This window comes from Triturus cristatus, chromosome 5_2 (genome assembly GCF_964204655.1).
Source record: "Triturus cristatus chromosome 5_2, aTriCri1.1, whole genome shotgun sequence".
Lineage (NCBI taxonomy): Eukaryota > Metazoa > Chordata > Amphibia > Caudata > Salamandridae > Triturus > Triturus cristatus.
This window is the reverse complement of record NC_140588.1, coordinates 526,905,481-527,049,659: the sequence shown is the minus strand read 5'-3', so window position 1 is coordinate 527,049,659 and position 144,179 is coordinate 526,905,481. Positions and strand designations below refer to the sequence as shown.

Below are 144,179 nucleotides of genomic sequence, written 5' to 3'. Positions count from 1 at the left end.
AATGGAAGAGTCAACAGTTTTATGTCAGCTGTGAGACATACTATCACAAGAAAATCACCTAAGAATACCTACAACCTAAAAAGAAAAGAAGAATCAAAAAATATAAATGACTACAACCCAGTCATTTTATCCATGTGGAACGCTAACATGGATATACAGTATGTAGCTGACAATTCCATTGCTGTTGCTCGATATGTAACGTCTTACATTACGAAATCAGAAAAAACAGAATTGAAAGAAATGTGGGAAGAGATTTCTCACGAGAAGACTGTCAGTAAGAAGCTGTACAGTTTCAGTTTGAAGATGTTATCGCATCGAGAAATTGGATCCTACGAATGTTCAGATAGGTTATCTTCTGCAAGTCTCTACTCGAAGTCAAGAAGAATAATTTGGGCAAGTTTAGGCCTTGCAGCAATGAGAAATCGGGTACTGAAATCTGTAGGAGAAATTGAATATTTGGCCGAGAATGACCCAGAAAGTACAGATATTTTGAAAACAAACATGTTGGACACATATTATCCCAAGAGAAGTCAACATCTGGAGAACATGTGTCTCTATGAAGTGCTGCAGAACTACATTTATTCACGGAAAGCCACAGAAGACATCAATAATGGAAAATATAAAGTCGTTGGTGAGGAAGGATGTTTGGTGAAGCAAACAAAAGGAAGTTTGATAAATCACCGGAAGCTGAGTTGCGACACTACTGACAAGAAGGAATTTTACTACTTGGCTCTTTTACAGTTGTTTAAACCATGGCGTACAGAGGATGAACTACTGGGAGAATTCCAGAGCTATGAAGATTCTTTTAATGCTTGCAAAGACAGCATACAATGCAGTACATTCTCAACTTATCTGCAAATGTTAAATGAAGAAATTGATCAGGAAACTACAATTGCAGCAGAAATCGCTAGAGATAGTTCTCAGGACAGCCAAAGTTCAGGAACACTCAGTCAAGATCCCCTAGGACAACCAATCATTGAAAATGAAGCATCAATAGCCATGAATGAAGTGGAAACGGCTATGAATCAAGCTCAAGAAGAATTTAGGGACTTAGAAAATTTGGAAAGACAACTGAATCAAGAGCAGCAACAAATTTATGAAGAGATCAAAAACAAAATTGATCACGGATTTCTACATGAAAAAAAAGAGTGCTCATGCACATCATTTCATCCAATCAGGATGTATGTAAGCGGACAAGCTGGAACTGGAAAAAGTTTCCTAATAAAAGTCATCAGAAGCTACCTAAAGCAAAAAACGGATTCTACTTTGTCTTGTGTGGTTACTGCTCCAACTGGGTTAGCAGCATATAACATAAAAGGAATCACTTTACATCGTTTGCTAATGTTACCAGTGGAGCATGAGAACAAAATACAATTCAACAAGCTAACTGGAGAAGCATCCTTGGAAGTTTCAAGAGTATTGAAGAAGATGCAAGTTCTCATTATTGATGAGGTGAGCATGGTATCAAACTTAATGCTTGCCTTTGTGCATTTAAGAATGCAGCAAATTTTGAAGACAGACTATGACATGTTATTTGGTGGAAAACACGTCATAGTTTTTGGAGATCTTTTGCAACTTACTCCAGTTAAAGGACAACCAGTGTTTAATACTGTCACACATGAAGACACGAAGAAGTCATTGGGAAGCATCGGAAATACAAATATTTGGTCCTTCTTTGAGTACAAGGAACTTACTACTAATATGAGGCAAGCAAACGATGAAGAATATGGAAGTATTCTGAAAGATATCAGGATTGGACTACTCACAGAAGTTGGCAAAAAAACATTACAGAGTCGGCTGCTACATAATTTATTTCCAAAGGAAGAAATAGTTGCAGAGAAGATATACAAGAACATTGCAGAAAACAAAAGTGTCATCTGCTTAATGCCAACTCTACGTGAATGCTCAATATTCAATGAGGAGCTTTTGAAATTGGAAAAGGAAGAGATCAGGAAATTGGAAGCAGTGGACAAAATTGAGGATGGAAGAATTAGTGTCACAGTAACAGGCAAACTGAAAAATAAATTGGACTCACTAGAGAAGAACATCTCCAAAACAGCTGGATTAGAAAAAAATCTATATGTTTGCATGAACTGTAGAGTATTTTTAAGGAGAAATTTGGATGTTGAAAAAGGTTTAGTTAATGGAGCGATGGGAAGAGTTGTGGGTTTTATTAATTACCAGAAAAAAGAAGGAGTTGAATGTTTAAAAATAAAATTTGATCAGATAGAAGAAGTTAAAGATATTTGTCGTTGTACAGTACGTTTTATGCTTGTGAAAGACTTATATGTACGTAGGAAGCAGTTTCCGTTTTCTCTAGCATATGCTGTAACTATTCACAAGTCTCAAGGATTGACTGTAGATTGTGCATTTGTGAACATTGGTTCAACTGTGTTCAAAGAAGGTATGGCATATGTAGCTTTGTCACGAGTGAAAACATTATCAGGTTTATTCATGATAGACTTTGATGACTCAAAAGTTAGTGCTGATACAAACTGTGTAAAGGAGTATAATAGATTAAGAAGAAACTATGCTCCTCATTTAGGTCAGTATCCTGTGTTGGAGAAACGTGTAGTTTCTCGTAAAAGAAAAAATGAGAATATCTGTAATGAAGATGTAGAGAAGAGGAAAAAAAAGAGGAGTGATGTAATTGCAAGCAAAAAGAAAAAGGAAAATGAAGAACAGGTTGTAGGATGTCATTTTGAAAATAGCTCTGGTGTCAACTGCTACGCAAATGTAGTGCTGAATGTTGCATTTTATCTGAAAAGTTTGCAAGAGCAGATAATAGTAAATCAGGGAAAAAGATTCTGTTCAGAGCTGAGTCTCCTTTTTCAAAAGCTGAGTAAAGATAAAACTCAAATAGAAAGTGCTACTGAAATTAGAAAACTTTTAGATGTATGTTCAGGACGAACACAGTTTTCTCAAAATGAACAGCAAGATGCACATGAATTTTTGATGTATTTTCTTCAGGTAGTGGAAGAAGAAGGAGTTCCCATTGACATTTTTTTTGGTCTCTCTTATAAATGGGAACATAGTTGTGATAATTGTTATAATATATGTGGCTCTATTGTTGATAATGAAAGATTTATTTATTTGACATTGCCAGAGAGTAAAACAGTCACTTTTGCAAAATTAGTTAAAGATGCTAATCATAGCATGAAATGTAGTGAGTGTCAATCTGACATGTTTTCTACATTAATTTTAAAGGAATACGGACAGTATGTAATTTTAATGATGCAACGATGTAGAGCTGATGGTTCAAAATTGGATACTTTAATAAAGAAGTTTACAGGACAGCAATTATCAATTTCAGGAAAAACTTTTGTAACTGTTGCAATAATTTTCCATGATGGACCTACTGTTACTTCTGGACATTACACAGTTTATCTTAAATGTGAAAAAGGCTGGACACTGTGTAATGATTCCCAATTGATTTTCAAACAACGTTTGCCTTTTGATTTAGCAAATTCCTATCTAATCTTCCTGAAACCTAAATTTTAGACAGATTTGGCAAGATCTCGACAAAATAATTTTACCATTTTACTGGATTACCATTACAATTTTGTAGAAAAAAGATTTTTTAAATTATCATTTGGCCTAATGGAAAGATAACCAATTGTAATGTGGACTTTTTAAATTTTTAATGAAACTTTGAAAAACCAATAATTTAGAGATTATCGGTAACTTCTGCACATTTTAAATTTTGGAATGTTATTGGACTGCCATTGGAAATTTTTTCAAAAATGATTAAAAAAATTACTATTTGGCCATGCGGAAAAGTAACCAATTCTATTGTGGACTTAATAAATTATTCAAAAAATTTTCGTGAACCAAAATGTTACAGAGAATCGGTGAGATCTGGACAAATTAAACTTTAGAATTTTATTGGATTACCGTTGGAAATTTATTCCCAAAAAAAATTTAAAATTACTATTTGGTCTAAAGGAAATGAAATCAGATGTATTTTGGAGTTATTTGAGATATAATATTGTGATTATACTTCTGAAACAAACATATCAGACGGTATTTTAAAGAAATAAGTATTGGTATTAGATGATATTTTTTTAGAATATTATGCATTTCTATAATGTTAAGTTTAAGTAAAAAGAGATTCTGGGCTTTTTTATTACGATCTTTGTGATTGTTATTTTTTTTTGCCCGCTGTAAAATGATGAATGCAATTGCTTTCACAATTTATAGTGAAATGCAATATATTCTGAAAACAGCAAAAATAAGGCAAAAATATTTTTGGGAAAAAAATGTAAATATGTGTACTGTATTATAAAATGTTTTAAAAATATTAATACTTTTTTCTTTTTTTTCAGATTCATATAGAAAATTTTCGAAAACTAGAACCATTTTTAAAGCTATTTTTTAAAAAAACAAATGAATAAATATTTTTTTGAGTGCGTATGGTAAGTCAATAATAATAATTGTAGTCTCTCAAGGACCTTGTAATGTGATAATTGATTTTTAGTGTTTTTTTTAAAAAAAAAAAAAAATTACGCGTACCGTACGCGTACGGTAAAAAAAAAAAAAAAGTTTTTAAAAACATATATAAAAAATAGATGAAAGGTAAGGTTGGCTCTTAAAAGAGCCGTTGTGTTCATGCAGGGACAGAGGAAAGAAAGATTGGGAATATTAGACGGTACGACAAGTGTGCTGATCTATTTTACTGTTCACTAGGGAAACACTGGTCTCCCTATAAGTAATTAGATCGTGACAAGTGGCGCACCGTACTTCAACCCTCACAAACCGAGGGTTAATTTCCAGAGGGCCAGCAAAAGGAGATTCTCCCCCCACAGATGAAGGGCTCACCTGACCTGCAGAAGAAGGAGTCAGCCCTGCAGATGATGGTCCAGGCTGAGCTGCTGTGGATGTACTGGCTTGTCTTTCTGAAGAGTTACCTCCAAAAAGATGACCATGTGTCCTTCTGTGTACATCCTGGAGGTGTCTCTTCATGGTGTGATTCCCAAAGGAATACTTCCTGTTAGGATTACCTCTAGAAAGTACACGCTTACACAGCTTACAAGTCACTAAGGGTGCATTTACCTTTTGCTGGCCTTCAGGAAAAGTAAAATAATCCCATACAGAAGAGGGCTTTTGTTTCCTCGATCTCTGCCTCAAGACAGTGCTGCTAGTGCTAGCCTCACTCTCAGAAGACCTCTGCTGTTCTGCCATCGTATCCCAAAGACAAACCAGCTCCTTCTCCCAAGGGATCACAAGCAGAAATGAGGGGAATGGGTGTGGTGTAGGAGAGTTCTAGAACTGAAAGTAGTTTCAACCAATCAAAAGTTGTGTTTCATGATCACATGACCTACCGTACGCTTACGGTACGCTTACGGTACGCTTACGGCAAAAGTGCGCATGCGCGTAAAAAAGACACGCGCTTGCGCGCATGCGCATAACAGTCACTCCCGGCACTTCCGCGTAACGTGCGCGTGTAGCGTACACGCGTACGCGTCCCACGCGGAGTACGCACGGCTACGCAAATTGCGTAACTATACGCAAGCAGCGTAGGAAAATTACGGACGTTGCGTAAACCGTACGCTTACCGTGAGCTTACGGTACGCGTACTAAAAAAATTTAAAAAAAAATAGAAAAAAAGTACTGCAAATACATTTTACATGTTTATTTTAAAAAATATATAAAAAAAAACATATTAAAGAATTTTAAAAATGTAATCATAGTCTTTATAAAAGGTAAGAAAATTAAAATAAAAATATGTTAGAAAAAATAGAAGAAAAAAAAAAAATTAGCATTTAAAAAACCTTGCAAATTCACTGAAAAAACCATGGGTTTCACACACGTTATAGTTAGGAATTAGCATTTAAAAAACCTTGCAAATTCACTGAAAAAACCATGGGTTTCACACACGTTATAGTTAGGAATTAGCATTTAAAAAACCTTGCAAATTCACTGAAAAAACCATGGGTTTCACACACGTTATAGTTAGGAATTAGCATTTAAAAAACCTTGCAAATTCAGTGAAAAAACCATAGGTTTCACACATGTTATAGTTAGCTGGACATTTCACTCGTAAAAAACCAATGAAATTCCCCCGTTATAGTTAGTTCAGCTAACTATAACTCGCGCGCCCGCAATGCACTGCTGATGACGTCACATATTACATCACTCATGACATGGTCAGTGACATCACTCATGACATCACTGATGACATCTCAAATGACATCACTGATGACCTCACTGATGACATCATCCTTGTGATAGAGTGGCAGACCTCCTCTTCCCCTAATAAAACCTTTGATACACACATTCAAAAATAGAGACTAAAATTTACAAAACAATGGACATACCAATAACAGTTACAACAACCTCTTCAGTAATTCTAAGATCCACATACACATCCACTCATTCACCAACAGTCCAATACAGTCACTCATACATGTACTCACTTATCATATGTACTCATACACCTATACATCCTGTTACACAATGCCACTCATCCATAGAGCTACTCACACACATAGTCACTCATGCTAATAAAGAATCAAACATACATTTACTTGCATATACAGTTATACACACACCACCACACTTACTTCTACGGAAACTTACACATACTTAGTCTTTTAAACAATTACTTATAGAAATACATACTTATTCATACAGGAACTCTTTCAATCTCTCACTCTCACATATACTCACATATATAAACCAATAGTCACATATACTAGTTTTAAACATATGTAGTTACTCATAAAGACACTATTGAGACTGTCATTCACTCACTAACACACCCATACACACACTCATCCACCCATGCAGTCCTGCACACATGCTCTGTTCAACACATACAAACAGTGAGTCACTCATTCATGCACCTATGCACTACGTCATACCCCCCACCGAACCATGCAGACACTCATGCTGATACTCAAAAAACCAACTAATAACCTATATAGACACCCATGTAGCTACTCTCCAACCCATGCAGCCACTTATACACAAAGTGAGAGACTGATACAGATATTTATATATTTAAACATTACTCACTAAGCCATGTATTCACTATGATACACTTAATCAGTCAGTTACACAATCAATTTTTCAAAAAGAAATCATCCATTTAGACAGTAATATACCCATTTATTCTTCCATCGACCTTGAGATATACATATATAAAACATATTTAATTTTCAGAAAAACACACATTCACTGGATGATGTCATCAGTGAGGTCATCAGTGATGTCATTTGAGATGTCATCAGTGATGTCATGAGTGATGTCACTGACCATGTCATGAGTGATGTAATATGTGACGTCATCAGCAGTGCATTGCGGGCGCGCGAGTTATAGTTAGCTGAACTAACTATAACGGGGGAATTTCATTGGTTTTTTACGAGTGAAATGTCCAGCTAACTATAACATGTGTGAAACCTATGGTTTTTTCACTGAATATATCTATATATATATATATATATATATATATATATATATATATATATATATATATATATACCATGGGCATTTTTCCCACTTAGATTATTTTTTGATAGGCAGAAAGGAGATTGATAAGGTGAAATAACTGGAACTCCAATCAATACATATATCAGACCACCCAATTGTGGACCTGGTGAGTTTTGCATATAGAAGAGGGAATCCAGGAGTTGAAGATTAGCTCTAGGGCCTTATTTGAGGAAAGTCTATGCTTAGCGAGCATCCACGTAGTATGGAATGCAAGCAAAACATTTCTCAGAGGCCAGATTATAAGGTTGAACCATTATCAGAATAAGGAGAGGTGGTTACAGGTGTGTAGTATGGAGGAGCAGACTGGGAGACTGCAGAGGCTTCTGGAGGAAGGGAGCTTTGCGAGGGAAATGAGGAACAAAATAGAACCTAAACTCCAGGTGTCTCAGGATGAATTTAAAATGTTTTGAAGGGCAGTCCATACAGAAGTGGGAAGCAATTAAAAATAGTAAGTTTGAAGATGGAGAAAAGTGATGGAAAATGTTAGTACGGAAGACAAAGGAGGATCAGAACAGGAACTGATTGAAAGAAATCAGGGATGACAGAACAAATACTCCTTGGTATACAGCTCAGGGTATTGGCAATGCCTTTTCGATTTTTTTGTGCAACAAGGCAGTGATTAAAGGAGATGAATCTGAAGAAATTAAATTACAAGCAGCAGCAGATCTTGTCCCAGGAAATAAGTGAAGGAGAAATTGTTAGAGTATTAAAATCTAGTTACAAAGGGAAGCCAGCGGGTACTGATGAAATACTAACTGATTTCTATATATGTATGATAGAGAGGTAGTAATTTCCAGTATGGGAAATTATTTTTAATGTGTGTGTGGCAAGGCAGAGACACCAGCAACTTGGAATAAGGCCTCTATCACTTTAATTTTAAAAACTTATCCCTCCTCCTATTCTATGAGTACAAAGAGACATTTGCACAACATCAGCAGCTTAAACAAAGAATAGTAGCCTTTTCTTGCAATGGATTTGGGATGAAAGTAACTTTAAATGCCAAAGATCTAATGGAGTATTAAGATCTAGTGACAAAGGGAAGGCAGCGGGTCCTGATGGAATACTAACTGATTTCTATATATGTATGATAGAGAGGTACTAATTCCAGTATGGAAAATAATTTTTAATGTGTGTGTGGCAAGGTACAGACACCAGCAACTTGGAACAAGGCCTCTGTCACTTTCATTTTAAACCTAAAAGGCCTGCAACTAAATGAGAATCACAGAGACTAATCTCTCTCCTAAACTGTGATTATAAGGTCTTTGCTGCTGTTATGAATAAGAGGCTGGCCCAAAAAGCGTAAAAGCTGATAAATGAAGATCAAAAGGGGTTTATGCCAAGCAGACATTTGTGTGAATTAACTTATATGCTTTTGAAGGCAACAAATATGGCTATGACCAACTCACTGTTATTGGCTGTGATAACACTTTACACAGGCCAAAGTCTATGATCAGGTGAATTGGAGCTATTTGTTTGAAGCGCAGACATATATGGGGCTGGGTGACAGGTTTTTTGAAGTTATTCAGCTAATCTTTAGTGCACTTGAAACAAGGATCCTGGTTAATGGCAAGCCAACAGAGAATGTGAATGTAACGAGTGGGACCAAACAAGGTTGCCTGCTATTCCCCCCTCCTATTTGATTAGTCAAAGAGCCATTTATGCAAAAGTCAGCAGCTTAAATAAAGAATAGTACCCTTTATTGCAATGGATTTGGGATGAAAGTAACTTTATATGCCAACAATCTCATGGTGTATTGTCTAAGTTAGATGAAACAATGACACAAGATAAGGAGGAAATGGCACTTTTAATTCATATTCAGGGTATCAGAGGAATGAAGGAAAATGGAGTTAATGAACTAGACTTGTAACTGGGAAGGGCCAGAAAAAAGAGATTTGAAAAGGTTTTTGGGAGTACAGGTGATAAGTGACTTCTGAATGTTAACAGGGGTTAACTTGATTAAAGTTATTAAAGAAAGCAACGTTTTGCTGAAAGAAATTAATAATATCTTGGTGACCCTGTATGGATGAGTACATTTAGTGAAGATGATGATCCTTCCAAAACATGATTCCTTTTTTTATTGTATCCAGTAGACCTTCAAAAAAAGAGGATTTAAAAAGAGCACAAGGAAATATAACTAACTTTAGATGGGAAAGCAAGGGTGCGTCAATAGCCTGAAAAAAGGTAAGGAAAAAGTTAATAAAAGGGAACTACCACTATCAGATTTGCAGCTCTACTGTTAGGCATTCCAGCGAAAAAGTGTGGGTACTAATAGACAGGCCAGGTGAAGAAGCAACAAAGAGAATGCTGAAGAGCATGATAAAGAGTGATGCTGAAGTTGGTTTCCAGTATAAGTTTGGATCACCTAGATTTTTTAAGAAGGTAAGATTGAAGATATCACAGGCTCCAGCTAAATTGGGGTTTGAAGTCAAATTGGCATTGTAGATCCCATATTACAGCTAGTTGACCCTAGGAAAAGGCTTCACTTCTTTCTTGCCTTGGGAGAGAAAGCATCTCAAAACAAGCTCTGTCCTTTGCATTAGTGGCTTTAATGCTATTTGACCTATTCTAATTATGTTAGGGGAATCTTGTACAAGAAGGGATATGCTGCCGTGGGACCAGTTGGTTGAGAAATCTAAAGGTACCTTCCCTAGATTTAACTATGTGCATCTGTTGATGTGGATAGGGAGTCAAGAGTGGACTGAGTACAGTACATGTCAGATGGAGTTAGACATGCAGCATACTAAACCATAGAAAGAAAGTAAGTATCATCTTGGAATTGGCAGCTGGTAGTAGCCGCAGATGTGAAGATAAAACCATCATATGAGGTCTGGAAGAAGGTGTTGCCACATTAAGAACTGGAAGAGATATGGCAAGTATCCTTAAGCTTGCATTAGACCTGTGATTTTAAGGAGGAATCATCTTTTTACCTTGTACAGATGTTACTGGACTCCGACCAAGATGATGAAGTTTCAAGGCAAATCAGAGACAGAGTGTATACCTGACATCATTAATGTAGCCCTTTTAGGTCAATAACGTTGTCTTATGAACAGCTATGTAAATGGGACCCCCAAATCTTTGAAGAAATCTTAAAACTACTCCAGAGCTTTTTAGCCATTGTGACTGGTCTTCATTACAGCAGAATAATCAAATCATCCACATACAATAAATGTGACCCTTTCTTGAACTCTTGGACATTGATGTTTCAGTGTAATCTCAGGATTCTTTAGTATGGTTTGTTCAGTAGATAGCTTGTGTATGTTTTGAAGGACACAAAAAGTATTATGGGAAGTCACTAGAAGTCACTTACACACTGTTCTCCATTATCTTAACACACAAGTATTGCAATCATAGCTGGGCAAATGGAAGGTACTAATTGCAAACATAAAATAGCATTGGCTATAAGACAATAGGTCTGGCCTTGAGCAGTTGGTGCAAATAGTAATTTCAATTTTTTATTTCAAGAATATTTTGCAAAAATAAGAAAAGGAATACATTCTACCACTTATACTATACCATGCCAATACAAATGTTACATTTAACAACCGTTCACTAATGGTTCTGCCTTAGTAATTATGGGGCCGATTCCGATCCTGGAGAAACCGGGTACGAACCGTCGGACGGAGCATTTTCTCCGTCCGACTCGTACCCGGCCAAAAAACATTACAAAAATGCAAGTACGATTCGCATGGAAACACTATTTCCGTACGAATCGTACAAAACACCGACCGCCGAAAATATACATACAAATGTGATCCGGGAAAGCGCCGACGTGACGTTGGGACGCATTCAGGCTTCTTTTCACAAACCAGGAAGTACGATCCGCACCGACGTCACCCCGCACGGATTATATTCTCCGGCTGCCAAAAACTGCCGGGAAATCAGGACGACGCGCACAAGAGCACCTGTACGCGACGGACAGCCATGGACCCGAACCAACGTGTCATCCCAGCCCTCATAGCAGTCCACCTGCTCTACAGGAACCGACGCAGACGCCGCAGAAGGTCAGAACAACACCCAGGGGCAAAGGGGGGGGCAGGGGCAGGACACAAAACCCCCACACAAGTCCCAAATCAGACATGCCTTGGACATACCTGACCTGCAGGACCTGGTCACCTTGAGGGGGTGGGGGCGTGTCCAGCAACGCAAGCGTCCGCCACAACGGATGTGGATGTTGACGCGAAACGGCAACACAACAATTCCGGTACGTACTGTACACACGCCTTAAGAGCGTGGGTACAGGTCGTACCACGCCCACCCCTACGTCACTCCAACAATTGCGGTACAGCCCGTACCCACGCTCTTCAGGCCTGGGTACGGTGCGGACCCCCAATGGGGTGCCGTAGGGGTACGCACCGTACCCAGGCCTGAAGAGCGTGGGTACGGGCCGTACCGCCATTGTTGGAGTGACGTAGGGGTACGCGTGGTACGACCCGTACACACGCTCTTTAGGCCTGGGTACGATGTGGACCCCTAATGCACCCCAACAATGGTGGTACGCACCGTACCCACGTTCCAAAGGCATGGGTACGGGCCGTACCCAGGCCTGCAGAGCGTGGGTATGGGAATGTATGGAGCGTACCCCCACCCGTGTATGTATGGAGCGTACCCCCACCCGTGTATGAATGGAGCATGCCCACATCCCATCAGTGTATGTACGGAGCGTACCCCCACCCGTGTATGAATGGAGCGTACCCACACCCCACCAGTGTATGTACGGAGCGTACCCCCACCCGTGTATGAATGGAGCGTACCAACACCCCACCAGTGTATGTACGGAGCGTACCCCCACCCGTGTATGAATGGAGCGTACCCACACCCCACCAGTGTATGTACGGAGCGTACCCCCACCCGTGTATGTACGGAGCGTACCAACACCCCACCAGTGTATGTACGGAGCGTACCCCCACCCGTGCATGTACGGAGCGTACCTCCACCCGTGTATGTCCCGAGCGTACATGCCCAGACACAGGAGGGGTGGGGGCAGAGTCCTCCCAGCAGTGCCCAGACACAGGAGGGGTGGGTGCAGAGTCCTCCCAGCAGTGCCCAGACATAGGAGGGGTGGGCACAGAGTCCTCCCAGCAGTGCCCAGACATAGGAGGGGTGGGCGCAGAATCATCCCAGCAGTGCCCAGACACAGGAGGGGTGGGTGCAGAGTCCTCCCAGCAGTGCCCAGACATAGGAGGGGTGGGCGCAGAGTCCTCCCAGCAGTGCCCAGACACAGGAGGGGTGGGTGCAGAGTCCTCCCAGCAGTGCCCAGACATAGGAGGGGTGGGTGCAGAGTCCTCCCAGCAGTGCCCAGACATAGGAGGGGTGGGCGCAAAGTCCTCCCAGCAGTGCCCAGACATAGGAGGGGTGGGCGCAGAGTCCTCCCAGCAGTGCCCAGACATAGGAGGGGTGGGTGCAGAGTCCTCCCAGCAGTGCCCAGACATAGGAGGGGTGGGTGCCTATCACTCCCAGCAGTGCCCAGACATAGGAGGGGTGGGTGCCTATCACTCCCAGCAGTGCCCAGACATAGGAGGGGTGGGTGCCTATCACTCCCAGCAGTGCCCAGACATAGGAGGGGTGGGTGCAGAGTCCTCCCAGCAGTGCCCAGACATAGGAGGGGTGGGCGCAGAATCATCCCAGCAGTGCCCAGACACAGGAGGGGTGGGTGCAGAGTCCTCCCAGCAGTGCCCAGACATAGGAGGGGTGGGCGCAGAGTCCTCCCAGCAGTGCCCAGACACAGGAGGGGTGGGTGCAGAGTCCTCCCAGCAGTGCCCAGACATAGGAGGGGTGGGTGCAGAGTCCTCCCAGCAGTGCCCAGACATAGGAGGGGTGGGCGCAAAGTCCTCCCAGCAGTGCCCAGACATAGGAGGGGTGGGCGCAGAGTCCTCCCAGCAGTGCCCAGACATAGGAGGGGTGGGTGCAGAGTCCTCCCAGCAGTGCCCAGACATAGGAGGGGTGGGTGCCTATCACTCCCAGCAGTGCCCAGACATAGGAGGGGTGGGTGCCTATCACTCACAACAGTGCCCAGACATAGGAGGGGTGGGTGCCTATCACTCCCAGCAGTGCCCAGACATAGGAGGGGTAGGTGCAGAGTCCTCCCAGCAGTGCCCAGACATAGGAGGGGTGGGCGCAGAGTCCTCCCAGCAGTGTCCAGACATAAGGAGGGGTGGGCGCAGAGTCCTCCCAGCAGTTCCCAGACATAGGAGGGGTGGGTGCCTATCACTCCCAGCAGTGCCCAGACACAGGAGGGGTGGGTGCAGAGTCCTCCTAGCAGTGCCCGGACATAGGAGGGGTGGGTGCCTATCACTCCCAGCAGTGCCCAGACATAGGAGGGGTGGGTGCAGAGTCCTCCCAGCAGTGCCCATGGAAAGAAAAGGGTGGAGTACCCACAGAGACAAAGGCCACAAATGTCAGTCAGGTGCCCAAAGACACGTAACACATGTGTGCGAGGCTGGGAGTACACACATGCATAGTGTGTAAAAGGGAACATGTCCACATGAAGTAATGTCAATAAACTCCATACACAAGTACAGTGACCTCCAAGGATGCCACTAATGATGCAGGTGGAGACATTGCCCAGCATGCATGGCCAAAGTTGAACGGATCCGTCACACACCAAGGAAATGTCGACACAGCTCAGCACAACATTATGGAAACACCCTGCAGGGAAGATGTCAGGGTCCACAGAGGAAGGAACACACCTTCGGACAATTTCACCATACAGTAAGAACACACATGAGCAAAGATTATTTGCAGAGCCCTTGTGATGGCACACAGATACCAGGGTCCACCCCATGAGCAGCACACCACAACATTTCCCAGACACCTAACACATTATCACCACCCCAAATCATGGAGCAGCACCACCAACAGCAATACCAGAAAAGCAGTAGTGTACAAAGGAAAAAAAAACATTGCTTTATTCAGCATGAAAAAATAAAATTGTCAATAAAAGTGCAATATGTACAAGGCCGATAGGGCAGTCCATAGTCCAATTCCTGGTGGGGGACACATAGCGACGCGTGTCCCCTAGCTTGCCTGCACAGTTCATACCTCCTTTGCTTCCACAGGGGGGGCATCATGTGGGGGGAGGACCAGGCACCGCAGGGACAGGAGGGGCAAGGGCAGGTGTTGTGGGTGCAGGGACGGAGGACTCCACCACAGGGGGTGGGGCAGCGCCAAAGGTGGTGGTGAGAATGGCGCTGCACACGGTTGCAAGGTCCCCCAGCGTCTCCCCTGCACCCGAAGGAACCACAGGCCCCAAGGAGGGGGGGTCGGAGGGATGGGTCGCAGCGCTACTGGGGGAGGGTGTGGACAGGGGGGGACTCAACTACCCTGACCAGGGACTCCTTTGACCGCTTGCGGGGTGGTGTCACTTTGGGGCTCAGGGACAGAGCGGCCATGAAGGAATCTTTGTTGGAATCATGGCCAGGAGAGCTGAGGGGAGTGGATTTGGAGGGAGTGGGTTGTGAGGAATGTGGACTCCCACTGTGGCTGCGTGTCTTCCGTTTGCCCCCCGACCCAGTGGGTGTGCCTACTTCACCCTGTGTATGCGTGAGAGGAGGTGTGCGCTTGGCCTTCCCTGGTGGTGTGGTGCCTGTGTCTGTTGGGGTGCCTGCATGGGGACGTCTGGGTGTGCGTGGGACAGGCATGGGAGTGGGAAGTGTGGATGGTGCAGGGGTAGAGGGGGACACAGCGCTGCAGGAGATCCACTGCTGCAGTCAGTGTCGAGTCTGTGGACCTCAGCAACTGGCGTTGGTCAGACTGCGCAGCTGAGATGCCCTCCATGTATGCCTCCATCTGGGTGAGCACTCGGGTGTGGGCATGGAGGACATTAAGCATCGCAGTCTGACCAACCTGCAACTGGCGCAGGATATCCACAGACTCGGCATTCACGCCAGCAGTGGAGACAGGGGCAGGGGGTGCGGTGCCTGGCAAGAAGGAGACACGTGGTGACCTAGCATGGCGGGAAGGGACCCGAGCAAGTGGGAGGCCGGTGATGGTAATGGAGGGGGTGGGTTGAGATGGAGTGCTGCTTTCAGCTGTGGGAGCTGCCTCCGCCACCTCTGGGAGCTCAGCCTCGGACCCGTCAGCGTCATAGTCGGTGGTGGGACTGGACAGGTCCTCCGCTTCACTCCCCTCAGCCTCCGTGCCACTCGATGCGTCAGACAAGACAGCACTGCTGGCACTGGTGCTCGCTCCCTCCTCACGGTCCGTGCCCGTGTCTCCCTCGGAGTCCCCCGACGATGCTGTGGGCAAGGTGAAGAGACAGGAAATAATCAGACACCTGTATACATATGTCACATGAGTCAAATCTACATAGGTCACAGTGCATAGCCTGAAAAGCAACATGAGTAACATCTACAATACAAGGTACATATGTAGGCCCTGCAACACACAGTTGGGCACCCACCATGCCACTGAGAAACAATGGAGAGCATGACACAACAGCAAATTACTTGATATTAAATTGGACAGAGGAGCCAGGCTCTGGGGACAATCGTGCACAGCATCTGCACCACACAGCGTTGCCAAAAAAGGGATGAGCAGGAACCATGTATATCAACTTTTTGCACATGCTGCAAAGCTAATACATTAAACCATGCCCAACATGACTGGGTCACTGCACCTTGAGTGTATGTGCAGACAAACATCACACACAGGCCAGACCTAGCAAGGAGACTCCATATTTTGACATGTAGGCCTTGCCCGCACAAACCACCCCCTACCTGAGACAATGTGATTGAGACAGAGGAAGTACTTACACCTCTTACTCTGGGATGAAAACACATGGCCTGCACTAAATCCTGATTGTACACAAACTACCCCTGGTGCGCCTGTCCACATATATCATTGACAATCAACCATCATCAGATTGTCGTACCAATACACACAGGCACTGCCCACTGTGAGTATGCACAAGCAAAATTGGGTCACACTGTACAGTGGACACATGTAGCATGGTTTATGTAAATACAGATGAGGCCAGGGTACAATGCCACAGAGCCCAACCTATGCCGAAGACACAGAGAATGTCCACATTGTTGGATGACACACATGATACCTAGGGAAAGGTGCCCCAGGGCACGGTAGTGCCACACTCCTCCATGGTCCTGGATGGATATGACTGCAACTGAAGCAACCGTCCCTGCACTATGCATTACTCCCACTCATGCACATCATGTCAGAGGGCACAACATTGGACATGCATGCTGTAAGGCAGTACACTTTTAAGACACACTCCTATGTCGGGACTCACCATCAGTGCCAACTGACATGGACCCCACAATGACTGGACTGGCCAGGGCACAGGCAAGGTCCCACCGCCAGCACGCGCTTATGGATGTGGGTCAGACGCCGGCGCCCACGCTTCTTGTGGCTCTCAGGAGAGTCCACAAACACGTAACAGAAGGTCCTAAGTCTAAAGAAAAACAAACCGCCGCATGATGCTGTGTGTGCTGTACCTCTCTTCAAAGAATTACTGCATCACTACGCAGGGAGATTTAAGAGTCTATCAGCCCACCCTTGTTGGCGGAGCTTCGTCATATGAGACCGTAGGGGCTCAAAGTCAGGGCCCAACACTCTTGAGCCACCAGGCTCTACTGGGTACCCGTCACAATGATCCCCGATGAGGGAAATCTCCTGCCACAGTGTGCAACAATATTTCAAAGAATACAAAAAGTGCAGTGCAATAACGTGATAGTGCTTTAAAAATGACTACGTGGTCAACAAATATGTTTATTGGGAGTTGACCAGGTGTCATATCTAAAAAACCAAATTAGTCCGAAAAATATATGCGACTAATTCCTGACTTGGTCTCTCAAGGTCGACATGTTTCAGCCGATCTGGTGGTTTCACCCGGCTTTCTTCAGGACCTAATAGTAATGATGTAAAAAGCTACTGCAGGATAGATTTGGTAAAAACGGTGTATATAACCAGTGCAACTCAAAATACAAAATAGTGATAAAGTTATGTGGCCATTGCCACCCTACCAGACTAGCACAATTTGTGCTTTACTACGAAGTTGTCACCTCTTTTTCTTTCCTAAAAGAGAAGATAGTAGGGGTCACAAAACAATTTTTTGTGGGGTTAGCACAGAACAAAACAGCATCAGCGACTAATGTTTAGTAGTGCCTTCTTCGCACACTACATGGTTTGAAAAAGATGGCCAACATGTGGTCCATCATAAAAGAACATTGTCTTTGAAGAATAAGGAATTGTAACTCACCCAACGTTCTTTTATCCTAACCAGCCTTTTTTAGATCAAGGCCCAGGCCGAACGAGGGGCAAACGGAGAGGCACGACGACTGTTCATTGGCAATCAGACCCCACATTTCCGAACACTCGGAGCAGGGGCAGTCTTCAGCAAACCCACAACACAACCAACAATTGAGTAACGATCTCGTAGTCAAATTGAGTTCGCGAATCCTGACGGAGAGTGAATTGAGCGTCCTTAACAGAGGGTTGGGCTTTGTGCCCACTTTCCGAGGTGACCCGTTCACCATGAGATGCGAACTTGAGAATTTTTTCAGGAAAATCCGGCTGCATTTCTTTTTTAAGAACAGATCGAGCGATGATGCTACTTCCTTCTATGAAGACATCAATACTACGAATACTGGGTTACGACCCAAGAGTAGTTTTACACCTATGGCACACCAAGTTCCATCTCAGGTTTCCACCTTTGAAAAAGCCGTGACGTTTGACATGATGGCTTTATGTGACACACAACCTGCCAGCAATTTTTCCAGAAAGCATAGAGTGGCTCTTCAAAACCTTGGCTCGGATGAGTCTGTTATTATTAAGCCAGCGGACAAGGGGGGTGCCACTGTCCTACAGGACACTGTCACTTACCAGAGAGAATGCCTTCGGCAGCTCTCAGATGACAAATTCTATCGTATTCTGCAAACGGACCCGACACCCAGGCTAACTATAGAGATCAAACATCTGGTTGAGGAAGGGGAGGCAGAGGGATGGATCACGTCGCAAGAAGCTTGATTTCTAGTGACAAATAACCCAGTAATGCCCTACTTCTACTGCCTCCCCAAAATACATAAGAACAAAAGACCCCCTCCGGGACGTCCAATCATCTCGGGAATAGGGTCACTCCTTGAGCCTCTTTCCAAGTTTGTAGATGTTTTTCTACGGCCCATGGTGTCAGAAATGCCTACTTATCTCAAGGACACCTCGGATGTCTTAAGGCTGTTGCCAGATATTGAGTTTCATCCCGAAACTGATATTCTGGCGAGTTTTGATGTAGAATCTCTCTACACATGCATCCCACAACTGGAGACCCTTGAATCCATCAGAGGGCTCCTGGAAGGCCGGGACTTGGATAGCATAACTCCGGTCCATTTCATCATGGAATGCGCAAGAATAGCGATGACAGAAAAAATGTTCCGCTTCGAGGACCAGATCTTTTTACAAATTTCTGGTACCTCGATGGGCAGTGTTTTTGCGCCGAGCCTCGCCAACCTCTACGTCCACCTTTTTGAACAACAACATGTACTGAACCACAACAACCCTTTTTTTTTAAACATCTGGTGTTGTGGAAGAGGTACATAGACGATATTTTGGTGGTGTGGCGAGGCTCTTGCCATGAGATTCAGGCCTTTCATGCCTGGCTCAATGAGCAGAACACCTTCCTGAAATTTACGATGGAGTATGATCAGCAGCGTCTGTCTTTTCTTGACATATCAATCTTTCCTATTGGTAATTCGTTACACTGTGAGCTGTTCAAGAAACCAATGTCCAGAAATTCTCTCTTGTCATTTGATAGTCATCATCCTAGGGCCTTAAGAGAGAACCTTCCGGTGGGCCAGTTCCTGCGTGTTAGGCGGAATTGTTCCACGAAGGAGCTTTTTCACAAACACGCAGAGGTCCTGGCTCACCAGTTGCAGTCACGCCAGTACCCTAGAAGACTGGTGCGTCAGGCTTGGAAAAGAGCATCCAATAACCATCGGGATGCTCTTTTAGATAACAGCACCATCAGGACCCCCAACGAGAAGCTCACTTTTGTGACAACTTTTTGTACCCTTTCAAACAAACTGCAGAAGATGATACGGAAACACTGGCACATTTTGAATGTGGCCGCCGAAAATATTCCGTCTCCTCTGTTTGCATTCAGAAAAGGTCCCAGTTTGCGCAACAGTCTTGTACACACGCGACCACGGACCGAACAAACACATGTTGTCAACACGTTGTGGTCATTACCACCAGTACGGGGACACTACCCCTGTGGGTCATGTAGTGTTTGCCCTCAGACCTCCAAAACCACCTCTGTTGACATAGGTACGAATCAGCCATGGATACTGAACAGCCACACGAACTGTAACTCAGAGAACGTGATCTATATGATCACGTGTCCTTGCTCTCTGCACTACATCGGTTACACGACAAGGAAGATTAAGCTCAGAATCAGTGAGCATAAGAGCACGATCCGTTGTAAAAAACAGTCCACATGTCTTACAGATCATTTCCTTGAAAAACATCACAGAGCAGATGACATGAGATGGATTGTGCTCGAAAGACCACTCATTCCTCAACATGTAAGTGACACCTCGAGATTTCTGTTCGTGAAAGAACAGAAATGGATTTTCAAAATGAAAACGGACACACATGGCCTTAATGACAACATCCCCTGGACATCTATTTGATTGCGAAGCTTTGGCCTGATGTGTGTTATATGCTTTTCATCCTTAACACTCAATACATCCTCATAGTTCCCTGATCCACATAACATCCTGTGTTTATTCAGTAAATAGTTTCACCTAGTGAGTAGACCTGATTCCACCATCCTAGATCTTGCTATATAGCCCTAATGGTTCTGGAGGGCGATTCCGCCATTAGACACATGCCTTTCTATTAATCTAGGCATTACAATAGACCTTTGTCCTCTCCTTTGTTCTCTTCTGACACATCACGAGTCTATATACTCTTAATTGATCTAGTTGACATCGACTATATTGACCTCCACTAGGGCTATTCAAGAATAGAGTTCTCAACACATTACATTATATGACACTGCATCTGGAAGACAACTTTCTTAACAAGTGCACTATTATATGTGGGTCGAGGCTTGATTGATCATAAGATTATCTCCATAGGTGCTTTAAATGTTCTGTGATTACATTAATGTTTTGGTGCACCCCTAGGGGTAGATATTCACACATATACAACCAAGCTTCCCCTTCCATGATTGAATCAACCGAACGATCGAGGCAGCTCTATTGGCATGTTTCACCCGATTTTTTTGCAACAAATGGGCAGAAGTGGTAGCCATATTCTGCTTCTGTGGAGGCACTTTAGTTGTATGCTGAATTCAAACAGTTGATCTCCTGTTCGTGCTCACACCTGGTGCCTCGACTTAGAAATGCCATGCTTGGTTGTATTACTATAAAGCTGAATTGTAGAGAGATAATCTGATTGAATTTCCTCCCCCTCTCCTTTAAGAAAATTTCGAACTAAGCAATACGCCTTCACAAGTGTACACAGTAAGGAGTTTTTAAGAACCTCTCCAATCAGTAAAGATACGTTTACACGATCTGATGTTGAACATTTAATACATCATACGCTGTGCGTAGCGCTTGCTAGTTTGTTTACTATGACTTGGCAACACATCGGTACTCTAGGGGCTAGGACCTTTGGGAATCCGTAATCTTTTTTCGCCGAGTGATTAGTCTCTGCACTGCACATGCGCAACTTGATTGGTGGCACTGGGCATGCGCGATGTATAGTGGAGATTCGGGGCTGCGCTTGCGCGATGAGAATAACGACTGTGTCTTCACGCATGCGCTTTATCTAAGGATACACCCACAGCAAATTTACAACACCTGAGATTTTGGTGCCGTTTCGGAGTACTGGGAGCGACTATTTAAGGAGTGTTTACCTTACTGTCGATACCTCCCAGACTGCTCCGGGTCCAGCTCGAGGTCTCGACGGACAGGTAGGACTCCTGGTAATACCAGGGAGCCGTTTTAGTTGTGAACAATTTATTTTTGAACAGTTTAAATATTTGGCAAGAAATAGGCATGGGCCTGACTCTTGGTCCACTCTGAACCCTTAGATGTAACCAACATGCATGTCGATTCAGGATTAAAAGAGGGTGGCACCATCATTTCGTTCTTTCTTCTTTTTTGTATATCCCAATTAGTAAATAAAGGGATATTCTTCCATACTGATTACATAGGATGGCTACATAATCCCCATTCTGATAATGGTACATTAGGTACAGCAATAGAGCAGGCTCAAAATCGTTTGCATGGCCGAGTAGTGTAGCCAGGACTTGGTGTTTTGTGTTTAAGAGTCAGGAGTTGATTGGTTTATCCTGTTAACTTGTATGTAGGGACCGTTGAGTACTGGTATATGTATATACAACCCGTCCTCCTGTGTCCTTATTTTTTAACAGAGCGGTGCCTCCTAAACCGAGCAATCTGCCGGGTGAGGTGAGGCTTTTCTCCCAAAGAACGTTGGGTGAGTTACAATTCCTTATTCTTCAAAGACAATGTTCTTTTATGATGGACCACATGTTGGCCATCTTTTTCAAACCATGTAGTGCGCGAAGAAGGCACTACTAAACATTAGTCGCTGATGCTGTTTTGTTCTGTGCTAACCCCACAAAAAATTGTTTTGTGACCCCTACTATCTTCTCTTTTAGGAAAGAAAAAGAGGTGACAACTTCGTAGTAAAGCACAAATTGTGCTAGTCTGGTAGGGTGGCAATGGCCACATAACTTTATCACTATTTTGTATTTTGAGTTGCACTGGTTATATACACCAGTTTTACCAAATCTATCCTGCAGTAGCTTTTTACATCATTACTATTAGGTCCTGAAGAAAGCCGGGTGAAACCACCAGATCGGCTGAAACATGTCGACCTTGAGAGACCAAGTCAGGAATTAATCGCATATATTTTTCGGACTAATTTGGTTTTTTAGATATGACACCTGGTCAACTCCCAATAAACATATTTGTTGACCACGTAGTCATTTTTAAAGCACTATCACGTTATTGCACTGCACTTTTTGTATTCTTTGAAATATTGTTGCACACTGTGGCAGGAGATTTCCCTCATCGGGGATCATTGTGACGGGTACCCAGTAGAGCCTGGTGGCTCAAGAGTGTTGGGCCCTGACTTTGAGCCCCTAGGGTCTCATATGACGAAGCTCCGCCAACAAGGGTGGGCTGATAGACTCTTAAATCTCCCTGCGTAGTGATGAAGTAATCCTTTGAAGAGAGGTACAGCACACACAGCATCATGCGGCGGTTTGTTTTTCTTTAGACTTAGGACCTTCTGTTACGTGTTTGTAGACATAGTTTGGGGACTGAAGGTATTGTAGTCTGTAAACTAGTCCCCCTCAGACCCTCCTGTAGATTTTTTTGTGAAGTTCTCAGGTGAGTCCCCCAGCAGGACCCGTGCGATCCTCCTCGTCCAGCACCGGATATCTTGCCAGTGTTTCCTCACCTGGGCTAGGCGCCGCTTCCGACCCTCCATAATCCTCACGGCACTGACGGCTTGCTTCCATATCTCCCCCTTGGCATGGACGCCTACCTGTGAGGATGCAAAAGTGAGAATACTTTAATACACCTGAGCAATGACACTGAGACACACATATTAATAATTTTTCTTGTTTGAACAGGCCATGGTATGCAGGCAACTCATTGCACCTTTGTCATAGGGACATTACCCTCTGGGGAAGGCCAAATGCACTACGTGGCATTGAAAGTACTCAGGTGGCATGAGGGGTGCCACACAATCAATGATCCTGGATCACACTGTGCATCACAAGCTACACCAGGATTATGTACAGCACCTCAAAGCAGTCACATGCCCCAGCCCACTGACGCAACCTCAGCAGAGTACACAGACACACAAAGGCACAGGACAATCACCTGCCATTGACAACTGCGAGTACAAACCTCACTCTGCCCATGTGCCACTAGACTGGGGGGTGTCACAGGTGTGGGGCTGGCTCAGCACGGCAGTCACACAGCACTGCTCCCTGCTCACATCAGATGGGCAGGGTATATCCATCCCTCATGCAGCTGGCATGCAACACTCCACATATGCACTCACCCACATGACAGGGGACTCAAACACACACACCAATGTCCAGGGGACGAACACATCATTTGGACACTCTCAGCACAGGTACACTAAACAAACACACATCTATGGGTACTGTCACCTGTCACACTGGGGGGACCACAGAATCACATCAGGACTGTAGAAACAACATTCCCAGGAGGAGTAGCCAGGCTGAATGTTGCATGCACCATGCATTGATTGTCACAGTAAGCACTATGCAAGTGAGGAGTGCACACAGGAACTACAGCATGCTCTGCATGGGAGACATGAGGCATTCCCCACCCTGGGACCCACTCTAAACAACATTGCATGTCTGTCACACATGAACACAATGCCAGAAGTCACAGTCACAAAAAAGGGGCACAGTCTAATCTAGTGGAGTCAGCACCCACCTGCTCCCCTGGTCGACCATACAGCATGGTGTACTGTGGGAGGATCACATCCACCAACGCCATATTCTCCTCCATGGTGAATGGCTGGGCCCTCTCCACAGGCCTGGACATGGTGCCAGAGGAATCACGAGCAGCAGCAGTGTTGTGGAATGAAAGGATGTGTAGGCAAGTGCTCTCTCATGGGACCTGGCTGCCTTATATCTGCCTTGCTGGGCTGTTTCATTTACAGGAGTACAGAGTGATTGGTCAGTCACATTAGCATCCTACGTTTCCTCCAATCCCTTTAAACCTACCCCAGTGAGTGGCTTTGCATGGTTTAAAAATTGAGCATGATGTCAAGTCAACAACCACTTTGCAACAAAGTACATTGTTTCCAACCGACTTCTGCTGGCCACCTGATGCAAAAATTCAAACTTTACACTCGGTCTCCATGACAACCAGCATGCATTTAGGCCCTTATACTTGTCCCTCATGTGTCCCTTATGTTATTTCAATATTTACACACAGGTACGGTGCGTTCCACGGACCTAGGGCACCCCAAATGCAGTGAAACGGATCGTACAGGCGTGTGTACGGTCCCTATCACTATGGGAGTGCTGGCGTATGCGTACGCCATAGTAAGACGGACCGTACAGGCGTGTGTACGGTCCCTATCACTATGGGAGTGCTGGCGTATGCGTACGGGCGTGTGTACGGTCCCTATCACTATGGGAGTGCTGGCGTATGCATACACCATAGTAAGACGGACCGTACACGCGTGTGTACGGTCCGTCTTACTATGGCGTACGCATACACCAGCACTCCCATAGTGATACGGACCGTACACACGCGTGTACGGTCCATCTTACTATGGCGTACGCATACGCCAGCACCTCCATAGTGATGGGGACCGTACACACACCTGTACGGTCCGTCTTACTATGGCGTACGCATACGCCAGCACTCCCATAGTGATACGGACCGTACACACGCGTGTACGGTCCGTCTTACTATGGCGTACACATACGCCAGCACCCCCATAGTGATGGGGACCGTATACACGCCTGTATGGTCCATCTTACTATGGCGTACGCATACGCCAGCACTCCCATAGTGATAGGGACCGTACACACGCGTGTACGGTCCGCCTTACTATGGCGTACGCATACGCCAGCACCCCCATAGTGATGGGGACCATACACACGCCTGTACGGTCCATCTTACTATGGTGTACGCATACGCCAGCACTCCTATAGTGATAGGGACCGTACACACGCCTGTACGGTCCGTCTTACTATGGCGTATGCATACGTGAGCAATCCCATAGTGATAGGGACCGTACACACGCCTGTACGGTCCGTATTACTATGGCGTACGCATACGCGAGCACTCCCATAGTGATAGGGACCGTACCCACGCCCTCAGAGCGTATGTACGGTGCGTTTCACACCTGACAGTGGTGACAGGCGGCACACAGACAGGAATAGAGCTGTCATACTTGGCCAAGGCTGGACATCAAGGCATTGTCTGTGCAGTACTACATGTGTCGGGCACAGGTGTGTCAGGCTGTGATGTGGCACATTACTCCTGAGGTGTGAAGCAAATAAATGTATGATGAGCTGTGTACACATGTCATGTGTGATGGTGCACTATGTGCCACACATCCCCTTCACTCATTTGACATGTGTGCATGTAGTACAGACTTGTTGAGCCATGCGTCACTGGCATGGCACAGTCACCGACACCCGCAACTGTCCCCTGATGCCAGGTACACGGAATATTACACCTGAGATGTGAATGCCCGCGTTGCACGCTGTAACTATGTCATGTGTGTGTCATGTGTTCCCATAGGTTTGCTGTAGGTGTTTGGTCAAATGCAGCGGCAGTTGCTGCAACCAACATGTGTCTGTGTGTAGATGGGCATGGCACACTGCTACGCACACAAGCCCACATGTGTAATCCGACGAAGGTGTGTATGTATGCATCGACACGGAGTTTCAAAACAAGGACATATCTGCATACTCTCAATGTATTTGTGATCAGTCTTGACATGTACTCCTTCATGGCAAGGTGTGTGGTCTGTCCTTTTTCTATGACATGTGACCTGTGCCTCTAGTGTTCCGCAACCTGTCTGTATGATTAACATACTAATTCTGCACATATGCGGATGTCTGGCACTCCTGTGATGTGTCTGCCTGTTCACTCACACTGGCCCACAGCTAGTTTCATGCCATGTCATGTTGAGCTTGAGAATCCACGTTTGTGGTTGGCTCTTGGTAGGAGTGTCACCTGCCTGGCATACGTGTCCAGGATATGTAGCACAGACCTATGTAGCATATGTGTATTGCCTGTTGAACATGTGCTCAGTACATTGACATTGGTGGTGTACTGTACTCACTCTTCGTTGTCCCTTCAAATTTACTGCAGGGCTCCGCCTCTCCCCGACCAATGCCAGACTTGGCTGCCCTGAGGGAACGTGACTGTATACGCCACTACCGCTTCAGCCAACCGTTGATTGAGGACTTGACCGCCCGGCTGGAAGCACACCTCCAACCGCTACACAGGTATCCTACTGCACTGACACCCAAGATGAAGGTGATGGCAGCCCTACATTTTTTTGTCACGGGTACCTTTCAATATACCATTGCTCATGTTGGTGGCATGTCCCAAACCATGTTCAGCCGTGTTCTGCATGATTTTTTAGAGGCCATGTTGGATCACCTGGATGAGTTCATTAAATTCCCAAATCCTGAGCAGTTGACAGGTGTCAAGCGTGAGTTCTCTGCCCTGGGAGGGATGCCCCATGTCATTGGGTCCATAGATGGAACACATGTGGCTTTGGTACCACCACAGGCACAGGAGGTAGCGTATAGGAACCGCAAGCATTACCACTCCATTAATGCCCTTGTGGTGTGTCTTGCCAACATGGTGATATCACATGTCTGTGCTCGTTTTCCAGGATCAGCACACGATCAGCACACGATGCCTACATCATGAGGCGTAGCAGGGTGCCTGAAATGATGCTGCAGCTGTGCAACGAACGAGCATGTATTGTTGGTGGGTATACTCTGGCAGTCCTGTATTTAGCGTCATCTTCCTGTCTTACTGCTTCTCCTGACCCACTTTTGTCCATGATGTTTCCATGTAGGGGACGCTGGCTATCCCAACATGCCATGGCTGATCACGCCTCTCTGCAACACCAGCATGGCTGCCGAGCACCGCTACAACAACGCCCATGGGCGGACCAGGCGAGTGATAGAGAGGACGTTTGGCCTCCTGAAGAGCCGATTCCGTTGCCTCCACAAAACCGGCGGCGCACTCCCATCTGCACCGGTGAAGGTCTGCAAGATCTTCCTCGTGTGCTGCATGCTGCACAACACGGCAGTGGAGAAAGGTGTGCCACTCATCCTGGATCCGGATGAGCAGGACCATCCACCCGTGGAGGATGAAGGGCTTGGAGACGAGGCAAGTGATGTGGAGGAGGAGGAGGCGGTGGAGGACATCCGTAGTCGGCTCATACGCAACTTCTTTGCTTAGTGGTGAGTTCCAGTGTCTGAGTGTGCACGCATTGGGCCATGTGTGGCATGTGTTGCAATGTGTGTGTCCATCTGCATGTCTGCAAAGTGAGTCAGAGGTGTGTTTGGATGTGTCACTCGAGTGATGGTGTGATAGAAGAATGTTTTTCCAGAGTCATCATTGTCACCTAGTATGTTGACAACCTTATACGTGTCGAGTACATGCACATGCATGCGGATGTGCTTCTTTTGGCTGACTCCTTGTGTGTCTCTCATCCACAGGTACTTGCGCATGCTGTCTGCTGGTGGCATTGTTGTGCTCCTGCTATTCCTCATGAACACAGCAACATGTGCTGAATCAGCGTTACATGCACAGACAAGTTTGCAAATCTCCTTAGGGTAAGGGATGCAGCACGGCTTTTTGGGTGTGGTATATGTTTGGAATGTGTGTGCACTGCTCCTGTTCATGTTTGGTTACTTTGCATACATGTAGAATCGCCATGGGGCACATGACATGGAGCTGAATTCACCTGAACTGATGGTCAGACTTGGTGACAGTCATCTGTAATGGGATACTGGATTGTGATGAAGCCATCAATGTGTGTAACACTGCCCTCGGAAACATACGGGTTGCACCAGGTTGACATGGTGTGTGAATTCCCCATTAGAGGCTCAATGGTGTATAGCAGCCTCTCTGTGAGCAGCAGGGGGTGTTTAGCTGTAACCCGTCACTTGTGTGCCAGTTCTATGGATTTCCAGCATCTGTGGTGCAAAGGGGGGTGCCAGTGTCGGTCCCACATGTTCATCCACATGACCTGTGTATGTGTTGACAGAGCTGCATTAGCATTCCGACACACATGACTAATAAAGGTGTCCCTCTGCCTCCAAGGTGCCTCATCTCTGTCAATGGTGGTCTGTTGCCACTGTGCATGCGGCATGTCTGGCATAGTCATCAGAGATAGTGCATATGAGTCTATGTGTAGAGTAGCAAGATGCAAGATGTTTGTCAGGGATTAGAATCTGTATTGTGCATGAGGTCCATGGCTGTGTAGGTATTGTGGCATGTCAGTCTCCACGACGGCAACTGTGCTGCATGTGCATCCATTGTGTGTGTGTGTGCCATGTTGAACCAGACATTCCTTCCTTGACATACACCTTTTGCATAGTTCCTTCCTGAGATCCTTGTCTTTGTGTGCAACTTGTGGCATTGTTTTCTTGACATGGCGCATGCTGCTGCAGGCCCTGCAGCAAGGGCACCCAGTGTCCACGCAAACAAGCTGGTGTTCATCATGGATTGCTTGCTGACATGTGCTATGCTGATCAGCAGCATCTGTGCCTCATGCTGCAGCACACTCTGCATTATGCACAAGATCCCCAGTTCCATCCACCTCAAGGCAAGAGAGACCATCCCCCAGGTCAACTACAATATCTGTGTCTAATCCTACCATGCACTCTACGGACATGTGCGTTACAACTCCCATGATACTTGTCCACATCCAGGGTGCATCTGCACAGCTCTGCTTCTACATCCGGTAAACAAGCCACATCACCGTCCAACAGAGATGGGGGAATGGATCACTGCCAGCTGCAGGATGACCTTCTCAATCCACGCACACACTCAGGATGCAGCCCACAACCACAACACAACCTTGTGGCACTGTGATCCAACACCCCATTGTGCCATCTCCATGCATCCAACCTTAGCCGGCCCACCATTCTCCACATCCACCTGACTCAAGCATGCAGGACATGGTTCTGCCACGTGTCTACACATACCTGGGAATAGCACCACAGGACACTCCACATAATCCCTGACCTCTGCGCATGACTGTTGCTCTTCTGAATAGGTCTGTAGGCACAGTTGTGCGGCCACCCCCTCAGCTGGTTGGGCCCATCACGGGTGAGTATGGTGCTCCATGTCTGTATTGGATGATACATTGTGACCCATGTGTGTCCTGTGCCAGACTCAGACTCCAGGGTATGGATGGTTGGAGTTACTTCTGAAATCAGGCATGGTTTGACTTTACAACACACACATGTAGTGGAATAATGCAAAATGACGGCATCATCTCGTGATTGTGATGATTTTTATTTGTGGTGGGGAATGTGTTTGGGGGCATGACAAGAGGTGCTTGGTGGGAGTGTAGAATCCAAAGTTCACAGGGGGAGTTGGTATCCTTGCCATTGGAAGTCATCAGAGTCTATGCCACAGTCTTTGTCAACATTGGTCAGACAGTGACCAGCAAGTCCATGTGCCAGAGAATGTCATGTGATGAGGTGCTGCTGTTGGGCCAGAGGGCCAGGTGCCAGGCCAGGTGACCTGGGAGATGGTGATGTTCCGCTGACTCTCACGGTCTTTTGCGTGGACGACCCACCTTCCTGCGGGGACCCTCAGAAGCAGGCCGTGACGATGCTGGTGATGCTCCGTTGGATGAATCCTCCTCCTCCTGATCCCTCCCTGTGGGTGGTGATGTTCTTCGCCTGGTGGCACAGGGAGGGTTGCCCATGTTTTCGCCAATCCGACGGAGTACACGGGTCATGTCCATTTGCACCGCTACGAGCTCAGCCTGTCTTGCCTCCATCCGTCCTTGGTGTCGCTGTTGACAGGCATGTTGCTCGGCCTGCAGGGTCTTCATCTCCTCGAGGGTCCCCTTAATGTCTGTGAGGGTGGACGCAATCTGGACCATGCCCCTGGTGTCACGCCGGTATGTGTCCAGGATGTTGCTGACGTGTGACATTACCGGTTCCTGAGCCAACTGGTCAGGTTCGTGCCTCCGCCGTCCTCCACTCCCACCACCCCTGCCCACTTGACCCCTGAGGGATGGCATTTGCGGTGTCGCCTGCCTCCTCCTGGGTGCCCGGAGCACCTTGTCCCTCCTGGACAGACTGGCTGTGTTGTTGTGTTGTTGTGTGCGGGCAGGGCTCCTGGGTGTCTCCTGGGATGTGGCAGGAATGGGGGTGGTGGTTGGCACAGTTGTACCTGACGCAGGTGCTGCAGGTGGTTGGACACCAGAGGGGCCAGGTTGGTCTGGATCATCCACGGAGTGGTGAGAGTCGTCGCTGCCGGTGGGGTCCTCTTCACGCAGAGCCTGGTCCTGTGAGTCTTCCCCCCAGTGTTGGGGGGAGATTGACGACGTTGACCTGTGTGTGAGAGAGACAATGTTAATTGTGTTACATGCGACATCCATGTTTCATTCATTTTTGAGTTGGCACAGTTCCTCTGGGTGGTTGGATTTGGCTTGCATTCCTCTCACAGTGCATTTGTGCATGGGTATGTCCCTTGGCCACAGATTTCGACACTTTACCTATGTGTGACACAATCTTAGTTGATGCATCTTTTTTGAACGCAGTCAGCAGTGTAGTGAGCGGGCGTAGCAAGCCATGCAGAGCCGCCTTACGTGTTGCACTGTACGTGGCCAAATGGTGTTTTTTCCATGCTATTTGAGAATGCAGGTAGGTAACTTAAGCATTTGTGACAGGGTTCTGACAAACACAGTGGATGGGTATACTGGGTGTAAGGTTAGGTTTGTGCCTGCAGCAGGGATGTACTCGTGCACAGATTGACACATGGCCCAGTGTTTATCAAAGGTTAAAGGGGGGGTTCACGCACTGCCAAACCTTGTCTACATGCACACAGTCCACCTGCTGATGAGCGGACATGGCCACACCACCCAAGGGTGATTTGGTCTCCCTCTCTCTCCCTTTCTCCCTCCCTCTGTCAGCCTCCTCCCTCTGTCCGTCTCCCTCTGTCTCCCTTTCTCCCTCCCTCTGTCAGCCTCCTCCCTCTATCCGTCTCCCTCTGTCTCCCTTTCTCCCTCTCTCTGTCAGCCTCCTCCTTCTGTCCGTCTCCCTCTGTCTCCCTTTCTTCCTCCCTCTGTCACCCTCCTCCCTCCCTCTGTCTGTCTCCCTGTGTCCACCTCTGTCTCCCTCCCTCTCTCTCACCCTCTCCCTCGCTCTGTGTGTCACCCTCTGTCACCTCAGCCCAGCTTCCTGGGCACACACAGTGTGCAGGTCTTTCAAAGGCCATTGGCTTATTCATGTGGGTTTGTTTCTTATCTCCGGGCACCCATTGGGCGGAGTGTCTGAGTCTGCGCTGCTGCTGTGGCGGTGTGTGCTGACACTCTTTCAGAGTGATGCGTCTTCATTAGCTGCTGTTATGTGCAAATTGTGCCTTCATACCCATGTCATCCTGCAACGCGGCCACCATTTGCAGGCAACACAGTACTGTGTGGGGACACATTGTTTGTATGGCTGTGCCCTAGGCCATATGGGCTGAGGGCATTGTTGTGTGCTTCAGAGTTGCTCTATGTTAGTTTTGAGGTCCACCCTCCCGGCATCGGGGACATCCTGTCTTGTGTTGGTGTTTTGTGTGGCCTGTGACTTGGCATGGCCTTGCTTGGGGCATGGGGCATGGAGGTGCTAGTGGCATGTGTGTGTTTTTGGAGTGTGGTTGTGTCCGGTGCTGGCTTTGGGGGGGTTGCGTGCATGATTGGTATTTTGGTTGTGTATGGCATTCCCCCATGTGAGGTGAGTTGTTTGTGTACTCACCAGGCTCTCGGACTCCTTCTACTCCGTCTACTCCCACCGTCGGCAGCGTGGCCATCACCTTCTCCTCCCGGGGATGGTAGTGTACCGGTCTACGGGGCGGCCCTCCTCCAGTGACGTTCCCCTGGTTGTGATCGTCCGTCATTTTGCGGCGGACCGTCCTCCGCAGATCGTACCACCTGGCCTGGTCCTTCTGGTGGACCCAACAGCATTCACAGAATTGACAATCCTCTGCCACATGGCTGATTTTTCGGATATGCTGGTCCGTCTGACCAATGTTCCAAAGAGCTGTGGCTCGACTCTGACGATTTCGTCGACAAGGACCTCCAGCTCTTCCTTTGTGAACTTTGGATTCTTGCTAGTGGGCATGGTGTGGGGTGTGGGTGTGGATGGTTGTGGGGGTGTTGGTGTGGATGGTTGTGGGTGTGTGAGTGTGGTTGTGAAGGTGTGTGTGTGTGAATGTGATGAGGGGGTGTTTGTGATGGTGGTTGTGTGAAGGAGTGCAAGTGTAAGGTGTATTGATGGATGTAGTATGGTGCAGTGCGTTGTCTCTGTGGTCTGGCAGTAGTGGATCTGTTGCAAAGGATCATGGTTTGTGTGTGTTGGGCCTTTTTATTGGTCCATTTGTGGGTGTGGCTGTGTTTGAACTTTGGGTGGGTGTGTTATAAGGAATGGTTGTGTTTTGGGCCTCTGTTTAGCTGTTTGGCAGTTGCAGGTCAGTGTATAGGATGTATTTGGGCTTGTTGGACATGTTTTGTGGTGTTGTGTGCATCGAATTGACTCTCCTTGTGTTGTTTTGGTTTGTCCTGGTTCAGTACGAGTAATTTTGGCGTCTGTACGGTGCGTACATGGGCGTACATGGGCCATGTTGTTGTACAGTGCTGTCCTTTGCTATGGCTTAGTACGACTCGTACATGCACGATGTTGGGTGAGGGTGCAGGTGTAGGGGCCTAGGGTAGGGTGCGTACAGACCTGGGAAGGGTGTTGGTCCGCACCGTCCATCGGTGGTGGTGTTTCGCACCTTACATACAGGGGGGGCTGGGTGTACGCTCCGTACATACACGGGTGGGGGTACGCTCCATACATACACGGGTGGGGAGTTGGTATGCTCCATGCATATACGGGTGGGGGTACGCTCCGTACATACACGGGTGGGGGTACGCTCCGTACATACACTGGTGGGGTGTGGGTACGCTCCAATCATACACAGGTGTGGGTACGCTCCGTACATACACTGGTGGGGTGTGGGTACGCTCCATTCATACACGGGTGGGGGTACGCTCCGTACATACACTGGTGGGGTGTTGGTACGCTCCATTCATACACGGGTGGGGGTACGCTCCGTACATACACTGGTGGGGTGTTGGTACGCTCCATTCATACACGGGTGGGGGTACATTCCGTACATACACTGGTGGGGTGTTGGTACGCTCCGTACATACACAGGTGGGGGTATGCTCCGTACATACACTGGTGGGGTGTGGGTACGCTCCATACATACACGGGTGGGGGTATGCTCCGTACATACACTGGTGGGGCGTTGGTACGCTCCATTCATACACGGGTGGGGGTACGCTCCGTACATACACTGGTGGGGTGTTGGTACGCTCCATTCATACACGGGTGGGGGTACGCTCCATACATACACTGGTGGGGTGCTGGTACGCTCCGTACATACATGGGTGGGGGTATGCTCCGTACATACACTGGTGGGGTGTTGGTACGCTCCATTCATACACGGGTGGGGGTACGCTCCGCACATACACTGGTCGGGTGTTGATACGCTCCATTCATTCACGGGTGGGGGTACGCTCCGTACATACACTGGTGGGGGTACGCTCCGTACATACACTGGTGGGGTGTTGGTACGCTCCATTCATTCACGGGTGGGGGTACGCTCCGTACATACACTGGTGGGGTGTTGGTACGCTCCGTACATACACGGGTGGGGGTACGCTCCATACATACACTGGTGGGGTGTGGGTATGCTCCATTCATACACGGGTGGGGGTACGCTCCGTACATACACGGGTGGGGGTACGCTCCGTACATACACTGGTGGGGTGCGGGTACGCTCCATACATACACGGGTGGGGGTACGCTCCGTACATACACTGGTGGGGGTTCGGCACGTACATCCGCGGCCGGGGGGGCGTTTGGCGCGTACATGCAATTGCTGGGGGGGTGTTCTGCGCGTACATACGGGGTCTGGGGTGGGGTGTTCAGCGTGTATGCAGGCACATGTCTCCATGGTTGCTATAGGAGTTCGGTCCGTACGGTGTTTTTTTTCATACGGTTGTAAAATTGAAAGGACGGGACTGATCATACTTGCGCGGTCGGACTTCAATTTTCCGATTCGTACGGTAAATCGTCTGGGGATGTGTCGGACACATTTTCCGACCCGAGGACGTGTGGGGAAATTTTCCCAATGCGATTTGTATGGACTTTTTCCCATGCGACTCGTACTTGGCAGTTTGTACGCTACTTGTACGATTCGTACGGTAAAAAATCCGGATACGATTCGTACGGGGAAAATTTTTCCAGGATCGGAATCGGCCCCTGAATGTGCACCATGTATTTAATTAGTATTTTGTTTGTGAAGGAGACATAATTGACCCCAACCAAACACTCAATTTGTAGGAAGCTACACTGTTACAATGTCAATGTAACATTTTAAAACACCAGCCTTAAAAAGGAAAGAGAAAATAAATTAACCCCTGTTGTAAATTGGGTTACTTATTGAGGGAAGCAAAACCCTACTCAAGCTGCAAGGACAATTCCTGTCACGGTGAAGCCATAAGCAGGTTCCAAACTAACCTGTGCTTAACCCCTGGTGGGTTCGTATAAAAGCAGTCATGCTTAACTTAGAGGTGACATGTAATGTATTTATTCAGCAGTTCAAAAAGTAATAAAGTGATAACATAGCACAAGAAAAATCCCACACCAATCAATACATTATTCCACACCACCCACTCATTCATAGAACCAGAGTTATGCAATTATAAACATTTAAGGTAAAAGAGTGCCAAGAAGCAGAAAGCGTCAACTGAGGTTTTCTGGTCACAGTGGACTGGGACAAAGTCACAAGTTCAGGCTAACCTCGATGGCATGTGGGCCTGATACAGTACCTTAAATCCTGGTTGTGGAGAATTGCGAGATCTAGCATTGAGGATGTGTCGTGCAGTGGTGAGTCTGCGATGTAAGGTCCTGTATTGTTATTGAAGATGCTGTCAACGAGGGGCTTGCAATGCAAAGTCCTGTGTAGAAGATGTGTCATGCACCCGTGGTTCCGAAGAAGCTACAGGGCTGTGATGTGGAGTTCTGCACCATCATCGAGGATGCCGTTGACAAGGGGCTTGCGATTCAAAGGCTTGGGTCAAAGATGCATCATGCAGCGTCGGCTCCGAGAAGTCTACGGGGTGCGATACGAGGTCCTGTGTAGGGGATGCATCATGCTGCATCGGTTCTGATGCAGTTGCGAGGAGATGTGACATGCTGAGTAGGTTTTGCTTCAGAGGACCACAGCTGGGCTGACAGAGCACCTTCAGACCCACTTCCAAGAGTCCAGGACTGAGGTGGCACCACTTGGGGTATAGGACTCACAGCAGACAGAGTTCGGGTGCTTGGTTCAAGGTGGTTGGAGTCTTTTCTGTCCCTGCCACTCTAATCCAATGGCAAGCTATCTAGCCCTTGGAGTCACTCTGGTGGTCCTTACGCTTTATAGTATCCTGGCTTACTCTTGAACTCAGGCTGTAAGCCATACTTCTAGCTTACCGCTGGCTTACTCATATTATTCGGTAATAAATAAGGAGTACTACAAGGGTAGAGTAAATCACAGCAAAATATTTGTGACTCATGCCCTATACGTTTATCTGGTTGAAACCAATAAAACACCACAGCAGCAAACAAAACAAAAAACGATATCAAAAGACTAAAAATAGATGTTATTTTCAAATGACAAAGACCCTGACTGCAGTTGCCTTGGCATCAACAGCAGTGTGTGCAAGCTTGGTATCCCTACAGCTCTCTGGGCAGGGTTCAAATGAATTCTTCACAATTCTTCAGGTAAAAGGTCTGATGTAAGTCATTCATGTGTGCTGGTTAAAATGTTCACATGATCCTATTCCTAGCAAAAAAGTGTGAAGCACAATACCTGTCACTGATTCCCCAGGAAAGATTTATTGCCAGAACAGACTCTTCAACCATAGTTTCACAGAAATGTCAATGCAAGCTCTGCCTTAAATAACTATCCGTCAAGCAGATGTACATAATTTTAAGACACACCATTGTGGATCCTCGGAGTATTCACAACTAGGGCTGTGCAAAATGTATATTCTTCAGGTGTACTAAGTTCAAATTTCGCACTTTGTGAATTTTAGAAGTTTGTGGACTTCCAACAAAGTAATATTTGGCAGACATTTCGAAAAGTTTTATAAGAGACTTTTCACACGAAAACTGTTTAGCTATGCTTTTTCCTCTGATGTAAATATGTTACTGCTTTTACAGTTTTTTTCTTTTCATCAATTCTAGTGATTTAAGCTGGTATTCCCTTTTCAAATACAGGCTTTCTGCTGTTTTATTCCTGATCATAGCTTTCTTAGTGCTGCTCGACTCTCTTGTCCACCGTGGGTGTTTGTCCCGTTTGTTGTGGAGAGTGTACGTGGTGGGGCATTGCTTCTCTTTTTACTCCATTAGCTAGCCGCCATACTTAGCAGTTAGCAGGACAGCTTCTTGTGCTGTTGGGGGGACCTCTGGATAATCAGGGGATATATGAGCATGGAAACCCGGGCGCACAGCAGACGCGCGCAGCGTGTGAGCCGCTGGACTTTATGGAATCCTGCATAAATTATCCTAGTTTTTATGCTAGTGGGCGATTTTAACTTCCACTTGGAATTGCTGCATAACTCAGATACAAATAATTTGGCTGATACCCTTAGGATTTTTAACTTAAATCAGTTAATAATTGAACCTACCCACTATGCCAAACACACTCTGGATGAAATATTCACTAATAACCAGGAGCTAAAAGTAGAGATGACCCTGCCTGTTGCTTGGTCTGACCACAAAGCCATCTTTTTCATACTTAGGGCCCCTCATAAAATAACATGGACAACAATAAATCTAGAAGTGTACATTTCCGGCTCTAGAAAATGCTAAATGTTGAGGAACTGAGGGACACACTCTCCAATACTCATCCAGTCATAAACTGCAACCTGAATAATGCGTAATTGCACTCAGCGGTTAAATTCTGCTACACTGAAAATGGTGCAAGAAAAGTAAGTAAAAAGCCATAGGAAGCATCCCTGAGCTCCTTGGTTTTCATTAGAATTAAAGGCTTTCCAAGGGAAATGCAGGTTGCAAGAACATCTATGGAGGAAGGACTATTGTCCAAACAAAAGGGTCAAATATAAAGGGCTACTGAAACAATATAAGGACTTAATAAAAACGGCCATAACTAAATATTTCTCGGAAAGTATAAGCACAGCAAACAATTCAAGCAGAGATGTATTTAAAACAGTCAAATCCTTGTCAAACTGGAACGGTGATTGTTCTTTTAGACCAGATGAAGTATTCTGCAAAAAACTGGCATTGTTTCTCCAGTCCAAAGTTAATTCTATTTATCACTAATTGCAAATGATGTTCCAACCTACCTTCAGGATACTGACTCACAGAATATTGACAGTCATTCACAGTACCCACTTTTTGGAAGCATTTCTCTTTTCACTAAGGAAAATATAATCAGTTCCACTAACCTTATTAAACTCGGGGGCTCCATCGGATCCCTGTCCACCACAGGTTCTTAAGCAAGGTGCCCAGGTTGTTGCCGGCTCACTAATGGAACTGTTTAATGAAATACTGATTACAGGGCAATTTCCGAACATATTGAAAAAGGCTTCTATTTTACCACTGATCAAGAAACCTTCCTTGGACCCAACGAAGATGGAAAACTACAGGCCTATCTCCTGCCTACCTTTCCTAGCCAAAATTCTTGAGAAATCATTTAATGAGGAGATGCTAGCTTTATTGGAGGCTAACCGGCTGCTCGATCCCTCACAATATGGTTGGAAAATCACCACTGATTTTATTGGATCTCTCTACGGCTTTCGACACGGTTCACCATTCACTCCTTATAAAACATCTCCATCTGCTTGGCTTTAGAAATTCAACCTTGACTTTGCTGAGCTCATTCCTGAGTAACAGGCAGCAACGGGTGGACTGCGGCATGTGAGCTCATCACTGTTCTCCCTTCCTTGTGGTGTCCCCCAGGGGTCTTCCCTCAGCCCAATATTGTTTAATATCCATGTTTGCCTCCTTATAAGACTCATTCAAATCCTTGATTTAGCTGTGTTCTCCTACTCTGATGACACGCAGAGAGAGGTCTCTATCTCATCGGACATAGGCAAGGAGGTAAGAAATGTCTGTAATTGTATATCCCAAGTGACACTTTGGATACAGAATAGTTGTCTGAAATTGAATACAGACAAAACAGAGGTGCTGTTTTTTGGAAAGGAGACCACGTTTTGGAATGACTCATGGTAGCCGTCGAGCCTGGGCATACTTCCAGCTCCAGTCCAGAATGCCTGAAATCTGGGAGTCATTTTCGATACAGAATTATCTTCTCGAAGCAAATAAATTCTATTACCTCATCCGGCTTTTTTGTGTTGAAGATTCCATTATAACAGCTCTTTTTTTCTCGAAGCTTGACTACTACAATGCCTTGTATTTATGTTCCCAGAAATGTGCAATAAAAGGTTGCAGGTTTTGCAAAATACAGCGGTAATACTGCTGCTTAATATCCCTAAGATTACTTCCGTATCTAAATCATTGCAGAGTCTTGATCCAGCGGTAATTTCACAGTAATTTCTTAATGCAAAACCTCATTTACCTCTAGTTTACGGCTGTAAAGATGGTGGACCCTTGCCACTGTGTATTACCTTCAGGAGACTTTACATGAACATGAAAAATTAAAAATGCAATTAATATTTAAGCCAATAAAGTGAGTTGTAAGTATTTTAAAGGGTTTTATTTTCTAGTTAAAAGTTAAGGTTCTCTGACCCTTTATTCATTAGTCAAATATCAATCAGGTTACAGAATTGAAAATAGGAAAAAGAGAATTAATACAGAACATATTATAGGTTACATACAAAGCACTCCATAAAGGAGGAAAAACCTCTAATTCCATGTCAGTCAGAACTCTTTAAAGAGTTTCAGGAAAAATATATATATTTTTTTTTGTTGCTTTTATTAGCCACTTGTTAAGCACAATAAAAATAAGAACATACATAGTACAGAAAAGAAAATGTACTAAACATAAGATCATACTCAGCATAGAAAGAAGAAAAACATATATACATACAGCCATCATAAAATATTGACAAAACCCATTCGAAAAAAAAGCACAGATCAATACAAACATTCAGTGCAGATAACAATTAAATATTAATCCCACTGAAGACTGGACCAAACCCTCCCAAATTTAACCCTCGACCGTAAACCCCTAGCTTTAGCCACTGCCAATTCCATTTCATAAACCCCCTTCAGTAATAACCAAAAGTCAGTGATATTGGGACTAAGTGTATCATTCCATGCCCTAGCAGTACACAACCAAGCACAAGCAATAAAAATTGATACTAAAGATTTCGATAGATTGCCCTGGTCCGCTACTGTCCCTAGCAAGATTTATTTCTCGGTTAATTTGTCTCCTTGCCAACTAAATTACTCAGCTCTCGGGAACCTTATACCAAAACATGGTTAGCCTTGAACACGTAACAAACATTTGTCAGAGATCCGCGGCATATTCGTTACACTTAGGGTAGTATGACGTCAAAGAAGCTTGGGACATAGCCTATTTAGAAATGACCTTAGGGGTGTAGTACAGCAGAGAGATAATGCAATGTTGTTGCAGCTTTAAATTAATTGAGGTTACAGCAGAGTTGATTAAAGCCATTGAGTCAAAAACCTCTTCCTTAGTGAAATCAATTACAAAAATGCGATTTAATTATCTGTAGTCTGTATTCCGACATCTTCCAATTCAGATATGAAACTCTGATAGACTTTCCCTATGAGGCCTCGCCCTGAGGTCTTGAAAATAGCCCGCAGTACCTCAGATGAATAGGGTAAGGCTAACAGGCCCTTTCCTTGAATAAATAAGTCCCTAACTTGCAAGTATTTTAAAAATGAATTATGGGCTACCCCAAACTCATCTTTTAATGAAGAAAATGACCTGAAGCCGTGTTCGTCATAGAGCTGCCCTAGCCATGTTATACCACACCGTTGCCACATTCTCCCCACTGAATCAGAAAAAATACCAGGAAGCCTCGGATTGCCCCACAAAAATATAAATTCATGCAGATCTGGCGCTGCAAAAGCTTTACAGATGTCCAGCCAAATGCGGGCGATATGTCTGATTATCTTGAAGCGGACTCTCTTGTAATAGTTCGGATTGGACATATGATGTAATAAAAACCCCGTATTTAAGCAATAAGCCAGCTGATACGCAAGCCAGGTTTTACCCACATTGGGTCCCAAAAGTAGGCTCTGGATACGGTTGAGAAAGGCTGCCCAAAAATAAGTTCTGAAATCAGGAAGTTTAAAACCTTCTTGCTCATATGTCAACTTAATATATTTGAGAGCTCTCCTCGCCCTACGATAGCCCCAAATAAAACTTCCAATAACACTGTCAAGCCGCTTAAAAAAAGACATCGGAACTCTTAAAGGAATAGTGCGAAACAAGTAAAGAAATGTTGGTAAAATATTTATTTTTACTATATTACACCTCCCAATAATAGTCAGTGGCAGCTTATGCCACCTACACAAATAAGCGGCAACTTTTTTGAGCAATGGTTCATAATTTAGAGCCATAAAATCCTCAGTACGACAACTGAGACACACACCTAATTAAGTGGCGGAAGTAGTGATTCCTAACAAAGGTGAAGCTGATACTGGTACACAATTTAAAATTGACTGCATCTTATTGAGATTGAGCTTATAGCCAGAAAAGGATCTAAAGCGTTGTGCCTCATGAGTTAACACCGCTACAGCTTCCTCTGGCCCCGTGGTAAATACTGCGATGTCGTCTGCATAAGCAGTGACTTTTGAAATCATCTCATTGAAGGACACTGGCAAAAAAAATAATTATGGAGCAAATGCCTGATGAATGGCTCAATGTAAAGAGCAAATAATAAAAGGGGAAAGCGGACATCCCTGCCACGTACCCCGCTGAATACTAACAGAACTGGATGCAAAACCGTTAAGTTTAATAACAGCAATTGGATTATGATAACGTCTCTGTACCGCCGAGACAAATCTCCGACCGAGACCTAAAGAAAGCATTGTGCACCATAAAAACCCCCAAGCCACTCGGTCGAAAGCCTTCTCGGCATCCAGAATCAGCATCCCAATCTGCTGATCCAAGTTGCCAGCAACATCAAATGCCGCAATGGCTGTATTTATGTGTGCTGCCGTGTCCCTACCTGGAACAAAACCATGCTGTTCTTCTGAAACCACTAGGTGAATCAATGGGGCCAAGCGGGAAGCGAGGAGCTTTGAATAAATGTTGGCGTCCACATTGATTAGGGATATCGGTCTGTATGGCCCCATATTTTAGTGGAGACGGAGGTTCAGGTACATTCATTGCTATGTTAGCATGAGCGTCTTAGAAGTTAAAACGCCATCTTGCCACTTTTGCTGCTTTTGCACACAACACTGCTGATAAATGTTATTATATGAAATCTGCTTGCTTGCCTTTTTCTTCACATGAGAACGGTCTGTTGTTCACATCCCTAGATGTGCACCGCGACCTTGGTCTGAACATTGTGTGCAGACACTGTCAGGGCCAACAAACATTGTATGCTTTTGAATTCAGGTTGATCGGCCCACGCTCTAGCCATAACACGCACACAGCTGCAAATACCTGAAATTCGAGCGCCTTTAATATTGCAGTTTGCATGCATGAGACACACTTTGGGAGAAGACTTTTTCCAGACACAGAGCAAAGCTGATCCTGTGATGTGATTCACCTAAGCTGATATTTACGGTATGGGGTCCCCATTTAAACCTAGAGACCTTCTATTAGTCTAATAATACTAGCTTACTCATGAAGGGAGGATGGGTGTATTCCACTATAATTTATAACATGATTTCTCCCTTCATTTTCTATGGTATTGTAACAATGCTGATGGTTTTACTATTAATCATTTGTCTGCTTATGTTAGCCAAAGTACTGCATCTTAGGACACGCAGTTTATAAAATAAACCTTTTAAACTTTACGGTGTCTGTGATTACTCTTGTTGTGGACTGATATGAGAATAACAACGAACAGGCATTTCTGATTCCCACCATTCCTGAGTGTAATCTAAGTCGCATGTTCTGGGTTGTCTAATCATTGGTAGCTTCGAGATGATACGGAGAGCGAATGAGACACTGATGCTAGTCGGATAGGGGTTCTGGGTACTGAGGTGAGTTTTTGGTTCACCGCAATTCACTGAGGTCCAGGTTTCCTGTGCATAGTTCTGTGCATGAGCAGAATCCCAGCAACAATATCCTCCACCGGTTTACCCTTTTTTGGAAAAATAATGATATTAGTTCTGTTCCACGATGGGGGTGCATCCCCTCCTTGCAGTATCTCATTGACCAGCTAAAGAAATACCGGAGTCAGTACATCCCTAAACGTTTTGTAAAACTCAAGCGGAATAGTGTCCTCACCTACATTCAGTTCATCGAGGTCCGCATTTCTTTCCAACCCCACAGTTTGAGACACATCCAGAGCAGGTAATACACTCTCTTGTAAATAATCTAAAGCCATTTGTTGATTAAAACTTACTGACTCCTTATACAAAGTGGCATAGAAGATCCTAAATTGCTCTACTACTTCTTGGGGTTTCGTATAAGTTACACCGTCCACACCATTAATTTTCTTAATATGTGACTTAGCCCTCTGGTCAGCAAGTTGGTAGGCCAATACTCGTCCCACCTGCTCTCCATACTCATACTGTTTTGTTCTAAACTTAAAAAAAATATTAGCAACTTTGTCCTTTAACCTTCTGCTAAGCTTAGCTCTTATGTCAATAATCTGTGCATATATTTGCTGTTCACCAGTGTCCTTCAAAGCAATTGCTCGAGCATGCTGTTGCTCTAAATCAATATATAGCCTATGCTCATTTTCGAGCTGACTACTATTGAGTCGATTTTGCTTGACTACGTACTGAAATGTAGCCCCTCTCATATATGCCTTTAAACAATCCCAGACTATTGCAGGGGATGTAGTATGCAGATTATTTACTATATATTCCTTCAGAACCTCTTGCATATTGATTACAAAGTCAGGGTTGCTTGAAAGGTGCCTAGGAAAAGAAAGTTCCCTAACTTGTTCTTCCATAGTCGGCCCGAGGTGTACAGTAAGCATAATAGGATTATGGTCTGAAGTTACCTTGGGACATACCCCCATAGAGACATTAGCCAACAGAGCATAGTTAGTAAAAATCATGTTGATTCTGGAGTACTGTTTGTGGGGATGGGAAAAAAAGTAAACCCCGGCATTGTAGGGAACAGTATCCTCCAAGCATCCCCCAACTGATGTATATGAAGCAAGTCACGTATAGCTGCCCTCACCTGAACCATTCTAGCTCTAGCCAACGTATTTGTAGTATAAATTTTTTTGTCAAGAATACAGTTAGAATCTCCCATTACTATGAGATCCCCAGCCCATTCCAACAATTCAGAGTTTAAGTAAGAAACAACCTCAGGTCAATCAACATTAGGACCATAAACCATGCATACTGTCACCTTACATCCAAAAATTGAGAGCTGAACAATTGCCCATCTTCCCCTGGAATCGGCCTGTGTGCGTAGAACCATTATTTTGGAGTATTTATCCTTCAGTAAAGCTACCCCACGTATAGATGCTGTCTGCGATGTATACACAATCAAGTCATAGCCAATTTGTTTAAAATAAGTTCTATCTTTATAGGCCAGGTGGGTTTCAGCAAGCCCAACTATATGAGGCTTAAATCCTTTCAGTTCTTCAGCTACCAGTCGCCTTTTACTAGCAAAATTCAGCCCACAAACGTTCCAACTCATAAATTTAACACTTGACATTGTACGAATTTGTACTAACGAATCGTACTCTATCCATAACTATAAAATACATTTTTCCCCTAAGCCTATGCTCAATACTCTGTTTGTACCCTTTCTGTGCTATTTTAACTACGACATGGCTATTTAACCCCCCCTTTCCCCCAAATCCCCCCTCCTACCCCCACCCCGTTTCTTGGAAAAGGAATCACCCCTCTTTTTTAGGCTGTCCTAAACTGACAGCAAGCAAAGGACACCCCAGCCATCCCCCATAACCCCCCACCAAGCCCCACACCACACCACACCACACTCCTTCCATACCAGCCCGACAAACAAAAGGAAAGAAAAAAAACAACAAAAAAAACCCCTAGGGAAAAAAGTGCCCACTACAAAAGGCCAAAATAGAAAGGCCCACGCTTCAAAATAGAACAGAAAAAGAACCAGCTTCGTCAAATCCTGTATGGCATTTTCTGTCAACCCCCATACACATTATACCGTAATGATGTACCAATCAAGCATTGGGGGTGGATTGCCACTTAAATAGTGCTTTTTTGCCTCCTGCTCATTAACAAAAAAATGTGTACGACCATCCTTGATGACTTTTAAACGAGAAGGCTCCTGTAAAAAACCTGTGAGCAAACAGTCTTAAATGAATCCATAAGTTGGCAGAGCTGCCATCGCTTGTCCATAGTCGACTTACACAAATCAGACCTCACAAAAATTGACATACTGTCTACTTTAACAGGAGCCGTAGGCCGGGCCTTAAAAAAATAGCCTGATGGAGCAAACAATTACCCAAGAATACCAGAATAGGCCTAGCAAAATTTGTTTTAGATTGGGTGTTTTGAGGGAGGGCTAGTGGCAGACGATGCGCTCTTTGGACTTGTGTGTCAATGTCCCAGTCTTCTATGTCAGGGAAGGCCTTCTGAAAAAGATCAACGATAAATGCATGAGGATCGGAGCCTTCCCTGCCTTCCGGGATCCCAAAATTCCTCAGATTAGGGCGCCGCTGCCGATTTTTCAAGGTCTTCAATTTTATACTGCATCAAGGCCATCTGTGACTCATGTGAAGTAGCCAGCTTAACAGTATGAGTATTGACCTCCTCCATGGCTGCCACCCAATGTTGAAGATCAGAAACCTCGGCTGTTAAATGAGAGACCTTGGCAGTAACCTCAGACAGTGCTTGTTTGATTTCAGTACTATCCACCCTTGCCTGTTGATAGTAGACTTACGCTTCTGCTCTCTGAACAGTTAGTGCCTTTATTATTCTGGAAAGTGATGGCTCATCACCCTCTCCAACCCTTCCCACATACTGGTTCAGCTCGGCATTGCACCCCAGTCAAAATGTTTCAGTAGACAGTGTTGCAATAGGAGGAGATAGGGGCCTAAGCACTATAGGTTGATTACTAATTACAGCGGATGCTGATCCCTTAGTATGAGAAAGCTCCACACACGATGGCTTTTGAACAGAACCATTACCCCCCCAGGAGCCCTGCTCTGTGGGCTTCCTGAGTTCTGCAAACTGGCCACAGCAGTGTCAGAATTTTCAGTTGACTGCGGAACCATGGGGGTGCTAGCTGATGTAGTAACCATAGAGTCCAGCTGACCATCTGGCAAAGTGAAAACTGCAGTAAACCCCTGTGTACCTGGGTTTGATAGTCTGGAGACAATTGATCTCACTTCGCCCTTTGATGAAACCCATTTCCGTATCGGGCTCATCCCTGGGCCCACCTTAGTAGAACTTGTTGCCCCTTTAAGTCGTCCCAGTACCTCTGAAATCTGAGCCTTCATGCCAACACCACTCCCACGGCCTCTGCCACCCTTTCCAGACCGAACCGGCTTAGGACCTTTTCCCTTCAGGGTTTTTCCCCCAACAGCCTCACTGTTATTGCTGATGCTATTATTCATAATATCCTGACCTGATGAAAAGTGGTTAATAGAGAATTTCAGACCATTCTCTAAATCCATGATGACGTTCATCACCCCCTTGCTACTGCCATTCTCATCACCTGTAGGGCTACTGCCATTCTCGCCCAGGCCAATCCCCTGCAAATTACTGTTTGGGCGAACCAGAGAGTCTTCATTATTCAGCCCCTTGGAGTGAGGAATGCAGTCTATAATAGCAGATATAGTTCCAACAGTGTCACCCTCAGCGCTGAGTAGGGGGGCTAAAAGTTCTTCAGGAGCAGAATCCACCATACTCGCCTCCACAGAAGGAGCACCCAGTGTTAAACCACTAACAGAGTCTTCCGTATCCCCCCAACCCTCATTAACTGCAGCATTCAAGACTTCAGCCATTTGGGCACTGGGGGTAGCTGTCTCCGAGCCACAGGAGCAGAGCAGCGCCGTAGCCTTCCTGGAGCATAGCAATTTTAAAATAGGCTTCCCCAACTGAGGATCCGTTAGAGAGTCAGACGCATAATTGCTTACCGGGGCTTTCCTGGGCACTGTACCACTGCTAGCAACTGCATCGGCTTCTGAAACAATTTGACAGTCCTCACTTTCCACAGCGTCCGTGAGTCCCCCACCTTCTGCCTGAATCTCAGCCCGCCCCCGGCGATTCGTTCTTGGAGGAGCCATCGCCCTCACCTTCACCTTGACCTGGAGCGCCCTTTCCCGTACCCGGTTATCGCTGACCTTAACCTGGCCAGCACCGCCACTGCAGGAATCACCAGAAGAGCATTGTTTTAGCAGTAGGAGCCGCAAGGACGTTTGTAGAGGTGCTCTGACTGTGAACCACCTCGCCATGCGGCCGCCATACACCGCACAGCTGATTTGCGTTATCCGGCACATCGGGAGCTTCCAAGGAAAGGAGGCAGACACAGGGGAGCACAACCACGGCCGTAGGTGCTTTCTGCCGCCTTCATCATCCTCCGTTTTCCACTTTTCACTCCCTCAAAAATGCTGCATTCACGCTGCCATCCGGGAGTTTCAATCGTCAACTTTCACCGCATTTACGTTGCCCTCCGGGAGTTTCAATAATCAACTTTCACCGCTTTTTCCTTGGTTGAATGCCGGGACTGTCAGGGGAGGCATTGCTGCGGGCCGGCGGAGCCTTCAGGAGAGGGCGGTAGGACGTCCTTCGGAAGCGGAGTCAATCCGCCATCTTCCTTTCCCCTAAGGTCATCGGGGTCCTGACAATGCGCAGGAAAAATATCATTCAAGAGTGAGTTTGCAAGGCTAAACAAAATTAATAATTGGCAAAAAATCTCCCATAAAGAGAAATAAATGCATAAGACAAATAAATCTTTTTCAAAACTAGTTAATTAGTTAAAGCATAAACGTAGAGTTTTAGAATCTAAATCTACGACTGTTCCATCAGCTATACTCTCTGCCCTGATCAGTTCAATCTGCCTCTCTGTGCTTCACAGAGAGAGGCTGCCCGCCCTTCACCAGAGGAATGTGATCTGCCTTGCCAAAAATATGACGTGCAAGGACTCTCTGAAAAAAAATATGAGCAAGAACCCCCACCTCCCGCGGTCTCTCCTCGGACACAATCTCCTCCCAGGCTGCACCCGCGACGTTCACGTACCTAACCCATATGATGTCTGGTCTCATCTGCTCCCTCTCCTCTCTCCTCCTATCTCTTCTAGTCCGACACGCCCCCTAAGGGGTCATTATTTATACTCTAATTCTTGGCTGACTACACTAATAATGTTGCAGTTTCAGTAGAAACTCGCACTTAGATTGGTTAGCATAGGTGACATGAGGGTCTCACCATCCTGTTCTCATTGCAAATCCAACTGATACCGGTTTTAACAAAGGAAGCGTTAATGGTTAATACAATCATAGGTTCCACCATCAATAAATATACATTATTGAAACATTAAATAGGAAAATGTGTATCACTCCATTTCCTCCTTGCTTTCACATCGCACGCAGGATTGATATTTTCCCACAAACACTGGTACATTGGCACGATGACAAGAATGTACAGTTAACTGTGACCTTGACCCATGTGTCTTCACTTGAGGCACTTGGCAGTTCATGCAGCTGTCATAATCATCTGTGCATGCGTCTCTCATTCAGCACAATTCTCAGCCATGCTGGATTCCCAGGCAGCCATTTTATGGTAGGCCCAAAAACAAAACAAACACAAAAGAGTATTAATTTATGAAATAAAACCCATTATGTTTACCTCCCCCATACCAGTACCCTGTATTAGTTATTACCTAGCAAAAGCTATTAGTTTAAAGCAGCTTTTCTATTATTTCTGCACATCCTGCAAAAATGTGCAATGTACAACACAGCATAAACATGCACCAGTGCAAATTTTCAGAGCGCAAGCAGTTAATACATATTCATAGCAACATGCTCTAAGGTTTTAGATAGCTTTTTATGCAAAATGCGTTTGCCCCACGTGTAGTGTTGGTGCATTGTTGATTAATGAATACACATTCTAAAAAGATGTGCTATGAACTGAATATGTATTGTTTAAATATGCAACAAAGCTAGAGTCTCTTGAGATGGGAACAGGGAGTGTAGATTATAAGAGAAAGGAGCTGGGAGGAGAGAACACATTCCATGCTTATCTTCAAAGCTAAAAAGGAAACTGCAATCACGAGTTTCTCTACACTACAAAAATACATGTTAATTCAGCACAAGCATTTCACACTGAAAGCATTGTGACCTTGCCTCATTTTATGTCTTTCATTTGGCATGCACCAAAAGTGCCCCTTTTAAAAAGCATTTGACTAGGCCTCATTTCATATTTCATGTGCCATGTGTTTTCACTTGCTCCAAAATCTGCGTGCCATTTTTAAATGCAATCTGTCTGAAACACAAAACAGAGCGATGCTTAATCTTGAGAAATCTAGCTCTATCACTCTTTACTGGCTCCCAGTGAGAAAAAGCATTGTTTTTAAGGCTATATGTATGCTCCACAAGGCCCTTCATTGGACTGGCCCAAACTACTTACAGGAGCGTTTCGCCTGGTACAAGCCAAGCAGGACCCTTAGATCCAGATCATTACTCTTTGTTATCATTCCGAGATTTAACAAGCAAGATGCGGGGCAGGGCTTTTTCCATTTGTGCAGGAAAGTGGTGGAACTCACTACCTCTCATGCTGCGTGGTCAATTTACCATGATTCTGTTTAGGAAGCAGCTGTATAACAAAAGTTGTAGAATAAGATGCTGGTAGAACTCTGTTGCATCTTTACGATTAGTTGCTCTGCTAATCTCTCCAGTACTATTACACCCACGGGTATGCGCACGCTATATAAAAATAATTTAGTTCATTCATTCATATGTGCAGCTTTTTCACCAATATTTTTTAACTTCGCCAGCTTGATACATTTAATGGATTTCACCACATAGGCATAGGTGAAGTTGGCTAAGTTGGCCTGCTCCTGTTCCTAACTTGGCTTCGGTGTCATGTTCAGAGTTTAAAGGCCCTTGATCCAATTTACAAAGCTTTATCTAGTAATAGGTATGTCGTCTTCCAGGCTTAGTTGTTAATTGCCTAAATACCCATGTCTGAATCAGAAAGAATTTCCAGGAGTAAGACATGGTTACTCGCCTTATTACTGGAAAATTATAAGTAAGTCACCTGCGTTTTCAGGGCCGTTTTCACAAACACTTTGTATCAACAAATACTTGTCTTGGTTAACAGACTATCAAGAAACTTCCACAATACTTGCACCTCTCAAATCACTTCTGTTAGCTTTTGAAAAGGCCTTTTTACTATCAGAACCTCTGATCGCTAAATTTATCAATCAAACCTTGTGATAGATTTACTATAATACCCATTTCTCTAGAATTTTGGGTTCTCGCTTTGTTGTGTATTTGTGGTGCACTCGTCTGTTTCATTCATTTCTATGGTATCTTTTTTAAAAATATATTTTTATTAGAGCAGGATAAACAATAGAAGCAGCTTTTTTACACATCATTTTACATATCACATAACCAGGCCAATAAACAATACAAACATGTTCAAAAACAAAAGGAGAAAAAAAAAGGTTTTGTGTTAAAATTTTCATACAGCACTGGTAAAGAATCAGCCTCACACCATCCTAATCTTATCTAAGCCAATAAGTTTAAAAAAACAAAAAAAAAAAAATGTTGGATTTGCCAGAGATAACCAGTAAAGTGACAAGTGCAATATACACAAATAAAGTGCAAAGTGCCATGTGCAAATCATTTTCAGTCATATATTACTCATATTTTACATTATCAGGCTTAGGTAGTGCAACTTACGGGGGCAAAGGAACACCAAATAGCTCTGAATCTTACTACCGCTCCTACACGTTTGGCATAAGCCTCTTCCAGTTTATAAGTCTTAGTCAGCTTATTAAATCAATGCTCAATACTAGGTTGTATGCTGATTCTCCAATTTTGCAAAATGAGTGATTTAGCAACTGCTATAACAATTAATATAAAGTATTGCTGATACTTTGTGAAAAATGTTGCTTCTTAACCCCTAGAAATTTGTCCGTCAGCTATGCTGGTGTTATATGGCTCTTCAGCATTTCTATGGTATCGTGGTATTCTGCAGGTGTGCAACCACCTTTAAAACTATGGCTTTTTAAATATATTAAGGAATCGATTGGCATTCATCTTTTTCCCATGAAAGACATTACCTCGTCCTTATAAAGCAGCGAGCCAGAATTCTCCATTAAAGTAGTTCTCATAATGTGTGTGGCCATCTCCCCTGTTCCTCCAGTAGCAGTATACATAATAAAACGCACGATACACTACATGAAATTAGATTTTTAAAGGCTTCGTTAAAATAAACATCCACTAAACAATTTGTTTCACATTTCTTGGCTGAACAGCATGTGTTATCAGGTATGAGATGTGCAACGGAGAGGAAATGAACGTAGACAGTCCATTTAATAGAAAGCTTGACTTGATCTTTATTGCAATTTTGTCTCTGATACACTGTTTTCTCACAAGACAAATCAATTAAATGGCGCAACGCCGGAAATAAAACAATAACATTGATAAACAAAAGATTCCCCTGCAGAATGTGGATGCCAGGCTTCCTCGCCTCACCGAGACACACTTCAGCCTTTTTGCTTATTAACTCTTCTCTCTAGACACCTGCTTTGGATCCAAAATTAAATCTGCCATCTCCAAAAGTAAAGTTATAATAAATGCACTGTCGGGCCTGTGACCTTTTGAGGAGGAAAAATGATCTTCTGAGATGATACAACCGAGCTCAAGCAGAGAAATAGAAATCCGTAGCTCTCTCTTTAAGGACTGCATTATTGGTTTTTGAAACACAACTATTATTCTGAGTGTACTCAAGCACATTCATGCAATTAAATACCAGTTATTCTGTGTGATTCTTGATTTAAAATGAAGCATGAGAGAAGTAAGTTCTCTGTCCATCATCTAATGTTTACCTCACAAGGCAGAGCTAACATGATTTATTATTTATTATTGGCATTATACCATTAACTATTTAATCTCAGTGACATGATATGCAGAAATCTGTGTTCCTTTCTGCATAAGCAACAGTCTAATTTTAAATTAATTGTACCATTTTTTATGTGAGTCAAGTGCTAAAATAATAATTTATTGACGTGATGTATGGTTTTACAAGTATAGCCAATGAGTATTTAGGTTTACAGGCATTATAACTGTTTTTCATAACTTCTCCTTTAATGCTTATGTTTTTCATAGCTAACAGCCCCAATCGAAAGTAGGGAAATAAATTCCTATTTGCAATGGAAGGGAAATCACCATGTACAGGTTTTCCGCATAGGTTTGGGTAAATCGTGGATGCAAAGTGTGTGCAATTTTTCTTAGTGCAGTCATGAACAGCGCAGCATTTTGTACACATTGTAAGGAATTCTCCTTTCTTTGGAGTTGGGTGCAAATTGTGCACCAGCTAATTACCACAACACGCAGTAGTGACAATTTGCAGTGCACAGTCCCCCCCCCACAATCTGCACCACTTTGGATTTGGGGTGAGGAATTCAGCCTAGCACTTTGGATAGACTTAATCTGAAAGATGTGCATATGTTGACTTTGTTTTCAGACATGTTTCACCAGTTTTGTCCTAGTATTGCCAAATAAATACAAATTATAGAGGCCAACTCTTAATCGTAAATATATCACTTGGACAGTTAGAAGTATCATGTAGCTTCTATATTGCGTTCTTTTGTTCTTAGCATAGAAAGTAAACACTTTTACGTTTCCCTTCTCTTGACCCAAGCAACCCTCTTGAAATTCAGGAGAAGTCCGCAGTACTCTTGGCCTACTCCTGGAATACTATAAAAAGAACTTCACACAAACTCAATACAGCTCACCGTCCCCTCGTTTGTGCATGCAAGAATTGCTTGACAGAGAATAACAAAAGAACTGAAGAATGGAATGCCTGCACCAGGGAATGTATGTAGGCTAGGATGTAGCGCTTTAGAGAGAGCTGATCAACGGGTCAGTCATTGACGGCTAAAGTGGCAAAAGTCCTTCAAGTGCAGCAATGCAGACATTATTCTGAAAACTGCATGCCTCCCATAATGAAATCAGAAGCCCTTTAAAAACGGTGCTTCACTTTCTGCTTAACTACTGACTCAGGGCTTCTTCCGTTTGCGTAGAAAAAGCTTAGTAGAGTCCACTTGCCTGGCCAACAAATCGCAGCAGTGGTCACTGGGAGGGCAGATTTCGGGAACGAGTAGAGAGAAGTTGGAAAAGGAATAAAGAATTAAATGTATCATTTAGTCAGTCTGCACTATTATCAGTCACAGCACGGAACAATTAATTTTAAATCTAAGAAAAAACATCAAAATCCAAAGAGTACATTCGTTCTGGCCCGTGTGCACCACCAAAATACAGGACAGCACAAAGATAAAAAGACAGCCCTTCTTTGTACCGTGCATCCAGAGACATTTCTAAGTAACTTAACCTTTTTCTAAAGTAAACAGGTGAGTCATCCACAAGATACTTATTCTGAATGCTCCCAAGTTATCCTAATGGGGCTACTAACATTAGTTACTGGATCCGTCGGGATTTTACATTTCCAGATTTCGCCCCAGAGCTGATCTGTCTGGGTGAAATTTAAAGGTAAAATACTGATTCCATCATTTTATTCTTCAACAAAATGTAATGGGAATTAGTTCTCCCTCCCCTGAGTAAATTATGTTCATGGTTTAATTATCTATTTTTGCATTTTTATATTACACAAACCTGGCCCAAGGGTGTTAGAGAGCTGTAAAATAGGAGAACATACTGCCAAAATGATTATGTGGAAGAAAATACAACCAGTCTTTCAGTAACAAGTTGAAACAAAATAAATGTGTTCCAACATACTGACAGACAAACAAAATGTGAGCAGATAATATATAGTGAACCCTTGAAAAGCAAATGTTAATTAAATAAAAATGAAATTACAGAAAGTCAAATATAAATCAATAGAACCAAACTGAGTGTCTGACTTCAAAACATGGGACAAGCAAGGAAAGCAAACAAGAGGAAGACGGTCGACTTACAGGTAGAAAAATTAGACCACAGACCAGAAATATCTCTGAAGGAAGACAACAACAACGTTTTTAAATGTAAAAAGAGATGCGTGGAGCAGAAAGAAAATAATCCAAAATTATAAAGTCTTGTCCTACTGCCAAAGAAAGATTATGACTATTAGGGTTATTCACAAAAGTATCTTAAAATAGTGAGGAATTTACAACTGTACATTTCGTCTTACACTTTTGAGTAACTTTAGCTCTTATTTTCGAGCATAAGGTTACTCAAAAGTGTAGATTTACATGTCTCCACCACAATCGAGGTATCGTGCCCATATCGTGTCCAACTTATGAGTGTAAGTTGCTACGGCCAAATGCCATATTCTTAAATTGAATCGGCAAGCTGAAAAACAGCAGGCACTATGGTGCATGTGTGCAATTTTCTTCATTTTTCATATTTAGCAGCCAGTTCCAACTAACTGACGTGTTTCAGCTTCCACGGACCTTTCTCAAATATATTGGTGTGGAAATTTAGTTTGTAACTGAACATTATCTGCGCCATCTTGTCTCTCTCCGGCGCCGCACGCAGAAACACACGGCGGCCATTTTAGGCACCATGGCCCCTCTCCCCGCTCATTGCCGATCGCCAGCGCGCCCCTCTGGCGCTGCGAACATCCCCCCGCGCGCTGACCACCCCCGCTCTCTCATACATGGGCCATAACTCCTCTCCTTCTGCGCGACCCTGCCATGGAACCACATCCCGCGCCTGACCAACACCTCCTTTCATCCCATACATGGTCATACATCCTTTTGATAACCCCCTTCCTCTGCGCCCGATTGTCCGAACCGATCCCAGGCCATCACCTAGCCCTGCGGATGCAGTTTATTGCCCCTACTGTAAGGGAAAACACCTCACATCAAAGGGATTACAGTAGATCAAGGCCCCCACCCCCTGAGACCCGACCAGTCGCACACACCCCCGGGAATGGGCGGAATGTCCAGCTGTGTGATAGCCATCTCCTACTGTGGGTAGGGTGGGGACTTCTACTGTAGATATGTGTGGGAACGAGCTTGAGGTGGGGATTCCGAGGATGTTCTTTCATGTATCAAAGCAATCTCAAGAATGTGCCATGTACCATAAACCATGTAATAAAGCAATAAACTTGTGTATAAGAGGCCAGGCCTCAGAGATGCGGTTAGAGCACCTCGAGACGATACCTTGCTGTCCGATCTGACGTGTTCTGCTCCGACGGAATAAAACTTTGTTTCCTGCCTTCCAGTCTCCGGCGCCTGCCTCTTTTGTTGGTTAATCATCGAATGGTATAAGAGGCGATTACCGCCGGGCAATACTTGAAAGGTTATCGACTGAAACTGCCGCTACCATTTAACAATTGGCGTCCCAAACGTGGGGCCCATCAGTGACACGTGGATCCAAAGGGAGAGGTCCCGACGACAGAGTGAACGACTGCAACGATCGGGAAGAGCTCCTGCCCGATAGACCCTCGTCTGGCAGCGGATCATCCGAACTTCACTGGTTCCGAGCAGACCTCTCTCGAGTGATCTACGGTCCTGACTGGGAACCATCAGGAGTGCCGCGGCAAATACGGAGAGTAGAGGACGATCGGGCGCTGGAGGCGGAAGACGAGAAACTGTCCATGCGGTCCGGGTAAGGTCGTGTAACACGACAAATTGCGAAACGATTGATTGATTGATTGAAAATACTAGTATTGCTTATTTGATTGTTCTTTTTGAGATATTCGCTGCCTACAAACGGGGAAGAGTAGAAATACTCTCTCTCCCTTTGCAGATAGTGAAGGGTAGGTAACGCGGACTTTTGTCCCCCTTTGTAATATGTCGTGCCTATTTTTCTCCCCACTGATTGATTGTCCGAACATTGATTGTTTTTGACGAATAGTGCTCTTTGAGATATTCTCTGTTTGCAAATAAACGTAGAATAGAAATATTCTGTCTAGTCTTTGCAGATAGTGAAGGGTAGGTAACGCGGACTTTTGTCCCCCTTTGTAATCTGTCGTGCCTATTTTTCTCCCCACTGATTGATTGTCCGAACACTGGTTGGTCGATATTGGTTTTTTGGAGGTATTCTCTGCTTACAAATAACGTGGAATAGAGATATTCTGTCTAGTCTTTGCAAGCAGTGAAAAGATAGGTAGTGCTGACTTTTGTCCCCGTTGTAACCCGTCATGCCTATCTTCTCCCCACTGATTGGTAATTGGTTCTTTTGGTTCTACCCGGACCGCTTATTAGAGATGAACCATCCGGCTCCACTGGAAGGCACCCCTAATAAGGACATGTTTACTAAATATGGACTAGTCGCTGTAGCTTATAGCAAACTATGGCATAAATATACAAAGAAGGACTCCGAAAACCAGTAGGCCACTGGTGGGATCCTTTTGACCCTGCAAAAATAAGAAACACTAGGAAATAGCCCTTCGCGGAAGATATGAAACTAGGGGAGGGAGCCAAGCTCACGGTCGAGATGGCCACGAGGTAGCTCGGCTCCGTCGCTCTCGCTGCCTAAGCATGTCTGCCCTACCACCCTCCCCGCCCAATAAAACGACAAAACCCTACACAAATGGAAGTCTGCTGATACCCACCATCGGCGTCGCCGAACTGGGCTAGATCGCGCACAATTGGGCTATGTCTTTTTCTGGTTATGCAGTAACATCTTTGTGCTCGTTGCCAGATTACAAATATGTACAACACTCCAACAAAGTAGTATGATTAAAACGCTTTAAAAACTTGTAGGTATATGCAACACTCCAACAAAGTAGTATGATTAAAACGCTTTACTTGTAGGTATATGCAACACTCCAACAGGGTAAACATGTTAAAACACTCTTTTTAAATAACTATTTACATGGCAGCCTGCTGCAACATCCATCCCAAAGCATTCACCGTCCACGTGACACAGTCCCAGTCCCACCTTCCTCGGAGTAGCAACATTTGGGCTGCTTTGGTCTGTCTTTTGGTAGGCTTTGGGCTATAAACACGCCTACAAAATCCATCGGCCTGTGAGGCGGCATCAGTGGCGGACTGTTGTGCGAATAGGCCGGAGGCAACACGACGCGCCAAGATCCGGACGGCACCGAGGTGGTGTCCAGCAAGTTGTTGTGCTGGTCTAGGCCGTCCTACAATGCTGCGCCGAAAGACGGCGTGGGGTGCCCTGGGGGGAGGCAACGCGAACGGGCCTCCCCCGCCTCCCCAGGTGGAGGCTCCTCAGTTGCAGTAGGGCATCCCTTAGCGTTTCACTCACCGACCAGTTGCAGTAGAAGCACCCCTTAGCGTTTCACTCACCGACCAGTTGCAGTAGGAGCACCCCTTAGCGTTTCACTCACCGACCAGTTGCAGTAGAGCACCCCTTATCGTTTCACTCGCCGACCAGCTGGGAGAGCACCCCTTAGCGTTTCACTCGCCGGCCAGCTGCAGCAGGACAGCCATTAATGTTTCACCTGCCGGACGACCACCCAGGCGGAGGTTCCTTTCTGCACCAAGTTTCCATTAGCGTTCCACCCAAGAAGTGGTCCCCCGCAGTTGGTTTGTCGGGGGACCCACTCCGGTGGCGGTGGCGGTGGTGGAGAACTGCTGCTGCCACAGGACTCTCAAAATGGCGGCCGGCTCTTCGGATTCGGGCCTGGTCCGCTAAGATGGCTCTGGGCTACCTTGGAACTCGGAAGCTTGCCTGCTCGGGCATGGGCCCCACCCTTGAAGATGTCCTCTCAGCTTTGCAGATTCTACGGGAGTCATTGGCCCTCGACTCCCGCGGACTTCCGGTGGGGGCAACCGCCACTATTGCTCGATCATTCCACATTAGCTTGTCTTTGCCCCGGGCGGCAGCCACCTTGTCCCCATTTGGTGCCGTGAGAGAGACTGATTCAGGGCATCGGCAGAGAGACACGCCTGCTGTCCCGCTCTCCGAAAGGACCACGGCGCTGCTGCGAGATGGTGCCCTCATGCTGACGCCAGCTTCTGTTTGAATTACCAGGAGACACTGTAGACTACCAACTCGAATCAGTTCCGGTGGAACCTCAGCATGACCCGGTAGAAAAAAAACCCTTTGCTTTCCCCACCTTCGAGTCACGGTTCATGCTGTCTGTTCTTTCTGCTGGCGTTAATGAACATTTTCGAACTGCCTTAAGGGATTCTGGTCCGTCCGCTAGATAGTGGAAACATTTAAACTGTACCCTAGACCCACCCGACCCCGCCCCAAAATGGCGCCGATGTAGGAGGGGCCTACAACTCCTTATGGCGTTCCGATTACTTGGCATTGATGTTAAGGGATATGTATACGGTCTTTTTGCACATGGCGGGCGGGGGAAGGGGAGGGTACTGACTGGGCATGCGAACAACCTTATTGAAGCTGGTCTTCTCATTTTTGATTATTTTTATTTTCGCGTTAAGGTAGTGTTGCTCATGATACTCGACGCCTCTTGCACCGTGGCCGGCCTATACGGTTGTAGGCCCGTATTTGTATACTGACATTTTCACAATAAAGGGTTTTCGAAGGAATTATGGAATCAGCATCATAACAATCGCCTAGGTTGGTAAGGTTTTTAATAATGGCTGTAATTCCCAAACAATAGAAGACAGATAATGCAGACCCTTTGCCTGAATTTTGGATTGATGAAAATTTGTATCCATCACACCTGTCTTTTCCAGAGTTGTTAGAAAATGGTTGACTGTAGCTTAAGGTATCTGCCGAATGTAAGGTATGGTATTTTGTCCCATAATATACGACTAATTGAGAAACAAATGCACGAAGAGGGAACTCAAATTTAGGGACAAATAAAATGAAGCATTTTTGGTATAGTAGAAAGGAAGGATATAGTACACAGAGAAAAAAAAAATGCGAAAAGGATAGTCAAGATCTGTGGTATTATACGTTCCTGCAGCTAGTCTGGTACGTGGTAAGTAGAACTTTTCCGTGTTTATGCGCGCTGATGTGCTTTGAATGCTGCTTCCCCCCCTTCTTTTCTTCTCTGTAGGTTACATCGGAGCTCCGACTGAAGAATGGAGTGGACATGGACCGCACCGTGCTCCATGTAGGGAAAGACATAGACAAGCGCTGTGAGATGGTGCGTGGAGTGCAGACCGTCACTGGGAACGTGAAAAACTGTAGGGTATGACTGTGCGTACGTGCCCTGATTGTACGGTATGAATGTGTATGTATTGCATATGCCTGGGTCGCCGGAGAGAACGTCTTTGTATGACTGAAATGCTTGTCTATCGATCAAGAGGATGGGAAAATAAGCCCAAATATGGTAACTCCTCGTTTGAAGAAACGACTCTTCCTCTCCCGGAAGCTAGTAAATTGGAGGGTGACTTACACCAGAAACGTGAAGGGTCATTTCAGTACGACGAACCCGACTCCAACTGATAACCCAAATGTACCACCAGTGAGTCGATTCGTGTGCTGACTAAATAAGAGAAGTTAAGAATACCCCAGGTCGGGGTTCATCCAAAACCCCCCTCCTCAGCCCAGAAGTTAGGGATACTGGCATGTTTTAGATTCACCACTTCTTCTTCCATCCACTTAGAAATTAAGAGTTGTACCATTGAACGTCCGACCGATACCCCTCCTCTGCCTCAGTTTGGATCACCGCCTGCCCAGGGTTTGGAAGGCTCCACCGTGAGTATAAACACGACTGGACTAATGTCCGACCGGAAAAATAGGAGTAAGTATTTTTTTAGAAATGAGGCCTCCAACAAAACTGCCCAGAAAGGGAGGGGAGTAAAGTCCGACCCCCCCCCCAAAATGAATTACGGAAAATACTGAAAATACACAGCACGCATAGAAAAAGGACAGGAAAGGAAAGGTCCCCTTACCCAAAACAGCTCTGTGTCTTCGTCTTAGGTTTCTGTGCTTGATGTATGTACTGTTACACCCTATCCGGTATTTGTGTGTACGTGAACGTCGAATTTATGTCTTCCCCCAGCTTGTGTTTTTGTACGTAAAACTGACCTGTGCTGCTCTATGTTGTGTGTACACCAAGTAGCCTATTATCGTACACGTTTGTCTCTCTCTCTCTCTCTCTCGTTTTATGTCGTACGTGTACCAAATAGCCTACTTGATGCGCACGTCTCTCTCTCTCTCCCTCGCTCTCTCTCTCTCTCTCTCACTCTCTCTCTCTCTCTCTCTCTCTCTCACTCTCTCTCTCTTTCACTCGCTGAAGGCCCCCTTGCCCTCTTTTTGAATAGATGACGACACTGTACCTCGTCAGTATATGTATAATTGGCATAAACACGACAATGTTCGAACAAATTGACAGAAGCAAAACGACCGTATTTTGCCACACTACTACCTCTCCTTTCTGTAAAATGATGGAACTTAATTGGCTGAGAAAGAAAGGACAGGTAAGACGACTGATGTCTCCCAATCTGGCCCTTATAATGGGAACTATGTGTCAGTGGTTTTTGTTGTTTTAGGGCTCTAACGACTCCACCTCCATCGCTCAGAATCGCCCCGCCCATTGCACAGAAATAGAGCGTCTAAGCACCCCGTCCTTCCAGAATAGTCCCAGTTCTGTACTAGCCGTCCCTGGATATTTTAAGCAATACAGCTGATGACCTTGTTTTTAAAGATATATCGCCTAAAACTGATAAAGGTTAACTATTGTCTCCAGCAAGAAAAATGTTTAGCTTGTGTTCCTCCCCGAAACAGATATTTGTGAGCCCATGACAGTAACACCCCGCACTTTTTGTAAACTTAGCAGTCCCTGGAGAAAAATATGAAGCAACAGGGCTTGTGTTAGAAAGACGAGTCTCTACCGGAGAAGCCGGTTCGAATTTTGATAGACCAGGAAGTTGATAGATGTCAGACTTCTTGCAACGTTTATAAAGGTACAGGAATCAACACCTAGCAGACCTGATGATGGAAATTTGCAGGAACACTCGCAAACCTGCACCACAGCAATGATTAATGAGTTAGTAGCATACACCGACATAAGAGTTAATAGACATCCACCATAGAGTGACCGATAAACGTTTCCCCGACTACTTGGGGTTGGGAGAGAGAATGAAGTGTGTAAACGTCTTCCCTACCAGTTCTCTAAGATTTTGTTTCTTGTAATCATTCAAAGATAACATGCGGTCATCGGAGGAGAGGGGTCGGACGTGACGCACAGCCTGGCTGCGGATCATGGAACATCTATGGCCTCGACCAAGGGGGAGCCACGGAGCAAAAAGATGCGGGACGAGGCACCATTCTCAGCATGGAAAGCGATAAAAAGAAGGGCTATCCCGAAGCCCCCCTGCTGACTGATCAGCTCGTGCCTGAAGTCCCAGCCCGTCGAGCCCGATTGATGGGCTCAGTGCTAAAAGATTCTGCTCTCCTTGGTCCGCTTTTTGATCCGATCCCACTCCACCCCCTCTTCCCTCGGCCTCCCAAAACATGCCCCTATCCCCCCCCCTTTTCCATATGGGATTTTGAACTTAACTTGACAAAAGAAGAACGGAATGCGTGTACCCCGTCTCAAGGTACCTATGATAAGATCAGTTAGGGAACAGGACAAAACAGGACTGTGATCCAAGAGCAAAGAATGGTCACACCCTGCAACGTGAAAACCTGGATTTGAGCTGGACCTTAGCTCCACCGCCGGTGCTCAACAGTGCCAACGAAAGAAGAATAGCATGAGAGCTTACCAGTGATGGCTCGCTGTAATAGGACACTGGAAAGAAGAACCCCCTTTTTGGACATTGCCCCCCCCCATCCGACTACAACTCATGTTGAGTTGAATTCCACTCCCAACCTCTTTCGTATTGACTATCTTCCAATCGAGTCTTCAAGATATTACATCGGTCACTCCCAACTGTACACTGATAGTTAAAGAAACATTAACTTTGTATAATGACAATTGTATAACATCAGCCGTGCACATGACTATGCTGTCTAGTTTGATCCACACGAAGACTAGGCCTTAAGTAATGTACGTAATATTCCTTGTTTTGCCAGAACATTTTTACGGTATCATGTTTGTGTTCAAGCGAGCTTCCCTCCTCCTATCTCCGGGTCTGACATATGACGCAGCTGGTGTAATTTTGTATGCGCTACCTCCTCGCCTATCACATCAACTACATGTAATTATGTACAATTGTGTCAGATTATTCCTGTCTGTCCTAAAACTCTGAACTTTGAAGCAGAACGAATGAAAGCCCTGTACGAAGTAGAAGTACGTGGTATTATGGGGATAGATCCGAACTAAACAAGCTGGCGAGATATGTTAAAAGGGAGGACTGTGGAAATTTAGTTCGTAACTGAACATTATCTGCGCCATCTTGTCTCTCTCCAGCGCCGCACGCAGAAACACACGGCGGCCATTTTAGGCACCATGGCCCCTCTCCCCGCTCATTGCCGATCGCCAGCGCGCCCCTCTGGCGCTGCGAACATCCCCCCGCGCGCTGACCACCCCCGCTCTCTCATACATGGGCCATAAACCCTCTCCTTCTGCGCGACCCTGCCATGGAACCACATCCCGCGCCTGACCAACACCTCCTTTCATCCCATACATGGTCATACATCCTTTTGATAACCCCCTTCCTCTGCGCCCGATTGTCCGAACTGATCCCAGGCCATCACCTAGCCCTGTGGATGCAGTTTATTGCCCCTACTGTAAGGAAAAACACCTCACATCAAAGGGATTACAGTAGATCAAGGCCCCCACCCCCTGAGACCCGACCAGTCGCACACACCCCCGGGAATTGGCGGAATGTCCAGCTGTGTGATAGCCATCTCCTACTGTGGGTAGGGTGGGGACTTCTACTGTAGATATGTGTGGGAACGAGCTTGAGGTGGGGATTCCGAGGATGTTCTTTCATGTATCAAAGCAATCTCAAGAATGTGCCATGTACCATAAACCGTGTAATAAAGCAATAAACTTGTGTATAAGAGGCCAGGCCTCAGAGATGCGGTTAGAGCACCTCGAGACGATACCTTGCTGTCCGATCTGACGTGTTCTGCTCCGACGGAATAAAACTTTGTTTCCTGCCTTCCAGTCTCCGGCGCCTGCCTCTTTTGTTGGTTAATCATCGAATGGTATAAGAGGCGATTACCGCCGGGCAATACTTGAAAGGTTATCGACTGAAACTGCCGCTACCATTTAACATTGGAAAATGGGTTATTGTTAGAGGTAAGTCTGCACCTAATACTAGTCTTAAGTCCACTAACACTGTATATGTACCAGTCATGGTCTCAGTAAATTAGTCTCTTGCTCAACCCTTGGTAGCTGACAAAGCACAATCAGCCCTAACTTAGGAGACAGGTGAGTAAAGCATCTAAAAACTCCAATACATCAAATAAGTAAGGAACAACACACAATAAAACTTCCACACCAATTTATAAAACTAGTAAGTATGTTTATGAACAAATAGACACCTAAATGACAAAAATCTAATGTAGGAAACTGGAGATATTAATTTTTAAAGATTAACTACTTCATGGTGCCTAAAAGCCTATAGCATCACCCTGGGATATCTGGTCATGCTTGACCAGGACAAAGCACAAAGTCTAAGTTTCAGTCCGACTGCAATGAAGCCCTGGTGAGATACACTAAAGGGGAGGCCCTTGCCAAGATTTACATTCACACTTAGAAACAATTCTGGAGCTTTTTCTTCTGATGGCCCTCGACCCTCCACAGCAGTATGGATTTATAGAGGGTTCCCGGCTTGACTCTCCGTGAGGCCCCAGTCAAATCCTGGAAGTTTGGAGACAGAGGTCGGGTTGCGGTTCAAGGTGGTCGGCTTGACTCTTGCGGTCTGTCTGTCACCTTATAGAGCTTTTTCCCAAAAGTTCTCTAAACTTCAGAAGGTGCTCCCTGAAGGTCTCCTTGTTGGTTCAAAGTGTCCAAAACACAAATCCAAAGGTCTGGACTCTCCTGGATGATCTCTGGAAGGTCTGGAATATAATTCCCACAATGCACCTGGCCAAATTCTTAAAAGTCCATTTGAATACACTCCAGGAGGGGTACACTTGGTGGGGATGATACAGGGAGTCCACTCCTTGTTCCACATCGAAGCAAGTCACAGTCCCTAGGGCTGTATTACAAAATTATGCATCAGGCGCAGTCATTCAGAGGGCAGGACTTTGGGTGCAAATTCAAATTTCTCACATATTTATTCTCAGCTTCTGAGAATCAAGATGGGGAAGCACCCCTGCCCAATAGGATGCAGGGTGCCACCCAGGCACATGACCACTTCTTCCAAAGTGTGGCATCTTCTTGTCCCAGAAAGCACTATCCTTCCAAAATCTATCATGGCTGAAATCTCAGCAGAGCAGTAAGAGCTAGTTAAACCAGCTCACCGTGTGACTCATTTCCAATAGCCCGCCCTCCTCACATCTTCGAATACCTCTCCTAAGCCAGCCATCTGGCAGGAAGAGGGGGTGGGCCTAGCTGGCATTCTAACCTGTTCTGTTCGTCTTTCAAGCTCATGCCTTATGGCCCATCCCCCTGCTCCGGCATTCTTTTGCAGCTCCATCAGATAATCTCTGCTCAGCCAAGGCACTTATCACCTATTTAAGGCAGCATGGCTAATCCTGTTAGAATGACCAATCAGGGATGACTGCAGGAAGGCTGAATTTTTGCTCACAGAAAAGAAAGTCCTATAAAATTTTCTGTACGAGTTATGATCAATTTAACACTTGCAATCTGTTGGATTTATCTATATGAAAAGCCTGTCAGGGGGGCCCCCATCAAGGCCTCCATGCCTCCACGGCCTCCGGTTGGGTAAATCCCTGCACCGTGTGTGGTGTCTGCCACACGGTGCAGGGATTTACACAAACTCCCATTTCTCTATGGGAGATTGTGGTGCGGGCGGAAACCGCACACAGCACAAGCTCCCATTGAAAAGTTGGAGTTTGTGGTTGCATTGTAATTAGGTGGCCGGAACAGCCAACCTATGGTTGGTCAGTTCCAACACAGAAACAGTGTTCTAATGAGGCCCATAGTGTACCGTATACATATGTTGTGTTTTAAACATAACACTGGCCTGGGCCTGACGGCAGAGCCCAAGCCACAGTCAGAGTCAGTTAGCACCACAGGGCAAAAGAATGACTTTTTTTAACACACACGTGTATATATGTATATAAAAATATATATGCAGAGACACAATCCTGATACCACAGCACAACGGCACGTAGCAAGCAGGTACGGACTACAAAATGGATTTTCCAAATTGCAGTGCTTTATTGATCAAAAAATCACCACACAACAACCAGTCGGTTATGGCAAGTGCCCAGCATGACACGTTTCGACCGTGTTGCCACGGTCTTGATCACATGAGGCGCTGGTAAACTCTAAACGTTTAAATAGAGACAAATACCCCGCTCATAATTGGTTACACAGGAAAAACACCTAGAGCAATGAACATGGGAAAAAGACTATAGACTCAGCGTACTGCTGAATCAATAAATAGGATACAATAATAGTGATTTATATACGACCCAATTTGTTAAAATGAGGACATTAGACAATAATAAATCCAAAGTGTATTTAGTATCTAACCATAGTGGTCAATAAATATGTCAAATCCTAAAAGTCATAAGTATTTGAAAAACAGACTTTAAATATAAAAACCTCATAATAAATAGATGTAAAATGCTTATGCTCAGTTATTATTCGCTCCCCAAAGTGCTTGAAATAAAGTGCCAGTGCAAGAAAGTGCAAATAACAAAAAACTATTCGGAACAAAGTATTAAACTGAAGCGAAGCTTCCAGTAAGCCATTTAGTTCAATAAATATATTACTACTTTTCCTCCACATAAAGTGGAGATGTCTGCACTCGGGCGAAAGCTGTTCAGATTCTTTATTTTCAGAGCAAATCAGATTGTTAGCATAGCTGGTGCTGGTGAAACAGGACACGTTTCGGCTTTGAAAACAGACTGCATCAACTGAAAGAAACCGCCAAAGTCTCTCTTTTTATATGTATATTGCACATGAGCTCAATTAAACCAATTAGGTAAAATACTGCTTGCTCCTTAATATCATAGTTCTCTTGAGAAGTGTCATTCATCTTTTAAATCCTAGGCACGTAAATAGAGCGCTCTGTGCAGACAAGGTTTCTTTTTAAACGTGCCGGCATTACTTTCACTTAAGCACAGCTTAAAAGATTTTAAAACAAAAAATCACCACACAGCAACCAGTCCGTTATGGCAAGTGCCCAGCATGACACGTTTCGACCGTGTTGCCACGGTCTTGATCACATGAGGCGCTGGTAAACTCTAAACGTTTAAATAGAGACAAATACCCCGCTCATAATTGGTTACACAGGAAAAACACCTAGAGCAATGAACATGGGAAAAAGACTATAGACTCAGCGTACTGCTGAATCAATAAATAGGATACAATAATAGTGATTTATATACAACCCAATTTGTTAAAATGAGGATATTAGACAATAATAAATCCAAAGTGTATTTAGTATCTAACCATAGTGGTCAATAAATATGTCAAATCCTAAAAGTCATCAGTATTTGAAAAACAGACTTTAAATATAAAAACCTCATAATAAATAGATGTAAAATGCTTATGCTCAGTTATTTTTCGCTCCCCAAAGTGCTTGAAATAAAGTGCCAGTGCAAGAAAGTGCAAATAACAAAAAACTATTCGGAACAAAGTACTTAAACTGAAGCGAAGCTTCCAGTAAGCCATTTAGTTCAATAAATATATTACTACTTTTCCTCCACATAAAGTGGAGATGTCTGCACTCGGGCGAAAGCTGTTCAGATTCTTTATTTTCAGAGCAAATCAGATTGTTAGCATAGCTGGTGCTGGTGAAACAGGACACGTTTCGGCTTCTCTACTTGCTGAAGAGGCTCCACATTTACGTAACTCCAAATGCCATCTCCGTACAGAGCAACTGGGATACATTTAGCTTTGTAAATTGTCAACAGGTCGTTTATAGGGCGCTTTCCCAACATCCTGGCAAAATTAATCAAGGCACCAATAGCTTTAGTGAAGAGCAATTTCCTACAATTGAAGGCATTAGCCCAAGAACCCTTCTTGTAAAAGACAATTCCCAGGTATGAAAAATGGTCAACGAATTCAAGTTTCACGTTACTTATTAAAATATCGCAACACTTGACACTGGGCTTGCCACATCTCATAATGAAGGCTTTGGAAAAGTTAACATTAAGATCAAGACTTAACATATAAGAAGCAAAACTAGTAACAATTCTTTGTAGGCCAATCGTGGTGCAGGCCAGCGGACCTCGTCATCGGCATATAACAATGTGCCAATTGCCTTAATCGAACCCTGGGTAAGTCCGAGCATTCCCTAGATAAAGTATCACCAAGACTATTTATATAGAGGGTGAAAAGGCGGTGGGCCAGGACGCACCCCAGCCTTATCCCCTTTTTAACAGAGAAGCCATTGCTAATCTCGCCAGGTCTACCATAACGGACCTAAGCCCGAGCCTCTAGGTAGGACTGTTTAAAAAAATTAGTTAGTTGTGATTCCACTCCCATGTCCTCTAAAATGCGCCAGAGTTTCTGGTTATTGAAGCAATTGAACGCCAAGCTCAGATCGGTAAAGCCCATAAAAAGACTCAATTTTTTCGCCCGGGTATATTTTCCCATTATGAGACTCAGGTTCAGGCTCTGTTCCCCGGTACCTAGACCTTGGCGAAATCCATACTGGACTTCTGATATAATGCCTGCGCCCTCCGCCCATGACTGCAATCTATTTAAAACAACACGCCCGGCCACTTTCACTAGGGAATCCAACAAAGAAATAGGTCTATAACACGCTGGGTCGTTGCGGTCACCTTGCTTAAAAGTAGGGACAAGAGTGGACTCTGTCCAAGTTGGGGTAAAGCCTTGCGTACAGCACGCCCTTAGGACTAAGGTTAACAGTGGACCCCAGACTAAGGGACAAGGTTTATAAACGTCCATTGGAATACTGTCTGGCCTTGGGGCTTTTCCACCTACACTTGCGTTTATAGCCAAGATCACCTCATCCACATTTAAATCTATGTAAATTGGAAGGTAACCTCCAGGGCCTGATCTAGGGCCCTCACAAGTATTAGAATTTTCAATACTGGAATATAAACTAGAAAAATGAGACACCCATTGGTCCTCCCCTATTGAGTTTTCGAAACTTGGTGAATTTTTAGGGGCCAAAAAAGGGCGTTCTCCGCCTTCCAGAAGCCTTTCATGTCCTTTAGGGCAGATGTTTGCTTGAGGTCCTGCCACAATTCAGAACTGATGGCCTCTTTGCGGTTTTTAATAGACAACTTGTACGCCGCCCTAGCCCTTTTAATGGCTTCCTGTTCTCTCCTCGGTACGTGCAGTAAGGATTTCAGAGCTGCATGTGCCTTGCTACACTGGGAATCGAACCACCCTACCTTACCCTTGGGGCAACTTTTGGACATAATTGTCAGATTGTTTTGAATGGCCTGCGAGATGTTATGGAAGGAGTTACAAATATTTATATCCGTGGCCGACTCATCAAGGCAAGTAAAAAAGTCTGTTTTGCACTTCCGCCCATCTGATAACCGTTGGATCTATTAATAGCAATGTCTTGTAATGGCTCAGTGAGCATAGATCCGGTAGATGACACTTTGGGTGGCAGGTCAATGGTGAGGCTAATGGGAAAATGATCACTAAAAGCTACCGTATGTGTGTTCAAATTGAGTACTCTATCGGCATATCTATTAGATATTAAAAGGAAATCAATAGTTGAAGACAACCCGTGATCATTAAAAGTGCTGCACAACGGTATGGGTGGGGAACAGAGATCATTTGCAAATCCCAGGTCCATGGAATATTTAATCAGATTTAGCATGTCCCCAGCTGGGGAATGCAAAAAATGGGAGATGTCTGTATCGTCATCTGATGATATTCCACAGTGTCCCCCGTTCGTGTGGGTACAAGGACCCACATTAAAGTCCCCTACCCAAATTATACAGAGATCTTTATTTGTATTCCTGTAGGCAGTATCCAGGTCCTCCAGCAACTGCCTGGTGACTTCCCTCAGACACAAGGCAGGGATGTTGTTATAAAAAATTAGAAGGATGGTGCAATAAGATTTATCAATGTGAATTTGTAATACCTGATAATGGGTATTAGATACCACCAAAGCCACCCTGCTTCCATTCAGCCTATGGGATATAAAAGTACAGGAACCGGCCTTATTCCTCCCGTGACTGGAGGGCACAGCCAGAGTACAGAAAGTTTTAAACCCATTTACGTGTAAAGTTTCAACTGCCCAGGTTTCCTGCAGGCATAGGATATCGAAATCGTAAATAAATTTAAGCCAGTCAGGATTGGACAATTTGGTAATTAAACTTGCCACGTTCCATGAACGCATGTTCAATAAGCTAGACCTAGGATCACCCTTCCTTGCACACCCGGTGTGGGTACTGTCCACAGTAGGGACAGTAGAATTTGGGGCATTATTAGTTATAGGATATACAGGGTGGGTGTCTACGATAGTTGGTAAAAGACCCAGCTTATTAATGCAAGATGCAAAGTAGTCTTCAGCTATTGCTCTGGCAGACTGAACGTCACCGCATAACCCCATACAATGAGGAGTAGAATTCTCCCCTGGGTCTTCAATGTTTCTTATGACATGTTGATTAGACTCCTTTCAGTCTGTAGATGTCAATTTTAAACTGGGCAGGTCGGTCTCTATGATCCTGTGGGCAACGGGACCAGCAGTGGAGGTGAGTCAATCTGTCTTCTAGAGACGGGAGAATATCAAATCTATTATGTAAAGGAAGACTAAACTGGTGGTGGATGTTGGAAGTTGTAGATCTTCGGTGGGAGGGTTGGTAGTGTTGGATCCCTGGGGGTAGAAATAGCATAAGGGCAGAACATTTATACCTCTTAGTAGTACATGGTCACTACCTAGACTTTGTAAAATCTCGTGTACCAATTTTGGTGATTTGAAAGTGAGGACAATGCCCAGGTACTGTTTTCTCCACTCTCCCCACCCATCCTTTTTCTCTCACCATTTTAAACTCGCTAAACAATGCTTCCGTTAGTCCGGTTTTTGTCCCGAGCCACCAGAGAGCCTAATTTCTCAGTGCCTCAAATGATTCGTTTGCCTGAGGAGTGAGAGGCGTAACATTTGCCAAGATTATGGTTAATGGGGTAGCCTTAGGGGGCAAACTCAGCCTGTCTACCTCCCTATCCCTAGAAACTATGGGCAGAATAGATGACAAAGCAGTGGCACGGGGCTTAGCATGAACAGAAGTTTGATTATATGTTAGACCCGTAGTAGACTTAGGGCCTGTGTGTGCTGTGTCTAATGCATGAAGGGACTTAGCATGGGTAACTGGAGCTGAAAGACCACCTTCCAATACTAGATGATTTTGTAAGGAATTGGTGGCACATGCTCCATTATTTTTTAACAAGACCTCGATAGCTGTAATCCTAGCCAGTACTTGTTCTAAAGGAGCTATGGCTTGGGAATGAGGGACTACAGGACTCAGACTCTCCCAGGCAAGCTGTAGCAGCCCCTTTGAACTAGACATTTTGTTTAGGATAGAGTCCAAATGATCTAGACGACCCTTTAAAGGAACAAGGCTGTTATCAATCAAGTCTTTCATTTGTACACAAAATGAGCCCCAAATGGCCCTTCCCCCACAGTCCAGCGCAATGTGCCCAGAAACATTATCTACAGGAGGGGCAACAGCAGTTTGTGTGCTGAAGGTACGTTTTAGGGGGACCTCTGGATTATTTCAACAAGGTCGCTTCTGCTGTTTGGGTTTTAGGGTGCCTGCTCCTCTCCTTCGCTTCCCTGTGGACTCACTTGACTTATCCTCGATATCCATAGTGAGAGGGGTAATAGTCCGTGACCTTGTTGCTATTGTCAGTCCAGATCCAGATTGCAGGTCCATGGGAGATGTGTCAATATCCAAAGGGGGCTGGGGCTGACCTTGGTCAATGGAAGGCGAGCAAGTTAAAGGAACAACGCCCGAGCCAATGGGACCTAGAGATAAACGCCCTTGCAGAGATACCGGGTCTAAAGATAGACGCCTTTCCGTAAGTTCAATCTCGTGGCAAAGCATGGATTCTGCCCTCACAATGAAAGCGTATTTGGAAAAGGACAAGGGGTCCCCTGCAAAAAGGATAAGCCTTAGCAGGGAAGTACAATGTATATAAAGAGTGACGGTTGCACCAGGCTAAGTGCAAAGATAAAATTACACAAAACGTGGCAACTTCAGAGATACAGAAAAAATCAATACAATGATGTAACTTAAACCATTAGAGATTTATGTTTTTATTTTAATATTTCATTTTTATTTTTGTAGTTTCATAACCAACTTGATATTCATGATAGATATTCAATTCACTTGCAAAGACTACATATATAAGACAATCATTTTGATACAAACGACAAATACATAAAACAGTCAAGTATTAGCAATTGGATATATTGCTAAAATGTGCAAAAGTGATTCCGTTGATTGATAATTCACTCAATGTTATGTTATGTTATGTTATATGATTGTTAAAGCGCAAACAGCTGCCCCAGCAACGGAGCGTCCCGGCGCTGACCTAACCAGTACCTGAGGGGGGAGGGGGAAGGCTACAGAGGACTAGATGAGGGAAAAGAGATGGGTTTTTAGTGATTTCCGAAAGGCAGTCAGGTTAGTTAAAGTGCGGATATGTTGGGGTAATGAGTTCCAGAGTCTAGCCCCCAAGACTTTGAAGGAACGTCCACCCATTCTACAGAGCCTGAATCGAGGGATCGACACAAGGTGTTGTCCCAGTGAGCGTAAATTACGCTGAGGGGTGTAGGGTACAAGGAGCGGGCATAGGAGTTCCGGACAGTCAGAATTCAGAATTTTGAAAGCGGTGGTAAGAGTTTTGAAGTGAATTCGAGATTCAATTGGGAGCCAATGCAGGTTACGGATGGTAGCTCTGGCAGAGCACCTGCGTGGGAGGCCAACCACCGCTCTGGCGGCCGAGTTCTGGATGCGTTGCAGCCGTGCTAATTCTGCTTTATTTGCCCCCAGGAATAGCACATTGGCATAGTCCAGCCGGGCAAGTATCATGGCTTGAATAATGAGTTGGCGGGTACTGGGGTCGAAGAACCCGAGTATCGGGTTACGACTCCTCATTAGACCCACACACGTTGCTGCCAGTTTCTTTGTGTGGGACTGATAGTTAAGAGAAGAGTCAAGCCAGACACCTAGGTTCTTCACGACCTCTTTTGGCACAGGGGTAGGGCCAAGCGGAGAGGGCCACCAGTGATCGCTCCAGTAGCTGGAATTCTTGCCAAGGAAAAGCACCTCCGTTTTCCCGGCGTTCAGCTGCAGGCAGTTGCGTGTCATCCACTGTGCAACTGCCGCTAGCCCATTCCTGAATTTGGTGGCCGAGGTAGAAGGGCCTTCAGAGAGTGAGATAACCAGCTGTGTGTCGTCGGCGTACGACACAAGCTTAAGGTCCCACTCTCTTGCCACAGCAGCAAGAGGCTGGACGTACAGATTAAAAAGAGATGGGCTGAGCGCCGACCCCTGAGGAACTCCTTGGTCGATGGAATGGGGTTGGGAGATGTAGGGAGGGGCTGAGACTTGAAAGGATCTGTCCTTAAGAAAGGACCGGAACCAGTCAAGGGCAAGTTTGTTAATCCCTATGGCCTCAAGTCGATTCAGCAAGATGTTGTGTGAGACCGTGTCAAAGGCCGCGCTGAGATCCAGCAGGATCAGCGCGGCACTTTGACCAGCGTCCAGGATGCCTCGAAGGTGTTCCGTGGTGGTCAGCAGGGCTGACTCAGTGCTGTATCCTGGCCTGAAGCCATTTTGAGAGGGGTCCAGGACGTGATTTAGCAGCATGTGGTGGGATAGCACTTTGTTAACGTAGGCTTCAGCCAATTTGGACGTCCAGGGGAGCAGCGAGATGGGTCTGTAATTTTCTGGTTTAGTGGGGTCTAATGAGGGTTTTTTAATAATGGGGGAAACCCAAGCTGATTTCCAGCAGGTGGGGACCACAGCTGTGGAAAAAGAGAGATTGAGTAGGTTAGAAAGCGAGGGAAGGAAGAAGTCCAGTACATCCAAGAATTTAGCTGGTCTCATGGGGTCAGTGGGGGAGCCAGACTTAACCTGCCTGCAAAGTTTAGCAAGGTCGTCGAGGGGTATGTCAGGTATTTTTGACAGTTTCGACGTGTGCGTCACAGAGCTGGAGGTGTTGATGGGCACAGGCTCATCTTGGGGGAAGGATGTATAAATTTTCCTCACTTTCTCAGTGAAGAAGGTGGCAAGGTCTTCACACTGTTTCGAGGAGGTAATACACGAGACCGGGTTGGAGGTTTTTTGGAGGTTTTGAACTAATTTAAAGATCGTTTTGGTGGGGTTGGTGCTAAGTTTAATTTCCTTTGCATAAAAGGAGGCACGGGTGGTACGTATTGCCCTGTGATACGTGCGAAGTTTAGACAAGTAAAGGGCTTTGTCACTGTCTAGGTAGTTTTTTCTCCAATCGCGCTCAGCTTTTTTGCAGTCCTTCCGTAAGGTTTTGAGCATTTCATTGTACCACGGATTGGTGGGGGAGCAGCGAGTTTTAGTCCATTTGGCCGGGATTAAGGCATCAAGCCCTGTAAGACATAAGATCAATCAATGAATGTACAATTTTATAACAAGATAAAAACACTGAACAAGTTCACAGAAATATGAAATGACGCGTTTCGGCAAAGCCTTCTTCAGATTATTCTGTGTCAGTGATTGCTGTAAAAAAACAGACATTTTTTTATCCTTACTTATCTATATAAATCTAATGCGATATAGAAAAACACAATTCAACAACAAAATATAACAATATTGGTATGTATTATTTTCACTCTGAAGTTACCTAATTTTGTTGACACTAGATAAATGAGTCAGAAGACTCAAAGGCGTCTTGCTCATATTTAATATTAAAAACAATATCTACCACTGCACCCGTATGGGAACCCACACCCAAGTAATGTCGTGAAATTTAGAACATATAAAAAGACCAAATGATGGCTAATAACACAACAAATATCATCTATAACGCAACAGAAAAAGGATAAAGAGAAAAGACAGAAAGAACTGAAAAATGATGATCCTACAAAGGTGGGAAAAATGTATAATTTGTCTCCTACCTAAAGTATAATTAGTTGTCAATTCAATTCGCAGCTCTATAATTGATCAAGAAGCCATCTGGCGGTCAGAATTAAACTTAAAAGAAAAAGACAACAGAATACAATCATGGTTAACTCATTTGTATGTCTTGGCATGTTTGTGGTCCCACAGATCTCAAACAATGAAGATAGGGAGGAGGGAGGGAAAGAATGAATACAAGCTCTTACCCGATGATACTATATTGAGATAGCCCTTGATGGCCATTATACGAAAAAATAGGATGGCCCCTACTCTTATCCTCTAAAAGTTATGCCTAGAAGAGATGGGGGAAAAAACCTCATTAACGTATACTATAATCTGTTATGGGACTGATACAATATTTGAATAAAGATTACTGTTGGCGTGCATTACCTAACTGATCACACTTACCCAATGTGTCGGTAGTAAATATTCGAAAGTTTGATAGTTTACAAATGTCAAAAGTGGGATGTTTCTCTCTTACACATCCCTGACATTAATCATAGTATAGGTATCCTCTCTCGTAGAAATGATCAGTGTAAATATAAATGATACTGAAGATCGATATCCTGGACTTCAAAGGGCATTCACGGGTGTGACTGTGAATAGAACAGATTCTTGTTTTAACGTAGGGAAAAAATGTAATAAAGCATCATGCATCCATAATGAAGCAAAAGACGATTTTTTTTGTTTTGTTTACTGGATGATATAATCCCCTTACAGCGGGAAACACGCAGGGCCAGATTTCTGTTGTGAGTATACGCACCAATGTTTATACTAAACCCCTTGATGTCTGACTAACATAAAATGTAACACGCCATTATCTAAAGATAAGATAACTCAGTTCTAATAATATACAGAGGTAGAAGACCTCCCAGAATTGACTTATCTAATCTGCGTGGGTTAAGCTGTTGATACATACCCGAATAAGGCAACGATGCGACGTGGCTGATTTCTCTATATCGCCCTATGGAGGTCAACGCTCGCAACACGAGATCTTATATATGGTGAAGTAAACCACTGGGCTTGTTTCGATGACATGTAAAACAAGCGCATGCGTGAGAGACTCAGGTATTTGAGGTCCTAATCACTCGGCCATCTTGGAATGGTGAATTTATACGGAGGCTAACATGAAGGATAATGGGAGATCAAACTAATGTGGCATGAAGAGGCGCACCTCTGCTAAAATAAAAATTAACAACCCTAACTTATTACTACAGTGGGGGGGGACTAGTACTAACACGGTCTGTTTCAAAGTGACTAACGAGGCAAAATATAAAAGTATGTTGCATGTATAGTGAAATTACATGAGTGGTCGCCGGTTGTACGGCCATCTTGAAATGGAATACTATGCGTGTAAAGAACGCATCCGGATGATTACAACAAATCTAAACTGTGTGCTACCAAGAAACCAAAGGATGAGTTCCTCGAGGATGAGAGACAGAGATTTGTGGAAATTGGGTACACTATATTGCATAAGGGACGAAGATTAACATCAGGATCTAATCCATGTACAAATATGTCCATCCCTAACAAACCTTAAACTCGAATAGACAAATGGTACACTATATGACACAACTAACCCCGTCTAATTGGTATCGGATACATGTATTAATCTCTACAGATCTAAGGATAAAAACTAATTGAACAGAACAAGCCATGTGGATTTTCTGTATGGTAATGATACTACTTTATAGCTTGATCCCATGGAATAGACAAATTCAAACCCTTAGTGGCCGTGCCCAAAGTGAAAATCCAGTACACTTCCCTGAACTTTCTAATGCTATCCATATTGGCTCCTACTTTCTTTATGATTTTTTCAATGATGTACCATTGCATCTCGTCCAGTTGGTGATTATGTTCCAGATAGTGAGTCACCATTGGAGCTACAGTCTTTTTAGTCCGTATTGCGGACCTGTGTTCCGTAAGTCTAACATTTATGGGTCTGCTGGTTTCACCTATATATCCAAGACTACATGGGCATACTATCAGATATATTACGTTAGATGTTTTGCAATTGCTCATGCTGGTCGACGTAAGAGTCTGATTGTTAAATCGGTAAGTTGGGCCTTCTATTGCTGATGGACAGGATTTGCAACTAGTGCATTTGTATGTACCAACCACCGGTTGACCATCTGTAAGTCTGGTTTGATACAATGGGACACTATCAATATTCATGCGTGAGTTGACTATGTGATCTTTTAGATTTTTGTTTCGTCTAAACGCAAACATAGGTTTGGGTATAATGTCTGTAGTCAATGTATCCACATTGAGTATTTGCCAACTGGAATAAATTGCGTGTCTAATCCTATCATTGAGCATGGAATGACGGGCAACGAACACTAGGGTGGATTCTCTTCTGTCCTGCTTAGGAGTAAGCAAATGCTGTCGGTCAAAAAACCGGGCTCGCTTATATGAATCCCTGATAATCTTCTTGGGATAACCTCTATTCTGGAATTTGATTTTCATAGCTACAGATTTAGTATCAAAATCCATGATGTTGGTACAGTTACGTCTAAGACGCAAAAATTCCCCAAAGGGAATACTATTTTTCTGGGTGGCAGGGTGAAAGCTGTCATAGTGTAGTAGGGTATTCCTGGCTGTCGGCTTGATAAATAAATCAACAACCAGGGAGCCTGATTCATGCTTAATAAGTATATCCAAGTACTCTACTTGTTTGGAGCTAATAGTATATGTGAAATGAATATTCGGGTCACATACATTGATCCATTCTAGGAATTGTTTAAGATTTTCCTCAACATCAATCTAAACAAAAAAGATGTCATCAATGAATCGTGACCATTTGGTCACAGATTCAAAGAAAGGCGCAATCTCATTAAAAATAAACTTGTTTTCAAATAAGGACATGTAAATATTGGCTACCGTGGGTGCGCATCAAGCGCCCATGCTTACACCTTGGCTTTGCTTATATAATTGTCCATTGAATTCAAAGATGTTGTCAGATAATACTATTTGAAGGCATTCCAGAATAAAAATAGTAGGACCTATGATCTTATAAGCCTTGATGAACCAATGTACAGCTTCAATTGCTCCATCTATGGGGATGTTGCTGTACAAAGACTCAATGTCCATGGTAACTAGAAATTGAGTCCAAGGACAAAAAGTGGTACCTTCAACTAAGTTGATAATGTGTCTGGTATCTTGTACAAAGGCAGGTGTCTGAGAAACATATGGGCAATTTGTGTAATTTTATCTTTGCACTTAGCCTGGTGCAACCGTCACTCTTTATATACAACTCACAATGAAAGCGTCCAGGGTCCCGAAACAACCTTGCATTGACTCATATTGGCTGACAACTCTGGGTAGCAACAAGAAGTCTTTTGACCCGTAGAGGAAAGAGAAAAACTGTTAATGAAAAATAAATAACAATGCAGAAATAAAAACTTGATTTTTTTTAATCGTAACAGTACCTTGGTGGCTGCCGACCAGTGAGGTCGCTATGGACGTTGGAGGGGATGCCCAGCCTCTTCCGGGTGATGACGGCCAAGGACGGGCCCGCCCTTGTCCTGGGAGCGTCCCGTGAAGCGGGAGCCGCAAGTTACTTTATGCGTCTCAGGGCGCGCGGAATATTGACGGTGCCTCCAGGCGCGAAAGCAGGGTAGTCTAGGGGCTGAAGTCCCCTCTGGTGCAGCAGGAGCCGGTGCCGGTGAAAAGATGCGCATGTTAAGGGAGACCTACCCAGGGACGAGCTGAGAGGGGGTCAAGTGGTGAACCTAACAGATTTAGATTTGACAGAACTTCAAAAAAGAGTTCTCTGCAGAGGACTAGGATTTGTCCCTACAAAACAAGTAGATGATTTTCAACTTAGATGTGAACTACATGAGTTGTTCAGAAAAGTCCAATTGAGGATGTTTTTTTAAGGAAAAGAACGAGAGTTGGCTTCGGGAGGGGACACAAATCTACATCTGAAATCAACTTACACTCCATCACTTATACAGTTACCACCAGAAGTGGGGGCTTTTGAGCAAGCAGTAATCGACCAACTGGGCCTAGAAACACATAGAATAAAGAATTCCATTCATTAACTTGGTATAAGCAGAAAGGGAAGTCCTAAAGGAATTGAACAACAACCCCAACATAGTGATAAAGCCGGCTGATAAGGGGGGAGCCATTGTGATTCAAACTAAGAGATCCTATGACACAGAATGCCCACGCCTCCTGGGTGATGAGAAGAACTATAGAGTCATAAAGAAAGATCCTACCAGGGAAATACAACAATAAATATGATGGTGTATGAAGCATCACAAAATGGCTGGATATCACAAGCAGAAGCTACTTTTCTGGTAAACACCAAACCAATAATGCTGTACTGTTACACACTACCAAAAATACATAAAAACAAAACACCAGTGCCAGAATGACCCCTAGTTTCAGGAATTGGTTCAGTACTGGAACCATTATCAACATTATGTGATTTCTTCCTTTGGCCCCTGGTGGAAAAAAATGCATCATACCTGAAAGATACCAGGGATGTCCTGCACTTTTTAAGAGAGGTTGAATTTGATCCCAGCAAAGAATTATTGGTGGATCTGGATATCGAATTGCTATACACAAACATCCCTCAAGAAGAGACCCTAAGGGTAACTGATAACATTCTACATCAGGAACAATGGGATTACAAAACCCTAAGACCCTTTATAATGGATTTAGCACAAGTAGCGCTAACAAAGAATTTCTTTCAATACGAAGACAAGATCTATCTCCAGATACACAGGACCTCAATGGGGAGTACATTTGCCCCAAGTTTGGCCTGTTTGTATCTCACTAATTTTAAAAAAGAACATATCTACTCCTTAGAAAACCCGGTTGCATCTAACCTGAAACTATGGCATTGCTATATTGACGATGTCCAAATTATCTGGGAGGAAGATCTGACATCAATTGAACATTTTCTGACATTGATTAATAACAGAAATAGGTTCCTCGACTTTACTTTCACAATCACCAAAAAAACACTTCCATTCCTGAACCTGGAAATAAAACTGAAAGCAGCGAGACTAGAGACGAGGGTACACCACAAACCAACAAACAAGAATAATCTGTTGACTTTTGAGAGCTACCACCCAAGACCTTGAAAGAGAATTTGCCAGTAGGGCAGTTCCTAAGGTTGCGCAGAAACTTCAAAGAGCTAAGTATTTTTTAAGAAGAAGCAGAGAAACTGAAGGGGCGCCCCCAAGAAATGAAATACCCCAATTGGGTTATTAACAGAGCTTGGAAAAGAGCAAGGAAATTAACAGGGAGACCCTATTAGAGACAATTAAAAAATCTAAAGTAAATAACATAATATGTGTATCCACCTACAGAACAGCTTCCAATGCTGTGAAAAGAATCATCACCAAAAATTGGAACTCAGGTGGACAAAATATTGCAAGACAAATGTTCACATTCAAGAAAAGTGCAAACATTAGAAACCATGTAGTACACACAAGACCACAACCAGATACCCAAGAAAGAGAGCAAAGACTCGAAGCACCTTCCAGCTGTTATGGGTCATAACGCTTGCAGAGGATGCAAAGCTTGTCCACCCTCAATAAACACCAAGATCATGGACTTGGGACTTGAAACCCCCTGGTTTCTAAAAAATCATACAACATGTAATTCAGAAAACATAATATATGCAATCAGGTGTCCATGTAACTTGCTGTACATTGGGATGACCACGAGAAAGGTAAAAGTGAGGATCATGGAACATATGAGCAATGTACGGTGTAGGAAAACAATGACCAAACTCACACCATTTTGTATAAAAAACATACTGTAGAAGACCTGACATGGGTTGTTATTGACAAACCAACCCTGATGAGAGTGGGCACAGATGGGAAAATGGAACTCCTGAAGAGGGAACAGCGATGGATATTCAGGATCAAGAGTAAAAGTAGAGGTCTGAACAATGATATTCCATGGCATCAATTAAAAAGCCAAAACTGAGGGGTATGAATGAAGTGAGTTTGTGGGAAAATTAAAGGCATGACAGAACGGGATCAAGACCACTAATTAAACAAACATGGTGTCCTTCTATTAAAGACTAAGATACTTAACAAAGGCGTTTGGATTAAATAAAATACATACATCTATGAAGACTGAAGGTACACATTAGAGCCCATTTAAAACCCTGTTTTTTGAAAAATATGACAAGGGCAAATGATTAAAAATACATTTGGGGACGCATAGGATACAAGTACAATACCCCATCCTTACAGCAATCCGAGATCTGCCCGCAATAAGAAAGAAAGTTACATATGAAAAGTTGAGAAGGGAAGTACAAATCGGAAAACCAACATGGATGCTGGAATGAGACAGGGTAAAGAGGAAGTAACGCTCCGGATGGAGCGTAAGTGACATGCACAGGAAATGATCGGTCACACCAAAACACTTCGTATAGAAGACGTCCAGCACCCGAGGGAGACCATTTACAAAGGGTAGCGGATATCAGACAAAGAACGCATCAACCCTGACAAAGTGAGTACTCCCGACACAACTGGGGGGTGTAGAAATACCAATATGGATTATAAGGCGGTGACTGAGAAGAGAGTCAGGCCATAACAAAGGTCCAGTGGGAATGCTAAGTGAAGACTGAAGGGGGTTTCATTTATTAAATGAATTGGTTCAAATGAGAAAGGCCACTCGATAAAAAATGGGGGATAAACTAAAATAAACACACTACTCGAGAACGAAACATCAGCGACTGACATGGTTCCCCCTATGGGGAGAGTTCACGGAAGACAAGTCGTACAACAACTGGGAGGGGTGAAATACCAATATGGATTATAAGGCGCAGACTGAGAAGAGAGTCAGACCATAACAAAGGTCTTGTGGGAACGCTAAGTGAAGAATAAAGGTGGCTCATTTATTAAATTAATTGGTTCAAATAAGGCCACTCGATAAAAAATGGGGGAAGAATTAAAATAAACACACTACTCGAGAACGAAACATCAGCGACCGACACTGGGGACGTGACATGGTTCCCTTATGGGCAGAGTTCACGGTAGACAAGCCGTACTACATGGCCCCTCGAAAGGGGAAGGGGTGAGCCTAGATGTAAATTTAATGATACAAGAGAGGGTGAATTATTTATCACACTCTAAAGGGGAAGTAAAAATAATACAGAGGATATAGATACAGAGGCAAAATGTTTATTATAACAATTTTAATGTGAGAATAGTAAACAAATGAAAATCTAATCATTTACTTTATTATACAACAGTGTGTGACTAAGGAAGACGTTCCCACCACTACCCCGATTTCAGACTGATGCAATGAAACTCGGATAAGAGAACTCAACTGATAATAACTGTATAAAATAGAACAAGTTGAATAAGTTAGCAATCTGTGAGATGCAAAAGAAAATAAGTTCTGGAAGTGTTTTAAACTATGAGAGTATGCGTGGAATAAAGATTTCACAGTGAATCATAATAATTAAACTGTAAGTCTTTTTGGAGAAAATTAATGTTTGTGACAAAAAGTAGGGAGCTGCATAAAACAAGGGAATCTGAGATGATAACTAAAACAATTTATTTCTGTTGTAATATGTTCCCAAGATAAGAGGTAAATTGAAGAAGAAAAATATCCCCATACCAATACCTGAAAAATAAGGTACTGTACATAGGGGAATGTAGTAAGGAGCCCAAAGAAGTACAAGGGTTCCTAATTTTGAAGAAGGCGGGTAGACCCTTTGGGGGCTCAGGGAAGGCCGAAACATGTTGATTTAACAGCACTAAATGGAAGGGGGTGCGGATACTAAAGAGCCAATATATCACAAAGATACTGATTTTAAACCTGCCAGGCGAAGGTAAGAATAAAGATTTTTTTAACATTCTTCTAGGTAGTTTTAACTATCGTTTTTGTGTTGAGAGTATCCCGATCCCAGTGGGGATAGTGGGTGTGAATCAATGCCCTCAATTGTTTTTGAAAAAAATATTTTTTTGCTCCAACAAATGACGTTGGTCCATATCTTGATGTTGATGTGGCCCTATTATGAAGAGTGACACTATCTAGTGTGTGAGAGCAGTATTAAAAACAGATGGTTTTTCCAAAACGGGAAATAAGTGGCACCCAGGGACAGACTGGTCCTATGGAATACCCCCTTTTAATAGTTTTGTGTGTGTGTACGGGAGTCTCTATGTCTGACTCCCAAGCTGTAACTGCTCCTTTCCTTCCAATCCTCAGTATTGGTCTTTGGGGAACTCAAGCCTCATATGAAATGAACCATATCAGTTGCAGTCAATGTTCAGGTACAGCCTGAACTGTTGAATGGAATTACATACAATTTGGCAGAAATGTAGCTCGTGGTCCAGATTGCACTCCTTTGTTTGAATGGTGTAAATCCATTCAGTAGTTCCGGAGAAATGTAGACATTTTTCTCAGATATACAAATAGGGCTCGTAGGATCCGCAAACCCTCCCGATCTCAAGCCTGTGATCTGATTGTCTGCCAACACTTCAAACTAGGAAGTGTTTGCAGCCATCTTGTAACTTGGTTGGACCGACTCACAAGAAAAAAGGTCAAAAAATATTAAAAATCAAGAAAAAGAGTCAGATTAGAAACACCCTGACCACCAAGGCCTGCTCAGGGGGGCCCTCAGGGACTCCCAGGGCAAACAAAAGCATTTTTTTAAACAAAATCGGCAGGAATCACGTTGGATTTGTGAATCTGGGTGAAAAATTAAAAAAAAACTAAGCGAGGGCTGCCATGTGTTGTTTTCTTTAAGCTTTGAGGTGGGCCAGGCCCCGGGAGCAATTAAAACATGAGATGTGGGGGCCTGTGTGGACCCCGCATGCCCCCGGGACCCCCACCTCCCTGGGGCTTATAGATGAAATGGGGGGTTTGTGGCCCCCCCCGCAGCCCTGGGAACCACCACCTTTCAGGAGCTTAATTCTAAAAAAAAATGAGCACGGCCCTCCTCCCCTTAAAAAAAAACAACATAGGCCCAGCTCTGGGAGTTGGAGTCCCTGGGGTGCCACACGGCCCCCCCTCCTGTTTTATAACAAAAATAAAAAATGGGTCAGGCCCCAGGGGATGGGGTCCCCGGGGCCCAAGATGGTAAAGGAAAGGGGGACACACAGCAACCCCTTCCTAAAATGTAAAGCAAAAAAGGAAGATAGCAACTAGCCGGAGGCCTGTCCCCTTTCTCCACTACTCTGCAAAAGCACCTTCTGATGCTTTTGGTTGGGGATGAAGTTCACTTCACTGCTGAAGGTCTTTAGGGCCAACTAGCCCAACTGTGACCTCCAGTAAGCTCCATACGGTGGGATTACTGAGATGTGGTCGGTGGCCATGCCTCTTTTTCCACCACTCTGCAAACGCACCTCTCGGCGCACTGCTGGTGGGGTGATGAGGTCCTCTTGCCTTCTGAGGGCCTCCGAAATAAAGTAGACTTCAGCCCCCAAGCGGCAGTGCACCAGGAGGCGCATTTGCAGAGTGGTGGAGAAAGAGGGTATGGCGCCTCTGACCATTTCTCAGCAATCCAGCTGTGTGGGGCTTACTAGAGATAACAGTTGGGCTAGTTGGCTCCTATGGACCCTCAAGAGGCAAGGGGACATCATCAACAAACCAAGAGCATGTGAGGAGGTGAGTGTGGTGGAGAAAGGGGGGCTGGCCTGCTGTCAGTAATCGGCAATACTGCTGTTTGGTACTTACTGGAGGTAATAGGAGGGGTAGTTGGCCAACTACCCCTCCTGTTACCTCCAGTATGTCCCACACAGAGGGATTGCTAAGAGCTCTTCAGAGGCCATGCCACCTTTCTGCACCACTTTGCAAATGTGCCTCCTGGTGCACTTCTGGTTGGGGAATGAATTGCACTTTACTCCTGAGGGACCTTGGGGGCCAAGAATCCCTCCTGGTGCCTCCTGTAAGTCCTATTCAGCGGAATTCCTGAGTGCTTGTTAGAGGTCCAGGCCCCTTTCTCCACTATTCTGCAAACGCGACTGCTAGTTAAATAAAACATAGAAATTCACTGTAAAAACCAGAGGGACATTATAGTTAGAAATTAGCATCTATAAATACTTAGAAATTCACTTAAAAAAACACAGGTTTCAGGGATGTTATAGTTAGCAATTAGCATTTAAAAAACCTTATACATTCACTGAAAAAATGCAGGTTTCAGAAAGGATGGCCCCAGCTGTAAGGGATATTGCGTTGCTGTAGATGCGTGGTGATAGTCTTGAAGGTTCTGCGTTTGTGAACGGTGAGTGCAGATAGGTCCTGATACAAAACCGGCTTTTGGTCGCAGAACATCAGTGGGTGCATTTGGCACGATAGTCTTGGACACATACTAATATGTCCGGTGGTGGGGAGGATGAAGCCCCACTCTGTGAGCACGGTTGATCCGCATCTCCGCCTCAAGAGGCCTGCCCAGGATATGATTGAAGAGCTCTCTTGTGTATCTAAAAAGGTCCTTTGAATTTTCATCCATCTTCACTCCACGGATCCGTATATTGTGGCGCCGAGACAGGTTCTCCAGGTCCTCGACGTGCGTCTGGAGGTCAACCTGCTGTTCATGGATCCTGAGAACTTCCTGTTGCAGCGCCGCCAGCTCTGTGTCCCGTCCATCACTTTTGCCCTCCAGCTCGGCTACTCTCTCCCCAATGCCGTCCACATCCCTGCAGACCTCTCTAAGCTCCGCCGTGAACTCTTGCTTAAGAGTTTGAATGTCGTACCTCAGGGCTGCAAACATGGACTCCAGGAAGACCTTGGTGATTGGTTCTGCGCCATTCTCGGCTGCTTGGTGGGCCCCGCCGGTCGCAATGTCGTTGGGTTGCTGACCAGCCTGTACTTTCGGAAACAGGTCCCTCGGAGTTTTGTCCTTGCGCCCCTTGGGAGGGACCATAGCGTGCCGCACTTCAGGCCAATAAGGACGCCAGATGCCGATGTCTTCCTCCTCCCTGCTCACCTCACTTTCTCAGATGCTCAAGATTGTGGTGTCCCGCTCTTTCCCACTGCCCGGCAGCAGCGGGAGCCCTGGCCAAGCGCCGTCAATGCTATATTCCTCAGCACACCCGTGCGTTCCACTGCCGCCGAATAGCCCTCGCTGCTCAGCCTGCTCCACCCAACTTGCGCACTCGTAGGACCTCCAACCAGGATGACAGGAGTGCACCCCACCACTCCCGGCAGACAGTGGGCCACCCAGCTCCGGCACTTTGTGTCCTCTGGCCCCCCTTATGCTGGGATGCAGTCAAATGACGGGATGAGGGGGGAGCCGCCTGTCCGCTGATGTGCACCCTACCGCGGGGTGTGCACGCCCCCTTCAGCACCTCCAGGGCCCGAGCCCACGATGAGCTCACTGGGCTGGCTGTTTAGCTCCCCCCCTTCATCCGGTCTCTCAGCAGCGTCTGGGAAGCGGCCACAGTCCATCCGTGCAATCACCCCCTCACCCCTCTCACGTGCAGATAGCGATAATCAACCTTCCTGCAGTGTGGGCAGTTCAATGTGTGGCCCCCCGGCAGCAGGAACCGTATAGGCAGCCCGTGTGGGGGATGAACCAGGCTCTCACCAGGTATGCTCGACCTGTTCACTGTCCTGAGGATAGACAGGGGGCCTATGCTGCGGCAAATGCTGAGCCCCGTGCACCCCCGCCGATCGCACCAGGCAGGGCACCACAAAGGAAAGCTATGATCTTCCTGCAGTCCACACCCCTTCCGCTCCTGTCGGGTCCCACCCGCCAGGAGCGATGACCAGGTCACAGTCTGTCCGTCAGGCCGTCATCTCACTCCAGTGCTCTAAAATCGCGGTCGTCGAAATGGCAGCCGCCGACTTCAACCACCTCTCTCGTATCCCCCTAGCGGGCCCCCGGCGGCGCTCCCTTCGCAGCCCAGGCCTGGGGGGATGCTCACACTGACCAGGCTGCTACATTCCGTCTGGACCCGCACCGCTTGCCCCCGCGAGAGGCCCGCTGCTCCCAGGGACACAGTACCGAGTTTTGCCTGCTCCGCCGGCTGCTGACCTCCACCACAGGCCTTTCGATCCGCTCGTCGCTTTGCTGGTCCTCATGCACCGCCAGTCCCCGGACCCCTCCGTGGAGCCACCCTAGGCCCGGCCCGGGTACCGACAGCTCTTCCTTATGGGCCCCCAGCTCGGCAATCAGCAGCCTTCCTATCTCCTCGCTCTCAGTGGGAAAGCCGCCTCGCTTGAGACGTTGTTGGGTACACCGAAATCGAAGGGCTCCAGGACCGCTGCGGAGACGTTCTGGATGCGTTGGAGTCTTTTCTGAAGTTTGGCTGTGGTTCTGGCGTAGAGGGTGTTCCCGTAGTCCAGTCGGCTGGTGACGAGTGCCTGGGTGACCGTCCTCCTGGTTTCGGTGGTGATCCATCGGAAGATCTTACGGAGCATCCGCAGGGTGTTGAAGCATAATGATGAGACGGCGTTGACTTGTCTGGTCATCAAGAGGGAGGAGTCCAGGATGAAGCCCAGGTTGCGTGTGTGGTCCGTTGGCTTGGGAGTGGTGCCCAGGGCAGGGGGCCACCAGGAGTCGTCCCAGGCGGAGGGCGATGATCCCAGGATGAGGACTTCCGTCTTGTCTGAGTTCAGTTTCAGGCGGCTGTTCTTCATCCATTCGGCGATGTCTTTCATCCCTTCCTGGCGGATGGTTCTGGCGGTGGAGGGGTCGTTGGTGAGGGAGAGGATCAGCTGGGTGTCGTCAGTGTAGGAGATGATGTTGAGGTTGTGTTGGCATGCGATGGCTGTGAGGGGGTTCATGTAGATGTTGAAGAGGGTTGGGCTGAGTGATGAACCTTGTGGTATGCCGCAGATGACTTTGGTGGCGTTGTATCTGAACGGGGGGAGGCGGACTCTCTGAGTTCTTCCGGCGAGGAACGAGATGATCCACTTCAGTGCCTTCTCTTGGATCCCGATGTTGCTGAGGCGCTGTACTAGGTGGCAGACAGTGTCGAACGCTGCAGAGAGGTCCAGGAGGATGAGGGCCGCTGTTTCTCTGTTGTCGAGCAGGGATCTGATGTCATCGGTGGCTGCGTCTCAGTGCTGTGGCTTGCTCGAAAACCGGACTGCGAGGGGTCAAGGGATCCGTTCGTCTCGAGGAAGGCGGCGAGCTGTCTGTTGACGGTCTTCTCGATGACTTTGGCAGGAAAAGGGAGGAGCGAGATGGGGCGGAAGTTTTTGAGGTCGGTGGGGTCCGCTGTTGGTTTCTTCAGGAGGGCGCTGAGCTCGGCGTGCTTCCAGCTCTCCGGGAAGGTGGCGGTGTGGAAAGAGGTGTGGATGATGTCCCGGAGTTGGGGTGCGATGATGGAGTCGGCCTTGTTGAAGACGTGGTGGGGGCAGGGGTCGGTTGGAGATCCGGAGTGGATGGTGTTCATCGTGCGGGTGGTGTCTTCGGTGCTGACCGGGGTCCAGGCGCAGAGGGTGGTGGTGGGGGGCATTGGTTTGGCGGTTGGGTGCGTGGTTGGTGCGCCGAAGCTGTTGTGTATGTCGGCGATCTTGCGGTGGAAGAACGAGGCGAGTGAGTCGCCGAGGTCTTGTGAAAGAGTGATGTTGTTTCCGGCACTGGGGTTGGAGAGCTCTTTGACGATGCTGAAGAGTTCCTTGCTGTTGTGGGCGTTGTTGTCCAGTCTTTCTTTGAATGCTGTCTTCTTGGTGGTGCGGATCAGCTGGTGGTGCTTGCGGGTGGCGTGCTTGAGGGCGGTCATGTTGTCTGTGGTCTGGTCGTGGCCCCAGGCTTTCTCGAAGGTGCGGCAGTTCTTCTTGGAATCCTTGAGTTCGTTGGTGCACCAGGGGGCTTTCTTGCTGCCGGGTCTGCTGCGAGGTCGTCGGCGCAGGCGGTCAGCCACTGTGTGAGGTTGTTGGCTGCTTCGTTGGGGTCCGTTGTGCTGGCGGGAGGGTTCTGGCTGAGGGAGGTGGTGAGCCGCTCGGTGGTGATCTTGCTCCAGCTCCGGCGAGGAACCTGTTGCGGGTGGTGGTGGGTCGTGGTTCTTCTGAAGCTGAAGTGGACGCAGCTGTGGTCAGACCAATGAAGTCCGGTGGAGTGGCTGAAGGAGATGTGCTTGCTGGAAGAGAAGACGGGGTCAAGCGTGTGGCCGGCGTAGTGGGTGGGGGTGTTCACCAGTTGCTTGAGTCCGAGGTTGGCGAGGTTGTCCAGCAGGGTGGTGGTGTTGCAGTCCTTGTTGTTCTCCAGGTGGAAGTTGAGGTCCCCTAGGAGGATGTAGTCAGCGGAGGGGAGGGCGTGCGGGCTGATGAAGTCTGCGATGTCTTCGCTGAATTGTGTGCGTGGTCCCGGGGGGTCTGTAGATGAGGGTGCCTCTGAGGGTCGTCTTGGGGTCGGTGTGTATCTGGAAGTGGAGGTGTTCGGCGGCGGTGAAGGTGTCGTCGGAGTTGGTCGTGATGCGGATGGTGTTCTTGTGTACGATGGCGATGCCTCCTCCGGTCTGGTTGACGCGGTCCCTCCGGGTGATCTTGTATCCGTCTGGGATGGCTGTGGCGATGTCGGGCGCTGAGGAGGCGTTCATCCAGGTTTCTGTGAGGAAGGTGACGTCTGGCGATGTTGTGTCGAGGAGGTTCCAGAGTTCGACGGTGTGTCTGTGGACGGAGCGGGTGTTGAGCAGGATGCACTTGAGGTGGTTGTTGCTGGTGTTCGGCTTGGTGGGTGCGGTGCAGGTCCGGAGGCAGGAGAACTTGCAGGTTTGGCAGGTGAAGGGTCCGTGGGCGCGTTTCGGGGTGGCTCGGTAGCAGGCGGGGTTCCGTCCGGCGTTGAGTGCGTTGAGGGTGGCGGCGTCGTAAGTCCGTCGTGTGGGCTGGCATCTTCCGGGGCCAGGGGTTCTGGCGCTGGGCGCGGTCCAGGCGCGGACGAGCGTAGACGGGCTTGCCTACATTATAATATGTAATACACTGTGCTCTGAAAAACCAGAGTGTGTTTATGTATGTTGTCACCACACTCACTACAAGATTCTAACACAGACCTTTAACTTGTTATTGAAAAGTGAAAAAGAAAATACTTATAACCGGCAAAAACTTAATGTGTACTTATTTGTAGAGGAATGCTTTGGCTTATCCAGACTGAAAGTTATATGTAAGTATTGTTAAGATACATTAGAGGATAATAAAATGCCTGCTAGAGCTGTGCATAACAAGTTTTTGCTGGTTCCCATTCCAGAACCATTTCAAGGTTAAAAAATTTATGAGCAAATTCTTATTCAAAGTATTCGTCTATTTCAGGCTATAGTCCGTATGGAGCCAAAGACAGTCAAGTTACCACCAACATAACTACAGAAAGGTCTAAAAGGTAGAGTAGTATACTGGATTACTATTGTTTTCTCAAAATGTTCAGCAGGATGCTCAAGAATTTTAAATGGCAATGTTAGGACTAGCTAGTACTATTAGAGAAAGAGGATGTGAATAATAATTCATTATTGGGTTTCACATATAAATGAAACCATAACTGTGAACATTGTGAATTCAGCTCTAGCACTGACATCAATTCAAAATAATTCCTTTACTCAACATTACCAGATTGTAAAGCAGTGGCCTTTAAAAATGTAGCCAATAATGCCATCAAGATATAACCTGTCCAAACCGCAGATCAAAACTTAGGTCTACGTTGCTGCTATAAAGCTATGGAAAATATGTGATAGTCATGCTACAATGATGCAGAGTGGATGGTACTAAATTAGAAACTGAAATGAAAAACTTTGCAGCTGGACAATTTCCATTTCATAAAGAAGTTTCAAAACTATAGTAATCATATTTCATGAAGGAGTTAATATAGACTCTACACAATATATTTAGGATGTCAAAGAGGATTGACAGAGTACAATGACATAGAAATTACATTCAAATCAAGATTATCTAAAAAGTTACCAACCTCATATCTGCTATTCCTAGAACCGAAGTACAAAGACAATACAGGATAACAAGTTATGGTTTTTTGTTGACCTGTATTTGAATTTTGAGTTTCTGAAACATTATTCGGCTTATTAGGAGTATTGTCTACAGCAAGTTGTTATCAATGGAAGATTCTCTTTAACTGGAGGAAATGAATTTATAAAACATTACAGCATTACATTCTGTTAGTACAGATACAAACTTAATGTAGGTGCTATAATACCAGCAGCCTTAAGTTGTATCCAAGGGTGAACAACCTTTACAACGAAACTATTACAACGCAATCCAACACTTACCCTACTGTTGCACCCCCTGGAGTTAGAATAGTAATTTTTACCCCTATACTATCCAATACTTACCTTAAATGCAATTTAATATTATGCGTTGTAATGGTAAGCGTTGTAAAGGTTGTATGCGATGTAATGGAATGCGTTGTAAAGGTAGTTTTTAAAAATGCGTTGTAGTGTCATGCTATGTAATGGAATGCGTTGTAGTGGATGTTGCGTTGTAAAAAATGCGTTGTAAGTGCATGCGTTGTAAAAGTGTGCGTTGTAACGACATACATCCCATGTTTCTTTGTTTATATATTTCCACAGGGGTTGTAATGCAGCAATAAAAATAGCCGACATGAGTCCAGTAGGAAAGGTGTTGGTATATTTCTTATGTTGGAGCGCCAGCTAGAGCCAGTCCAGTAGGGAAGGTGTGGGTATATTCCTTATGTTGGAGCACCATCTAGAGCAAGTCCAGTAGGGAATGTGTTGGAATAGTAGCACGCAATGCTTTCCAAAGGGGCGAATAGATGGCCGGGCTTCCCTGGAAGTCCTGATGAGGGCTTATTTGCCTCCCCGATCCCAGACAGGGCCCCAGGAGGTTGGGCACATCCACGCCTTGGGTCCCCTCAATCTCGGGTGTGCAGGGGTTACCAGAAAGAGGGGTAGCCTTCCTCTGGATTACTAAGGGCAGGGTTTGCCGGGATACCCCTTCTGGGCTGACGGTTCTCTGCTGGGGACCAGATGGGCTATGCCCGGGCAACACCTCCCAGGCATCCAGGGCTCGCTTCCCCGGATAGCGGTGTGGCAAAGTGCCCGGGATGGGCTCCATGGGTCCCGGGCAGTCCTCCCCCGGTCGTGCAGGTCCTGGGAGCTCTCGCGGTCCTCCCCAGGTCTGAGGCCCAGCTGGGGTCCCCGAGGCCCCCAGGACATGCAGCCTGCGAGCCCTGCAAGGGCAGATGGGAGCCCTACCGGGAAGGCTTGGGGCAGGCAGATGGGAGTCCTTTTGGTCCCGGCTATCTGGTCCCAACTCTCCCCTCGGCCATCTGGTCACACGCAATGCTTTCCAATGGGGCGACCAGATGGCCGGGCTGCCCTGGAAGTCCCGATGGGGGTCATTCGCCTCCCGGATCCCAGCCAGGGCTCCAGGAGGTTGGGCACATTTGCACACAGGGTCCCCTACGACACTCGGTGTGCACGGGTTGCCAGAAAGAGGGGTGGCTTTCCTCTGGGTTAGTAGGGGCAGGGTATGCCGGAACACCCCTCCCGGGCTGGTGGTTCTTTGCCAGGGACCAGATGGGCTATGACCGGGCAACACCTCCCAGGCGTCCGGGTTCCCTCCTCCAGCCCTCGGCATGGCAAAGTGCCTGGGACAGGCTCCACGGGTCCTGGGCAGTCCTCCCCCGGGCGCCTCGGCCCAAGAGCTCCAGTGGTCCTCCCGTGCCTGAGGCCCAGCCGGGGTCCCCGAGCCCCCTGGGTACTGGAGCCCTGGGTGGGCAGGCGGGAGCCCTACCGTGAAGGCTTGGGGCGGGCAGACGGGAGTCCTTTCAGGTCCCGGCCATTTGGTTGTACCTTTCCCCTCGGCCATCTGGTTGCGCACAATGCTTTCCAATGGGGCGACCAGATGGCCGAGCCGGCCTGGAAGTCCCGATGAGGGCTCATTTGCCTCCCGGATCCTAGCCAGGACTCCAGGAGGTCGGGCGCATTCCCGCCTAGGGTCCCCTCCGTCACTCGGAGCACGCTGGTTACCAGAAAGTGGGGTGGCCTGCCTCTGAATTTGTAGGGGCAGGGTATGCCAGGAACACCCCTCCGGGGCTGGTTGTTGTCTGCCATGGACCAGATGGGCTGGCCTCGGACAACACCTCCCAGTCGTCTGGGGGCTTCCTCCTCCGGCCCACGGCGTGGCAAAGTGCCCAGGACGAGCTCCATGGGTCCCGAACAGTCCTCCCCCGGGCGTCTGGGCCCAAGAGCTCCAGTGGTCCTCCCCATGCCTGAGGCCAAGCCGGGGTCCCCATGCACCCCTGTAAGAGGAGCCCCCCCGAGCCCTGCGAGGGTGGGCAGGTGGGACCCCTACCACGAAGGCCCGGGGCGGGCAGATGGGCATCCTTTCTGTCCCGACCATCTGGTCGCAACTTTCCCCTCGGCCATCTGGTCACACGCAATGCTTTCCAATGGGGCGACCAGATGGCCGGGCCGGCCTGGAAGTCCCGATGAGGGCTCATTTGCCTCCCGGATCTCAGCCAGGGCTCCAGGAGGTCGAGCGCGTACGTGCCTAGGGTCCCCTCTGTCACTCGGAACGTGCGGGTTACCAGAAAGGGGGGTAGCCTTCCTCTGGATTACTAGGGACAGGGTACTCTGTGACCCCTCTCGGCCTAGCGGTCCTCAGCTGGCAGCCGTGGGTCTGTGCTGGGTCCAGGGACCCAGGGGAAGGTGGCCTCCCCATCCCAGGCTCCGCCCTCGGTCCTGCTGTGTTTCAGGGTGCCCGAACGAGGTCCCGCTGGCCCGGGGAGGCTTTCCCTTTGCCTCTGGGCCCGGGAGCCCCGGCTGGGTCCAGGGGCTCCACTGGGCCCCAGCTTGTGTGCTCTGGCCCTGGGCCCCGTCCCCTCGCCTGCTGTCCCCCAAAGGCCTCAGATGGGGTTTCATCATGCCCGGGGAGCCTCCCCTTGCTCGGCTGGGTTCAGGGGCTCCCTGCAGCCCTGGGGTGGGTGACCTCCCCACACCGGGCTCTGTCCTCAGTCCCGCCATGTGGCAGGGTGCCTGGGATGGTATCCGGCGGGCCCGGGGAGGCTTCCCCTGCGCTTCTGGGCCTGGGAGCCCCGGCTGGGTCCAGGGGCCCTGCCGGGCCCCGGGTCGGCTGGTCCGGCCCCAGACCCCGTCCCCCAGCCTGCTGGACCACAAAAGGGCTGGGACGGGGTTTTGTCATGCCCGGGGAGCCTCCCTCTGCTCAGCTGGGTCTGCGGCTCCCAGGGGCCCCGGCTCTGTTCTCGGTCCTGCTGCATGGCAGGGTGCCCAGGATGGGGGTCCGGCAGGCCCGGGGAGGCTTTCCCTGCACCGCCAGGCCTGGGAGCCTCGGCTGGGTCCAGGGGCCCTGCCAGGCCCCGGGTCGGGGGCTCTGGCCCTGGGCCCCGTTCTCCGGCCTGCGGCACTGCCAAAGGCCCGGGACGGGGTTCCGTTTTGCTCGGGAAGCCTCCCCGTGCTTGGCTGGGTTCAGGAGCTCTGTCCGGGGCCCCTGAGGGCCCCGGGGAGGTCGGCCTCCCCACCCCGGGCTCTGTCCTGGGTCCTGCCACGTGGCAGGGTGCCCGGGACGGGGTCCGGCAGACCCGGGGAAGCTTCCCCTGGGCCTCCAGGCCTGGGAGCCTCAGCTGGGTCCTGGGGCCCACCGGGCCCCGTGTCTAGGACTCTAGCCCTGGGCCCCGTTCCCCGGCCTGCAGCACTGCCAAAGGCCCGGGACAGGGTTCCATTGTGCCCGCGGAGCCTCCCCTTGCTTGGCTGGGTTCAGGAGCTCCGGCCGGGGCCCCCGACTGCCCCGGGGAGTGCGACCTCCCCACCCTGGGCTCCGTCCTGGGTCCTGCTGCGTGGCAGGGTGCCCAAGACGGGGTCCGGTGGGCCCGGGGAGTCTTCCCCTGCCCCTCCAACCCTGGGCCCCATTCCCCGGCATGCCACTCCACCAAGGGCCCAGAACAGGGGGCTGTCAGTGCCGTGCAGGCCTCCCCTGCTTGTCAAGGTGTTCGTGGGCCCGGGTCGGAGGGCCCATTTAGTCCCCCTCGCTGCCTCCATGGCACCCGGGTGGGAGGGTGGGGGTGGGCTCCCACGCCGAGCGCCTGGTAATGTTTTTTTTCTCCCAAAGGTGCTGTCTGACTCCCAGAGGGGAAGCCTTGAACGGGGCGCCCGGGCCGTCTCGCCGCGTGGACGGCGGACGGACGGCGTCGCCTTCCTGCCGCCTCTCCTGCGCCCACATGTGGGCAAATGTTTTTTAAAAGCTGCCTGTGACTCTTGGCAGTGGATCACTCGGCTCATGCATCGATGAAGAACGCAGCTAGCTGTGAGAATTAGTGTAAATTGCAGGACACATTGATCATCGACACTTCAAACGCACCTTGTGGCCCCGGGTCCCTCCCAGGGCTACGCCTGTTTGAGGGTCGCTCAATCGTCCATCGCCCCGGGGCTTCCCCGGGACGCTGCTGGGGCCATCGCAGGGTGAGCTCCGCTTCCCTTTCGTCCCCCCACAAGGTCAGACCCCCCGATCACCCATGGCAGGGTCCCTCGCGGGGTCCTGCCACAGAGGTACGCCGCCGGCGCACCTGACCCCCGAGAAGGGGCCTGGCAACCGTTCAGCTCCGGGCCCATCTCGGGTGCCTGGATGCATGCCACGCGTGGCTGTCCATGGTGTTCCACTGGCTGCCCGCGCGTACGCTCCTCGGGCACCCTCCTCCGCGGCCGGCTTCCCAACGAGGATGAAATCCCTCCAGATGCAATCCAGGGAAAGAGAGCGCGAGCTGCCGGGTATGCCAGGCCCCTGCTCTGGCAGGGAGCTGGCCTTTCCCGGGTCTCCCTTAACACTCCGGCGTTTTCTTCCGACTACAACCTCAGTTCAGACCTGGCGACCCGCTGAATTTAAGCAAATTACTAAGTGGAGGAAAATAAACTAACCAGGATTCCCCCAGTAACGGTGAGTGAAGAGGGAAGAGCCCAGTGCCGAATACCCGCCAGGCGGCGGGCGCGGGAAATGTGGCATACAGGAGACTGACTCACTGGCGTCGCTCAGGGGGCCCAAGTCCTTCTGATGAAGGCTCACCCCGCGGATGGTGTTAGGCCAGTAGCGGCCCCTGGCGCGCCGGGATCGGGTCTTCTCTGAGTCGGGTTGCTTGTGAATGCATCCCAAAGTGGGTGGTAAACTCCCTCTAAGGCTAAATACGAGCGCAAGACCGATAGCCAACAAGTACCATAAGGGAAAGTTGAAAAGAGCTTTGAAGAGAGAGTTCAAGAGGGCGTGAAACCATCGAGAGGTAAACGGGTGGGGTCCGTGCAGTCCACCCCGAGGATTCAACACGGCGGGAAGGTCGGTGGCCCGGGAGTTCCAGATCCCCTCCATGGAATCGGCGCCCGGGCCCTACCCGGCCCCCGCAGGGCGCATTTCCTCTGCGGCAGTGTGCCGCGACCGGCTCCGAGTTGGCTGGGAAGGCTTTGGGGTGACAGGTGGCCCGCCACTCTGGCGGAGGGTGTTATAGCCCCCCTGGCAGCAGATTCACTGTGTCCATGGGGCCGAGGGAGATTCGACCGCCTCCATGCCCTCCCCCAGGCACACGTTCCCAACCGTCCCTTGGAGCGCGCCGGGGCGGTTGAAGGGGGGACTTGGCCCCCTTCTCCCGGCGCTACTGTCGACTGAGGCAGACTGTTCTCAGTGGGCCCTGACCGTGTCACCTCACTGGGCGGGGAGGCCCGCGCTGGGCGCCAGGGGTCTGTGGCGATGTCGGTTACCCACCTGACCCGTCTTGAGTCAGAGGGCCGAGTGAAACCCTGTGGCGCAATGAAGGTGAGGGCCGGGGCGCATCGGCTGAGGTGGGATCCCGCCACGCTTCCAGCAGCAGGCGCACCACTGGCCCATCTTGCCCGCTCCATCGGGGAGGTGGTCATGAGTGTGCGTGATAGGACCCGAAAGATGGTGAACTATGCCTGGGCAGGGCAAAGCCAGAGGAAACTCTGGTGGAGTTCTCTAGTGGTCCTGACATGCAAATCGGTCATCCGACCTGGGTATAGGGGCGAAAGACTAGTCGAACCATCTAGTAGCTGGTTCCCTCCGAATTTTCCCTCAGGATAGCTGGCGCTCGGAGCCCCCAGTTTTATCTGGTAAAGCGAATGATTAGAGGTCTTGGGGCCAAAACAATCTCAACCTATTCTCAAACTTTAAATGGGTATGAAGCCTGGCTCGCTGGCGTGGAGCCAGGCATGGAATGCGAGTGCCTAGTGAGCCACTTTTGGAAAGCAGAACTGACGCTGCGGGATGCACTGAACGCCGGGTTAAGGCACCCGATGCCGACGCTCATCAGACCCCAGAAAAGGTGTTGGTTGAAATAGACAGCAGGACGGTGGCCATGGAAGTCGGAATCCGCTAAGGAGTGTGTAACAACTCACCTGCTGATTCAACTAGACCTGAAAATGGATGGCGCTGGAGCGTCAGACCCATACCCGGCCGTCACCGGGGCTGAGAGCGCAGGGGCTAAGCCTCGACGAGTAGGAGGGCCGCTGTGTGTGCACGGAAGCCCGGGGCTAGGGCCCAGGTAGAGCCGCCACAGGTGCAGATCTTGGTGGTAGTAGCAAATATTCAAACAAGAACTTTGAAGGCCGAAATAGAGAAGGGTTCCATGTGAACAGCAGTTGAACATGGGACAGTCGGTCCTAAGAGATGGGCGAGCGCTGTTTGGAAGAGACGGGCGATGGCCTCCGTTGCCCTCGGGCAATCGAACGGGAGTCGGGATCAGATCCCTGAACCCGGAGAGGCGGAGACAGGAGCCCTCGCGGCGTCCAGTGCGGTAACACAAACGATCCCGGAGAAGCCACAGGGAGCCCCGGGGAGAGTTCTCTTTTCTTTGTGAAGGGCAGGGCGCCCTGGAATGGGTTCTCCCCGAGAGAGGGGCCCGAGCCTTGGAAAGCATTGCGGTTCCGGCGGCATCTGGTGAGCTCTCACTGGTCCTTGAAAATCCGGGGGAGATGGTGTAAATCTCGTACCGGGCCTTACCCAAATCCGCAGCAGGTCTCCAAGGTGAACAGTCTTAGGCATGTTGGAACAATGTAGGTAAGGGAAGTCAGCAAGTCAGATCCGTAACTTCAAGATAAGGATTGGCTCTAAGGGCTGGGTCGGTCGGGCTGGGGTGCGAAGCGAGGCTGGGCGCGTGCTGCGGCTGGACGAGGTGCCTACCTCCGGGGCGGCAGCGACTCTGGACGCGAGCTGGGCCCTTCCTGTGGATCGCCCTAGCTGCGGTGATCGCCTCTCCCCATGCCCTGTCCCCGGGGGCGCGGGGCTGGCGTTCTGCCTCGGCCAGCACCTAACAGATGACTTAGAACTGGTGTGGACCAGTGCGTGAGCCCCCCTCCTGCAAGCCAGCCGAGGGTCCGGGCGCTGGGAACTGGGGTCCACCAGGGCCCAGGGAGGCTCTCCCCGGCCTGGCTAGGGTTCGGAAGCTGAGACCGGGCCCGGGGCTTGAACTCCATCCAGCGGGCCCCGGGGTACGTGAGCCCCCGTCCTGCAAGCCATTGGAAGGTCTGGGCACTGGTTAAGGGGGTCCATCAGGGCCCAGGGAGGCTCTCCCCAGCCTGGCTAGGGTTTGGAAGCCGGGACAGGGACCGGGTCTCGAGCTCCGTCCGGCAGGCCATGGGGTGTGGCAGCCCCCCGTCCTGCAAGTCAGCCGAGTGTCCCGACGCTGGGGACGGGGGTCCATCAGGGTCCGGGGAGGCTCTCCCCGGCCTGTCTAGGGTTCGGAAGCTGGGACAGGGCCTGGGTCTTGAGCTCCGTCTGGTGGTCCCCGGGGTGCGGGAGCCCCCCCCATCCTGCAAGCCAGCCGAGAGTCCGGGTGCCTGGGACGGGGGTCCACTGGGGCCCGGGGAGGCTCTCCCCAGCCTGGCTAGGGTTCAGAAGCTGGGACCCGACCCGGGGCTTGAGCTCTGTCCGGAGGGCCCCCAGGGTGCATGAGCCCCCATCCTGCAAGCCATCGGAGGCTCCGGGCACTGGGGACAGGGGTCCACCGGGGCCTGGGGAGGCTCTCCCCAGCCTGGCTAGGGTTCGGAAGCTGGGACTGGGCCCTGGGCTTGAGCTCTGTCCGGCAGGCCCGGGGTGCATGAGCCCCCCATCCTGCAAGCCAGCCGAGGGTCTGGGTGCTGGGGACATGGGTCCACCGGGGCCCGGGCAGGCTCTTGCCGGCCTGGCTAGGACTCAGAAGCTGGGACAGGCCCCGGGGCTTGAGCTCCACCTGGCAGGCCCATGTGTTTGGGAGACCCCTTCCTGCAAGCCAGCCAAGGTTCTGGGCACTAGGGACGGGGTCTACCGGGGCCTGGGGAGGCTCTACCCAGCCTGGCTAGGGTTCAGATGCTGGGACCGGGTCTGGGGCTTGTACTCTGTCTGGCGGGCCCCGGGGTGCATGAGCCCCCCATCCTGCAAGCCATCAGAGGGCCCGGGCGCTGGTGACGGGGGTCCACCGGGTCCTGGGGAGGCTCTCCCCGGTCTGGCTAGGGTTCGGAAGCTGGGACCCCACCATGAGCATCACAGCACCACACCCACCCCCTAGTCCCCCCCGCACTATGGTGGAATTTGCGCTGCAGCGAAGGGGTTATCAAGTATCATTTTTCTCATTCTGCAAAATTAGATCCACAGACTGCTCCCCAGCTTTTACGATGGTTTTATAGTCCATGCAGAAGGCAGCAAAATGCTTTAGGGGGCAGGGGCTGGAAGTCTGAATACTAATGAGCCCTCCTTTGTTTTTTCTGGGCAATTTTAGGTGGCTTCTTGTGGTAGGATTTCAAGTGGTACAAAAAAACCTGCTGTTCCCTGAGATAATGTCTTCACACATATTCTGCACCTCCTGGTACCTCCTGTAAGTCCAATGCAGCGGAATTCCTGAGTGCTTGTTAAATGTCCAGGCCCCTTTCTCCACTATTCTGCAAAAGTGACTGCTAGTTAAAAAAACCATAGAAATTCAGTGTACAAACCACAGGGATGTTATAGTTAGAAATCAGCATTTAAAAACACTTAGAAATTCACTTAAAAAAACACAGGTTTCTAGGACGTTATAGTTAGAAATTAGCATTTAAAAACCTTATAAATTCACTGAAAAAGCAGGTTTCAGGGACGTTATAGTTAGAAATTTGAATTTAAAAAACCTCCCAAATTCACAGAAAAAAACAAAGGTTACAGGGACGGTACAGTTAAGCGGACATTTTACTCATACAAAACCAGAGAAATTCAACCGTTATAGTTAGGTGAGCTAACTATAACTTGTGCCCCCGCAATGCACTGCTAATGAGTCACATATCACAGATGACATGGTCAGTAACATCAATGATGACATCACTGATGACATCTAGTGTGTAAAATATCGAGAAAATGGAAAATGGGTTTTAAAGATGGTTTTTAAAGAAACAGTACAAAAACATGAATTTAAGCATGTTTTTTAAAGAACCCCACCCCCCCGTATGTACGGTGCGTACCCCCAGCACGTAGCACTGGGGGTATGCACCGTACATACGAGGGTGGGGGTACGCACCGTACATACGGGGGGTGGGGGTACGCACTGTACATACGGGGGGTGGGGGTATGCACCATACATACGGGGGGTGGGGGTACGCACCATACATACGGGGGGTGGGGGTACGCACCGTACATACGGGGGTGGGGGTATGCACCGTACATACGGGGGTGGGGGTACGTACTGTACATACGGGGGGTGGGAGTACGCACTGTACATACGGGGGTGGGGGTACGCACCGTACATACGGGGGTGGGGGTACGCACCGTACATACGGGGGGTGGGGGTACGCACCATACATACAGGGGTGGGGGTACGGCGCGGACATGGGGGGGTGCTGGGGTATGGCACGGACATGGGGGGGCTGGGGGTATGGTGCGGCCATGTAGGGATGGGGGTACAGTGCGTACCGGGCCCCCTTTTCGCCGTGCATCGTGGCGTACTTAGCTTTTCCGGCACTTTTTGGGTCCTGTAAAAATATTGCCGTGCGAAGTGCTGTGGGTACGAATCGTACTTGCTGGTCCGTAAAACGCTGCCTGACTCCGTGCGAATGTTGCGTACGCGGTGTCCCGGATCGGAATTGTGGGTATATTTTAGCCGGTCGGTGTTTTTAACGATTCGTACGGAAATGGTGTTTCCGTACGAATCGTACTTGCATGTTTGTAAGGTATTTTTCCCGGGTACGAGTCAGACGGAGGAAACGCTCCGTCCGACGATTCGTACCTGGTTTTACCAGGATCGGAATCGGCCCCCTAATGTTTAAATTGAAAACCCAAATACATCGTTCTTTGTTTATATATATCCACAGGGGTTTTACTGGAGAAATAAAAAAGAAAAGAATTAACAAGTATGATTTTTCACATTCTTTAAAATTAGATCCACAGACTGCTCCCCAGCTGGTACAATGATGTTACAGTCCATGCAGAAGGCAGCAAAATGCTTTAGGGGGCAGGGGCTGGATGTCAGGAGACTAACAATCCCTCTCCTTTCTTTTTTCTGTGAAATTTTAAGTGGCTTCTTGTGGTAGGATTTCAAGTGGTACAAAAAAATATTTTTTTTGCTGTGCCCTGAGATAATGTCTTCACACTTATTCTGCACCTCACCAATTTAGTCGTGGTCTTTGATTTGCTACATGGAATAGTGAAAAAATCACAAGCTTTGCTTTGTTTCATCATTGCTGGTTCTTCATCAAAAGTCGGTTTATGTGCAGCTGAGGCATTTCTGATGTCATCAGTGATGTCCTTTCAGATGTCATCAGTGATGTCACTGACCATATCATGAGTGATGTAATATGTGAGGTCATAGTCAGTGTATTGCAGGGGTGTGCGTTATAGTTAGCACGGATAACTATAACTGCTGAATTTCTCTGGTTTTGTACGAGTGAAATGTCAGCTTAACTATAACGTCCCTGTAATCTTTGTTTTTTACAGTGAATTTCTAATGTTTTTTAATTCTATTTTCTAACTATAAAGTCCCTGTAACCATTGGTTTTTCAGTGAATTTTAAAGGTTTTTTAAATGCTAAATCTTAACTATAATATCCCCGTCACCTTTAGTTACTTCACTAAATTTCTAAAGTTTTTCAAATTCTATTTCCGAACTATAACGTCCAGGTAACCTATGATTTCTTTTTTTTATTCTGAAGGTTTCTAAATTGTATTTTCTATCTAAAATGGCTCTATAAGGGGTATTTTTATAAGTGTATATTTTCTTCAATGGATTAATAAGATTTGCTTTTTTCCTTACTTTTTTTATGTTCGCGACAATGTCAACAGGGTGTTTCTAAGAAACCTGAAACTCTGCATCAGGTCTTATGTATATCAACCATATACACACAACCAACACAACAGCTCTTTTTAGAGCCACCCTAGTAGTTGAAATATTGTATAATTTTTTGTAAAAGTTTTTTTTTTCATTTTTGGGGATCTTTGCCACAAGGTCGCGATCCCCATGGACATGTTGAGAAAACAGAAAACTAAAGCAGACATTCAATGGCCACGACACATCCCACAATTATATGTAAAAAAATCCATTCTGAACATTGTCCTACACATATTTGTATGTACATGCTTCTTTCAAAGCATGTTAAAATAATATATTTGCACTAAGTTTCTTCATAAACCATCTTTCAGACCTATCTTCTGTTTTTGCACTTATTCAGGACGTTGCAATGACGTCGTTAACCGCAACAATCGCGTCTTTTCCATAAAGTGAAAAAGACATATAGTCACACTTATTACAGTATTTTACACACTAGGGGGTTATTACTGTATACTTCAAAGGATGTTTTTCTAGTGTATTTCTAAAACAACCATCTCTAAAACCTAGTATCCATTTTCCCGGTGAGGATGGAGATCGTGAGGACATTGGTAACCATGATCTCCGTGGATACGTTGCAAAAGCATAAAGAAAAGCAGGAACTCAATAGCCACACCACATAAAAAGATTATAACTATATAATTAATTCTAACCATCATAGTAGATAGCTCATTATATAAATAACTCAATTAAAATGTATCAATATCTCAATATCTCCATAACAATGCATTGATATATTTTTTTATACTTTTGATGCAGTTGATAGTCGCGATGTCCCCATGATGGTACATGGGGGGCTGGGCAGGCAGTCGCGGCGTAATTCGCTAATATCGTGCAAGATAAAAACATTTGGGGCACATAACTTCTGTCAGTAACACCCCCATTTCTCAACCATGGGGTCAGAGCATCTCCACCCGACCCCTTATGTGAGCTTTCACGCTGATTTTCAGCCCCAGGAACCATTCCCGATAGATAAAATGGCAGCCACAACTTTCTATTCAGATTGTGTCCTGCCAATCAGAGCATTCCTGTTGGTGCTTGCATTCTCTATTCATCGGGAAACCACTGCAAAATATCTGAGGAGAGATATATCACTATAATTTTAAACTTACATTTCTCAACAACTGCTGAATGGATTTACTCCAAATGAGAAAAAAGGCACGGACCTCTACCTCCCTGCCATATTTGGTGTAAGTCCATTTAGCGGTTTGGGCTGTATAAACCGTAGGTTTCAGGGATGTTATAGTTAGTTGGACATTTCACTCGTACAAAACCAGAGAAAATGCCCCGTTATAGTTAGCTTAGCTAACTATAACTCACGCCCTCGCAATGCACTGCTGATGATGTCACATATTACATAATTCATGAAATGGTCAGTGACATCAATCTTAATATATATATATTTTTTTTTTAAGAAAAAGTGGAGTCGTGCACCCATCGTGTACCTATCTCGCTGGTTATGCGGATTTGAACCGCCATATTGGTAAAGTCGTGAAGGATGCGCGTTCCAGCCAGCCCAATCCGCTTACGCTTACAGCGAGGGAACTACAACGCTACATGTCCCAGGTCTTCCCTGTAGTGATCTGTTGATCACAGGTCTAGTTGTCAGCATGCCACCGCCACTCCCTCACGGCTGCTTTACACCCACACCACACCGGTGCAGCACAGGCGTCACAGGACATGTGTCCCTGCCAATAAAAAGGGCCAGGTGCACGTGCTAGATACCATTTCCACTCTCTATCTGGGTGTATATGTGTGCTTATTATGTTGTTGGCAGCCGAGGTACTTTGACACGAACCTCCCGCAACGTCGCGATGAGTTGAGGTACACAGAGATGGTGGCAGCCAAAGCACTTTGACTTACACTGGCCTCCTGCCACGTGACAATGACTTGAGGTGCACAGAGTTGGTGGCAGCCGAGGCATTTTGGCCGACATGGGCCTCCCGCCATGTGGCGATGACTTGAGCTGCACTGAGTTAGTGCCACCAGAGCTGAACGGGTGTGCAGCTTGCGATTATGTGTGGCCTGCATACGCTATCCCGGCAATCAAGACCCAATTTGAATTGTGAGCTCGGCTTGAGTTCGTGTACGCCAAAGGCAGCTGGCTGTACGACATGACTCCTCAGCGCGGTGCAGCAGGATGCGCTTGGGGCCTGTGCTGCGGAATCCATCGACGGCTGAGGAGTGGGCTAGTCCAACGTACGCCACTCCAGTGTAAAAGTGTGAATAACCATGCTCGCAACCATGTTACCTCTAGCAGTGGGGAAAACTTTGGTTATATATCTTCGTCTCGGTCATTGTATAAGAACATAGGTAAAGACTGGATCATTAGAGTACTGCAAGGAGAGTGTATAGTGAATTTATAAGTGCTTCGGAATTGGTGGTGTGATTGGATACGTACATATGTTGGTGGAGCCTAACCCCCGAGCACGGGCTTGGCTCTAATTGGCTGCCCTCCATGTGCCAAAAACTGAAATTTGGGCTTTGCATGGCCCTGTATTGCTACAGCTGCAACACTCCACAGTATGTGCAATATACATTCATATCCACACAGATATGTCATGTGCACGATCTTTCATGTGTGGAAATATGGATGAATGTAGGGTCATTGATTCCCCCTACCTTCCATGTTGGTCATGTTTTAGGACTTGGGTCACAGGGTGACACATTGGCACTTGCAGCCCAGGTGGCGGCAGCACTAGAACAGGGACACCCGCATCAGTTGATTCCTCATACAGCCCAGGACAGAACCACTCCCAGAGCTCTGGAGTCATTGTTCACAGCCTGATGCATCAAGCACAGACATCACAGGACACGTGACCCTGCCAATAAAAAGGACCGGGCGCACGTGCTCCACGCCATTTCCATTTTAGACTTGGTGCACCGGATGCACTGTGGAAAGCACAGGCACACCGCCACGGGACGGTGACTTTTGGAGCATTGAGGTAGGGGCACTGTAAGTGCTGAGTGTGTGTGATGTCCTGTCCCGGTGATCCGGACAGGTCAGGTTTTGTGTGCCCTGCTGGAACGCAGTGTAGGCCTAAGCCATCAACCAGCAGGGGCCTACCGCCACATGGCGTGACCTCACTGGTCACAGAGTTGGCGGCACCGCAAGGGCTGAGCGGGTGTGCAACCTGCGATGATGGTGGGTGTACTGGTATGTCCTCTGCCATGGTAAAATCAAGACATCAAGATGCAGCACCAAATGTGAGACCTGGTGGCCTGCAGAGCGGGGGTGCATGATGTGGAGGGTGCCCTGTCCGTGGAAAGGTGGGCAGTGAGGCCTGTGTGCGCAGGGGCAGGCAGACACCTCTGGGCAGAGGGAGTGGATGGGGTGCAGCAGTCTGGGTGCGCAGTGGTGGGCAGACACCTCTGCGCAGTGGAAGTGGATGGGGTGCAGCAGCCTGGATGCACAAAGGTGGGACAGCGATTTAGGCGTGCGCAGTCGTATGTACTCTGCCATTACAGATTCACTGTTTCTCTCTTTCTTTCTTCCTCTCTCACACTGTTTCTCACTCTTTCTCCCTGTCTTCCTCTCCCTCTTTCTTTCCTTCTATCTCTCTCTTCCTCTCTCTCACTCTGTCTCTCTCTCTCTCTCTCTCCTTTGATGGACGTATGACGCACAATCTTATCTTGCTTTTTGTAATGGCAGTCCTGCGATGATGCGTGACCATCCTGGCAATCAACACCCACTCTGAATTGTGAGCTCAGCTTGACCGCGTGTACCCAACGGCTGAGGAGGTTGCTTCGACATGTGGTGGACCCTCTTACACAAACGCCAGTGGCGGAAGGTGAGCAGAGAGGCTTGTTTCCGCAGCAGCAGGCAGTCACCTCTGGGCAGTGGGAGTGGATAGTGTGCAGCAGCCTAAGTGCACAAGAGCGGGTGACACCTCCGAGCAGTGGGTGTGGATGGGGTGCAGCAGCCTGGGTGCACAGGAGTGGGCAGACACCTCTAGGCAGTGTCAGTGGATGGAGTGCAGCAGTCTGGGTGCGCAGGAATGGGCAGTCACCTCCGGGCACTGGGAGTGGATGGGGTGCAGCAGCCTGGGTGCACAGCAGCATGCAGACACCTCTGGGCAGTGGGAGTGGATGGGGTACAGCAGCCTGGGTGTGCAGAGGTGGGCAGACACCTCTGGGCAGCAGGAGTCAATGGGGTGCAGCAGCCTGGGTGCGCAGGGGTGAAACAGAGAATTATGCGTGTGTAGTTGTATGTACTCTGCCATTACTGATTCTATACTATTGTTTCAGTTGACTAAACTTGAGGGCTGCACTATGTCCCGGCACGTGGTTGGAGATACACCGGTGGCAAAAAGGTCTCTTCCTCTGTCTCTTATTCTTTCTTTCTCTCTCTCTTCCTCTCTGCCTCTCTCTTACTCTCTCTCACACTGTTTCTCTCTTTCGCTCTCTCTTCCTTGTATCCCACTCTTTCTCTCTCTCTTCCTCTCTCTCTCACTCTTTCTCTCTTTCTCTGTCTTCCTGTCTCTCTCACTCTTTCTTTCCTTCTCTCTTTCTTCCTCTCTCTCACTCTTTCTCTCTCTCTCCTTTGATGGACGCATGACGCGCAATCTTATCTTTCTTTTTGTCTTGCAGGCTATGATTCTCAAATTGTCGAGGGATTACACGTCATGCCTGTACCTACTTTTATTTTGTTGTTTTGTTTAAATAAAATGTTTTATATGTAAATCCATAGATGACTGAGATTCTTACTTGTCCAACCTCACATGCATGTTCCTAAATCTAATTGTGCGACATCAGCCAATTTGTTATGTTCCAGATTTCCTAAGGTTGCTCTCACATTTGTTTGTGGGGAGTGGCGCGGAGGGGGGATGGTAGGCAAGGGACTGGTGGAGAGGGGGTGTTGGAGGAGTGGTGGGTGTCCGAGCTGCATGATCATTGGCTCCATTGCATCTGTTGTCATTCAGGTGTGGTTCTGGGCTGGTCTCCGTTTCATGTTGCAGGTTGTAGTCTGACTTTACACCAGCTCAAAGCAGGTGTAAACTTCCTACTACTAACACATCTTATCACCTGTTTTGTACTCTCTTCGACGATCTTGCTGGTGGTTGAGAAACTTGCGAAGTGATGTGTTCGCTGCTTTCTGCACGGGTACGCCTATTCTACATCTCATTCGCAATATTTGCCGGGGTCATCCATGACAATGCTTTTTGAGGCTGCTATCACTGGTAAACTGGTGATATGGGCTGTTTGCTCCAGCTTGTGAATGGTGTGTTAAATCTATCACCATTTTGGTTGCGATAAAGTGCCGTTAAATCTGCGATGTGTCCTTCAGAATATACCCCTTGGTGTTTGAAAGACTTAAGAAGCATTCGAGTGCCGTGCTGAGAGCCGCACAAAACACAAACGAGAAGAGGGCCGCATAGGCCCCCCTCCCGTGGCCAATTCCAGCCCCGAGGACCCCATCCCCCAGGGCCTGGCCTCACCATTGGGGACCGTGGTGGAAGCCCCAATGCCCTCACGGTCCTGCCGGCTCCCGGCATTTCTTTTCCACACAGGGAGCTGCTGACATGCAGCTCCCCGTGTGGAAAAGCAATCAGCTTTGGATTTTGCAAGCGTGTTCCGAAATCTAAAGCACGTTTGCTGTGACAGGGCTGGAGCCGTGTGGCTCAGGCCCTGTCATAGCAAACAGCAGTGTCCCAGGGGTGGGCACCACGGGACACTGCAGGAGCTGGCCCTGGGGGGTGGCAGTCCCCAGGGCCATCATGGGCTCCAGGAGGAGATCCGCGCACCCCCCTCCCAGTGGGCCCCCGCTAATATTTTTTGAGAAATGCCCCCGGTACCTAGCCCAACCAGGAGCCTCATTAAAATAAAACGTGCTTCATTGTTTTTTAAACAATTTTGGCAGAACTCGCGACCCCAGCGTGTATTACGCCTATTTTGTGTTTTTTTTTAATTGCTTTTTTGGGCACTGGTTGTCCTTCTGGGACCCCCTGCGCAGGCAATGGGGGTCAGGGTGTTTCTACCCTGCCCCCTTCTCTTGTTTTATATCTTTGTTTCTCTGTTTTCTGGTGACTCGCTTCTACCGAGTCACAAAATGGCTGTCAACACTTCCTGGTTTGGAGTGTTGACAGTCCATTAGAATGAAGCTTGTGGTCGTCGCAGCCAATTAGAATGAAGCTCGTGGTCGGGAGGGTCCGCGACTCCACCGCTGCCCTAGATATCTAACTTTTTATTTTTTTAATTTCTCAGCAACTACTGAATGGATTTACACCATTTAAAAGACAAATTTGCTTTCTGAACCAAGTACTACCTTTTTGCCAAATTTGGGGTAATTCCCTTCAGCAGTTTCGGCTGTAGCCTTGCCCAAAGTTTCCTTTGGGAAATAGATTTTTTTACTCATATTTTTTGAATTTCTCAAAAACTACTGTATTGAGTTACCCCATTTTAAAAAAAGGTCACTTTCTGAACCAAGCTCTACCTTTTTGCCAAATTTTGGGTAATTCCGTTCAGCAGTTTGGGCAGCAGCCCGTCTCAAAATTTCCTATGCAAATTAACATGGAGAAAACGTGTTTTGGACCCCCCTTTTTTCTCAGCCCCTGCATGATGAATCACCCCAAACTTTCAGGATAGGAGCTGGCCTGGATAGACTTTTTTTTGGGAGAATTTCGCGAAGATTTGTCAAATGACGCTAAAGTTATTAGCAAATCAAAAAATGCTTTTCCTATGGAAACTAGGTTCTAACTATAACTACCTACTGGCGACCGCCAGTAGGTAATATATACATATATATATATATATACATATATATATATATCTTTCACAAAGTTGCCCAACAGCTTAAGGACGCACTCCACAGCAGTGAATCCACAGGACAATTTTATTGGAGGAACCAGTGCACACATGTCTGCCATGCTCGTGCCTGACCGGTTTTGGAGCACCCAGCTCCTTTCTCAGAGGCATGCACCAGGTATGGGCGTAGTTTGCGTAGTTGTGCAATGCATAGCTACACGAAGTGCACTTCGCACTACGCACGCTACACGTAGCTACGCGAACTGCGTAGTGCGGTAGGGAAATGCTGTTCTCAAGGAGTGCACAGTGCCGGATGCTTGTCTGTATTGTGCAATTATTGCGAACGGCATCATGCACATTGCAAGTGGTCATTTTCGGCCGCTCGAGTACATTTGTATTCGAGCGGCAGCTTCCTCAATGCAGACTGGTAGTTTCTCATCGCGAGTGGTCACGAGCATACGCGACCACTCGCAATGGGAAAACTGACCTCCCCGCATTGAGAATCTCGCCGGGAGGTTTATTTTCCAAACTTGCGATCGGCAACTTGACATTGAGGACCGCGAGCAAGCAAAAAATTCCTGCTACGCTACGCTATGTACATAGTTGCGCAAACTACGCACACTCCGCGAGCGTAGAGTATTTTTCCACCCAGGCCTAGCGTGCCCCACAAAAGAATGGATTGTTTGTTGGCCTTTCCGCAAGGCAGCATACATTACTTTCAACCCTCCAGTGGGTCCTTTTAATTCAACGGTAATGTCTCTCAGGTGAGTAATTTATTACTTTTTGCATGCTGGTACTCGTTGTTTTAATCCGCCATTTTTTCCTTTAGTATGTCCCGTTTCAGTTGTGGAAATGATTGCTTATTTATTGCCCTCCAGTGGGCTACAGGCTTGTATGCAATGGTTTATTCAGCAAAAGCTGCTGTGCTGCCACAGGACTCAAGATAATTCAAGCCCCCAAAGTCAATTCGTGAGTTTGAAGGTGGTGCAGTTCTTCACTGCTTAGATGTGCCGCGTACACATCTTTCACAAAGTTGCCCAACAGCTTAAGAATGCACTCCACAGCAGCAAATTCACAGGACAATTTTATTGGAGGAACCAACGCACACATGTCTGCGATGCTCATGCCTTGAACTGCACCACCTTCAAACTCACAAATTGACTGCGGGGCCTGGAATTATCTCGAGCCGCACTGGTAGCAATGTCTTTTGCCTAATGAATTCTGCCTTAATAAGGCTACGTGGCGATGACTTGTGGCGCAATGAGTTAGTGGCACCTGAAGCTTTCAGCATGTGCGCAGCCTGCGATGATGAGTGGTCCAGGCAGGCCGCACTGGGAGAAATGTATCTTGCCTACTGGACTGCATCATCTGCAATTGCGACTCGATCTGAATTGTGAGCCCTGCTGTCCACAGTGTACATCGAAGGCAGTAGTCGGTACAGACATAACTCTGCAGTGCTGTGCCGCTGGGTTCACAGGGGGCCCATGTTGAGGAGGCCGACGGTCATGACGGCAGCCTTGTGGCAGGGTGAGGGCCGCCGCTCTGGCAGACGCATTGGCCAACACACAAGTGAACCAGAGCTCCGGCCTATTTATTCACACTTCTATGCTGGAGTGGCGTACGTTGTACCAGCCCACTGCGCTTCCGCTTACAGGGGACAACGACACAGGTACATGACCGAGAGCTTCCCCACTGCCTAAGGTAACATGGTTGCGTCCACTGTCCACAACACTACAAACACCAGCAGTATATGTACACATGGAGAGGTTTGTGCTCTGCATAGTGAGGTCTGTCCAGCACATCACCGCTACACTTGGTATTGTGCGCATTATTATTGGTGGGTGACTTGCGTCCTTCACACATGTTTGGTTAGCACATCTCGCAACATTCAGCTATTGTATGGCTGAACGGCCATGCCGTTTTTGGAAGGTTCACTGCCTGTTGTCCGCTGCCTCGGTGGTAGTAGGGGGGTGGGTAGTCCGGGGGGACGTCCTGAGGGTGGTGGCAGTGGGTTTTGTGGCCTTCTTGGGTGTGGGAGGTGCATGATCAGTAGCTCTATGACATGTGTTGGTCTTTAGATCTGATTCTGGGCTGGGATCCCGTTCACACTCTAGGTAGTCGTCCTACTTTACACCAGTAAAAGGCAGATGTTACATTCCTACTGCTAACCCAGCTTATCGCCTGTTTTTGGATCGCACCGAAGATTTAGCTGCTCATTGAAAATATCAGGAAGTGGTGTATTCTTGTTATTTTTGCATAGGAACGCCTACTCTGCATATTATTAGCGTTAGTTGGTGCTTTCATTTGTGGCGATTTTTTTTTTTTGCGGAAGCTATTGCTGGAGAACTGGCGATATCGACGGTTTTCACCAGGTTGAGAATGGAATGATAAATTAAAATCACTGAAAAAACTATAGGTTTAATGAACATTATAATTAGAAATTAGCATTTAAAAAACCTTTGAAATTCACTGAAAAAACTATAGGTTTCAGGGACTTTATAGTTAGAAATTAGCATTTAAAAAAACCTTAGAAATTCACTGAAAAAACAATAGGTTTTAGGGGCGTTATAGTTAGTAGGACATTTCACTCATACAAAACCAGAGAAATTCACATGTTATAGTTAGTTGAGCTAACTATAACTCGCGTCCCCGCACTGCTAATGAGGTCACATATTGCATCACTCATGACATGGTCAGTGACATCACTGATGACATCACTCATGACATCTCAAATGACATCACTGATGACATCACTGATGACATCATCCACGTAATAATCTGATGCACCTCCTCACACCCTAATATAACCTTTGATACACCCACTCTAAAATATAGACTACCATTTTCGAAACTATAGACAAATCAATAGCAGTTACTATATACACACTGACTAATTCCTAGTTATACACACACATTCATTCATTCACCCATACAGTTACTCATACATGCAGTCACTCATCAATACAGCACTATTATATGTACTCATACACCTATAAAAACACTCATACACTGTCACTCATCCATAGAGGTATTGACACATCTAGCTAGTCATGTAAAGAATCAATACCACTGTCATTTACTCACCTATACAGTTATACATTCACTATCTAACCTATTCATGCAGATACTAACATATACTTACTCTCTTATACAATCACTGACACAAGCACACACTCATTTATACAGCCACTCTCACAATTTCTCACTCTCACATATGGTCATTTATATACTCCAACACTCACATATACTGTCTTTCACATATGTAGTTACTCACACATATATCAGTGAGACATGCATTTACTCACCAACACACTGATACACACACTCACTCACCTATATAGCTATTTCCACATGCACTATTGAACCCATACACCCAGTAAATGATCCACTTACACATGTGGGCAGAAAGTCACACACCACACCACCCACCGAAAAAACACACAAACACTGAGGCACCCATACAGATACTCATGCAACCAATAAGTAACCCATACAGACTGCCATGTACCTAATCATCAACCCATGCAGCAGCTTACACAACAACTGAGAGACAGATACAGACATTCACACAGTTTAGTCACTAATTCATGCATTCAGTAAGACACATTTAATCACTAACTTATACAGTCAGTCACACACTTATTAAATCCTACACCCACACAATTATACACCAACTCATTCTTCAATACACCTTGGCATTAACATATTTAAAATATATTTAAACTTTACAGAAACACACATTCACTGGATGATGTCATCAGTGATGTCATTTGAGATGTCATCAGGGATGTCACTGACCATGTCATGAGTGATGTAATATGTGACGTCATCAGCAGTACATTGCGGGGGCGCGAGTTCTAGTTAGCTCTACTAACTATAATGTTCAAATTTATCTGGTTTTGTACAAGTGAAATGTCCAACTAACTATATCGTCCCTGAAACCTATGGTTTTTTCAGTGAATTTCTAAGGTTTTTGAAATGCTAATTTCTAACTATAACGTCCCTGAAACCTATGGTTTATTCAGTGAATATATATGTATAGATTGATAAAGGCTGCTGTGACAGCCGAAACGTGTCTCCCTTGTTGTCAGAGGAGGCCCTTTTTGTTATAACCCTTGCTTTCCTCGTGTGCGTGCTCTCTTCCATGTGGAGCAGGTGTTGTTTGGATACATATATATATGTATGTATTGTGTTCATCGGCACAAGGTCGTCATTACTATAATGAAAGCAAGCAAGTTACCAAACAAAGCACCTACAGATACTTGCCTGTTGTTGGTCAGAGCTCGGTAGGGCGATGGATTAAGTCTTCAATGTGCCACATTGATGAGTGAAATATTGGACATGCAATTGGATATCTTGGTGCCCTGAATAACTTGTTTCTACTAAGTGACTATCATTACTAAAATTAGATTTACGAGTATGAAGGCGCACTCACTGAGAGATTATGAATGAACTGTGAATGTCAAAATGGCGGACTGGGTAAATAGATAACATTGAACATAATGCAGTCCGTATTTCTTCTTACAGCACTTTTTCCTGTCCAATGAAGAGGAGACAGGAGTGTTTTAAATGTGGTGAAATGGTTACTGGGAACACTATGACATTGAGAAAGGCATAATTTCTGAAATGAGTCTGCCAAATTAAATTGAAGACTGTGAACTGCAGAGTGCTCCGTGATTTCCTGTAATGGGAATTTGGTGGCTAATATATATATATTTCCAAACAAATGCCAGATTTCACTATCAAACTCCTAAGGGGACGGGTGCTACCTTACGTGAGCATGGCCTCACGTCAAAGAATTTTCCAACAAATGTCCACAAAGGACCAGGAGCACTCTCGGGTTCGACATATGATTTATTTATGATCATAAGACACGTTTCAGCACATTGGCCTTTTTTAATTCTGGAAATAAAAAAAACAGGTTTGAGTTTGTATCTCATTCAGTAACAGAGTTCACCTGCCTATAGGACAATAATTCATAGCCATTGAAAATGGACTACTTTTCTTCTTCACTAGGTGAATTACATGTCCGCCATCACAGTGTGCATAATAAAGCACTAGTTGATCAATTGAGCGCTTTTGCAGCCACAAATTGATGATTCCCAGTAAAAGCTGCAAAGCACAAATTGAAGAACTAGTACATTGTGAACTAGCCTGTACTCTGCCATCATGTATGAACAGTTCTCTCCTTAACAGCGGCCTTCGCCCTGTCGCTTTTCTCGGCACATACCTGAAAGCACCAGTTTAGTAACCACTACTTGACATTTTGTAATGTCCCAACTCCTGTTGGCAGGTTTGCCAGTTCTTTGCGGCAACATCACTGAAAAAAACTAAGGTTACAGGGCCATTTTTGTTGGGCTCAGAATTTACTTGTACAAAACCAGTGAAATTCAGCAGTTATAGATAGTTGAGCTAACTATAACTTGCACCCCTCATACATAAACATACATGAAAAATTAAAAATGTAACAAGTAAATTCAAAAGGTTTCAATATATTGCCAATTTATTTATACATAAGAAATAAAGAGACAAAAATACGTCTTACTAAAAATATCGTACAAATTACATACATTTCTATAAATAAAAAATATAAAATCAAAACACAAACACATAATAATAATATATGTTTAAAAAATATTTTTAAAACTTTTCAATTCAAGGAATAATTATTATACTAGTCCCACACCAGTCTCTGCAACAGTATGGATAGCATTGGACTCGGTAGGGGTAAAATGCACTATTCCCACTCCATCTGTGTGCAACAGTAGGGCCAGCGTTGGACTCAGGAGGGGTAAAATGTACTATTCTGCTGCAGTCTGTGCAACAGTAGAGAAAGTGTTCAACTCAGGAGGCGTCAACTTTACTATTCCCACTCCAGTCTGTGAACAGTAGGGAAAGGGTTGGACTCAAGAGGGGTAAAATGTACTATTCGCACTCCAGTTGGTGCAACAGTAGGGAAAGCATTAAACTTAGAAGGGGTAAAATGTATTATTCCCAATCCAGCCTGTGCAAATAGTAGAGAAAGTGTTGTACTGCGGAGAGGTATAATTTTCTATTCCCACGGCAGTCAGTGCAACAGCAGATAAAGCATTTGACTCAGGAAAGGTCAAATGTCCTATTCCCTTTCCAGTGCGTGCAACAGTAGAGAAAGCGTTGGACTCAGGATGAGCAAAATGTACTATTCTCATTCCAGTGTGTGCAACAGTAGGGAAAGCATTGGACTCAGGAAGGATAAACTTTTCTATTTCCATTTCAGTCTGTACAACAGTATGGAAAGCAAAGGACACACAGGGGCCTATTAGGATTGCGGTCGGAAATTCTCCCTGACTGCATGGTAGTGGGAAAAGACCACCTACAAGGACCGCGGCATAACCGCCGGTTCCATTAGGATGCTCCGCAGTCGAAAACCGAACGCGGCGGTCGGATTCTGGCGATTAGCATTGCAGCGGTTGCTGCTGCCAGCAGCACCGCCAGGGTGTGAAAAGGAGTATGTCATGCATGTCACTGCACTGCATGACAGGCACTGCACAATGCCTGCCCCCTGGTACAGGGACATGTGTACCCCCCAGTGCACCCACACCCCATAGCACATTTGGGGCCCACAATGGCCCCCGGAGACATTCTCCGCATGCCTTTCCATGGTGGTTTCACCGGCCCTCCGTCCTCCATCCTAATAGACCCCCAAATGTGTAAAAGTGGCTATTCCCACTCCAATTTGTCCAATAGTAGAGAGACAGCAGTACACTTCAAATAACATTAAGGGACTGAATATGATGTGGCCCGTTACTGCTTCAACCATCAGTCAGAGCCTTAAGGGACACATCATAATCGGCCCCGGAGTTTACATTCCAACCACCTAATTCTGATCTAGGCATCTGGCTTCCAATGGGCTGTAGGAGCCATTCGGCCAGTAGGAAGTCGGCCAGTAATCTCAAGGGTGGGCCTTTCGACCCTTGAGATTATGATGCATGGTGTCCAGCATGTAAACCATGCCGTAAAGCGTGCTTGGGGCCCCCAGCAGGAACCCCTTGTGCTTGTAGCCTCTGGTTGGGGGACAAGGGCCACCTGTTGAACCCTGTTGTGGTGCCTGCCACAGGGTGCAGGGATTAACTTCACCTCCCTTTTCTCAACGGAAGCTTGTGTTATGGCTGGTTTAAGGCTGTACCACGAGCTCCCATTGAGAAAAGGGAGCATGCGACCGAACAGTGTTCTGTTGCATTGTAATGACCCGGTTGGGACTGCCGACTGGAGCTCGTCGGTCCCAGGACCAAGACAAGTTGGGCGGACTGAAGTCTGCCCGATATCTTAATCAGGCCCTATATATACATAATTATTGCAATTAGAATGTAATAGAAATGTAAAATGTTTAACACAATTAACATTAAGCAATACATGAAATAATTTTTAATAATTGATAAATACATTGTAATTTATTTTAACTTAAATAACTCTCCCCTATTCACCACCTAACAGAAGAAAACACACCTAATATATAACATAAAAAAGCAAATTATAAAATATTTTACATATGTATGAAGAAAAGAAATATTTTAATTAAAAAATTAATAAGTAATTAGTGATAAATGATTACTTAAATAACTTCCCACCAGATTAATCTGTAAACAACCCACACATAAAATCAATGTAACTTAACAGATATGATAATTTAGCAATCTATATAATTACCAAACTATATTTTTGATAACAAATCAATAATTCATTATCAATAAGTTATTTCTTAATTAACTTCCCACCCTGTACCTTTAAAAGAACTCAAATTGGAAATAGAAATAAATCATTATCTTCATTACACACTTTGCATATTTAATCATCAATTAAATAATTAATATTAATTAAGAATTAATTATATATAATTATATTAAATTAACTCCCAACCTTTCCCCCTACAAACCCCACAACCTGCACCTAAAATATAACTTAAAAAAATTCTAATTACACAATTTATATAAATAATTATCAATGAAATAATTAATAAAAACTATATTTAAAAACACTGCCAACACTTATACAAACAAGATTTAACATAGATAATTGAAATATATACTTAAATCCAGATAGATAATTAAAAAACAATATTTTTTCCAACTATATTTTTGTAAACAATATTAACAATTTTTTACATCAATATTATCTTGAAAATCGATATTTTTGTCAGCTATATTTTTGCATCTCAATATTTGTGTATCGCGATATTAAAAACCTGATGTTTATGAGACCCGATATTTTTAACTTGATATTTTGTTCAAATACCCTCTTCCTCTATAGGTGACTGTTGTGTATTTAAAGTAGTAAACAGCAGCCAAATTGGCAGTTATAGCCTCAAATATGTCACTTGAACTTGGCAATCACTATCCAAACATCCTGAAGTTTTGCACAAATCACATAGTGAGAGATGGACAGGGCCATAAAGGTGATCTAGTGTGGAAGGGGTTAGAATTATAGAGATATGTGAACCAGTGCAATATTTTCCTGTCAGACAAGCTGCTAACCTGACTAGCTGTGGCATTTCTAGCTGTGGCAGGCAGCAAAAATGTTTTCCCTAGGCAATAAGTTGTTTAGGACCTTATTACAAGTTTGGCGGTTAACCGCCTAAGAAGCACTTCCAAGTCATCACTACACTGCTGTGCCGGTGATCTATCGTGCACCGTATTACGAACTGTGTAGTCTGAAACGCAGACTGGTGTCACAGCGGTCTACCCAGCAGGACCGCGGCAGTCTGAAACGGTACATCCAATGATGCTGGCAGGTCCACGGTCCACCTACTGAGCGTATAACAACTACACAGTCATACTCATGGTCTCACAGCTGTGCTAAAAAAATGACAGTTACCCAGTAGTGGTTGAACATAAAAAGAGTGACCATTAGACCATTGGCTGGATTAAGAAATTACACACCTGATGCCCTTTGGCATGTGGGCATGCCTGGAAATCACACTATAAAACACACCATATACCTGACCAGCATCCTTTGCTTCCAAACTGCAGCACAGCGAGACAGCCTGCACTTTTTAGAGAAGGCATCCCTTGTTTTATGTCCATATATATTATTTGCTCTTCGTTCACATACACATTCACATTTTTGTTTTTTCACCATAGCTGCAAAACAAAAATCTATCTTCGCAAAGCAAGAGTTGACAGTCAAGGTGGATAAAATCATTTTTGGGTCCCAAATCCAGCAAACTCCTCTCAGTACAAAAACAGCAATGTGCCTGGTAAACAGAGAGGCAGCCCAGGAAGGTGTTTCCCTACATAAGGGTAAACAATGCAAATAAGCCTTGGCGCAACCAAGAAATTTAGATATTGGTACTAAACAAACACTGGCAATATACATAAAGCAACATTATTGCTAATGTCAATAATGGTATGGTCTTTTTAAGCTGATCCATGGATGTTCCAAAAAAGAGTGCTCTATCCCGCTAGTAGACCTGATAGCTGTTATATGTATAATATGAGGCATGATGACTGAGGTGATCCCTTGACCTGATACTTCTTTTCATTAAAACACAGTGTCAATGTGTGTATGTCAACAATGACTGTCCCTTTACTAACACTGGTCTGTTTACACTTATCTAATAGTGTTGCTCCAGTTGAACAGGCCTATGGCACACCTGAGACATGAAAATTGTAGATAGCGGGTTACTTTTAAAGAGATTTTGAAATCTGATTCATCTGCTTGGCTACAATAATCCCTATCACACAACACATACAATGATATGTTCATAGTCAATACTGTTACAGTGCCTCATGTGGCAAAAGGAGTGTCCTATGATGGCAGTACATACCTCACAAACCTATGTTGACTTACTATTCATTTATTTATTTAAATTTATATATAGGCGCAACAGCTACCCAAAAAGGGTTTCCCGGTACCCGTCAGAGACAGCAAAAAAGAGAATGGAGCCTAATGATTAAAAAGCCAAGTTTTAAGTGACTTACGAAAGAGTGTGAAGTTGGTCTGGGTGCGAAGAGACAAAGGAAGGGCATTCCACAGTACGGGGCACAAGTATGAGAAAGAGCGGCCACCCATGCAGGATAGTCTAATCCTAAGCACCTGAAATTTGGCCTGGGTAGTAGACCGAAGGGTACGTGAAGGCAGGTAGGGGCAAGATAAGTTTTGCAAATAAAGGAGAGCTCTGTCATGCTTAATTCTGAACATATAGCTCAGAGCTTCAAACTTGACCTGGTTTTCAACCCTGAGCCAATTAAGGTCCCTCAAGGCACCGGAAATAGAGGCTGTGTTAGGAACTCGGCAGAGCAGTCTGGCAGCGGAGTTGTGTACCCGCTGCAGCTTACGTGTCACATCTTTATTAGCTCCCAGGAAAAGGATGTTACCGTAGTCCAGCCTAGAAGTAACAAGGGCCTGTACTATGATTCGCTAGGTAGGGCTGGGTAGCATCCAAACAATTTTCCTTAGCCATTTCACAATGGTGAAACATGTTGTAGCAACCTTCATGGCTTGTTGACGCATAGATAGTGAGTTGTCAATAATAAAGCCGAGGTTGCGAACATGATGGGAGCGTTGCGGCAACGCACCCATTTCTGTAGGCCAATTTTGCGGACCCCAGAGATCTTTATCTGTACCCAATACCAAGACCTCAGTTTTTTCACCATTAAGCTTGAGGAAATTGGCTTGCATCCATGATGCCACTTTGCTAAGTCCAGTCCGAAGAGCAGATTGCTCTGAAGTTTTTCCGGCAGAGAGATCGAAAATAATCTGGGTGTCGTCGGAATATGAAAATAGCGACAGCCCAGCCTCCTCAACGATCGTTGCCAGGGGTCTAACATAAATGTTAAATAACAGAGGACTGAGAATAGATCCCTGGGGAACTCCATAAGGAGAAGAGTGGGTCTTAGAATTAGCAATGGAATAAAAGACCTGAAAAGTACGATCGGTGAGGAAGGAAGTTAGCCAGCTGAGTGCAGGGCCAGTAACCCCTATGGATTGTAAGGCCTTTATCAGCACGGTGTGGGACACCGTGTCAAAGGCCACGCTCAAATCTAATAAAACCAGAGCTACCGTGTCACCTGCATCCAGATTCTGGCGGAGCATTTCTGTGATGCCAAGAAGCACGGTCTCAGTGGAATAGTCGGTCCTAAATCCAGATTGAGATGAATGGAGAAACCTGTGAGTTTCAATAAACTGGGTCAGTTGGCTGTTAATATGTTTCTCTAAAATCTTAGAAAATACAGGAAGCAGAGAAATTGGCTGATACTTCGAAGACAGCGTAGGGTCAGAACCAGCTTTTTTCAGCAGAGGGGTAATCATTGCATGCTTCCTCCTTTTAGAAGGAACAAAGGACTCCTTTAAGGATGCATTTAAAAGTTCCATGATAATTATAAGTACCGGTAGTTCAAGCTGCTGCAGTACTGTGATAGGGAGAAGGTCATGTGGAGAGCCATATTTAATACTACCTAGATGCTGTTTAAGGGTAGAAATATCAAGTGGTGACCAATTTTCTAATTTGTTAGTGGAGTCCATGATGTGTGCATCACTGCAATCAAACAGAGAGCCTGGTTGTATGTGAGTAGATAGTGGCAGGTCAGGATAGGAAGACTTATTGCCGACCAAAGCGGAATATATTACCTCCACTTCGTTTGTGAAAAATTGGGCAAGGTCCTTACATTGCATTTCATCCAGACTGGGGGGAATTGGTTGGGTTGCAGAGCCAGATAGTTCTTTAACCATCTTAAATAATGTTTTGGGGCAATTTTTAGCATCCGTTATAGTTGAAGAAACATAGTTTGCACAAACGGCCCTACAAAGAGAGTGATACACCTTTTTAGTACGTAGATAAGCAAGTTTAGCATCAGGTACATATGCCCTACGCCAGCGTCTTTCCATACTCTTACATTTAGTTTTCCCGATTTTTAGCTTATCTGAGAACTAAGGGGCAGGAGGATGGTTGTTTATCTTCTTGAAGGAGGGAGGAAGTGAGGAAGTGAGATGTCTGTGGCTATCTGGAACCACTTTTGAAACGCCACTAGATCCAAAGCAAACATGTTTTTAAAAATAGGGGCTTTAATAGAAAGAAGTTTATTAAAATTAATAATATCCAGCTTTTTCCAATTCCTAGTAAGTTTTTGAACGCCACAAGACGCCACGTGCAAGTTTTCTAAAGACACTAGTCTAAAACCAACCAAGAAGTGATCGGACCAGCACAGTGGAATAGCCGTGGAACATTCAATATTGGACAAATTAGAAAAAATAGGGTCTAGTAGGTGACCAGCTTTATGAGTAGGACCAACATTGCAAAGCAAAATATTTATTGCTGCCAAGTCTGAAATGAAGGTTTTTACTAATAGTACAGGCGGGGTCCTCCAAATGGAGATTAAGCTCTCCCAAAATAGAGAAATTTGCTGAGCTAATAAGGAAAGGAATAACTAGGTATGGGAAGGTTGTGGCCCAAGGGCCAGAAGGACCGGGGGGGGGGGGGGGCGATAAACCAATATCCCTGAAAAAGTAAAGTGAGAGGTTGAGGTCAATTTAAACACTGCCGCTTCGCAACCAGTGGTCAGTAAGCCATCAAACTTACAGCTGTATATATTTTTATAAATTATAGCAATCCCTCCACCTATTTTCTCCTCCCTATCTTTCCTAATTATAGCATAGTTGGGTGGCAGGGCTATGGCTACATCCGGGCCAGAGCTAATATTAAGCCATGTCTCTGTAAGAAAGATAGCGTCAGGTTGTTTATCATTTAAGAGATCAAAAACATCAGCCAGGTGTTTTGGAAGTGAGCGGCAGTTAATATTAAAAAAGCAAAATTCATTGGTAAGTGGCGACTTACTTTTCGCATGCAGATTGGCTTGCTGTTTGGTAAAAGTGATACTCAAATAAGTAGTCCACATGTCCACATAGCCACCAGAGAGATAGCTCTCAGTGTCACACATACCTTTTCTTATCTTGTGACCTAAGTCTTAGGATGTTGTGTATAGTATGCTTCTTGCCACTAAGGACCATATGCATCAATGAAATGGGCCTGGCAGGAAAGGTGTCTGGACAGTTATGAACAGGTGGTTTTCCCTTCAGAAGGTCTACATGGTGTGTTGTGTGTCATGGTACCTCTCATCACATTCCATGTAGGATGGGCCGGGATTACATGCTATTAGTGAGCTGCCTCAGTCAGTGTAGGTCATCACCAGGGTTGAGGTTAGTCATCAGATGAACACACAAGTGTATATCCTTTCTTTAGCTGTGCTTAGCATGTGGCATGGACACATGTAACATGTTGACTCGATGAAGGCTTGTGCTACATATCAACGTGATGTGTATCAAGCTGATAGTTTGCCTCAAACTTGCAGTTACAATCAGTTTCTACATCTATTGTATCCATACAGGTCAGCGCCCATCAGAAAAAGGCCAGTTGGAAAGCCATTGCCCAGAAGGTGTGGACCCTGGGGGTCTACAACTGGTGTAGTGTTCACTGCAGAAAGATGTGGGAGGTCCTGTGGTGCTGGACCAGAAAGATTGTGGAGGTCCAGCTTGGGAAGTACTCTTAACATAGAAGGGGCCTGCACTGGATCCAGAGCCCCTTGATGGCTCGCACACTGGCAGTCGCTTACCCAAGCCTTGATGGGCAGTTTAAGGCCCAACGGTAGCAACAAGTTATTGAGTCCTGGCCAGAGTCATACATGTCACTCTTCCAACATTGTGTTACAGGCAGGCATGTCCAAACCAAGATTAGTGGTGGCCCCATGTGTCACAGACAAGTTGAGTCATTCTTACTGTAAGTGTGGTATTCGGTGCATGCTGCTGCGCTGTGGCTACTCTTTTTCTGACCTGGAAGACAGAAGAGTCTAGTCCATATCCAATCCTCTCCTTTTGAGCAGACACCTGGCTGAGTGAAGTGAGCAATCATCTCATATTCTCAGTAAATCTGGGTGACAATTGTACCACAGAGGCAACTGGTCCTGCTTGTGTGAGAAGTGATGTATCCTCACTACTGTCTCTCATGTGACGGTGGCTTATTGCATGTGAGATGAAATAGAACTCACAGTACATGCAGTGACTGTATAGCAGTTCTCTTTGGTAAGTGCTGGTTATATAGTGAAATGAGAGTGCAAATATCACAGGTACCATCGACATTAGTGTCTACATGTTGGCCAGTGTGCATTTGGCAGTTGATGGTTCATCTGCAATAGTCTTCCTAAACACTCATTCACTGACTAATGACATACATGAGTGACTGATATGTAGAACTGTGGGGAATCCAATATGAGTGTCTACACTGATTCTCGCAAGGCAATCTGAGTATGAAATATCAAAGAGTGGTGTGATGTGTCTCTCTAATGATCTCACATCTTCATGTCATAGATGTTCAGGGACACATAAAACCTTCAAATGTGTATTAGCTTGAGGATATACAATCTCTGACTTGGTTGTAACCTGTACCAAGAAGGATTGGGGATGTGCATATGGCTATATGGAGTGCTGTGTGAATTCAGAGTATCGATCTCCCAAATGTTAGTACCTCATTGTTTTCTCTGAACTTTATCTGTTTAATGTGTTACATAGCTAAACGTGTGTTCGAAATTTCAATTGACTTTTCAGGTAGTGGTCAAACTATGTAATTTTAGTCCAAAAATGTCATCAGTGTGCATTTGCATGTGACATAATGTCTTCCACAACAGTAATTGAAGATACATTGGTGTTAAACTGAACCTTCATGACTTTATGATATTTTATGAGGGATAGGTCGATCTAGTAGAATATGGGCCTTGTGTGAGCATTGTGTCAATTTAAAATTGTATCCATCCTATTTGGTTGCATGTCTGTTCAATATTATACCACAAGTGCTAAAGTATGCAAGTTGATCAACTATCCGAGCATGGACACACAGATGAAATGTAGTGAATTCCATCCAGTCATTTGGGCCTGTCTGGGGTTCTGACATGAGTAGACTCAACTTTTTGCAGTTTATGTAGCATGCATGCACATGTTCATGCTAACTTGGAAGCCTATGGAGTGAGCCATGAAGCTGGTGTGGTATGTGGATTTCTTCAATGTTTTCTGGTGATTTGTGAAGATTATATGTGGAAATACAGTTGCAATAAGCTCATGCTACATATCATTTCAGATACATCCAGAGCAAGCAGAGGAGAAAGAGCCAATGTCAGTGGGGACACAGTTGGTCACTGCAGGTCCGATCATGAGCCGTCAGACACAGAGGGACCCAGTGACCAGGAGGGTGTGAGAAGTGTCCCAGAGGACAGCATCCAAATCTTATCATCATCTTAGTCATCCTCCAGTGAACACTTGTAGGAAAGTGCTCATTATTGCATGGCTGCCACCACGTTTTGCCTAATTTTGATGTACCTTGACTGAGTTCCTGCCAGCCAGGGTTCCTGCCAGCCAGGTACCCAGGGCCTATGTTCTTTCCCTAAACTGTACTGCTGCAAAACCCAATTGACAACTTTCTAGCCACATATAAGTCTCTTGTAGAGGTACCATAGGTACCAAGGGCACTGTGAACAGGGAAGGTCTGTAAGGGCTGCAGCACTTGTTGTCCTTAGAGACCCTGTACCTTTACACACAAACACTGCCCTAGCAGGATGCGTGTTTTAGTGCAGAACAATGTGAGAGGTGTGCACATCTTTGCCAAGCCCACCCCTCAGGTGGGGGAGATGAGGCGAAGCACAACTCTCAGTCCCCACCATCTTGCAGATGGGGGTATCCAGCCAACCAGAGTGAGGCTTAGGCCCCCATCCCACTGGAGAGTTGCATAATAGGGGGTGTAGTCACCTAAGGAAGGGACCAATTGGTCCCGACTTGTACCTACCTGTAACAGCCCTAAATGTAGTATTCAGGGGCAGCCCTGAACCTTGCCTCCTCAGATCAGAGCTGAAAAGAAGAAGCAAGAAGAAGAAGGACCGAACAGCTGTGTTGGGAGAAGAAGAGGAGGACACCAACTGACTAGGCCCCAGTCCTACTGGTCTGTCCCAACCTCAGACTCCTTCAACAGAGCCTTCGTGTGTCCTGCAGTCAGCAGTCCTCAAAAACCCACAGAACCTGCACTGCCTTCGCAACCAAACAAACTCTGTCTCCCGTGAGCACCGGACTTGCTTAACACCAACCGACTCTGACTTCGGCCTATTCGGAGAGTCTCCTTCACTTCGCTCCTGGAACTCAGAGCCCGAGTGACTCACTTCCCTAGGGACGTCCCCCCAGTGAGTCTAGTCTGGATCCCAGTGACCCCTGAACCTCTACAAACTTCTAAACCAAACCTGCAGCCAACAACTGGAAGGTCCCCTCAACCGTGACCATAGATGACACCCTGACCAACTCCATAACCAAAGCGGTCTAGAAAGATAAACCGGGACTGTCCAACCAACTCCTTCTCTGAATGCTTGCCATCACAAGAGGACAACTCTCAAAGACCCCAGTCACCTCATCAACCGCTGACTGACTCCGAGGGAAACTCAACCGAATCTGCGGCATCAGCTAAGACCGCATCCTACACCGGGCAACCTCTGTGCCACTGGTGGTGTAGTTCATGTGTTGGCAGTTGACCTCGACCCCAGGACCTTTTGTTTCCTTAGCCTGGTGGCCAGCCCACTGCAGTCCCCCAGCCCATGACCATTCTTAGCTGTTGGCTAATGTGTGCTCCATGCATTCAGCACCCAGCCATCTCTGTGCTGCAGGTGGTGCAACTCGAGTGCCCATTTCATCGAATTCTACACTAGACCTGTAACCCAGTTCTGCCTCCTCAGGACTAAATGTGGCTCATGAGCAATACTGTAAACCTGTACTGAGTTTGCAAAACACATTTTCTCGCTTTTCCTTCCCTCAGGATATGCACCAGCCTAGCATCTAGAGCTACCTGGCTGCATAAGAAAAGTAATTGCAAAGTAATTCTGACAGCCTGCAAATACAGAGTAATTATACTGTTTCTAGTGCAAGCAAAAGAAAACAAGTGGTCAACAGCAGATCTCCCTACTGCACCACACATATAGTTCAAGCAATATTACACGGAAGTGGTGTGTGACCTGTTTGCTCTGTGACCAATACCTAACCTGCCCCCACAGTGCACCTCCAGTGCAGTGACTTTTCAGCCCTGAGAAAGTTCAAGAAACTTTGAACGAAATGCCTTGGCTGGATGTTTGTAACCTTTTGGTTTTTACTAATCTGAAAATTGGATGTGAATAAAGCGAGATATTTCCTAATGCACCCAAAGACTCATTGTATTGTTTGTGTATGGGTGCACTGTTCCACCTTTGTGTTTGTCGTAATTATACTGTAACTAATTCCCTCATTCAAACTGTATTTAAACTTCATATGCTTGCAAAGTATTTTTATACCCAGGCCCGGCTTGGTTCTAGAAAATAAATATACCTAAATAATATTTTTATACGAACATATTGGTCTGAGTTCAGATTTTGAGTGTGTGACATCATTTCTTGCCTGAGTGTGTTCAATAAATGCCTAGCACTAGCCCTATTGCTCGCCCAAACTATCACAAATAGAGAGTAAGGCATTATCTACTTTTACCTCTGCCTACCTTGAAGATCCACTTGACTCTGTGCACACCATACCTTACTTTGATATAGTATATACAGTGTCAGCTTCCTATAGTACTCCAAAGTGGTGGTGTACCCAACAGGATCAGTTCCACCTTTATCCTTGTTCACTACCCCAGTTCCATTGCCACCCTACCAGTTGTCCCCCACAAGTTGCTCATTCCTCCTCCCCTAAGAGCGGAAGGTCTCCTTCACTGAAGACACCTCAGCCCCTGCCCCTGTAAGCCCCACTGCCCTAATTGAGGAGGCTGTTGACCTCCGGAGGAGCGTTTCTGTGTGTTAGGCTGCATTGCTTAATGCAATCCAGGGGCTAAGTACCCATATGACCCAGATGGTTGCCTTCCTGGAAGGCATTCACACTGCTATGTCTAGCTTACAAACATATTTTCAGGCTCTGGCCTCCTACCTCACTGCAGCCCTCCACCCATTCCAACCTTCCACCCCACTCAATCAATCAATCAATCAATCAATTTGTAAAGCGCGCTACTCACCAGTAGGGTCTCAAGGCGCTGGGGGGAGGGGGATCCGCTACTGCTCGACGAGCCAGGTCTTGAGCTGTTTCCTGAAGGAGAGATGGTTCTGGGTCTGTCGTAGGTGGGTGGGGAGGGAGTTCCATGTCTTGGCCGCCAGGTAGGAGAAGGATCTTCATCCGGCGGTGGTCTTGCGGATGCGCGGGACGGTGGCGAGGGCGAGGCTGGCGCCGCGGAGGTGGCGCGTGGGTGTGTAGAATGTGAGGTGGTTGTTGAGGTATGTGGGTCCCATGTCGTGGAGAGCCTTGTGTGCGTGGGTGAGGAGTCTGAACGTGATCCTCTTGCTAATGGGGATCCAGTGCAGGTCTCTCAGCTGGGGAGAGATGTGGCTGAAGCGGGGGGTGTCCAGGATAAGTCGTGCAGAGGCGTTCTGTATGCGCTGGAGTCTTTTCTGTAGTTTGGCTGTGGTTCCAGCGTAGAGGGTGTTTCTGTAGTCCAGTCGTCTGGTGACGAGGGCCTGGGTGACCGTCTTCCTGGTGTCAGTGGGGATCCACCGGAAGATCTTTCGGAGCATTCGCAGGGTGTTGAAGCAGGATGACGAGACGGCGTTTACTTGCTTGGTCATCGTGAGGGAGGAGTCCAGGATGAAGCCCAGGTTGCGAGCATGGTCCGTTGGCTTTGGAGCAGAGCCCAGGGCAGGGGGCCACCAGGAGTCATCCCAGACGGAGGGGGATGTTCCCAGGATGAGGACTTCCGTCTTATCTGAGTTTAGTTTCAGCCGGCTGAGCTTCATCCATTCAGCCACGTCTTTCATTCCTTCCTGGAGGTTGGCGCTGGCAGTGGCGGGGTCGTTGGTGAGGGAGAGGCTTAGCTGGGTGTCGTCGGCATAGGAGATGATGTTGAGGTTGTGTTGGCGTGCGATGGCTGCGAGGGGGCTCATGTAGACGTTGAAGAGGGTGAGGCTGAGCGAGGATCCTTGCAGGACGCCGCAGATGACTTCGGTGGCCACGGACCGGAACGGGGGAAGGCGGACTCTCTGGGTTCTGCCGGCGAGGAACGAGATGATCCATTCCAAGGCCTTTCCTTGGATTACGATGTTGCTGAGGTGCTGTATCAGGGTGCGGTGGCATACGGTGTCGAAGGCTGCCGAGAGGTCCAGGAGGATGAGGGCAGCTGTTTCCGCATTGTCGAGCAGGGACCTGATGTCGTCAATGGCTGCGATGAGGGCGGTCTCGGTGCTTTGGTTTGCTCGGAAGACGGACTGCGAGGGGTCGAGGGATCCGTTGGTCTTGAGGAAGGCGGATGTTAGACGGACTGGGAGGGTCGGCCGAGGACAAGGGGAGAGGTCTCCGGGGAGAGCCGTCTCCAGCGATCGTACAGATAAATAACTTCCCCCCCACAGACAGACACCACACAAGGAGAAGATTTAGCGTTCTTTATAGGCAATTTCTTACGGTACGATGGAAGGTACAAGGAGGTCTGGACTCAGGGGTCCCCTTGATTCAAGTCTCTCAAGATGGGGAAAGGGGGTAGCGGGACAGTCTGGTTACCAGTCTGGTAGTTGAGGTGGTACGGTGGATAGCTCACAATCCTCGAGCTCGGTGTTCTAGCTGGGACGGGCCGCGGCAGCGCCAGCAGGTCCCGGTGAAGATGGTTGATACACGGTCCGCGGCAGCGCCAGCAGGGCCCGGAGAGATGGTCGATGCACGGTCCGCGGCAGCGCCAGCAGGTTCCGGTGAGGATGGTCGTTACAACGGGCCGCGGCAGCGCCAGCAGGTCCCGACGAGGATGGATGTTGCAGAAGGCCGCGGCAGCGCCAGCAGGCAGGACGGTAGTTCACAAGATAGGGCTACGGCAGTGCCAGTAGTCCGTCAAGGCTGAGTTCTCTCGGTGTCTCTCGACTCCAGGATACAACTGCCGTCCTGCTAAGGAGCTGCCCTAGTCATAGGTCTGGCGCCCTTTGATGTCCGGACCCTCGCACTTGGAGGTCGGAGGGTCCGGGATGAGGAAATATGAATTTTGTGATCAGTTATGTCCCCTATCGTAGACCCCAACGGCTCCATGTGCATGCTTTAAGTACATGTATGTTCCCTCCAGTTCCAGTTATGAAGACGCAAATACATGTACGTCCACCGTCAACATGTCCTCTTTCAGATCCGCCATGAATGGGTCAGATATTCCATTCCTAAGTATGAAAGGCCACCGACTTTATGTGGTTCACTTTCCACATTTTACAGATTCAGGCGAGTAGGCCCTGAATTCTGCCATCAAGCCTTTTCCTGCCTTCTGCCTCTGAAAGCTCCAGTCCGAGCCTGCATCTGTATTCATGAACTTTGTCCTACTCCCTGCGCGGCTAACGGTGCCTGATCCAGCCTGTTGCCTGCCAAAAACTGTATTTCACCTTCAAGATTATCTGCTCCGCTCCCCATCCGATGCATTCCTGTCTAGTAGTTTAGGTAAACATTCTTCCAGCTACCGTGCTAAGGGCCAGGCCTCGCTGTCCTCATGCAAGTAATTCATAGCCCCTGTTACCATGGAAGATTCCTGCCCCCTCGCATCTCATGTAGACACTTAGACGCTTGTACACGCACTAACAGTCAGTATAGAATAGATTCTATCCTAGAGACCTTTCCTTTTGGATAACACAGTTCTTTAAACATAGGATATTAGATATGATTTGGGATTAGGTTGACATGACCCCCCAGACTTCTGTCTCCACATGTAGAGCTAAATGTCAAGTCCCCTTTACCCTCTAGTTGCACGTCAATCACACGTCATGCGGCTGCGCGCGCATCTCTGCCAAATATTTCTGCTGACATTGTAGGATTCTCTTATGGATCCACCCACTTGTGACATCATGTATAATGACGTTTTATAAGTTACGCCTATATGTCCGCCTTTTTTAGTTACGTATGCCTATTTTATCTGTATTATCAGCTGTTACGCCTCTTGCATCTGTCTTAAATGTAATGCTTTCCATATAAATACCATTACCTGTCAATAATGTATTGCCTTCCTTCCTGAACTTTCGTGGTGATGGAATTTGAAGCCTGCAGTTCGAATTGTATTTCCTTTGTAGAGGAATAAAGCCTTTTAGAACCTCTAATACCACGGATTCTGCCTCTTATATTTACTGAGTTATTCTTACTAGACTTTACCGCATAAAAAATAGTACCGGTAATGAAATATTTACCACATAAATTGGCGCCCGAATAGGGACACTTTCTCATCTCACGCGCCGGAGGTGCGTTGCAGGCCCGGTCTCCTGCCACAGCTGAACGGACAAAAACGCGTACCTGCAGGATTTCCTGTATCTCCCTCCGGCCAAGCGGGGGTGACTGATGCTGCGATCAACACCCAGACGAGGCGGTGAGAAGTGCGAAGTATCCCGACCAGAGCCTAGCTGAGAGAGCAAGATCCGAGGTATACAGAGGCCCACCAGGTTCCGAAGTTCCGAGTCCAGTCGGGTCGAGTCCAGTCCGGTCCAGTTTCAGTTCAGTTCCGAGGCCTACCGTTCCGAGCTACCCGGTGAGTACCATTGCCGGGGAGGCATTTAACGTGCACATAGTCTGTGCCGGTCAAGACGGGTTTGGGTACACAAATCCGGTCTGCACTGTTTCAGCAGTGTATCTGTACTGTTTAGCAGTATATCTAGTATGTCTTGCATATAAATAAGTATTATCTAGTGTCAGTATTATGTCAATAACTAGTTTTCTATTAGTTATCATCGTTCGTTAAACTGTTAAGTGTTAAATGTTTTAATACGTCCTACATATTGTGGTGTGAATGGTTGTTCATTATTGTGTTTATTGTATTAAGTGTGTTCAAGATTAGGTAACCAGACCTAAAAATGCCGCTCTTTTCGAAATTAAGACAGATCAAAACTAGAAAAGGGGTACTCGAAGAAGCTGTTCCCATCCCACCTAGGGACACTCCAGGGTACTTTATGTATCATAAGCATGGCCTAGATGCCGTATTATTTCTTGATTTATGGGTGGACTACACCAAGGATTTGCCAGAAAATCAGAGATGGCCCGCAGCAGGGACCTGGGATGCAGATTGCATCATGAGAGTAGAAGAAGAATTATGGAAAAAGAAAGCCAGACAGTCACAGAAAGATGCCATTGAATTATGGCGTAAAGAATCATATAGACGTACAGAAAAAGCACTCAGACAGGAAGAGAAAGGTAGAGAGAATTCAAATAAAGCCCGAGAAAATCTATTAATTGAGGAAGGTACCCGAGTAAAATCAGAACAAGTAGATAGACAAAGAAACACTCTTATGAATGGTATGTATCCTCTTCTGGCCGAAGGGTTACCTAAGGCTACCCCGGAAATACCAAAAGACTTGACTCCTCCATTGCTCCCGATAAAAGCGCATCCCAAAACACATCCTAAAACAGCAAAGGACGTTTTCCTTTCCTCCTATTTAGATGACTTAGCTCCCGAGTATGCTAATTCCACCCCACACACACCGCTTGCCGATGGTGTTCAACACCAAGAGCATCCGTCTGTATCCCCGCAACAACAAACTCCTACGCCCATCCCCACAGGTCCATCCGTTTCTACTGTTTTTCCCGCATCTACAATTTCTATCTTACGTCCAACGAATCCTTTCTTGCCCAGCACCTCAGAAGGTGCTACAGGAGGTACGACAGACATGTTTGCCACACCGCCGCGAAATAAACAGACCCTTAGAGATTTAGCACTCCAACGTACACCCCAACTAGCGACATCCGACATGTTTAAAGAACAGCTAGTGGATTGTAGATACGACCCAGTGCCAGGTAAACAGGACAGATTGCTCATATCATCACTACGTATACGACGAGCTACATTGTATTTAATGACGATACCAGGAATGGTTGAACACTTAGACAATATATATTACTTTGTCCAAACAGGGCGAGGTCCAGAAAGTATTAACGAAGCTATGGAATACCAGAAAGTGGATGTCCAAAGACAACTACTACGTTTTTTCATAAACTGCGTGATTAGGAACCAAGACAGGCCTGGGGCAGATCATGATACCATGCAAAAACTTGCCAAATGGGGTCAGAACATATCAGACGAGAAACATGATGAACAGGCGTGTATAATCGCCATGTATCGAAAGATCCGCAAGGAAGTAGAACGAATACATAAAGAAAGATGAGAAGCAGACAGAATTGAATCAGAGGAAGAGGAGGAGCAAGAATCAGAACAATTAGAAACGATAGCTTACGTAGGTAGAGGAAGACCCCATAATAATGCTAGAGGCTTTAATGATCCGATACGTCCGATACGTCCAGAATGTAGCAGACACTTTCAAACCCCTATGTTAAATACAAGATCCCCTGAACACCTATTCCAAGCCGCTGATAAATTACTCCGAGATCGAAGGGGGTACCATATGCTCGATTCCATGGACGAACAAGAATTAGCCAGGTCAGCAGTACAATGGGCTGACAGTCCCAGTAAATACAGTGATGATGCACTAGCACACACGTTTCTGAATCTTGCCCCATACGAACAGCGTTTAGCTAGTATATACATGATTCAACACCTCCTTATATTATATAAAAGCCAACACTCCGATCCTGGACCCTTACCTGACATATTGACAGAACTACTCACGAATACATGGAGAGGGTCAGGTACTGATTTGATTAAAGAAATTCTAGAATTTCGAAACCAGTATATAACTTTCGTATGCCCAGAACACGTTCCGGTTCCCATTATGGGAAGAAAAATGTATCACATAGATAGACAGAATCCGTTACGCGAAGTGCACCCAATCAGAGGTGAAGGTAATAACTTTACACGCGTGTTTGTGTACACGCCTATAACTAAAATTGAATTATTAGAAATGAAGAAAGTAGTACCCAGCCATGACAAGGATCCAGCAGGTTTCCACCGTGAGATAAAAGACATGTTACTCATGGGAGAGTATACCTACCCCGACATTATGAAAATATTGAAAGTGCTAATGCCTGCCGGTATTTATGAGATACTCAAAGAAAAGGAATGGGAGGTGGGAGACCAAAAGATAGATTGGACAGCATTAGAAAACGAAGAAAAGGCCCGAGCTGCAGGAGCAGGGCTTGGGGAAAAGACTACAGCACTACCAGGATTACTAGTGCAGGTACTGCCACGTTTATTAACTACGAAAAAGGAGGACTGGGGTGCAATCTCAGCCTGTAAACAAAAGCAAGATGAAGACACTAGTGATTTCTATTCCCGATTTGAAAAATGTTTTGGTATTAATAGTGGCATAAAAGCAAGTAGCGAGTCATATCCACATCTGTTTGTGACAAAATTAGTTGAAAATTCCCTACCACAAGTCAAGAATAGAGTATTGAAATTCGAGAGTACCTGGCAAGGTAATACCCCGTCACAGATGTTACAGATGTTACAATATCACCACAATAGAATTAGAGAAGAACAAGAACATGAACAAAGACGTATGAAAGATACAAAAATGAAAATGCTTGTTGCTCAGTCAGTTCCAGCTGATGGTCATCAAAAGGGTGATTCCGCAGGTCCAACGAAAGGGACATGCAACTATTGTAAACAACAAGGTCATTATATACACGATTGTCCAGTCCTGAAACATAATATTGCCACAGGTAGAACCCAGGAAAGACCACGTCCACCTAGACAGGATCAGAATCAACAACAAATTCCTCAGCATGTACAACCTAGGTCAGCTCCGCAACAACTAGCTCCGCAACAGGCAGCTCCACAACAGACCGTAGCACCACCACAAGCGCAGCCTATTGCTGCCACACAAGCAACAACGCAACAGATGTATCAGTATGCACAAGCAGATTATCCCGATTATCAGCGATACACATGAAATAGCCTAGAGAGGGAAGTTGGCTTACCCCTTATTGAGGTTCCTGTAGATCAAGAGGGACCTTATGTACATAGTGAACTATTAGGGGAAGACAGAAAGTTTTTACTTGATACAGGGGCAAGCAGAACAACTATACGACGCAGTGAAGTTCCAGGGGCACCCCTCTCAGGCTCACAGAATATTTCCCTTGGATTCTCAGGAAAACCTATAATTAATGACGTAACACAACCTCTTCCACTCACGGTTGGTCCATTGACACGTACTACAGATTTATTGCTTACTAAATCATGTCCAGAAAACTTGTTAGGTATAAAAACATTGAAAGCTCTAGGAGCTATAATATGTTGTTCTCCGGAAGGAGTACGACTATTTCTACGTGACTTTAAAGGTCACTACGTGTCCAGAGACATGGATCACCGGCTGCAGAATTTACCTACACATTTATGGGCACAAGGCCCCACTGATGTTGGTTGCATGAACATTACACCATATCAAGTCACACTGAAAACAGGAGTAGTACTACCACGAATGCGACAATACAAGTTACCACCAGATGCTGTTGTGGCTTTGCTGCAAATCATTGACGAGCTCATTGCACAAGGAGTGGTTGTAGAAACCGACTCCAATGTATGTAATTCCCCAATAATTCCGATTCTTAAAAGAACGGATCCAAAAGCACCACCAGTATATCGATTAGTTATTGACCTGCGCGAATTAAACAAATGTATTGTACCACAATACCCTGTGGTCCCAGATATCTCTTCATTACTAACAGCTATTGACTCAGAAGCAACGTTCTTCACTGTAATTGATCTCAAGAATGCTTTCTTTAGCGTCCCAATAGATCCGAAAAGTCAATATCTGTTCGGATTCAGTTTAAATGGACGAAGTTTTAAATTCACACGCGCACCTCAAGGATTTACAGAAAGCCCCAGCATCTATAGCCAAGCACTGAAACGAGAACTTGACAGTATCCACATGCCAGTCAACACTGCCTTGCTTCAATATGTCGATGATCTGCTGATCACCGCCCGAAGCGAACCTGAATGTGAAACAGCGTCACTGACGGTTTTAAAATTTTTGGCTGACAAGGGGCACAAGGTGTCCCCTTCTAAGCTGCAATTCTGTGTCCAGCGAGTTGTTTACCTTGGGCACTCGCTGTCCAAGGAGGGAAGACAGCTTACACCTGATCGCATCCAGTTAATCGCTAACATGCCACCACCCAAGACACAAAAGGAGGTGCGGGCTTTTATAGGTCTCACTTCATACTGTAGGCAGTGGATCCCTCAATATGCATTTCTAGCAAAACCACTCATCCAGTTGACAACACAGGAGGCAGCCACATCGACTGTCCTCACTTGGACTCAAGAACATACATATGCCTTTGAAAGCTTAAAGAAAGCTTTATGTCAAGCACCTGTTTTAGCAACACCATGTTACAGTAAACAGTTTACACTCTTTGTTACAGAACGCGACGGTACTGCGTTGTCAGTACTCACTCAGGAACAAGCAGGATCACACAAACCATGTGCTTATTTCTCTAGTACATTAGATCCAGTAGCTCAGGCTCTTCCTGCGTGCCTGAAGTCAGTGGCAGCAACAGCTTTAGCAATCAGACAAAGCGATGCCATAGTGTTAGGATATCAATTGACAGTACAAGTACCACACGCAGTAGAGGTTCTCTTGAACCGCACACAAACACAACACTTGACTATAGCGAGACTCACCGGTTACGAATTGACATTGTTTCAGCCACACATAGAAATCAGACGTTGTAATACGTTAAATCCTGCCACACTGTTACCAGTTGGCAGAACAGATCCATTGGCACATGATTGTGTCGAAGTCATTACTATCACTACGAAACCCAGACAAGACTTGACAGATATCCCTTTATCAGATCCAGACCTGACATTGTATGTAGATGGTTCATGTATGAGAACAAGTACAGGAGAGTTAGTGGCCGCTTACGCAGTTACAACAGACACTGAAGTCATTGAAACAAATTGTATTAACACTTTGTCAGCTCAAGCAGCAGAGCTCATCGCTCTGACACAAGCCTGTATTCAAGCCAAAGATAAGAAAGTCAACATATACACAGATTCACGTTATGCATTCGGAGTCGTCCATGACTTCGGCGTACTGTGGCGAGAGAGAGGTTATTTAACTTCTCACGGTGCCCACATCCAACACGGACCCCTCATTCAAGCCCTATTAGACGCGATTCATCTACCTACTGCAATATCGATTATGAAATGCAAAGCCCATACAAAAGTTACCGATATCATTTCTCAGGGTAATGACCTAGCTGACAGAACAGCTAAACAGACTGCTCAGAATCAGACTCACACAACTGACACGACAAAGACAATAGTTCCGACACCAACACATTGCATGACAGTTAAGGATCCCGCCCTTGATGTAATTGACATACAGACACATGCTACACCAGAAGAAATAAAGAAATGGACTGAATTAGGAGGGATCCAAACGGATCAAGGATGGATGACGAAGGAAAAATCTATATGGTTTCTTCCCGACTCCATGGTTCAAGTCATCATTAACACAATACATAGTCCAGCGCACCTAGGAGAAAAAGCTATGCTAGACAGTATTCAACACATTTGGTTCAACAAACACTTGCGAGCAGCAGCCAAACAGAAAGTACGTACCTGTATGATATGTTGTCAGTTTAATCCAGGTAAAAGCATCCCCGTAGAACAGGGTGGATTTCAATCTCCCGATCATGCTTTTGAAGTCCTCCAGATGGATTATATCCAGATGGAACGATGTCGAGGATTCAAATATGTTCTCGTAGTTGTCTGTGCTCTTTCCCGTTGGACAGAAGCCTACCCGGTTTCAGATTACACTGCCCCAACTACTGCCAAACAGTTAGTTTGAGAATTCTTCCCACGGTACGGTTTACCACGTGTTGTCTACTCAGATAACGGTCAGCCGTTCTCATCCGAACTGATGAAACACGTTTCCCTTTTGTTAGGCTACCAATGGAAATTCCACTGTGTCCGACATCCCGAGGCAGCAGGTCTCGTGGAACGCCATAATCAAACTCTGAAAATTAGATTGTCCAAAATATGTAGAGAAAAAGGTGTCGATTGGATAGTAGCCTTACCAGTTGCACTCTTTTACATGAGAATGGTAGCACATTCTCGAACAGGGCTATCCCCGTACGAGGTGATCTTCGGTAGACCACCAAATATGTGGGGGACGCCTATACCTCGCAAAATCACTGATGTTGACTGTAATATGCTGACAGATTACCTGGCTTCCTTGATGTCTGCACTACAATCTTGTCGTTCACAGGTAGCTGCAGCTTTTCCCGATAACACTGAGGTGAAGCCCCATGACGTGGTTCCAGGCGACCTGGTTCTGGTACGGAATTTCGACCGGAAGACCCAACTGGAGCCTAGGTGGAAATCGCCTAAGCTCGTTCTACTAACAACAAGGACAGCCGTGAAGATCGAGGGACGTAAAGGGTGGTTGCACTCGAGTCATATCAAGAAATTTTATGGACTACCGTCCAGTATGAACACTCAGCCCTGCATTCCCTCACAGACAGACTCAAAGCTCCCCTTGGTTGAACCCACGAAAACGGAACTTTATAAACTGAAATTAAGGTCTAGCAAGTCAGACAATTTGATTGTTTAAGTCCTCTCCAAGGTGAATCGGTTGAATTTGTCTCTGACATGTATCCTCTAGACCGGAATAGAGAAAGAAATCAACAGATGCAGCTTAAAAAGCATGCGTATTGTAAATCACTTCGTAGTCACTGCACAGTAACATTATTAATTTTGTTTTTTATAAGTTTTCTGATCATTATAACTAGTATATTACTTCGTATGTTATACCCTATTTCTAAACGTGCTTACAATGTTACTGCTGAACATTCTTTTAGTGAATTACCTCCGCATGAGTTGTCCTATAGATTTGCGCTGCGCAACAACACATTCATTAGTATGTTACATCATTCCCATCAGACCAGCAATGCTACAAATTGTTGGATATGTGGCCGACTCCCTCCCTATCAGAACTATAAGGGAGTTTTGCCCCTCTTTCCATATCCGTTCACACACAATGGCTCCTGTGGAGCATGGTTTAGTTTGATCAATTCCCTAGATTCAAATTCCGTAGTTTATCAAGACAACTGGGTATGGGGAAACCTGAACCTAGTTTTGCTTAAAGTCTGCTACCCTAACAAGGAGGGACTTCCCAAAAGAACAGGAACTGATCTAGAAAATGAAGTATATGGATTAGGTAATTTTACACTTAACCTCATGATCCTGAACGTTGAATCTGAAGCTACACCAATCTTGCCCGCCATGTCAGTATTCCCAGTTAAAGGGGAATTATGTGTAAGAAAGAATGGTTCCATACACATGGGCCATAGTAAATGCACCACTGTAATAAAATTCAGTGATCAAGGCAAGTCTACATTTAGAGCTTCCCGTCATTCCTACTTCATATGTGGCCAGACCGCATATATACGTCTACCTCTAGATTGGGATGGTACCTGTTACATAGCATTCCTTCTGCCACCTGTTTTCCTAGCTCCTCCTGATTATCACAGAAATACCCATTTAGTACACAATAGACAGCAGAGAGATCTCCCAATTGTCGATTACACTGAAACGGCATGGGAGCAATATACAGATTTCAATAAAGGTTTCTTTCCCTATATAGGTACAGTCACTAATAGTAAGCTGATACGTAGATTAACTAGAACCCTTGAAGCAGTAGTGAACGAGACTACTTCCGCCTTAGGCAATTTAACAGAAGAGCAGTCTGCTATGCGGATTGTTGTGCTTCAAAATCGTCTTGTCCTTGACGTCATCCTGGCCGATAGGGGCGGAGCTTGTAGGGTCATCGGATCAAGTTGCTGTGTTTTCATACCAGAAAATTCGCCGTCAGTATATAAAGCCATAACTCGCCTTCATAAAATTGTGAGCCAGATACACCAGAGTCCAGGCACCTGGACTTGGTCCGGTTGGTTTTGGAGCGTGTTGTCAGCCTGGGGATGGAGAATCCTATCCTTCCTAGGTATTGGCTTTCTCATACTATTCAGTTGCTGCTTATGTCTACAATGTGGGCCAGCGATTTGTGGTCTGTGTGCCACATCGTGTATCCCACATCCAAGTTTTCGTTCAAGATCCCGGAAGAAGAAAGAAGAACAAATGATGCTATATGAACAGATCGATGGATTGATGAAGATCGATATCTCCTGAGGGTCCGTAGGGGACAAGGAGGGAATGAGGAAATATGGATTTTGTGATCAGTTATGTCCCCTATCGTAGACCCCAACGGCTCCATGTGCATGCTATAAGTACATGTATGTTCCCTCCAGTTCCAGTTATGAAGACGCAAATACATGTACGTCCACTGTCAACATGTCCTCTTTCAGATCCGCCATGAATGGGTCAGATATTCCATTCCTAAGTATGAAAGGCCACCGACTTTATGTGGTTCACTTTCCACATTTTACAGATTCAGGCGAGTAGGCCCTGAATTCTGCCATCAAGCCTTTTCCTGCCTTCTGCCTCTGAAAGCTCCAGTCCGAGCCTGCATCTGTATTCATGAACTTTGTCCTACTCCCTGCGCGGCTAACGGTGCCTGATCCAGCCTGTTGCCTGCCAAAAACTGTATTTCACCTTCAAGATTATCTGCTCCGCTCCCCATCCGATGCATTCCTGTCTAGTAGTTTAGGTAAACATTCTTCCAGCTACCGTGCTAAGGGCCAGGCCTCGCTGTCCTCATGCAAGTAATTCATAGCCCCTGTTACCATGGAAGATTCCTGCCCCCTCGCATCTCATGTAGACACTTAGACGCTTGTACACACACTAACAGTCAGTATAGAATAGATTCTATCCTAGAGACCTTTCCTTTTGGATAACACAGTTCTTTAAACATAGGATATTAGATATGATTTGGGATTAGGTTGACATGACCCCCCAGACTTCTGTCTCCACATGTAGAGCTAAATGTCAAGTCCCCTTTACCCTCTAGTTGCACGTCAATCACACGTCATGCGGCTGCGCGCGCATCTCTGCCAAATATTTCTGCTGACATTGTAGGATTCTCTTATGGATCCACCCACTTGTGACATCATGTATAATGACGTTTTATAAGTTACGCCTATATGTCCGCCTTTTTTAGTTACGTATGCCTATTTTATCTGTATTATCAGCTGTTACGCCTCTTGCATCTGTCTTAAATGTAATGCTTTCCATATAAATACCATTACCTGTCAATAATGTATTGCCTTCCTTCCTGAACTTTCGTGGTGATGTAATTTGAAGCCTGCAGTTCGAATTGTATTTCCTTTGTAGAGGAATAAAGCCTTTTAGAACCTCTAATACCACGGATTCTGCCTCTTATATTTACTGAGTTATTCTTACTAGACTTTACCGCATAAAAAATAGTACCGGTAATGAAATATTTACCACAGGGATGAAGGTGTCCAGACACCCAGCAGGGGGTGGAGCCAGTGCCTGGGGGAGCTGGAGGCGATCGGCACCTGGCGGGGGAGAGCCCTTGACGCTTCGTTCTCCCATTGACCTGCCAAGTGGTCCGCTCACCTCCTGGGTGGATGGTGGTGCCGGGATGTCGGGGCCGGCCAGGCCCAGGGTTAGGGTCGGGTGGAGGCCACGCGGCCTCGTGGCGCAGGGCCCAAGATGGCGGCTTGATCCGGCCGGGGGAGCCGGTGGTGGCTCGGTCCATTGATACATGGAGGTCCGGGGGCAGGAGTTCCGTCGGGAGACGGAGTGCGGGTGATTCGTGTGGGTCACGCCTGGCGGGCCGGGGCTTAGGCCCTGTCATGCGGGGAGGGAGCAAGCCCTTCGTGTGGCCTGTCCAACATGCGTCCCCCCCAGCTGAAGGCGGGGAGAGTCACCCATCTTCCTGGGGACTCTCCTCGTCGAGGCGGAAGAAGCGTGACAGGCCATCTGCGTTGGCGTGGTCTTGGCCCGGTCGGTGTTCCACGGTGAAGTCCATTCCCTGCAGGGAGATGGACCAGCGCAATAGTTTTGGGTTCTCCCCCCGCATCTGCATCAGCCACTGCAGGGGCCGATGGTCGGTTTGTACCCGGAAGTGGGTACCGAAGAGATAGGGCCGGAGCTTTTTGAGGGCCCACACCACTGCGAAGGCCTCCCTCTCGATTGTGCTCCAGCGCTGTTCTCGGGCCAGGAGACGTCTGCTGATGAAGGCCACCGGCTGGTCATGGCCCTCGGGGTTCAGTTGGGAAAGAACCGCTCCGATGCCGTGGTCGGAGGCGTCTGTCTGTACAATGAATTCCCGACTGTAATCGGGGGCCTGGAGCACAGGGGCGGTGCACAGGGCGGCCTTCAGCTTTTCGAAGGCCGCTTGACAGTCGGTGGTCCAGTTAATCCGCTTCGGCTGGTTTTTGGACGTGAGACCCGTGAGGGGCCCCACAATGCTGCCGTAGTCCCTCACGAACCGCCGGTAGTAGCCGGTGAGTCCCAAGAAGGCTCGGACCTTGGTCTGGGTGACGGGGGGTTGCCAGGACTGGATGGCAGCAATTTTAGGTTGCAGCGGGGCCACCAGCCCGCTTCCTACCTGGTGCCCGAGGTAGGTCACGGACCCTTGACCAATTTGGCATTTGCCAGCCTTAATCGTGAGGCCGGCCCGCTGGAGGGCCTGCAGGACCTCTTGGAGGTGGAGGAGGTGGTCGGACCAGTGGCGGCTGTACACCGCGATATCGTCCAGGTAGGCAGCGCTGAACTCCTCGAGCCCCGCCAAGACCTGGTTCACTAGACGTTGAAAAGTAGCGGGGGCATTTTTCATGCCGAAGGGCATGACCTTGAAGTGGTAGTGGCCATCGGGGGTAGAGAAGGCAGACCGTTCCTGAGCCCGGGGTGTGAGACCGATCTGCCAGTAGCCCGCTGTTAGGTCGAAGATGCTGAGATAGCGGGCGGCCCCCAGCCGGTCGATCAATTCATCTGCTCGGGGGATAGGATGAGCGTCGGTCCGGGTGACAGCGTTCAAGCCCCGGTAGTCGACGCAGAATCTCAGTTCAGGCGTGGTGCCGGCGGCAGCGGCTTTGGGGACCAGTACAACTGGGCTGGCCCAGGGGCTGTCCGAGGGCTCGATGACCCCGATCGTGAGCATTTTGGCCACTTCTTCTTGGATGCAGGCCCGTACCCGATCTGGCACGCGGAAGGCCCGGTGTCGGACAGGGGGACTGTCCCCGGTGTCCACGTTGTGCAAGCACCAAGGGGTGATCCCGGGGGTGAGGGAGAACAGTGTAGCGAACCGCAGTAGGAGGTCCCGGCAGCCCTGGCGTTGCTCTGGGGTGAGGGCATCGGAGAGCCGGACCCCGTCCACGGAACCGTCGTTCTCCTGAGTCTTCAGGAGATCCGGGAGGGGTTCGGAGTCTTCCTCCGCCCCACTGTCCGTAGCCATCAGGAGGCTGAGTTCTGAGCGCACAAAGTGTGGTTTGAGTCTGTTGGTGTGGAGGACCCGAAGGGGGTTCCGGGGGTCCCCATGTCGACGAGGTAAGTGACGGGGCTTTTGCGCTCGACCACTTTGAAGGGCCCCGTCCACTTATCTTGTAAGGCACATGGTTCGGTGGGGGACATCACCCACACTTGTTGACCAGGTTCGAACTCGACGGAGGAGGCATTGTGATCGTACCATTTCTTCATGTCCTCCTGACTGGCCTCGAGGTTCGCTTTTGCCATCTCCCTGAAGCGTCGGGTCTGATTGCGGAGGGCCAGGAGGTACTTGAAGACGTCTGGAGGGGTCTTTAGGGGGGCCATCTCCCAACCTTCTTTGACTAGGCTGAGGGGCCCTCGCACAGGGTGCCCGTACAGGAGTTCGAAAGGGCTAAAGCCGAGGGACTTCTGGGGAACTTCTCGATAGGCGAAGAGGAGGCACGGGAGTAGTACATCCCACTGGCGACGGAGGGGCTCTTCCAATCCCCCAATCATCCCCTTGAGGGTGCGGTTGAATCGCTCCACTAGTCCGTTCCCTTGGGGGTGATAGGGGGTCGTGAATCGGTAGGTGACCCCGCACTGTTGCCAGAGGGACTTCATATATTTCGAGATAAAGTTCGTGCCTCGGTCGCTGACGACTTCTCGGGGGAAGCCCACTCGGGAGAAGATCCCCATTAGGGCCCGGCCAACCACCGGGGCTGTTACAGTTCGTAGGGGCACCGCCTCGGGGTAGCGGGTGGCGTGGTCCACCAGTACCAGGATGAACCTATGTCCTTGTGCCGTGCGGGGGTCCAGGGGCCCCACAATGTCTATTCCTACCCTCTCGAACGGGGTGGTGACCACTGGGAAGGGTTGCAGAGGGGCTTTCAGCTTACGGCCGCTCTTTCCACTGGCTTGGCACGTGGGGCAGGACCGGCAGTGGTTAAGGACGTCGTTCCGCATCTTCGGCCAGAAAAAGTGAGTCACTAGGCGACTGTAGGTTTTGTCCTGGCCCAGGTGTCCAGCCAGGGGGACATCGTGGGCCAGAGTTAGTAGGAAGTCTCTGAAGCGGAGGGGCACCACCAGCACTCGACTGGCCCCTAGTTCTGCGATTCTTTGTTCGCTGTATAGCAGGTCGTTATCCCAATAGACCCAATGAGTTCCGGTGGAGTCCCCTGCGCTCTGGGCGCTGGCTTGCTGGCGGAGCCCCTCGAGGGAAGGGCAGGTCTTTTGCTCCTGGCGGAACTGCTCTTGGGTGGGCCCCCCTTCTTGACGCCACTGAGCCAGGCCGGGGAGGTCCTGGGGTTGCGCGACCCCTTCGGCCGTTGGTTCTGGGGGGTTGGTCTCGTCGTGGTCCTCTACTGGGGCGACCGGGGGCGGAGGTGCTGGCCATTCTGGATCTTCTGATCGGGGGACGGCACGGGCGGCCATGGACCGGGTGGTTACGCAGGTCCAGTCCGGGAGGCCCAGCATCCCCAGGTGCTCTCTTCTTTCGACGGTGGTCCACGGGGAACTCTCAAGGTCATTCCCCAGGAGGCAGTCCACGGGTGCATCATCCCGGACCGTCACCTTCAACAGGCCGGAGACCCCTCCCCATTCGAAGGGGACGCAGGCCATTTGACACAGACTCTCGGAATTGTCGGCTGAGCGGACGGGGCAGAGAATGTTCGGCAGGATCTGCTCGGGCTTCACCAGGTGACAGCGGACGGCCGTCACACTGGCGCCTGTGTCACGTAAGGCCTCGGCCCGACGTCCATTAATGGTCACCCATTGGCCATATTTCCGGGTGTTGGCGGGTAGGGGGGCCCGCGGAACCATGTCCTTTCCCCCTAGGCATGCTAGAACCATGGCGGCCGGTTCCCACTCTTGCTGGGCCGGCTCATATTCTTCCTGTTCCTCTGATAGTCGTTCTTCCCCCAGGGCGGCGGCCGCTACCTGGCGGGGCTTTGGTGTTTGGTTCTGCGGGCAGCTTGGGTCATTGGCGTAGTGGCCGACTCGCTGGCATCGGTGGCACGTGACGTTGGCTCGGAACCCCGGGCGCATCAGGGGGTTGCCCCGCCCGGCCGGGGGCGGGGTGCTGGCCACGGGTGTTGCCGGGATGGTGTCTCTCCCTCGCCCCTGGCCTCCTCCTCCTCCCCGGGGACGGTGCTGGCCTTGGTTGTTTCGGTTTTGCTCGTGCGGTCCTCTCCGGCCCACTCGGGTGCTTTCCCATTGGTCAGCTTCGGCGGCGAGTTGCCGGGGGTCAGTCAATTTACTGTCGAGGAGGTGCTGCCTGAGCTCGACGAAACAGTTGTTCGCCAGGTGCTCCCATACCATAAGGTTAAAGAGTTGCTCGTAGGTCGTTACATGGCTCCCCTTGATCCAACCCTCGAAGGCTCGGCTGAAATAGTTGACGTACTCCACCCAAGTTGTACCCGGGATCCGGGTGCAGTCTCTGAACCTCTGGCGGTACATCTCGGGCGTGAGGCCGTAGCGGGTGAGGAGGGCAGCCTTCATGTGGTCGTAGGACGACATCTGGTGATCTGGGAGCTGCAATAGGGCATCGCGGCCTTCGTTGACGAACCTCCCCCATAGTCCGGCTCCCCAATCACTCCGGTCGATCCGGTGGGAGGTCATGGCGATCTCGTAGGCTTTGAACCACTGTTGTATGTCGTCCTCTCGGACATATTCTCGGACAACATCCTTGGGGATGTGGACTTTTCTCTCGGTTGCTCCCGGGGTGTGCGGTCGCTCAGGCACCCCCGGGTCTTTATTCTGTTTCCGGAGTTCTATTTCCGCCAGTTTGCGCTCGTGTTCGAGTGTTATTCTTTTTTCCTCGAGCTCTCTCTGTCTCTGTTTTTCTTCTCGCTCTTCTCGGAGCCGCAGATGTTCTAGATTTAGTTTCTGCTCGGCTAACTTTAGTTCACCGTCCATCTTGAGTCGTGCCATTTCCAACTCATGTAATCTGGTTCTTTCTCTTTCTTGGATCTCCTCCTGCGAGAGGCCCGTTCCCCGCTCCTCGGGAGCCGTGGCGTTCCCCTCTGGTGCGACACTGTTTTGGTCGGGGGATCCGGTGACCCCAGTTTCCGCCCACGACTCAAGGGCGCGCTTTAAATCGTCTTTGGTACTCAGGCCGGTGGTAGCAATGCCTAGTTCCATGCAGAATTGTTTAAGTTTGCGGTGGCTATATTCTTCCAACTTATCCATTTGGAACTTTTCAGTGGAACCGCTATCTTTGGCTGACATCGTGGTTTTGTCGTGGGGTGAGCTACTCTCTGTACGATTACACGTTGATTCGGATCGCGCCGCTGGCCACCAATGTTAGACGGACCGGGAGGGTCAGCCGAGGACAAGGGGAGAGGTCTCCGGGGAGAGCCGTCTCCAGCGATCGTACAGATAAATAACTTCCCCCCCACAGACAGACACCACACAAGGAGAAGATTTAGCGTTCTTTATAGGC

General features: G+C 46.8%; 1 non-coding gene and 1 pseudogene across 1 annotated transcript; both read left to right on the top strand.

Annotated features, from left to right (window-relative positions):
- The first annotated feature begins 93,642 nt into the window (after nucleotides 1-93,642).
- Nucleotides 93,643-93,796, top strand: LOC146823252 (5.8S ribosomal RNA). Its single transcript, XR_014962342.1, has one exon. It is a non-coding gene; the product is annotated as a 5.8S ribosomal RNA (ribosomal RNA).
- A 439-nt stretch (nucleotides 93,797-94,235) lies between these two features.
- On the top strand, nucleotides 94,236-96,785 carry LOC146823251 (28S ribosomal RNA; annotated as a pseudogene).
- The last annotated feature ends 47,394 nt before the right edge of the window (nucleotides 96,786-144,179 follow it).